This window comes from Podarcis cretensis (genome assembly GCF_951804945.1).
Source record: "Podarcis cretensis genome assembly, chromosome: 6".
In the NCBI taxonomy this organism is placed as follows: Eukaryota; Metazoa; Chordata; class Lepidosauria; order Squamata; family Lacertidae; genus Podarcis; species Podarcis cretensis.
In genome coordinates, this window is record NC_137175.1 from 4,967,520 (window position 1) to 5,109,054 (window position 141,535).

At 46.5% G+C, this 141,535-nt stretch overlaps 5 protein-coding genes across 9 annotated transcripts in view; 3 read left to right on the forward strand and 2 right to left on the reverse strand.

Moving 5' to 3' along the window:
- Window positions 1–5,407: 5,407 nt before the first annotated feature.
- On the forward strand, window positions 5,408–54,125 carry CSNK2A1 (casein kinase 2 alpha 1). Of its 2 annotated transcripts, XM_079979735.1 has the most exons (14): window positions 5,415–5,536; window positions 14,574–14,615; window positions 32,379–32,589; window positions 33,188–33,299; window positions 36,564–36,665; window positions 38,368–38,418; window positions 39,565–39,624; window positions 42,182–42,265; window positions 43,552–43,662; window positions 45,466–45,567; window positions 47,815–47,915; window positions 48,405–48,553; window positions 50,232–50,318; window positions 51,101–54,125. In XM_079979735.1, the coding sequence occupies exons 3-14, from the start codon at window positions 32,489–32,491 to the stop codon at window positions 51,214–51,216; spliced, it is 1,176 nt and encodes a 391-aa protein (XP_079835861.1). In that variant the 5' UTR covers window positions 5,415–5,536; window positions 14,574–14,615; window positions 32,379–32,488; the 3' UTR covers window positions 51,217–54,125. The 2 variants fall into 2 exon arrangements, with proteins under 2 accessions (XP_079835860.1, XP_079835861.1); XM_079979734.1 differs by lacking the exon at window positions 14,574–14,615 and having other exon boundaries at window positions 5,408–5,536.
- Window positions 54,126–58,005: 3,880 nt separating this feature from the next.
- Window positions 58,006–66,563, forward strand: LOC307217700 (tigger transposable element-derived protein 1-like). Of its 3 annotated transcripts, none has more exons than XM_079979433.1 (5): window positions 58,006–58,150; window positions 60,067–60,177; window positions 61,782–62,031; window positions 62,133–62,242; window positions 63,240–66,563. In XM_079979433.1, exon 5 carries the CDS (start codon window positions 64,087–64,089, stop codon window positions 65,710–65,712), a length of 1,626 nt encoding a protein of 541 aa, XP_079835559.1. In that variant the 5' UTR covers window positions 58,006–58,150; window positions 60,067–60,177; window positions 61,782–62,031; window positions 62,133–62,242; window positions 63,240–64,086; the 3' UTR covers window positions 65,713–66,563. The 3 variants fall into 3 exon arrangements, with proteins under 3 accessions (XP_079835559.1, XP_079835557.1, XP_079835558.1); XM_079979431.1 differs by lacking the exon at window positions 58,006–58,150 and adding an exon at window positions 58,330–58,462; XM_079979432.1 differs by lacking the exon at window positions 58,006–58,150 and adding an exon at window positions 58,330–58,462 and having other exon boundaries at window positions 62,133–62,231.
- Window positions 66,564–68,946: 2,383 nt separating this feature from the next.
- On the reverse strand, window positions 68,947–86,841 carry LOC307217888 (immunoglobulin kappa light chain-like). 2 transcript variants are annotated; one of them, XM_079979921.1, is made up of 5 exons: window positions 86,815–86,841; window positions 79,426–79,604; window positions 76,708–77,064; window positions 75,465–75,779; window positions 68,947–69,306 (listed from the first exon to the last, which is right to left on the reverse strand). In XM_079979921.1, the coding sequence occupies exons 2-5, from the start codon at window positions 79,496–79,498 to the stop codon at window positions 69,185–69,187; spliced, it is 867 nt and encodes a 288-aa protein (XP_079836047.1). In that variant the 5' UTR covers window positions 79,499–79,604; window positions 86,815–86,841; the 3' UTR covers window positions 68,947–69,184. The 2 variants fall into 2 exon arrangements, with proteins under 2 accessions (XP_079836047.1, XP_079836048.1); XM_079979922.1 differs by lacking the exon at window positions 86,815–86,841 and having other exon boundaries at window positions 76,708–77,010; window positions 79,426–79,745.
- A 6,701-nt stretch (window positions 86,842–93,542) lies between these two features.
- Window positions 93,543–124,337, reverse strand: LOC307219168 (signal-regulatory protein beta-1-like). Its single transcript, XM_079982170.1, has 8 exons — window positions 124,172–124,337; window positions 120,247–120,588; window positions 117,766–117,778; window positions 108,440–108,606; window positions 104,378–104,716; window positions 97,335–97,649; window positions 95,271–95,615; window positions 93,543–93,784 (listed from the first exon to the last, which is right to left on the reverse strand). The coding sequence occupies exons 1-8, from the start codon at window positions 124,284–124,286 to the stop codon at window positions 93,639–93,641; spliced, it is 1,782 nt and encodes a 593-aa protein (XP_079838296.1). The 5' UTR covers window positions 124,287–124,337; the 3' UTR covers window positions 93,543–93,638.
- A 2,705-nt stretch (window positions 124,338–127,042) lies between these two features.
- LOC307218017 (tyrosine-protein phosphatase non-receptor type substrate 1-like) overlaps window positions 127,043–141,535 on the forward strand; it is a 26,075-nt gene continuing 11,582 nt past the window's right edge. The window contains exons 1-3 of the mRNA XM_079980176.1: window positions 127,043–127,250; window positions 139,475–139,816; window positions 140,419–140,523. Coding sequence (XP_079836302.1) covers window positions 127,178–127,250; window positions 139,475–139,816; window positions 140,419–140,523 — 520 coding nt within the window. The 5' untranslated portion in view covers window positions 127,043–127,177. The remainder of the gene's footprint in view (window positions 127,251–139,474; window positions 139,817–140,418; window positions 140,524–141,535) is intronic.

Consider the following 141,535-nt stretch of genomic DNA (forward strand, 5'->3'; position numbering starts at 1 on the left):
ACTGTTTCTTGGGCAGCTAGTCCTAGTCGCGGGTGGCGCTGTGGGTTAAACCACAGAGCCTAGGACTTGCCGATCAGAAGGTTGGCGGTCCGAATTCCCGCAACGGGGTGAGCTCCTGTTGCTCGGTCCCTGCTCCTGCCATCCTAGCAGTTTGAAAGCATGTCAAAAGTGCAAATAGATAAACAGGTGCCGCTCTGGCAGGAAGGTAAACGGCATTTCCGTGCGCTGCTCTGGTTTTGCCAGAAGCGGCTTAGTCATGCTGGCCACATGACCCGGAAGCTGTATGCTGGCTCCCTCGGCCAATAAAGCAAGATGAGTGTTGCAACCCCAGAGTCGGCCACGACTGGACCTAATGGTCAGGGGTCCCTTTACCTTTACCTTTTTACCTTCTTCCAGAAGGCAGAAGCTGAAAGAGATCATTTATAGGGTGCGCACTATCCTGCACTATCTCTGCAGTTTTCTTATGGCACCTGGAAGCATAGATTTGATCCAAGGTGGGAAGAGTGCAGCCAATTCTTCTCTCCGCAGTCTTTACAACCATGGACAGCATTGTTTTTCCCTGACCATGCAGCTCCCAAACCACACACACAGAACATAAGTTAATACACTCTCCACAGTACAATGGTAAAATGCCATCAACAGGTCCTTTGAGAGATTGTTTTTCCAAAGGATTCCCAGAAAATATAACCTCTGCTGTGTTTTCTTCATCAGGAAAAGGAAAACTCTGATCCTAAACCTCCTCTACCTTCCTTGAGGCTCTACTCATTCGTGAGGAAGACTTCAGGAGTAAATTCCAAGGAAAAGTCTGTACCCGCTGCCTTGCAGGAAGGACATCTTCAGGAGAAGAAAAGGCTAAGGAGTATATGCTCCACAAATCCAGAATGGAGTCTCTAAGATGATTGGATGGTATCTCATAGGCCTCCTTCCTGCAACTCCTGCACCTGAGTTGCTGTTGTTGTTGTTGTTTAGTTGTTTAGTCGTGTCTGACTTTGTGACCCCCTGGACCAGAGCACGCCAGGCACTCCTGTCTTCCACTGCCTCCCGCAGTTTGGTCAGACTCATGCTGGTAGCTTCGAGAACACTATTCAACCATCTCGTCCTCTGTCGTCCCCTTCTCCTTGTGCCCTCCATCTTTCCCAGCATCAGGGTCTTTTCCAGGGAGTCTTCTCTTCTCATGAGGTGGCCAAAGTCTTGGAGCCTCAGCTTCACGATCTGTCCTTCCAGTGAGCACTCAGGGCTGATTTCCTTCAGAATGGAGAGGTTTGATCTTCTTGCAGTCCATGGGACTCTCAAGAGTCTCCTCCAGCACCAGAATTCAAAAGCATCAGTTCTTCAGCGATCAGCCTTCTTTATGGTCCAGCTCTCACTTCCATACATCACTACTGGGAAAACCATGGCTTTAACTATACGGACCTTTGTCGGCAAGGTGATGTCTCTGCTTTTTAAGATGCTGTCTAGGTTTGTCATTGCTTTTCTCCCAAGAAGCAGGCGTCTTTTAATTTCGTGGCTGCTGTCACCATCTGCAGTGATCATGGAGCCCAAGAAAGTAAAATCTCTCACTGCCTCCATTTCTTCCCCTTCTATTTGCCAGGTGGTGATGGGACCAGCACCTGAGTTGCAGCCAAACATATTGCTCTGCTTTCCTTTGGACCACAACAGCGAGGCCAAGGCGGGGAGGGGAGGTCTTGTCGTCTGGGCAGCCCAAGATTTGCAGACACACTGCCCAGGCTTGCGTCCAGGGAGGTCACTTAGGTGCCGCTAACGCAGCAAAAACAACGCGGGAGGCAGCAGTTACGAGTTCCCGGTCTCTGAAGCCACAGCAGGTGCTGCGATTCTCCAGCAGTTTGACTTCGCTCCCGGAGACACACTCCATGGTCTCTCGTTGTATGCCAACAACCTTTACACATGTGTCCCTTCCAACTAAATAGTACTAAGATTCTAGGAACATACCATAAAAGCTTTGGTAAGCTTTTTGTCAGGTGGTTCAGACATTTTTTGTGGGGGAGGAGGTGCCCAAATAATGACAAGTTGAAAGTAAACAGGGAGAAAGTTTAATCAGATGTGATTACATTTATGGCATATATGCATAAAGCCATATACAGCTTGGGACCAGGATTCCTGAAAGATCATCTCACCCCTTCTCTTCTTCTTCTTGGGCAATCACTCGTAGCTGAGTAAGATTGTCTTCCATAAACACGGTTTTAGCAGTGAATCCGTAAGTGACTGTGGAGGCCAATTCTGGACCCACACGTCCTTCCACAGTGGGGACATAGGTTTCTGGGCAGGAGCTGATCACGGTGTGGATTTGCCAAGCATGCCTTCCTCTTAGCACGTTTCTCCCTTGCGTCCTGAGTTTCCCAATTGTTGGTGTTTATACGTACTACATTTTTAAAATTTGCCTTGAGACAGTCTTTAAACCTCTTAATGTTTAGCACTTACTGTCCCCTAACCCTGCGGAAAGCCATCTAATTAGACTTTAATTTGATTTTGACATGTTTTTAGGAGGTAATTTAATTATTGTTTGATTTTATACCAATGTTATGTATCTGATGTTAGCCTCCCTGAGCCCGACTTTGGCCGGGGAAGGCGGGATATAAATAAAATATGATGATGATGATTTTGTTGACCACCAGCATTACGCTTTCCATTTTTAAGTTTGGAATAGAGTAGTTGCTTTGGAAGACAATCATCAGGCATCCACACAACATGACCAGTCCAATGAAGTTGATGTTGAAGAATCATTGCTTCAACACGGGTGATCTTTGCTTCTTCCAGTACAGTGGTACCTCTAGTTGCAGACATGATCCGTTCCAGGGTGCCGTTTGCACCCCGAAAAGTCCGCAACTAGAGCGGCACTTCTGCGCATGTGCAAAGCGTGCAGAACACTTCTGTGTGTGCGTGCGCAGTGAAACCCGGAAGTATACAGTGAAACCCGAAAAGCTGCAACGTGAAGCAAACACAACAAGAGGTATGACTGTACAGTGGCATTAGTTCGCCTGTCTTCCCAAGTGATGTGTAAAAAATTTCGGATACACCATTGATGGAATCTTTCAAGGAATTAGAATCATAGAATCATAGAGTTGGAAGAGACCACAAGGGCCATCGAGTCCAACCCCCTGCCAAGCAGGAAACACCATCAGAGCACTCCTGACATATGGTTGTCAAGCCTCTGCTTAAAGACCTCCAAAGAAGGAGACTCCACCACACTCCTTGGCAGCAAATTCCACTGTCAAACAGCTCTTACTGTCAGGAAGTTTTTCCTAATGTTTAGGTGGAATCTTCTTTCTTGTAGTTTGGAACCATTGCTCCGTGTCCGCTTCTCTGGAGCAGCAGAAAACAACCTTTCTCCCTCCTCTATGTGACATCCTTTTATATATTTGAACATGGCTATCATATCACCCCTTAACCTCCTCTTCTCCAGGCTAAACATGCCCAGCTCCCTTAGCCGTTCCTCATAAGGCATCACTTCCAGGCCTTTGACCATTTTGGTTGCCCTCCTCTGGACACATTCCAGTTTGTCAGTGTCCTTCTTGAACTGTGGTGCCCAGAACTGGACACAGTACTCCAGGTGAGGTCTGACCAGAGCAGAATACAGTGGCACTATTACTTCCCTTGACCTAGATGCTATACTCCTATTGATGCAGCCCAGAATTGCATTGGCTTTTTTAGCTGCCGCGTCACACTGTTGGCTCATGTCAAGTTTGTGGTCAACCAAGACTCCTAGATCCTTTTCACATGTACTGCTCTCAAGCCAGGTGTCACCCATCTTGTATTTGTGCCTCTCATTTTTTTTGCCCAAGTGCAATACTTTACATTTCTCCCTGTTAAAATTCATCTTGTTTGTTTTGGCCCAGTTCTCTAATCTGTCAAGGTCGTTTTGAAGTGTGATCCTGTCCTCTGGGGTGTTAGCCACCCCTCCCAGTTTGGTGTCATCTGCAAATTTGATCAGGATGCCCTTGAGTCCATCGTCCAAGTCGTTGATAAAGATGTTGAATAAGACTGGGCCCAAGACAGAACCCTGTGGCACCCCACTAGTCATGTTTCACAAGCATATAGTAAGGTTGGTAGTACAATAGCTTTGTAAACAAGCATTCTGGTTTCCCTGCGAATGTCCTGGTCCTCAAACACCCTGCACTTTATATTCCCAATTTATAACTGTGCTCTGCAAGTGAGGGAATCCTGCGGATACCATCTTATACCAGGAGGTCTGTATCATGCAGTATAGGAATCATAGAATTGTAGAGTTGGAAAGGACCCCAAGGGTCATCTAGTCGAACCCTCTGAAATGCAGGAGTCACAGCTACTAATCAAGGGGAGCGAACTCTGTTGTCTTTGCTCTGCCTACTGAATATCTTCCTCTTCCAAAACGCCTTTCCACTTCTCTCTCAGTCTACATCTGTACTGGACTTATTTTTAAGATATTCTGAATATGTTTTCATCACTTTTTGTTTGCTGCCCTGGGCTCCTCTGGGAGGAAGGATGGAAAATAATAATAATAATAATAATAATAATAATAATAATGCTCTTGGAGCACCTAGGAAAAACACTTTTGAGTTTTTTGGTGACTAATTAGCAGGAACACCCAGACTAATGGGTAGTTAGGGAACAGACAAAAGAGGATTAACATTCCTTAGGTCATTAAGGAATCAGAGAGTTTTTCTTAATGGCCTGAGCAAATTCTCCTGCCTTTGGAATGTGAGATGGACCACAACGCATTGCAAGTTTCCAGCTAAATGGGTAAAATAACAACAACAACAACAACAACAACAACAACAACAAATTATTTATACCCCGCCCTTCCCGGTTCAAAAACTGGGCTCAGGGCGGCTAACAACAAATTTAAAACACTTTAAAACACTTAATTATAAAAGTGACACACCTTACAGTGCAGTGCAGGAGTCTCCCTGTGGTGGATCTGATAATGATAATAATGATAATAATGATAATTATGATGATAATAATAATAATAATACTCTCCCACCTCTGAACAGTTGCTCGTTAGTGTCCCCCAGCTTTTCTAAATGGGAAAGTTTTTAGCAGGCGCCGGGAAAGGTGTAGTGAAGGCGCCTGCTGTATCTCAAGAGGCAGGGAGTTCCAAAGTTCAGACGCTGACAAACCAGGATAATAATAATAATAATGATAATAATGATGATAATACATGATGATAATACATGATGATGATAATAATAATAATAATAATAATAATAATAATAATAATAATAATACTCTCCCACCTCTGCACAGTTGCTAATCAGAGTCCCTCAGCTCGGTCCCCAATCCTGCCTTTCAGAGAACTACACCTCCCAGAAGGCAACGCCCGGAAAGCGTCCTGCGCATGCGTCCCCGGCAGGCAGCGCACAGAGAAGCCTCCCGAGTTCTAGAGGGTCCCGAGCGCGCGGCGCGGCAGCGACTTCCGCTTCCGGCCAGCCTCGCTCTGGGCCCTGCGGCTGGCGGCCGAGCCTTGTGCCTCCGCCATATTGTCTGTGTGAGGCCGGCGAGGGAGGCGCGGTGGTGGCTGCTGCCGCCTCCTCCTCAGGTGGGTGGCCGTAGCGGCGCGGGGCGCCTTCCCCGGCCCGAATGGACCCGGTGGGGGGAGGGGAAAGGGCCCAGAGGCGGGAGACGGGGGAGGGCGGGGCTTCCTCGACTCCCCCTCCCCCCCCATTTGGAGCCTCGAGGGAGGGGAGGGGGCGGCGCAGTGGGGGGGGCATATATATAAAATGAGAAAATGAGGGGTCTCTGCCTCTAGAAGTGCGGATTTTGCTTCTTCGCCCCCCCCCTCCCCATGAGGCAGCTGCATAGTATGGCAGCCTATGGGGGGGGGGGAAGGGGAGGCTCCCCATCCTGGGTGAGGCTGCCAGTGGATACGCCCCTGGGCGTGAAGGGAGCAGGCCCCGCCTACCGACACCCCCCCCCGTGCATCAGTTGACCACTGGGACGTTTCCTTTTGTTGGGGGGGGGAGGGGAAAGAAAGATCCCCCCCACCCATCCCCAATTATGTGAGTCTGGGAACGAAGCAGGACAGTCCTTTGAAAGGTGCCCCCCACCCAGTGTGGCCCTTCTTGCACTCTAGCAAAAAAAAAAAAAGGTTATCTTCCCTCGCCCCCCCCCAATGTGTGTTCTGGCATATTCTTTTGCATATGATGGAGGAAGGAGGGGTCCTGCTGAGGGTCTGCAGTGATTCTTTTGGGGGCAGAACGGAGAGGGTGTCTCCCTCAAGGGGGGGCAGGAAGGGTAAATCATGGTGGATTTATGTGTGTGAAAGGTTGCTTTTACCAAGGATCTTTTGCCCCTTTCCCAGGCTGCATAGGGGAGCTCTTTCTGTGCCAGATGCTGAAGGGTACCTCTAAATCTCTTTATTTGGGAGGTCCGCAAGTGCTTGAGCCTGAGCATATTTCAGGAGGGGCTTTTGGGCTTGTGGTTCTGGGAGCTTGTTGGACGGTTGAGGATAGCCTAGGGTGGGGTCATTAATGCATGCTAATCTGCATTTCAAAAACAGAAACAAAGGTATTATCATTTCCCAGGATTGTTTTCTCTTTGAGTAATTGTGGTTAGGAGAGTTTAAAAATCTAGGGTAAATATGTGAAAATTGCTGGTTCCTTTGCCCTATCATTATGGGGGATATAAGAATTACCTGGTTGGATCAGACCAAGGTCTGTCTAATTTAGCATCCTGTTTCCAACAGAGGACAGCTGGAAGCCTCTAGGCACTACTGAGTAGAGTCATCCCCAGGGAACTTGTAGAGTCCTTACTGAAGTGCTCTTCTCCCAGCTAATTCCCAAGACAAGCCTCTCTGTCTTCTTGGGACGAAGGTGGGATGGGAGGTTCTGATTGCCTTGTTCCAGCTAAATGTAGGAACATTTTCTGCACAGTTGAAGAGTGCTCTCCCCAATTACTGTGGTGCTGATACTGTGGGGATTTCTCCCCATCCTGCAACCATCTGTATACAAAGATCAGACTAGATAGGATAGGACAGATATGTGTACCTGAAAACAGTAAAGTGTGATATATTAAAATTTACTCTTGATCCTACAAATTTGATTTCTTGCTATCTGGGCTTCTGAAGTGCTTTCTGCCCTTGCTTTTTGTTTTATTTTAACAATTTGTTGTCTCTTCTTTTCATGGATCATGCCCAAGAAAGCTGTTCCTTCCTTGGTATGTGCAGTTGGTGTAAAGGGATGTCTTTTTCCACAGTGATAGACAAAAGGTATTAACTCCACACTAGGAAGTCGAGAAGCTGTATGTAAGTTAATGAGGTTAGAAATAAGAGAATGTGAGGAACCAAAGAAACATTTCCAGTGAAAGTTTCAGAGCGTCTCACAGTGTTCTAAATTCCAGTCCTCATAGCAGTTGGGGGGGATGAATAAAAAATATTAGATGCAGGCATAAAATGTTAGGACTGATATTTTCCCTATTGTTGGGTATGAATATATTGAGCAAGTGCCCATTTTAGTTCTGTTCATCTTCAGCTGAATTGGTTTCCTCCTTATCCCCATGAGAATGTAATATTACTAGGTAAGAAACACTCTTTCCCCATTACCTGACAAGTTGCATCATCTCAGTTTGGCTATATATTGGAAGACTTTCATTTATTCTTGTAGGAATAGCGGGTTGGGAAGTGAGGGATAGCTTGAGAATTTTGCATGCTGCATACTGGAGCTTTTAAATCTTGGGTCTTTAGGGAGGACTTCTCCTTTCTTTACCACTAGAATGGGGAGAGATTCCTTCCCAGATTTTATTGTCAGCCCTTGCAGGAGTATGATCCCACTACCAAGTGTACATCTGCCCTGGCTAAGTGGGCATGAGGGATGCTTCCCCAACCAGCAGCATATGCAAATGTCTGCTTGTAATTTGGTGACGGTGGTCAGGAAACCCCTGGTTCCAATATGCTGTGGTAGCTGAAGGCTGATCTCTTATCTTCTACTGTGTTTCCCCTTGTGAGAGGTTGATCTCTGTTGTTGGCTTATTAGAGCTACAGGATTCTCTGCACGTGCTTACCTGGTAGTTGAGTAGCATTGAACTCAGTGAAACTTACTGATCACTAGACATGTATAGGATTACACTGCTAATTGTTAATCAACTGACAATTTCGCTGGTTCATTGCGGAGACACACTTTTAACTGATACAGTGGTGCCTCGCAAGACGAAATTAATCCGTTCCGTGAGGCTCTTCGTATAGCGGTTTTTTCGTCTTGCGAAGCAAGCCCATTGACAGCTTAGCGGATATTAGCGCTATTAGCGGGTTAGCAGCTTTTAGCGGATCAGCTGATAAGCGGCTTAGCGGCTTAGGAAAAGGGGGGAAAACCCCGCAGGAACTTGCAAGACATTTCGTCTTGCGAAGCAAGCCCATAGGGAAATTCGTTTTGCGAAGTGCCTCCAAAACGGAAAACCCTTTCGTCTAGCGGGTTTTCCGTCTTGCGAGGCGTTCGTCTTGCGGGGCACCCCTGTAAAGGCAAATTTTAATTTGGGGTTGAGGGGCATCCCTGTTAGTGTAAGTCTTTAGGCTAGTTCAAGTTTGTGTTGCTGTATGTCAAGAAAAATAAAGATGGCCTTGTTATTAATGAATGGTATTTCATGAGGCTTCCTATATTAAGGATTTAGTGACATACAGACTTGTTTGAAATTATAAGCAATACAATGACAGGCTCATCCCCAATACTTCGGCTGGATCTCCATCCTGAAGCTGGTGGCTACTATTTATTTATTAAAACTGTATACTGCCGAGGTGGGAAAGGCAGGGTATCAATAAATTCATAATTTAACAAAATGTATACTGCCTTTTATCCAAAGTCACAGGGCAGTTCACAACATAAAAGTACAAAGAGAACACAAAATACATCATAAAAAACAAACCGATAATCTCCCTCCCACAAACACATTTAAAAGGCCATAGAATGTTAATCAGGCAAAGGCCTGGTTGTAGAGAAACATTTTTGCCCGATGCCTAAAGATCTATGATAATGGTGCCAGGTGAGCCTCCCTGGAGAGACTGTCCCACAAACAGGGAACCATCACAGAGAAGACCTTGCATAGAATCGTTGGAAGGTACCATGAGGCTCATCTAGTTCAACCCCCTGGAATGCAGGGGTTTTTTGCCCAGTGTGGGACTCGAACACACAACCCTGAGATGTAGATCCTTTGAAAACATCTCCATGTAAGTCTTCAGCACCCTAGCTATGATCAGGAGAAGCAGAATAAATTATGCAAAATAAGTTAATTCAAATGCACTTGCTTCACAGAATTTGGACAACAGAACACTGACTGCAAATCACAAAGCAGTGAGATCTGCAGGTGATACAGTCAGGGGTTCCTCATCTCTTTTTTACCATTTTGATAAGAATGTATCTTTTGGCCTGTGCAACCACGCAAGAAAAAGCTGATTGCCCAAGGGAAAGTATCCTAAGCTGTTTGTACAGTAGAGGTTTATGCCCCGAGGAACACTTCCTTTATTGCTGCTGATGGAAGCTAGCTTTCAAATTCTTGATTAGAATCATTAGTCGCCGCCAGAATGGAGTTTCACAAAACAATCTCAGCTTTTAAAATCCTCCTGTGCAGACCAAATCAAGCTTGAGCTCCACATAAAGCTTGCAGTGCGTTACACCCTGTGTGTAATGTAATGGATGACCTGCTAATAAACATGGGAAGCTTTCGTGTTGACCCTGCTCTCAAGCAGTGTTCGGGTGAACATTTCTGTGGCCATTGGGCTGTCGTAGAAGTACACAGAATACAGTGGTGCCCCGCAAGACGAATGCCTCGCAAGACGGAAAACTCGCTAGACGAAAGAGTTTGCCATTTTGGAGGTGCTTCGCAAAATGAATTTCCTATGGGCTTGCTTCGCAAGACAAAAATGTCTTGCGAGTTCCTGCAGGTTTTTTCCCCTCCCCCCCCCCTTTTTCTAAGCCGATAAGCCGCTAATCCGATAAGCCGTCAATGGGCTTGCTTCGCAAGACGAAAAAAACTGCTAGACGAAGAGAATCGCGGAATGGATTCTTTTCGTCTTGCGAGGCACCACTGTATAGCCAGCAGGGCTTGGAAATATTGCCAGCTCCATATTTTTGCTCCACCCACTTTTCTCAAAAGCCCCACCCTCCAATCCTGGCCAGACTTGGGAGATTTTTTTGTCATTCAGTGCTTGGATCGATGTGTGATACCATGGCATGCACACTGGCTAGAGCTTGTTATCAAAATGTGGGCGTGCCTTTCTTAAATTATTCCAAATGAGAATTGCTCCTTTTGATGAGATGTGGTGCAGATATAGCCCGGCTGACGCTTTGAAATTCAATATGCTTGCGTACCTACCCGATGGAAGAGTGACCTTGCATAAGGGTCTGCCTTTGCTCCCCATCTTTAACATAGTTACACCCTTTTCTTCAGCTTAAATGCTGAGGTGTCCTTCCAGAAACACAAATTCATTCTTCCCCACAGAGAGGACCCAGGTGTTTTTCCTTTCTTTTTTTATTATGCTTCCCTTCAGAATAATTTTTTCCGGCTTACAAAAACAGAATAAATAAATAAATAAATAAATAAATATGGTAACTAAATGCAAGAATAAAAACTCCAGGCAAGCGTTAAAAGGCCTATTGCGAAAGTTAACCTTTTTGAGTTAGTCACCTGGAAAGAATGGCTAGTCATCCATTACTGGCGAGTAGCTAACTGCAAGGTTACTTGGGTCCATGTGATCTCTGCTCTCAAACTCCAATCTTGCACTTTACGAGTCTGATTTATGTTGCTCAATAAATCATGCAGATTATCTTTGTGCTCACTTAGCTGTGCTTTCTGTCAATATTTAGCATTTCAGCATTGAGGCAGTGGTGGTATGGCAATAGAGGATTGAGGTGGTTGAATGTTGGAAGGCTCTAGAGAGAGAAGGTTAGGACTGGGGATGGGTGTTGCGGATGGGGTGGAGACGGAAGGATGCTGGAAAGGTTCATGGAGGTTCTGCAGCTTGCTAAAGCCCAGGTTAGTCAAACCCTGACTGGAACCATTGCCCGTCCTTTCTGAGCTCTGTATTTTCTTCATATGCTGAGATTTGCAAACTCAAATCTGCTGCAAAACCAAAGATTCCTTGCGAAAAGCACACATTAGACTTTGAGACTGGCGGCTGTTTGTCTCATTTCTGTTTTGCTCTGTTTGTGTGATGCTAGTTCTTGCATTTAATTGCAGAAGTGGCATGCTGGGCTCTCAGCAAGTGTGTTTAAATTATTTGCCACTGTGGATCATAAAGTGTGAAAAATAGGGCGAGTGAGAAAATGCCCCATTGAGATGAGTCAGGACAGTTTGCATTCCTCTTAGAGATACAGTTCACACTCTCTGGGGAGGTGGGTACATGACACCACATCGTCTTTGCATCTGCTTATGGTACAAATTCAGAAGTCCATTCTTGAAGCTATTATGGTAAGCGATGCACTTTCTAAATAAAAATTGTGGGCTGAGGTTTTTTATTTTTAGTTGGGGTTCTCGCCTCTTCCATCCCAAAGGCAGATAGCTGTACAGACAAATGCCAAATTGGATATTTTAATATTTGAATGCTGTTGTTGGAACTTGGTGTGGAAGGAAGGTGATCTTAAGAGAGGTTTCTTTTAAGGTACAGTGGTGCCCTGCAAGACGAACGCCTCGCAAGACGGAAAACCCGCTAGACGAAAGGGTTTTCCGTTTTGGAGGCGTTTCGCAAAACGAATTTCCCTATGGGCTTGCTTCGCAAGACGAAAATGTCTTGCGAGTTTCTGCAGGGTTTTTTCCCTTCCCCCCCTTTTCCTAAGCCCTAAGCCGCTTATCAGCTGATCTGCTGATAAGCCGCTCATCAGCTGATCCGCTAAAAGCCGCTAAACTGCTAATAGCGCTAATCCACTAAGCTGTCAATGGGCTTGCTTCACAAGACGAAAAAACCACTATACGAAGAGCCTCACGGAATGGATTAATTTCGTCTTGCGAGGCACCACTGTAATCCTAATTTTCTGAGCTTCCACTAGTGGGTCAGGACGAATGAGTGGACCACATGAGCAATGCTTACCGCCATTCATAAAATAACTTTTGTAAGAGAAGGGGGGCGGGGGGGAGAGACATCAAAAGATGCAGCAAAATGACCTTTGCACATTTTACTCCGACTTTCTTCAACTATGAACACTGTTAATAGTTACAAAAAAGAGAGAAACTCATGAGTTATGACTTCTCAGCTTTGCCTGTTGATTTGCAGGTAACAAAACACTCTCTCTGTAGAATTGTTAAGTGGTTTTGGGACCACTTCCTTGCTTTTCATCTGGTCATGTTAGGTTTTAAGAATGAGGTTATATATGGTAAGTTAGGAAGTGAGTCCTATTTTGTTGTATGTGGGGGTTAAGACTGTGTTCTGATTCTGAAAGACATGAGCACTGGATTGAGTTGGTATCTTGCCCTTTGATGCTTAGGAAATACAGTGGTTCTCAACCATAGTGGCAGCTGGAAAAGATAGCCTTATCGGCTGGGTGGGGGAAGGCTGTATGCCTGAGCTCCCTTCTGCTGGCTGGGCAACTGGGAGACAGAACCATGCTTGATTTCTGCTGGGATCCAAGGCTATGGCTATGGGAGAAGCAGTACGTTCTTGGATGTTCATGCTGCGAGCTCAAGTTGTGTGTGTGTATATATATGTAAATAAAGCATCTATCACGGGGGTCAGCAAACTTTTTCAGCAGGGGGCCGGTCCACTCTCAGACCTTGTTGGGGGGGCCAGACTATATTTTTTTGGAGGGGAATGAATGAATTCCTATGCCCCACAAATAACCCAGAGATGCATTTTAAATAGAAGGACACATTCTACTCATGTAAAAACACACTGATTCCCGGGCCGTCCGCTGGCCGGATTTAGAACGCTGAGGTCCAGCACCGAGGGCCTTCTGGCCCTCAATGTGAGAAGCCAAGTTAAAGGGAACCAGGCAGAGGGCCTTCTTGGTAATGGCACCCGCCCTGTGGAACATCCTCCCACCAGAAGTCAAAGAAAAGAACTACCAGACTTTTAGAAGACATCTGAAGGCAGCCCTCTTTAGGGAAGTTTTTAATGTTTAACAGACCACTGTATTTTAATACTTTGTTGGAAGCCACCCAGAGTGGCTGGGGAAGCCCAGCTAGATGGGCAGGGTATAAATAATATATTATTATTATTATTATTATTATTATTATTATTATTAAAGGCGATTGGGCTGGATCTGGCCCCCGGGCCTTCATTTGCCTACCCATGATCTATCATAAAGACACCACAGTCTCTGCTGTCCCTCATTCTGAGGAAATCATTTCCTGGGTAAGCACATGGAACCTTCTGGAATCTCACTTGGAGATTGGGGTGGCTCACAACCTGTGGTCTGAGGGGCACATGCCTGGAAATGTGGTTGACGTTCCTAAAAATGTGATCCGGCTTGCATGAAATAGTAAGTAATACCCAAGTATGACTGTTTAGTTATAGTCGAAAGCAGAAGCATTTTTGGCATTTGGAGTCTTGTCAAGAAAGTACAGAGCACATTTCTCTTAGTAGTAGCTAAGATTTGTACATTAAAAGTAGGGAAATTGGCAGCTGTCCCAGATATTATTCTGTGGTTGGAAAAAAAGAAAGTATGCGACCTTGGAGCAATCGAGAAATTAAGCATTAGTCAGATAATGAGACAGAAGATTGCATTTGGACAAATGCATTGCAGTGGTTGCACAGTTTTGTCTTCAGGAAACATTGTAAGCATGAACATGGGTTTGTAAAAATAGCCTCAGAGTGTGAGATGTTTGTGTTGGTATTTGAATTTTCAATAATTGGGATATTTTGAGTATTTCAGATTTGTTTAGGAGGTTGTGATCTATCTATATATTTGTGTTGCATATCATATTTGACTTTTCCACGTTGTTCTGCATTTTGTAAGTTACCAGTGTGTGTGTGTGTGTGTGTGTGTGTGTGTCCGTTCCCCCCCCCTTTCAGTGTGCAGTTGTGCATGGGAGGTGTGGCCTTCTCCCTGTACTCAAAGCTCTTTCAAGCTTGGAACACCTGTGGGACCCAGGCATGCCTTTGCTTTCCCTTCAGGTCTGAACTGTTGTGGTTTAGTTGTGTGTCCAATGAGTGCACACTGCACCTGGCAGAGGCAGAGCAACTGTCTGCCTTCCCTCTCCAGCTCTAAGCTACTAGGGGAGGAGTGAGGGCTTATTGTCTCCCCCCTCTTCATAACTCGAAGCTTGGAAACAGAAAGACGAGCATATATCTCTCTCCCCCCGCCATATCCCATCCCATGCTGTGTTTGAGACATAGCACCCTGCCCCTTGGGAAAAGGATGCTCTGATGCCAAAACCTGTTGAGCTGTGATCCTCAGGGTTCGCGCGACTCCCTTCTACATCACTGCTTTGTACTTGGTTTGAGACCTGGTTGTCTTGAAGGATCACCCAGCCCAACAAAAATTTGCTTGTAGGTTTGAGATGGTCTTTCCAGGCCCTTCTCCTGACGCCTTGCTGTTTAAAGGCCAGGGCTGTTTATCCCTCCAGGCTTTTAATGCTCCATAGTCAGTTCTGCTGCTTTAAGGTCTTATTAATGATTTTGCTGCCGTTTTTCACAATGCTCTCTCTTGTTCACCTAGGTTTTGTTTGTGAGCCATCCTGAAAATGCCTTAAATTATAAGGTAGGGGAAATTGTTCTTTAAAAAATGAACTTTAGAGTACGGTAGTATTTAGGAACTAGAACTTCTGTGAATCACCTTTACAATGAGCCATTCAAGAGTTTGACAGACCAGTTGATCCAGCTTAAGTTGTGGGTGGGCTAGTTAGAAGCAGATACGTTTTTCAGAGGAATGGGAAGCAGGATTCCAATGCCAGCCAAGGCAATGGATCAGGCTGTTTCTCAACTGATGGAAAGGGAGAAGTTTTTCCCCCTTCTCGTATAATACTTTGATCTCTGGGCCGTCCAGTGAAGCTGAATGTTGGACAGATAAAATAAAAGACAGATAAAGTAGCGCATAAACTGTGGAATTAGCATCCACAAAAAGTAGCAGTGGCCACCAACCAGTGTTAGAAACCGATATATAAACTGGGCACCAAATGGCTCCTTTAACCAGGGTTACAGTCGCCAAAAAGGAATGCCTAGTTGCCATTTTGGGGCCAGACAGCTTTAGAGTCATATTTTTCAATATTATTTTTTGGTTCCTGAGATTCATTCTGATGGTGCAGATAAAATACTGTATTTACTCGAGTCTAATGCACCATCAAATTTAATGAGCACCTCAATTTTCAGAACCTTGAAACCAAAAAAAGTATTTGCTGGCGAATGTCAATGTGCCATTGATTCTAATGCACACCTTAATTTTCGCAACGTAATTTGGCCAAAAAAGGTGCACATTAGATTTGAGTAAATATGGTATAACAGAATTCTACAGGATGTGTTGATAGGGTGTGAAAACAGTCGAGATCCAAGGACCCCCAAGCATGTACCTCCAGGTGGTAGAGATGTTAGGTGCCATCCTGTAACCCAGGCATCTTCACTTGATCACAAGTGGCCAATAGCCAGGTGCAAAATGCGCCCGCTGATATCCTCCCCTTAGCTGAGTCGTGCCTTTTATTATCCATAAAACTTACACAATGCAGTCCACTCATTTCTAGTTCCTGCCAGTGTACCTTGGCGCTTGCCTCTCCAGGCCAGACTCAAGAATCAATTCATCGGGCCAGTTTGGAGAGAAAAGCCTGCTTAACTGTGCTGCAGGAAGCTTTCCTCAAGTCAGGGCAAAGCCTTGTGTTTAAGCGTTAGTCTCACAGCCACGGGCAACAAGAAATTGCATGCATGTTGAGTGAAGGAGAAGGAGGGATCAAGTACTCTGTCCCTCCCCTTAGAAGCACGTGAACTATGAGAGGAGAGAAACTCCCTTGTTTGCAACCGTGTAGGAACTCTGAAGGTTGTTGCAGGAGAATCAGAGCTCTCTGTTTTTGCCTCTGCCAGCCCCCAGCAGGCTAGCACAGATGCTGGCAGGTTAGTAAGTTTTGTGGACTTTTTTTAAAAAAAAACAAGGATGCTTTTAGATGGAGCTGTGAGGGAGCGATATTAGGATATCTTCCCAAGGAACAACTTTTCTCTCTTCTCTGTTTGGGAGCACAGCCTTTCTGGGATGTTCCAGGGTCAGCAGGTGCTTTCAAATGTGGCAATGTCCCACCCTCCAGAGGTTATCCAGTTTCATCAGCACCACCCAGCTCCCAGGCTTCCTGGCAATTGCGGCCTCCCATGGATCCTACTTGCCAGTATGCTAATACTCTGACTTTGTTTCATGGCCCTGGGCTTGTTTGCACTAGCACGGCAGAGAGAGGAGGTTTCCAGATTGTACATTTCACTCTGTTTCTAGCGGCAGGCTGCTAAAGAGAGCCAGCGTGGTGTAGTGGTTAAGAGCGGTAGGCTTGTAATCTGGGGAACCGGGTTCGCGTCTCCGCTCCTCCACATGCAGCTGCTGGGTGACCTTGGGCCACTCACACTTCTCTGAAATCTCTCAGCCCCACTCATCTCACAGAGTGTTTGTTGTGGGGGAGGAAAGGAAAGGAGAATGTTAGCCGCTTTGAGACTCCTTAAAGGGAGTGAAAGGTGGGATGTCAAATCCAAACTCACTCTCTCTCTAAAGCGGTTGTGCTTAATTTTGAAAATGAGCTGATTGAGCAGCAGTTTCTCTTTTAAGGACTGGAAAAATCCTGTTTGTTTGGGTGACTAAAACTTTGGTGCTGCTACCTAGGAATTCTGAATAGTTCTTCAGCCTTGGTTTCCTGCTCAGGATATTGGCTCACTCAGGGTAATGCTACAAGATTTAGAATAAAAGGTTCAATGAAGAAATTGCTATATTGCTGGGAAATCACGGGAGAGTTATTTCATCAGCTGAATTTTCCAGCTTAGTAGTGTTAGAGCCAACCCCCTGGCGCTGGCCACCAAGGCTGGCACAGTATTTACCAGGAAACTTGTTTTTTTCCTTTCCCCGAGCCAACTTGGGGTTGGGACAAGAGGGTCAAACACAGCATTAAAAGGAACCCCCTGGAGTTCATTCTGAGCCTGAGGGACAGGGAAATTCTTCTTCTTCCACCCTTCCAATCTGCTTTGGCAGTTGCATGTTAAGGCAGAGGGGAGGAAAAGACCAGGTGTCTGACTGGAAGGAGGAAGAAATGGGGATGAGGAGCAGCACAGCAGCGGCTCAGGCCGGCATTTTAGGAAAGAGAAGCTGTGAAGCCTTGGGTAGCAGTGTTGGCTGCCTTGCTCAGGGCTGGGAGCCGTCTCAGTAAGAGCTCAGCTTGAAAGGCAAGTCCTACACAAAAGAACTTTAGAGAACTGGTGATGGTGTATAAAGGAAGGGAAGGATTGGTCAGTAGAGAGCTGGAAAGCAGGATAGTCATTCACTGAGATCCTCCGTGTGCCAGGCCAGAGCAGCGCGATGCCGGAAATCGTGTCTGCACATGTCCGCGGCACTGGCAATCGCTTCTGCGCATGCCCAGACACCGGAAATCGCACCTGTGCAGAAGCGATTTTCAGTGGCTGGGCATGCGCAGAAGCTATTTCCGGCACCGCGGACATGCGCAGACGCAATTTTCGGCATCTGGGCATGCACAGAAGCGATTTCTGGAACCGCAGAAGAGAGTCCCTACACCGTGCCGGTTTAGCACACCACACGGGGACTCGCTGGGTGGGCAGCTTGGTTCAGGGGCAGCTCATGGGCCAGTTAAGCGACCCTCATGGGCTGCTTCCGGCCCATGGGCCTGAGGTTGCCGACCTCTGTCTTAGGAGAATCCTTGTTTTGATTTGGGGGTGCTTGGATATTGTGCTGCACCTCCCATAAAACACCAACTCCACAAATATTAGGCTGGAGAGAACAAGCCTAACAGCTGTATGTTCTAAGAGGAGAAGCTGAAAGGCGAAGATTCTTTTCTGGCTTCAACAGAGGAGCGGACAGATTCATGGAGGAGAGGGCTATTGAAGGCGGCTGTGCATTATGGTTCTGCTGTGCCTCCACAGTTGGACACAGCAATACTTCTGAATACCAGTTGCTGGAACCTGCAGGAGGGCTGAGAGCTCCTGTGCTCGAATTCTTCTTGTAGGCTTCCTGCAGGCATCTGGTTCGGCCACTGTGAGAACAGGATCCTGGACTGGGTGGGCCATTGGCCTGATCCAGCAAGCTTTTATGTTCCCCCCTCCCCTGGCTCAGCTAGAGAAGCCTCATTGACAGCAGTCAGTGAGTGAAAGACTGGCTCAGAGGCACAACTCTTCAAGCGCTGTGATGGCGTCAGTAGGGTTGCTAACAGGGGGCCAGAACAGTTTCTTCACTGGGAATGCTTTACTGTGCAATTTATACAGTCTTTTCTCCAGCTGTCTCCCTCCTGCAGAGTTTGCCCTGTGTGAGAAGGACCACAGTCTGACTCTCCAACCCCTGCTGTTTCCATGGGTGTAAATATTCAGTATGGATCAGTCCAGAGGTTGGGGGGGGGCATAGCACTTAACTGTTGTCACCATGTAGATACCCCTCAAAAGCTAAGGCAAGCTGTGGCGCTTGATGTGCCCTAGCTAGAGTTATCTGCAAACAAATGGGAAGGGTGTAGTTAGGGTGGAGAACACAGTGATATCTCCTGGTCCAGAGGATTTCAAGATTTGCCAGTAGCTGTTCTGTCATGAGTGCTTCAGATATGGAGTGGGAGCTGTGAATGCCTCTCTTCTCTTCAATTTTATGATTTTGCTCCCTTGAAATTAAAAAAGTAATGTGGTGGAGCAATGGACAAGAAAGGGAATAAACATTTAATTTCTAAATTTGTGGCCAGAGTAAAAAGGAGGGAATGGGATAATAATAATAAAAATAAAACAATAATAATAATAATAATAATAATAATAATAATAATAATAATAATAATATATTACTTATACCCTGCCCATCTGGCTGGGTTTCCCCAGCCACTCTGGGCGGCTTCCAACAAAAGATTAAAAACGCATTAAAACACCAGTCATTAAAAACTTCCCTAAACTGGACTGCATTCAGATGTCTTCTAAACGTCAGGTAGTTGTTTATTTCCTTGACATCTGATGGGAGGGCGTTCCACAGGGCGGGTACCACTACCGAGGAGACCCTCTGCCTGGTTCCCTGTAGCTTCACTTCTCACAGTGAGGCAACCGCCAGAAGGCCCTCGGCGCTGGACCTCAGTGTCCGGGCTGGACGATGGGCGTGGAGATGCTCCTTCAGGGATGCTTCTCTGTGTGATGACTGTTCTGAGTTTGCAAGACCAGTTCGAGTCCTCCATCCTGAAAGCGGCGTGAGGTTTGGAAATGGCTAAGCCCCCAAGGCCAACTCTCTTAGCAAAGAATGTGAAGAAACATGGGGATGGGGTTTTATTTTCACAAAGGGGGAAGCCCAGCAAGTGGCAGCTTGAGGGCAATGACAGCGAAGGAAGAGGCAATTGTTTGCGTTTCAGTGTAACTGATGCACACGTACCCTTGGCGGCAGGGGAACTTTGGCATTCTGATCTCTCATTTTAGTCTTCTGTTCTGCACATCACAAAAGTTCTAGGTCTAATAGTTTCGGAACTGGCCTTGACAGCGTGTGGGCAAAGCCTCTGAGCAGGATTTCCATAGAATCAGGGAATTGTAGAGTTTGAAGGGACCCGAAGGGCTCAGCACGTCAGTTGCTTGCATTGTTGTTCCCGCCCAGCCTACCTCACAGTGTTATTGGGAAGATAAAAGGGAGGAAGAACCAGCTTTGACCCCCATTTTAGGCGAAATCTTGACTCATTTATATGTCTGGGCCTTTGGGGCTTAATTGGGCTTAGGCTCCAGAGTGGCATTATTGTTGTTGTTGTTTAGTCGTGTCCGACTCTTCGTGACCCCATGGACCAGAGCACACCAGGCACTCCTGTCTTCCACGTGGCATTATTAGCTACTGCTTTTTTAATATTGAGTCAGCATTTTAAATGCTTTTATGAAAATTGTATTATTTTATGTTGTCAGCTGCCCTGCGGGGATTTGAAGGAAAGGAAGGAAATGGGGGATTTGAATAAGATGTAATAGATGTGCCTTGACATGAGCAGCTTGGAGGAAAGCGGGGGCGGGGGGAGGGATATAACGCAATATGGATAAATTTTGCAAAATAACCAAACAATTGCAAAATTGCTGAACTTATACTGGTCTTGGGAGAAAGGTGATGGCAAACCTAGACAGCATCTTAAAAAGCAGAGACATCACCTTGCCAACAAAGGTCCGTATAGTTAAAGCCATGGTTTTCCCAGTAGTGATGTATGGAAGTGAGAGGTGGACCATAAAGAAGGCTGATCGCCGAAGAATTGATGCTTTTGAATTATGGTGCTGGAGGAGACTCTTGAGAGTCCCATGGACTGCAAGAAGATCAAACCTCTCCATTCTGAAGGAAATCAGCCCTGAGTGCTCACTGGAAGGACAGATTGTGAAGCTGAGGCTCCAATACTTTGGCCACCTCATGAGAAGAGAAGACTCCCTGGAAAAGACCCTGATGTTGGGAAAGATTGAGGGCACAAGGAGAAGGGGATGACAGAGGACGAGATGGTGGGACAGTGTTTTCGAAGCCACAAACATGAGTCTGACCAAATTGCGGGAGGCAGTGGAAGACAGGAGTGCCTGGCGTGCTCTGGTCCAGGGGGTCACGAAGAGTCGGACACGACTAAACAACAACAACATACTGGTCATAGAATTTGGTTTATCTTGGTTCAGAAGTCATTATTATTATTTTAGAGAGATGTAGAATCAATGCCGGGTGGAATTGGAGTAAATTATATCCAAATGGTGTTGGTGTCAGAAAATTGGGGTTCCCAAGCATTGGAAGGTTTTGACAACCTTTTCAGCCTCTCAGCCATTTTAATATTTACGGAACGTGAGTATTTCATTTCAGCTGCTTAAGTGGAAGCTGTTGGGTCCAAAGTTCAGATGGAGTTGGACTGGATTGGAGAGTGTCATGATCTAGAAACGTTTTGATTGCAACTGTAACTTGACGCAGCCCAGGAACTTTTAAGAGAAGGTGTGCAGAACAGTTTCTTTCCATGTTGTATTACAATTTAAATTTTAACATCTGAAAATACATGGATTGGGTTGTGTCTTTCGTTTTTCGTGTAGTGACTTTTATTGTCCCCAAACTGAAATATATTAGCCTTTCAAGGTTTGCTTTGAATTGATCTTATACAGTGGTACCTCGGGTTAAGTACTTAATTCGTTCCGGAGGTCCATACTTAACCTGAAACTGTTTTTACCCTGAAGCACCACTTTAGCTAATGGGGCCTCCCGCTGCCGCCGCACCGCTGGAGAACAATTTCTGTTCTCAACCTGAAGCAAAGTTCTTAACCTGAAGCACTATTTCTGGGTTAGCGGAGTCTGTAACCTGAAGCGTATGTAACCTGAAGTGTATGTAACCCAAGGTACCACTGTTTCTGTGCTTCATCTGTTCAAAGCCATCCTTTGACAGACATAATGGATTGATTTAAATAAAGGACAGTTTTAAGTCAAGCTTGTACTTGCAGATGCTCAATAAGAAAAGGACATATTTATTGCATGATATCCTTAAAACATTCTTATCGTACCTAGAAGGGCATTAACTATATCATTCAATAACACACAATATTTTTACTAATTTAATAAATGGTGCACAGCATGCTTACTATTGGATAACATAACATTCACTTGCCCATGATTTATGTCAAGCTGTATTAGTGTATCTCATTCGCGGGGGCCTAACTTCAGGCAATGACCTAAGCCAACGTTTCCCAAACTTTGAGTCTCCAGCTGTTTTTGGACTACAACTCCCACCATCCCTAGCTAGCAAGAGTGGTCAGGGATGATGTGAGTTGTAGTCCAACAGAGACCTAAGTTTGGGAAACCCCTAAGCCCTTTGGACTCTTCCCCAGCCGCACCCACTTCTGGGCCTTGTTTTGCATCCTCTTGGTGTGTTTTCATCTACCTGCAATGTGTGCTTGAGCTGCGGTATTGCCTCTTGCTTCCTTGGATGGAGGGCAGAGAGGTTACATGTGTCGAAATTGGTCCGGTGTACAAAGGCAAAATTTGCCTTCTTTGCTCCTCCCAGTTTTGCCTCTGGCCCCAGCCTCTGAATGTTGTCCTTCAAGCTGAAAGAGGTTCCCCATCGCTAATCCAACTAGAGAGGTTAATTGCACAAAAAGAGAGAGGGACCTGGTTCACACATCACATTCAAACACAGTGGGTACTATCCAACTAACTTATCCCACCAGCCCAAATATTTCTACTTGCACTATGGAATGTCCCCCACTTTGCTCTGGAGGGTTTGGAAAACCTGCTCCTTCCCCCAAAACAAATTTTGGGGGCTTACGGGGGAGGAAGTTCTGTTGCACAAGTGGAAATACTTACTCTGATGAAACGTGTTAGTTGGGGTACCCCCCAGCGAAAACAAACTGGTTTAGTGTGCATGAGCAGTGTGCTTGTGCAGATACAGCGGGTTCTTCATTCCTCACTGCCTCACACTTGTGGGGAACAAGTCTGATCCGAACCTGAGCTTACGGTTTGTTTCCTCCAAACAAGCAATAAGCCAAGAACACACTTTGCTTCTGCTCATGCTTTAAACAGTGATGAACAAACCATAAGCCCAGGTTAAGCCAGACAGTGCCTGGTTTCCCTGAAGCAGGAACGGGGAAGAACGAAGAGTCTTTAGTTGCAGCAACCTGCTACTCATTCACATTAAAGCAGGCTTAATAAACTACAGTTTAATGTGACATTCCAAGCAGGCTGCGCACACACATATATTGCACCTTTATTTCAAAACACGGATTTCTATACATCCCTCTCTGTCTGTTTACAGAAGCAGAGCAAGGCAATTTGCCGGCCGGCCGAAATGCCCAGGTTCTTGTAGAAACAAGTAGTTAGTAAGCAGAGCAGCGTTTCCCCCATTAAACGGGAAATAAATGTTCATGTTTGGTCATAAATATTTATTATCTGAGTGCTGAACAAATTTCCAAGCTTTTGGTAGAGTCTGCTTCTAATACAAAGAGAGTACATGACCGCAGATGAGCTCAGTGATTCTGGAGAAATAGGTTGTGGCCTCTCCCAAGGCCGGTGATAATTAGTGATTGCAAACTCCATTTGGCCTGACTTGGAATTGGGCTTGGCAAAATATTAGATGGGAAATTACATAGTGGTCTCTCCCCCCCCCCCAAACTCAGTTCTAAGATCCAGGCCCTGATGGAGTTCTGATGATACAACCACCCCCTTCCCTTTCCACTCTTGCTAGCAAGGATTGGGAAGGAGAGCAGAAATTAACATATATGAGTACAGTTGTGCTGGTAGAGCAATTAATTCAGAGAGATAGCAATGGTTCCATGTTCTGTGGAGCTGCTGAGTCATCCAGATGTTTTCCTTGCTGGCAAGAGATGCTCTGCAGATGTTTCTTCGCTCTTGTGCTGTCTTCAAAGGATGGTGCAAATGCAGCTTCATAACAATCTAGGTTGCCCTTGTAATGCGCGTAGAAGACAATAATTACTACTCTGGACTATATCAAGTCAAAAAATAGAGGCAAGGCCCTTACCCAACAGTGTTTGCTGAAACTTTGCAAGTCCTGGACAGATGCCTGGATATTCTTCTCCTTCTTCTCCTTCTTTGGCGATCACTCGTAGCTGAGTAAGATTCAACAACGAGTCCGTAAGTGACTGTGGAGGCCAATTCTGGAGCCACACGTCCTTCCACAGTGGGGACATTGGTTTCCGGGCAGTAGTTGATCACGGTGTGGATTTGCCAAGCGTGCCTTCCTCTTAGCACGTTTCTCCCTTGCGTCCTGAGTTTGAGTGTCTTCAAAGCCCATGACACCTTTGGTAAAGGCTGTTCTCCAACTGGAGCACTCGCAGGCCAGTCTTTCCCAGATATAGTGGTGGGCTGGATGAGGGCCAATAAGTTGAATTTATTCTGATAAGATACAGGTCCTCTGGATGACCACACTGATTGGCGGAATTGGCCGATCTACCATTCTGCTTTTGCAAGAACTCGACCGTTCAGTGTGGCAGCGCCTGCACTTTGGAACTCCCTGCCTATTGATATCAAGCAGGGGCCTTCACTGTACTTTTTTCAGTGCCTGCTGGAAACATTCTGGTTTAGAAAAGCCTACCCAGATGCTTAAAAAGTTGAGGCAATATTTATCTGTTTCAGTATTTTAATTTTTGTATGTTTTAAAGTATGGCTGTCATGTTTTCTTGTGTGTGTGTGTGTGTGTGTGTGTGTGTTTGTAAATCACTTTGAGGTGGTTTGTTTGTTTGCTTGTTTTGCAATAGAGCGGTGGATAATTATTATGGAACAAATAAATACATGAGTAGTTCCCAGCTGAGAACTAAGTAAATTGCTTATTCTGGGGCGGGGGTGATTGCACTCACTATTAAAGAACAGGTGTATAGTCTGGTGGTGCTCCTAAAACTAGCACTCACCTTGGAGGCTTAAGAGGCTTCTGCTACTAAAAATTTCTTTTACCGGCTGCAAATATTCCTGAGCAAGAAGAGCTTTGTGCTGTGGTGCAAGCACTGGTAACCTGGAATCAGCGTTCAAACTTTCCCAGGCACATTTTGCACTTGACTTATCGGCCACTTGCGACCAAGCGAAGCTGCCCAGGTGCCAGGATGGTACCTAATGTCTCCACCATTTGGAGGTGTACACCTGGGGATCCTGGATCTTGACTATTTTCACACATTAGCAACACATCCTGTAGCATTCTAGCCATTATATTTTATCTGCACCGTCAGAATGAATTTCAGGAAGCAAAAAGTTGTGTTGAAAAATACAAACCTCGAGCCGTCTGGCACCAAAATGGCAACTAGGTATTTTGTTTTGGCAACTGTAACCTTGGTTTAAGGAGCCATTTGGTGCCTAGCTTATAGTATATATCTGAGTTTCTAACACTGCCTTGAATTGGGTTACTGTAATGCACTTTATGTGGGGCTGCCTGTGAAACTGGCTTGGAAACTACAGCTAGCGCAAAACTCTTTAGCTAGGCTGTCGTCAAGAGTGGCCTCATACAAGTATGTAACACCAGTCCTGAAAGAAGAAGAATGCCAACAACCATCCTTCAAGGTACTTGTGTCGGTTTGTAAATCCATATGCAGCTTAAAACTTACAAAATTATATCGAGGAATGAGTTTAGGGTGCTATTTTCTGTGTCCAGTTAGTTATCATCATTGCAGATTTAAACGGTGACCGCGACTCTCTCACTTTTGGCAAGGAGAAACATTTTCCAATTTATTGGCCTTAATCGGGTGCCCAGGCCATGTTGCTTCTGGAGCTGGGAATTTGTTAAACTTTTAATCGTGTTTGGCCTGTTTGTTTTGCTAGAGTAAATAGCAGATGTTTGTCAGCAGGATTGGTTTGGGATCATATTGCCCTCAGCCTTTGAGAGAGAGAGAGAGAAAGAAAGAAAGAAAGTAGGAGATAAAGGGCAGAAAATCAAAACAAACGCATTACCTCCAGGGGAACACCAGTTAACCTGACACTAGCAGGGAGTCTCGCCGGAGTCGGCTTACTGAGGTTGCTCTCCCTCATTGGCATCTTGAACATTGCAAAGGAACCCTGAGACGCCTACTGTCCAGGGAGTATGTTATCCAAACTAACAAACAGGGCTCCCTTGGGGGGCAGGGAATGCATTTCTCAGCATTACTGTATGTTCCTGCTTTTGCCAAGTTCAAAGTGCCAGAATGAATTACAATCTGAACCAGAGGAGAACTTGGAAGATGAACGGTCTCAGATCCTTCCAGGCAGCAATATCTCCCATCCGCAACCATCCTAAAACTGACCCAACTTGCCCTGTTGCTATCAGAATGACAATATAATGCACATGAGGCATACTGAATGCCTAAAAGCGTATAAATGCTGTTATTACGCATTTCTTGATTTAGATTGCATCAGCAAATAGAGTTGTTGCTGTTTGTGTGGAGTGTGGCTCTAATATTGTAATTACAATGGAGAAGTGGGAGGTTCAGATCACCTGTAGCAAACCTAGTGTGATGCTATATTTACAACTTCAAGGGGCAGTTAGGAGTTCCATACTTCTGATTTGTAGTTCAGAGCCAAATAATACATTAAATGTGTATTTGTATGTATGTATCTTTTGAAAAATTGCCACGGTGGTCTCTAACCCAAATCAGGACCACAGGTGTGAGGGGGGGAATTAAAACCACCCATCCTCTAAAGTGGCTATTTTCCCCTGGAGGGAAGCTGCAATTGCAGGGGTTTTTTTGAAGAAGAAAAAACCACACCAGCAAATGCTCATTTAACATAATGTGTAGTTTGGCTCTCAGTCCCATTGCCATTATGCTACATTAACTCTCATAAGGACCATGCAAGAAGAGGACACCACCCCTCAGCTTAAAAGGGGGAATGTTTGCTGGGATCATTTGGGGTCAAACCTTTGCAGAATTACACACTGTCTCCATATGCCTGTGCTAGTGGTTAAATGTGTGTATTTATCCTCGCATGGGGTAGTGTTATACTTGGGTGGTTGCCATCACTGGGAGATACAAAGGAAGGAATGCTCAGCAAACATCTTTGCTTGTGTACCATCTGTCTGCTTTCAGCCACATGACATGACGAAAAAGATTCCGTGGTAGAGCTTTCGTTTCTTTCAGTAGCGTGATTCACCCACTTTCTTCCACAGACCAAAATTCTCTCCTCTTTGTAGCCAATATGGATGGAGCTTTAGAATTCTTATCTGATAGTTAAATATTTTGAGTGTTCATAGTTGAAAAAGAAATCAATATGTCTATCTCCTCTCCCTACCCCTTCCAGCAAGTCAGGTGTATCTGGGTACTGTTTTTGTTGGATATTATGGTGTGGTACTTTTAAGTTTTTATATTGTAAACTGCCCTGGGATTTCTGGATGAAGGATGGCATATAAAGTGAAATAATAATTAAAAAAATACAATAATTTAATATGGCAATTTCTGGAGTTAAGACCTCGAGTCTAGGAATTTCCTGAAACTTTCACAAGACTTACACTGCAACCCCTTGTGTGTTTGTTTCAGAAGTGGATCTTTACCCTAAGAAACCAGGGGGGAGATTTTTTTTAATGGCAAGGGCTGCCTTTGAATCCATTGAAACGAATGCGTAGGTTTGAAAAGCTAGCCACCAATCTTCCTTTGGTGACTATGAGTTATGTGCTCACAAGCTGCTGCCTGATGAAAGCATGATGTGCGAGATCCCCTCTCCTGAGTTTGTTGTGTGTTGTAGCAATCTCAGAGGGGAAACTTGCTTTTGTCTAGACGGGCGAGTGAACAGCCCTTCTGCTTTCCTGAGTTCCAGAGGTCTTTGGGCAGAATTGGGGTCATCTTCCCTCTGTGCACCAGGATTCGCGACGACTGTTGCAGCAGCGGTCGTCCTTTCGAGCACATTCAGCGTTACAGCTTGAGCCATGCTGTGCTTTGGAGATGCTGAAAAGCGAAGGACACAATACGGATTCTTGCTGCTTTTAAGTGTCTACAGATCCCAGTGCAAAGTGGCCTCCCTTCTCTTTGGAAAGAATCGAGCAAAGTAATTTCACCTGTACCATGGAAAGAGAAGACCACATGCTGCTGCTTCTAATTCCCTCCACCCAGGGTGTGGATCATTAGTAGAGTACCCATCCCAATATTCTAATATTTGGCGGGCGGGATTGGTGATGGCACACCAGAAGAGGGATGCTAAGGTCATGGCACATTATTCAGTTTAAGAGGCTGACCCAGTTTTGAAAAAGGCAATTCCATGCTAGGAATCATCAGGAAAGGAATCGAAAATAAATTTTCCAGCATTGAAGCAGATTTATGCAAATCTGTGGGGCACCACACTTTGAATACTCTGTACAGTTCTGGTTGCTACTAGAAGGGTATTGTAGAACTAAGAAAATGGCAGCCCAATGATCACATGGCTGAAACAACTCCCCTGTTTGGAGCTATTTATTTGGGGAGGAAAGCAGATAAAGAGGACGTGCTACAATTAATGCTTGATGTGCAGAAAGTGAACAAGGGAGAAGCTTTTCTCTCACACATATTTCTGGATCCCAGGGCCATCCAGTGAATCTAAATGGTAAGAGATTCAGGGCTGCTGCACCATGCTGAACACACGGAAACCCCTTCACCTCTCTTGGGAGGGATGCCTTTGTGTGTCTGGGGAGAAACATGAAAAGCAGTGTTTGTACGAAATGCCCCAAACACAGTGAACACGGAAATCGCCAGCAGTCCAAGTAGAATGATCCGCTACCTCTAGAAAACCGATTTGAATGCCAGAAATAGTTGTTGGGGAAGGAAGACTTGGGCATTCAGCAAATGCTTATTGCAAGGTGTCAGGGAACTGACATCAGAGCGAGAGGTGGAGGCAAGGCTCCCGAGCGATGCAGGAGAGGGGACCAGCAGAAGGGAAGGAATTCAGCGCAACACCAGCAGAGAAGGGAGGGAGATGGAGGATTCGGAGAGGGGTCTCCAAGACTCTTCGCCCGAAACTAGTGGAGAGAGCACGGGCACACCTCTGCCCACTCCTTCCTTGCGCAGAAGAGTTCCGCGCAGGGAGAGTAGGCGGAGACTTGGCGTCAAACAACTTCTATGCTGGAAGAGGTTCAAGAAACGCCCACTGACGGATTCTGCAAGCGACTGAACAGCCACGGAGTGAAGGGCTGTCAGCTGAGGCATGGTTAGCCAGGCAATCTAGCCGAAAGTAACGGCAACTTATAACCATTACACAAGGCTTCCGTGGAAGTGTGTCGTGTCTGTGAGCAACGTATGTATTATAATCGCATTGTTTTAGGGTGTTGTTTTTAGGAGTGCCTCTCTAGACCAGGGGTCGGCAATGTTCAGCCCATGCAGCCCACGAAGACCGTTTTACCGGCCCATGAGCCGCCCCTGAACCGAGCCGCCCGCTTGGCAAGTCCCCCATGCACTGCGCTACGCGGAGCGGGGACTCACTAAGCGGCGCCGGAAATTGCATCTGTTCACGTGCAGATACTGGAAATCATGTCTGTGCATGTCCAGACACCGAAAATCGCTTCTGCACAGGTGCAATTTTCATCATCTGGGCATGTGCAGAATCATTTTCCGGTGCTGCAGACACGTGCAGGCGCAGTTTCCGGCGTAGGGCCCACAGACGATCTCCGTGGGAGTGATCCGGCCCATGACAGGTAAACCTTGCCTACCCCTGCTCTAGACCATGCTTCTATCCAGATACAATATGAAGAGTTGGCATTAGGCTCACCTAGGGTGTCTACTGCAGTCATGGGTCCGCATAGGCAGTGTGATAGCTAGTGATGTTAAATTCTGGAGAATATTCTTGATTAATGAGAATATTAGAGAATTTTCATTTAAAATAGGAGAATATTCATTTTAATGCATTGAAAATGATATAATTTGTTAATATACATGTTTATTCATGGGTAAAGTTGTTCAGATGGCAACCAAAAACTGTACAGATACTTTTATTCAATGGGGCAATGCTGAAGATGATTGACAGTGTGGAGTGGGAGGAGTCTAGAAAACTCTTATTGGTTAGCAGGTCAGCACTGTTGACATATAGGGAAACTTATTGTTTAGTAAAGGAAGCACAATGAAAATATATAAGCACAAGCCTACTTGTCACTTGCAAGTAACAAGTTAAAAAGTAAAACGTGTTTTATAGTTAAAATTAAACTATTCTAAGGTGATGGCACCAGTAATCGTCATGTTAAGGTTTGGTATAAGGAAACTCAGTAGTTAAATCATATTTTATTCTTCCATTAGAGCATGTACATGTTATAGGACAAGTCAGAAAATACAACTGGCATGTTAAGGTTTGATACAAGTAAATTCAGTAATAGGCTATCTTGTGCTTCTAATAGCTCTAATACTTAATAATTGTTTTGGTGACTAAAACACAGCTTGATAAACAAAGCTATATGTGTACATATAAAAGAGAAGCCATTAACATTAAATATATTATCATTATATGATATTATATTTCAGTATGTCAACCTCTGGTAAATGGCATCTTGTACCATTGAATGGCACTGCAAAAACCAGTTATTGGCACTAAATAAAAATATAGAAACATCAACTGTTTAAATCAAGGGCACCTCATGTGCTGTTACGCATAAGTGTATAGGCCTAGGTAAGTGTGCAAAGCATTAAAGCAATTTCTGTAAAAAACAACACTGTATGGTCAAGGGTACAGAATTGCTTAGAATAAGATCACACAAAAATAGGGAAAAAAGGCTATTACATATAGTTGAAATACATACGAATTCAAGTATTCATCAAATTAAATGAATAGCATTTTTTAAAAAAATTAAAAAATGTTTTCTGTAGCTGACATTTCAGAACTGCCAGTGGTGAATGACACAATACCCAGTAATGTAACTGGATTAAAAAAAAAACAAAAAAAACCCCAGGACTTCCGGGTTGGCGCCATTGCCGAATGGCGGACTCCCTCCGAGCTCCGGAGGGAGCCTGCTCGGCAGGGGCTGGGTTCTACCGCGCCGGCGACGCGGGGACCCTCAAAAACCATGGGCGCTGAAACCCATGGGCATGGTGACTCGGCGGGCACCGTTTGCGTCCCCCCGACCCGCGAAGGAGCCTTTTTAAAGGCTGCGGAGCGGGTGACAGGGGGGGGTGGTGCTGTGAGTCCTCCGCTTCCCCTGCCGAGCGAAGCCGCATGCCATTCGACGGAGAGCGCTGACTTCTTCCATTGAAAATTTGGACTTTAAAAGAATAACCCATGAGTAATTGGAACTTGGATTAAAAAAGGGGAAAAATTCTTTTTAAATTCGGAGCGAGCGGGGGAGGTGCAAAAAGGAAGTCAGCCTCCCCCCTGTTGTAGAGGAGCTAAAGCAAAGGATTTGACAACTAAGATCGAGTGCAACCTTTTTTTGATAAAATTATTAACTTCGTGATGGAAAATTATAAGACTGGGCTGGAGGAGAAAAGTGGAATGTGAATTAAAAGGCAACCCCCCCCCCCCCGGAAACCCCGGGAGCGATCCGTAAGAGCGCCGGGAGAGGAGAAATAGAGGTTTTGACAGCTGTCAAAGGAGCTGTCAAAGTGGAAGAACAAAAAGAGAACTTTGTTACAAGGACTTTGCTGGTCACATTTGTTACAAATTGGATATAAATTGTTTAAAACAAGGAATAATAAGTTACTTTGACTGTTGGGTGTGATCGGGAAGGAAACTGAGTTACTATAATCCCTCTAGAGGAGCTGTGGGACACTACAAGTATTGTTGGCATCGAATTTGAATAGGACTTTTTATCTCCTGGGAAACTGCAGAAATGGAACACTATTTTGTCTACAGAGGTTTACACACTAAAGGAGACAATAGATTTATCTATTGAAGAATGGAAGGGACTTGACGTAATGTTTTGTTCCTGAATAACAAAGCCTCTGCAGAGGAATTAGAAGCTTTTTTTGGAATTAGAACATTTGTGCAGGAGAGCGGGGGGGGGGGGGAAGAGGAGGAGAGAGAACAACAAGAACAACAAGAATAACAAGAACTGGACAAAGTTGGAAGATAGACTCCTTCCAAGATTGGACATGTGAAATCAAAGATGACCAAAAGACGGCAAAGACTAATAAAAAGACGGCAAAGCGGACTGGTGAAGGACTGTGGTTTAGATGTGGGAGCTCCAGGATGACAGAAGATATTGACGGACATTGGGAACGCAACCGGGAAAGGGGGGAGGGAAATTTGGAATCCAAAGGGTGTTAAATTACATTTTATTCTTTTTTCTATTTTTCTGTTTATTTTAATCTGTATTGCATATTAAAGAGGGGAACTCGTGGAAGGGAACAGGTCGATTTTAGGGGATGGGAAAATATTTTTTAAATTGGGCCAATGATAATAATTTTAAAATTTGGGGTAAGAATTTGTTGAATCTATTTGAAAGAATTGGAATACAAGAGGGGGAGGGGAGGGGAAGTCCTGGAAGGATGCCAATGAAAATTAGGTTTTAAATTTGGATGTTTTTCTTTTTCTGTTATATTTGAAAATCTTTAATAAATATTATTTTTTAAAAAAAAAACCCAACAACATTATTTATTACTTAGAGTGGCAATATCACAGCTTGACTTATTGTTTACTAGATTTTTTTAAATGTGGGTTGTAAAACTGGTTCTTACATTAGAATTTACAGTTTGCGGAAAATATTCTCCAGAGAATTTTCTAGCAGAGAATATTCTCATTCTCGAGAATGTTCTCCGGAGAATATTCTCACCTCACATCACTAGTGATAGCATTGATCTCACCCTGAAAAAGAGAAGCGGTTGAGATGCTTGCCACCAACCAGTTAAAGTGTTACTTGGCATTTGGACCGAATTCACACCTGGGAGAAGCAGCCGTGCCATTCTCCACCTCACCCCACCCCAGGGATCCGTGCAAACTACCTTATTAACCGTCTCAATGTGTTGCCTCATTTTAACAGTAGTTTGCTTTGTGTCCACAGTTGGAAAATTTTGAGTCCTGCCTGAGGCCCACCACCACGATTTGCACTGAAATTGGAAGCGGCGTGAACACCAGATCCTTAAGCTAGCTCGGCCTGCCAATCTGTCCACAATGTCAGGACCTGTGCCAAGCAGGGCCAGAGTCTACACAGATGTAAATACACACAGACCACGAGAATACTGGGATTATGAGTCGCATGTTGTTGAATGGGGGTAAGTGCCCACATTAGTTTACTGGTCATGTGCGGCCCGTGTTGGGTTTGGGGGATTGGCACTGGTTCCTTCCGTATTTGCAAAGTGCTGTTTGTTTCAGTAGATGTAACATAGTGCTATTCCCCACATTTTGTTGTGGGGAGGAGAACTTGGGAATTCTCTTGTTAGGGGAAAAAGGAAATCTGTAGAGAGAGGGGCTACTTAGCTCTTCAAAGGAGAGTCTGTTGCTCAGTGGTGGGGTACAAACCTATCACATTAAGTTCCTGGCATTTCTGTTAAAAGGATAATTGGAGATGAACATCTGCCTGAGACTTTGGAGAATTGTTGAGCAGCTGGTACTGGTCTAGGCTGGCCAGTGCTGTGACTCTGTTCCAAGTTGCTTTGTTGTTAAAATAGCATTTTATTATTCTTGCACCATCAATTTGTATGGAGCACTGCAGAATAATATCTTCACATTTGTCCTTACAGGGGAGTGAGCGGGGTGGACCTCTAGAAACATTCTCTAATGTGTCCACCTTTGTGAATAATCTGACGACACGTTTTGAAATAGTGATTTTGGAGTGGTACATAATGCCCTTTGTTGGCTTTGTCTTTACAGTAATCAAGATGACTACCAGCTAGTCCGGAAATTGGGCCGGGGCAAATACAGTGAAGTCTTTGAAGCCATCAACATCACAAATAATGAAAAAGTAGTTGTTAAAATCCTGAAGGTGAGCCTCTAATGTTTTGGTGGCTGTTGCTGCAAGCAGAAGTATTTTTGTGCATTATGTCCAAGTTGATTCTTGATAATGGGTAGGGGTAAAGGGGACCCCTGACCATTAGGTCCAGTTGTGGCTGACTCTGGGGTTACGGTGCTCATCTCACTTTACAGGCCGAGGGACCCGGCGTACAGCTTCTGGGTCATGTGGCCGGCATGACTAAGCCGCTTCTGGCGAACCAGAGCAGCGCACGGAAACGCCATTTACCTTCCTGCCGGAGCGGTACCTATTTATCTACTTGCACTTTGACGTGCTTTTGAACTGCTAGGTTGGCAGGAGCAGGGACTGAGCAATGGGAGCTCACCCCGTCATGGGGATTCGAACCGCCAACCTTCTGATCGGCAAGCCCTAGGCTCTGTGGTTTAACCCACAGTGCTACCCGCGTCGCACATGATAATGGGTAGCCACTTGTAAAGGACGTAGAGTTCATATTTTTGAGGGACGTGTTACAGCCAGTTTGCAAGACCTTGAGTCATTTGACTGTTGAGGGCAGGTTTCTAAATGTTGTATTGTGTTGGGTGGGGTGGCACTTTAATGACTGGCCTCTGCCCTGACACATTAGTGTGGGTCGCCATTAGCAGCCCCATATTCCCCAACATTTTCTGCAACTGTCATATGGATGTACCCTGGGTGTATGGTGGAATGACTGATGTGATTTTATACTATAAACCAGCCTTTGATCCTAAGATGAAGGGTAGTATATAAATTTAATAAATAAATTGAAGTGAAGTGAAAACCCCCTTGCCCAATTTATAAGATTTTAAAGCTGCTCTACATTTATAGGATATATGAAAGGCATACAGAATTAAGAATATACACATAATATAGATCATAAAACACTACAACATACAAGCCAACAAGAATTAGAATAGCCTAATTCGAGAAGGCATGGGGGAAAGGAATGAAATACTCCCATGCTTAGGGGTGCAAGCTTTCAAAACTAAGTGGGGTGGCTTTGAGAGATTTAAGGGAAATAGGGGGAAGTTGGAACTAATTTGGAAAATGTTCCGAAAATGCTCAGAATAGTTGAGAGAACATAAGCAGCAGATGGGCTTCTGGCAAAGCAAATGTTTCAACTGGACTGAAAATACAACAACACTCTAGTATTTTCAACAGTAGTTGAAAACCCCTCTATCTCCCTTTGGAGAATAACAAGTTGTTAAAGTCTCCGCTCCTTAGGTTGACACCAAATGGCCGTATAGAGCTGCTTGCATGAAGCCCAGCTTTCTCTAAAGTAGAGGCAGTAATGAGCTTGCTGAATGTTAATGATGCCCTGGCCTTACTCGTCCTCTGCAAATGTTCACCATCTGGTTTTGAGTGGTTTTCTTAGCGGCAGATGTTGGCTTTCTGTAGCCATTGTTCTCTTTGGCTAGTAGAACTTCGCTTGCAACTTCACACTGGAATTTCCCTCCGGTTGGTGGTTTCCAGCCTCTCAGAGAAGTTTTAGACATGATCTGGAAGCTGCTTGAAACATAATCTGGCAAACGGCACAACATTGCCTGCGGTGCAGCTGAATCCTAAAATTCCTCTCTCTGCTCGCAGGTTTCAAGTGCTTTCTAGGGTTCCACCTGGAAGGTGGTGTGTTTGTGTGTGTTTTAAATGACTGCGAAGGAGTGGGGAGATGCTACTTACTGTGTGTGTGATGAGAATGGGATAAAAAGCAACAGATTTAAACCTTGAGGAGATGCACGTTAAACTTTAGGATAAAGCAGAGCAGGAAATCTCCTTTTAGATTGCTGACAATTTATATCCCTATTTGTGTGAGCTTGATCAATAAAATTGGAGTAGGTAGTGCAAGCTGACTCAAAACAGGCACAAAGGCCTAAAATCGCAAAACATTTCAAGCAGCAAATTTGGGGAGTGTGTGCTTGAGCCTGGGCACCCCTGATTGCAGGCAGCCAGTAACCACAATGATGGGTTAGCACAAGAATGGAATAAAGTCGCCTTGCGTATCTCTGAGGAAGCTTAGGCTTTGACCAAGGTTAAGGCAGATGGTGAAACAGGTGGCCTGGCTTAGCTTCCCCCAGACACGACAGCTGCCTCGGGAAGAGGTTCGACATTCACCACTTGGTCGACCAAGCCGCTACAAGCACTTATGGTTTACATGCAATATCTTGTAAGTGGCTGAGCTGGCCTGTTTTAGTGGGAAGGACAGAGAAGAGCTAGAAATGAGCAAACAGGGCAGGCAGGTGAGTATCCCGTGTCCTTATGCAGAAAGCTTCATGCAAGCTTTCAATGAACTCCCAGCTTTCCAGAAGTTTGGGACTCCAAACCCAACGGCTGTTCTGGCTTGGGCTAATGGGAGTTCCTGTCCAAAACATCTGGAGGGCACCAGCCTGGGGAAGCCTTGAACTATTTGGGCTCCTGAGTATTTATTACACGGTTCGTTAATTACGAGTTGGAGGATAGCAATTAAGTCTTATTCACCAAGATCCAAAGAGTCTCTTTAGATGTTCTCAAGGGCTTGGGGCTTAGCATGTTTTTCTTCATAACCTCAGCCTTCCACGCAATATTCCAAACTGTTTTTCACTTTCCCCTTTATTTAAGAAGTGTTTTGTCATGCAACAGGTGTGTGTGTGTGTTTTGCAGTTTTGAGAGAAACAAACCCAAATCCCCTAAGACGTGGTTCTTTGTGGCCCAGCCATTGAAATTAACGGTGGCATTTCTTCTTCACATGCTGCCCAGCTTAGTATATGGGTTCATGCGATGTTGCAATGGCTGCTGGTCCATTCAGAAAGCGTTGGGCAAATTCGTGAAAGCCCTTATTTAGGGCTACTAGCTGTGGGAGGTGGAAATGACGGTAATCTCAATACTGAACTTCCTGGTGTTGAATGAAATGGTCCTCTTATGCTGCTTGTGAACTTCCTGGCTTGCCTCATTCATTCCATTCGGATCAGATGCTAGGAGCTGATTGAAGTATTCATCTGGCCTGGTATAGGAATCCATGGTGTGTGTGTGCATAAGATAAACACACACACACTTTAACCCACTTTTTCAGGTGTGACACAGGCTTCCAAGTTGCAGTCAGCAGTTTAAAATGAAAATTGGGTAGGAACTCACAGCTAGATTGTTCTTTGTAAAATTAAAAAGATCCAATAATAAAAACCAGGTGCAGCAGTACTTTCAAAGCTGCAGTGGGGTTCTTTCCCTGCACTCCCACTGGCTTCACTTGGGCTTGAAACGTTGCCTTGGGTAAACGGGCATTTCTCTCACCAGCCTGTGAAAAAGAAGAAAATCAAGCGTGAAATCAAAATCTTGGAGAACTTGCGAGGCGGCCCCAACATCATCACCCTTGCAGATATAGTGAAAGACCCTGTGGTGAGTAGCTCTGAGGTTCTGGAGCAGCTCCAGTAAGTGGAGGGGAGAGAGGAAGCTGTGACAGTTGGTTCGTAAAAAGGGCTGGACAAACTCCGGGGAGAGACATCCGTCAGTGTTTAGGAGTCATCATGGTAGCCCAGTGGGACCTGCTTCTGCAGAGAGAGCCTGCCTTTTGAGTGTCAGGTGCTGGAGACAAACAAGAGGTAGCTGCCATTTGCTGGAAACTGAATGCTAGACTGGACTGGGCCTTTGGACGAGTACTAAATTCAAAGTGCTGCTTTTGAGCTATAAAGCCTTAAGCGGCTCAGGACCGCAGTACCTCAAGGACTGCCTCTGATCATATGAACCTGCCCAGACCCTGCAATGATCATCTGAGGCCCTCCTTTGTGTGCCCCCTCCTTGACAGGTGTGGAGGGTGGCAACACAAGAACGGGGTCTTCTCTGCAGTGGCTCCCCATCTGTGGAATGCTCTCCCTAAGGAGGTTCGCCTGGAGCCTTTATTATACACCTTCAGGCGCCAGGCAAAAACGTTCCTCTTTAACTAGGGATTTGGTTGTTCCAACTTAGATCCTATGCCCTTTAAAAAAAAAATGTGTGTGTGGGGGGGGAGGGGGTTATTAGGTTGTTTTTGCTCTTATTTTTATTATTATTTATTTTATGTTGTGGTTTGTTTTTTTTTACCTTGCATTTTTATGCTGAGACCCTTTGTTGTGAACCTTTGGCCCTCCAGAGGTCCATTGGACCTCAACTGTTAAGTCCCAAGCAGTTGGGCTAATAGGCAGGGATGATGGAACTTGAGGGCCAGCAGCAATTGACGCGCCACAAGTCCCTCACCTCCTTTCCAGCGGGATGCCGAGAAAAGTGTTCGTCTTCAGATGCCAGTAGGACAAGGCAGATAGATTGTCGAAGAACAGCTTCTTTGCTTGTGTCTCTGACACCGATGACTTTCTGTGTGTGTGTTTGGTGCTCAGTGTTGGGAATGCAAGTGTGCAGTCAAGCTGTATTATCTCGGCATTTCCGGTTACGTGGTCCTTTTGTGGAAGGGAGGAGAGGTAATGCTCCCCTGCTTGAATAATCTGTCTGCACTCACAGAAAATGTGGGCTGTGAAAGAGCTCTGGGGGGCTGTGATTTCAGTAGGTAAAAAGCTTGCCGAGTGGGCCAGCTTGTGAATTACAAACCCCCCTCTCCCAGTTTATCCATCTGACTGTGAGAAAGAGGTACCAAATGCTTCACTGGAATGGGGTAGCAGGTTAAAAAGAGCACAGAATTGTCTACACGTATGAGCTGCTTTTGTCGTCCCAAGTAATGACACAGCAGGAGAACTCCCAGTGCTTTATTTAATATAAAACATGTTGGCATTTCAGGCATCTATTGATCATAAGATGCAGCATTACCTCCACACAGCCCTGCTCCCTGTTTGCTCTCTGGTTTTCCTCTAATCCTATTTTCGAATTGCTTAATCAGATCAGGCCTTTTAATCAGATTAGCTTCTCTCAGAGGAAGCTCCCCCTCCCTGCAGTTCCTTCTAGATTTTGTGGAAATGTGGGCTATTGCATTTGGTGTAACCACAACTAGTCAGATGCTTGAAACTTTCTGCAGAGGAGGGTGGAGACGTGAGGGCATGCATGTGTTGATAAGTATTAGGCCTATAAAGCAAGGAAGGTCCCAACATGACTGACTGTTTTGGTTTCCTCCTCCTAGTCTCGGACCCCAGCCTTGGTTTTCGAACATGTAAACAACACAGACTTTAAGGTACGGTTTGTCACTCAGCCTTTGGGTTAAAGATGGATGCATGCCTGGTTTGGGGGATGCTGCCATTGTGAACGTCCTGTATCGGCAGAGGGTTCAACGCAAATGACCTTTTGAGGTCCCTCCCAATTCTGATTTTAATGAAAAGGAAATTAAAAATTTAAGTCATTTTTGGTAAAGTGCGATCAAGTTACCCAAGGCCAATTACTTCCACCGGATAAAAGTTTGTTTATTCCAGCAGATAACAGTAACACCCCCATGTTCAGTCTGCAAAAGGCACTTGGCATTTCATTCATTTATTTTATTGTGTGTCTGTCTCTCCCTTCCTGCCAGGAAGCTCAGGGTAGCACAGGTAGTTCTACCCCTCCTTTCCTCCATTTTTATATTCCCAGCAACCCTGTGAGGTAGGTTAGGAACTCTGTTGTTCATCTAGAGCAGGGATATCTTAACAGGTCGATCACAATCTACTGGTAGATCCCTGCAAGGTTTTGGTAGATCGCGGTCGATCACCGGCTCTCTTTCCTTAGTGTTGGTAAAATAGAATCTGGCCCCCTCAATCTCAAGCTGAAAAACAAAGCAAAAAGGGGCTTTCCTCCCTAAGAAAGCTCAACAATTTTGCCCTAACCCCCCCCCCCCCCGGGTAGATCACTGCCAGTTTTTTATTCTGTGAGTAGATTGTGGTCTCCTAGGAGTTGGCCACCCCTGATCTAGAACCAAGAGATGAACACGGCAAGCAGGTAGTTTGTGTGCATGCACGCAGGTGCACATGTGTTAATTACAGGTCCCCTCATTAGGGAGTAACGATTGGCTGCAGCTTTGTCCTGAGTGTACACTTGGTAGCTATCCAGGTTGGTCTCCACCAGTGCCTTTTTTCTAGAACAATAGGTGTTGGTACTCACCATGAAGTTGTTACAGTAAGTTAAAAGTACCTTCTAACAACAACGAAAAGAAGTGCCAGTACTGCACACCCTTGAATACCCCTTGGGAAAAAGCACTGGTCTCTGCATAATGTGTGACAGAGCCTCAATAATGTCCCCAAATACTGAATTACCCTCCTCATCACACGCCCCATAATGGATGACAAAAAACAAACAAACCCCCATAATTTGTTGCTTGAAAACTTAATTTTTTAACGTTGATGTCTTACAGCAATTATACCAAACGTTAACAGACTACGACATCCGGTTCTACATGTATGAAATCTTGAAGGTGAGTTTGCCTTTTCCCTTCCTGTTTGGGATGGGGGTGTGTGAAGCATGAGGTTGGCTGAGAAATGGCAACCAGCCACTGTGAGGAGTTGAAGGATTTCTCTCTTCCATTGGTTATTCTGAGGAATCTTTGTGTTCCAGACATAACCTAACATTGCCCAGGCAGATCCTACTTGCCTTGGAGCCGTCACTTGTTCCATCGATCCATTACCGTGATTACCAGAAGTGCTAGTAATATTTAGCACTGGTAATATTTAGCATGGATATTGGCGCTCAGTTAATCTCTACAACGACCCTGTGAGGTAGGCGAAGAGGCTTCGGCTGACTCCAAGGTCATCCAGTGAGCTTCATGGCAGAGTGACGATTTGAACCCTGATCTCCCAGGTCCTAGTCTGACACTCTTAACCTCTACACCACACTGCCTTCCTAGAGTACTTCTGCTATGGTGCAGTGATATAAATTAAGTAGGCAGATCAATACGGGGAAAGCAAAATGCCACTTAGAGAAGGGTCTGAAATATTGCACGGAGCAAGGGATCCAAACTACAAGAAAGAAGATTCCACCTAAACATTAGGAAGAACTTCCTGACAGTAAGAGCTGTTTGACAGTGGAATTTGCTGCCAAGGAGTGTGGTGGAGTCTCCTTCTTTGGAGGTCTTTAAGCAGAGGCTTGACAACCATATGTCAGGAGTGCTCTGATGGTGTTTCCTGCTTGGCAGGGGGTTGGACTCGATGGCCCTTGTGGTCTTTTCCAACTCTATGATTCTATGATTCTATAATCCTTGAAGGTTGAATTTGTTTTATTCTGGACTGTCTCGTTGTTTTAATGTGTGGTAAACCACTTTGAGATTTTTCTTCAAGATATAAAGCGGTATAGAAATGAAATTGATGATGATGATAATAATAAACCCCACTGCAGTAAAATAATGTGGTGAACATAACCTCGGTTTAAGGTGCCATTTGGCGATGAACTTAAATATCTGAGGTTCTAACGCTGGTTGAAACCCCTTCCACTTTTTTCAGGCCCAGGACTCGCTTTTAACTCAAGCATGCATTTGAGGACCCAGTTCTTAACCTTCTACCATATATTTGCATGGTGGTTTTGCTCCCGTAGGCAAAACCTGCCTTGGATCAGGCCATGACCCACTAGCACGTCCCAGCCCCCAGCAGTTGAAGACCAGTGCCTTGGAGCTAGGAAGTTGATGCCTTACATATAGGGCAATGGGGCAGGCTTGGCGATAGATGCTGCTGAAGCGTTTGGCCTCTCCCAACATTCCCAGTTACTCAGGTGTGGGGAACCTGTGCTCATTGACATGTTGTTGGACTCCAACTCCCATAATCCCTGACCATTGCCCATGCATGGTGACTGGGGCTTCCAGCGGTTGTAATTTAACAGTGCTTGGAGGACCACATGTTCCCCACTTCCCCACTCCTGCTTCACAGCACAGCTGCCTCCTGTAGCTTCCAGTAACGTGGCAATCTGAGAGGCTTTCAATAGGAAGGAGGGCTAACTTTCTTTTTTAAAAAAATAATAATATTTATTCCAGTTTTAAAGGTTACAAAAAGAAAACACTAAATTAAACAAGAAAAAACAAAACAATACATCACAATAGATACATACAGTCAAAAAAAGAAAAAACAACAACACAGAAAAATACCAACAATTAAGAAAAAGAAAAAAGACAACAAGTCAAACCTTCCCATAACTTACTTTTCATTTGCTTGTTTCCTTGACCTCCTCACACCTCCCTTTTTTGTATTCTAGTTCAATTACATATTTCAGCAAATCCTTTTCATCTTTGTTTTTATCCTAATAATTTATCTTAACATACTGTAATTTTACATTCTCTTCTTTCACCAATTAACAATCCATTTTTACTTAATATCATTTCTGCTAAAGCCACATAACTTCATTCCAACATCCTTCTATCATTCCTTAATTTTACAATGTTTCTGTAAATAAACTTTAAATTTCTTCCAATCTTCTTCCACCAACTCTTCTCCTTGGTCTCGGATTCTGCCAGTTATTTCCGCCAGTTCCATATAGTCCATCACCTTCATCTGCCATGGAAGGAGGGCTAACTTTCAATGGATCCTGCCTGCCTGCTCCAGTCAGCCTCTGCAGCCTTATTTAGCATCCCATCTGCATCACAAGCATTTCTGGTTGGAACTTGAGACCTTTTCTGTTTTGTGGTGTTGTAAGTTGTGCAACCCCCTCTTGAGGGAGGTTTAATTAGCTTCCTTCCTTTTCAACCAGCTATTGGGAACTCTTCATCTGACATTCCCTTGTGAAAAGTCTTTGTCTCCCCACTCAACTGGCACTCTTGCCGTTTGATTCCGTTCCTGCGACCTTTGGGAAGGCTCTGTTTAGGGCTGCAAAGCACCATGCGGATTTTCATACAGATACAAGTTAAAACGAGCGAGGTGGGGATCTGATCTCTGATGCCCGCGGGCATCTGGTTGGCCACTGTGAGAGCTGGATTCTGGACTAGGTGGGCCGCTGGCCTGTTCTGATGTTCTTAGGCTCTTGTTCGTGATCAACATGCCTCTTTCCCCCAGGCCCTCGACTATTGCCACAGTATGGGGATAATGCACAGAGACGTCAAACCCCACAACGTCATGATTGACCATGAACACAGAAAGGTAAGGCTTGGAGGTCTTTGTCCTCTGTTTCTAGTTGGGATTTAATTGTGGCGGAAGCAAAATTCCTCTCGTGCACTGCTGCTGCTGTTGCTGCTGCTGCTGCTGTGTGTGTTTGTGGCCTGTTAGTAGCAGGAGCGGAAAAGAGATTTCCAAAAAGAGATTAGTATGGAAGGTAGGAGTGAAATCTTGCACATTTAGCTTCTGCAAAACTCCTGTTGGCATTCAGACGTTTTACCTTCATTGAGTACTTTACTTACCAAAGCTGCTCTGGGTATGTGCTGCAGAACCCTGTGGTGTTGCAAGCGTTCTGGAGCATGTCCCAGAACAGAGTTGGTTCATACAGGATACTGGTCAAGCCTATTGGACTTCACCGCCATTCTTTGTGAACTAAGAGTAAGTTATAAGGTATGTTCCTTGTGGCTACACCTCACAAGGGGAGGCTGGTGATGGTGGTTGGTTTGTCGTTCGGGGAAAAACATGACCACTCATTACAAGGTACAATGTAAAATGTTAAAGATACTGTTATTTTTATTATTATCGCTATTTATTAAATTGGCACACTATTCATCTGTAGATCTCAGTTCACAATATATCGGCAAGGATCAGAGATATTGTACAGCAGGATTCCCCAACGTGGTTCCTCCTGGACATTTTGGACTACAGCTCCCATAGCCCCTGAGAATTGGCTGTCCTGGCTGAGTCTGATGGGAGTTGTAGTCCATAACATTGGGGAGGACACCAGGTTGGGCAAAGACTGGTGCGTGGTGTGCCGAGAAGGAAGAGGGATGTTTTCTGCAGCTCCCACTTCAACTCTTCAAGGGTCAAATTGATTTTTTCCCGTTTCTTCCGTTTTGTATTTTTCTCTTCCTCCCCAGCCTGCTTGTCTAATTTACCCTTGTGTGGACTTTGAGCCGAAGCTATTCATTGCTGTAATTATTGATCTTTCATCTGAGAAACACTGCTTTTTGGTGGTTTGACTCCTATTTTCCAGGCCTTGGCTACTCATCAGAGCAGAATTATCCTCTGCCCTCCTACTCCTCCCTCTCACTCACAGTTCAATAGTTCGATTGCACTATTTTTGTCCCTGACCACGCCAGATGGTGTCAGTTACGTTTTGCGCTTCCGCTCAATTAGATCTTCGCATCATTTCATAACATTCCATTTATTTCTGATGCTGTTATTTCCTGCAGCAAGCAATCTGCACAGTCACTGGAAGATGCAGGCCAAGGCAAAGAGATTTCTCCTCCTCCTCCTCAGTCTCCTTTCTTTCCCTTTTCCCTTTTTAGCTCCGGCTAATAGATTGGGGTTTGGCTGAATTCTATCATCCTGGCCAAGAGTACAACGTCCGAGTGGCTTCTAGATACTTCAAAGGCCCAGAGCTCCTCGTAGATTATCAGGTAACTGTGTCCCACCTACGGAAATAATCAGGTTTGTGGGAAAGCAGCTCAGACAATTAAAGAACACAAGCGCATTCAGCCCTAAGGTTAGAAAAATCAGTTGAACGTTTCTCTTTCCCCCTTCCCCTCCAGGTAGAACTGCATTTCCTTCCATTCTCATTTTAGACACCCCTGGTGCTAACTGCATCCTTACCTATTTAGCTTTCAATTTGGGTGTGGAATTGATGGAGGATTCATTTCGTTTGCTCCAAAGAAAGCTGGCTGCTGCCCATCTGGGGCTTTCAGGGGTGTAAGGCAGGAGGCTGCCAGCAGGTGGAGCCAGAGCCAACTAATTATGGTTTTGCCTGCACCGCTCACCTCCTCGTTGAGTTCTGCAAGGTCATCACTGATACTAAAGAGGAAGAAGGTGACGCCCATTGCCTCCCTCTGGTTGCCAGAAAGCAGGCAGGCAAGTTGGGGCTGGCTTGGATGCAGATTGAGGTTGGGGCGGGGTGCTCCATTCTTCCCAATGGACCAGTCTCTGGGCCTGAATCAGGTATGGATTGTCCCTGTTTGTAACATGACAGTGGTCACAGCAGCTCTGTCTCAGCAGATGAAAGAATCTGCTTCTCTCTCTTGGGTGTTGTTCCTTGAAAGAACAACAACAACAACAACAATACTTTATTATTTATACCCTGCCCATCTGGCTGGGTTTCCCCAGCCACTCTGGGCTGCTTCCAGCAAAATATTAAAATACAATAATGTCTTCTAAAAGTCGGATACAGTCATACCTCATGTTACGTTTGCTTCATGATATGTTTTTTCAGGTTGCGTCCCAAAGCGACCCAGAAGTACTGGAAAGGGTTACTTCTGGGTTTCGCCGCTCGCACATGTGCAGGCGCACAAAATGACATCATTTGCATGTGCAGAAGTGGTGAATCGCAACCCACGCGTGCGCAGACACGCCACTGTGGGTTGCGTTGTATTCATGTTGCGAACGGGCCTCTGGAACAGATCCCGTTCACAACCAGAGGTACTACTGTAGTTGTTTATTTCCTTGATATCTGATGGGAGGGTGTTCCACAGGGCGGGCGCCACTACCGAGAAGGCCCTCTTCCTGGTTCCACTAACACAGAATCGTAGAATTGGAAGGGTCCAACCGTGGCGCTGTGGGTTAAAGCCTCAGCGCCTAGGGCTTGCCGATCGAAAGGTCGGCGGTTCGAATCCCTGCGGCGGGGTGCGCTCCCGCTGCTCGGTCCCAGCGCCTGCCAACCTAGCAGTTCGAAAGCACCTCCAGGTGCAAGTAGATAAATAGGGACCGCTTACCAGCGGGAAGGTAAACGGCGTTTCCGTGTGCGGCTCTGGCTCGCCAGAGCAGCGATGTCACGCTGGCCACGTGACCCGGAAGTGTCTCCGGACAGCGCTGGCCCCTGGCCTCTTAAATGAGATGGGCGCACAACCCTAGAGTCTGTCAAGACTGGCCCGTACGGGCAGGGGTACCTTTACCTTTACCTTTTTAACCCCCTGCAATGCAGGAATCTCAACTAAAGCATCCACGACAGGTGGCCATCCAGCCATAAAAACCTCCAATGAAGGAGAGTTCAATCCTTCCAGTGAGCACTCAGATTTGAGTAACCCCTGAAGAACTACAGGGACGCCTCACCCTGTAGTGTCTATTTTCTTTGTGCCAGGCTGGTTGCTGTCAACTTGTCGCGGGGATTTGTTTTTCACTCACAATCGGGCTTGGTTTGCAATGTTCTTTTTGCCCCTTTCACGCCTGTTAAATGCACCAGACGGATGGGCCTGCTTTTGCTTCCTTTGCAGATGTACGACTACAGCTTGGACATGTGGAGCTTGGGTTGCATGCTTGCCAGCATGATCTTCCGAAAGGAGCCCTTCTTCCATGGTCATGATAACTATGATCAGGTGAGAGAGAGAATGAAAGAGATATCATGGTGATGTTCAGGCGCAGGGCTTTCTCTTCTCCGTAACTTCTGTGTTCTGCATGTTCTCGGCTTCCCAAGGGTTAGAAAAATCAAGAATTCACTGGATTGGCTCACATGTACAGTGGTGCCTCGCAAGATGAAAAGAATCCGTTCTGCGATTCTCTTCGTCTAGCGGTTTTTTCGTCTTGTGAAGCAAGCCCATTGACGGATTAGCGGATTAGCGCTATTAGCGGCTTAGCGGCTTTTAGCGGTTTAGCAGATAAGCGGCTTAGCGGCTTAGAAAAAGGGGAAAAAAGGAAAAAAATTCGGAAAAACCCGCAAGACATTTTGTCTTGCAAAGCAAGCCCATAGGGAAATTCGTTTTGCGAAGCGCCTCCAAAATGGAAAACCCTTTCGTCTAGTGGGTTTTTCGTCTTGCGAGGCATTCGTCTTGCGGGGCACCACTGTACGTTTCTCATTTGATCGCTGCCAACTCCAGTTAGGACCTGCACGTATGAATGGTGCTACCATGGGTCACAGATATAAAATTCAGTTTCTCTTTCAGTCTGGTTTCTGTGGTTTCCAGTAGATTTTAGCTAGCATGTATTGGCTGCGAGCTGACATGAAGCAATGTACATGGGTGGTATTCGGCTAAGCCAGACTCAAGATTTAGACGTCACTGGGTGTGCTCTGAGTATGGCAGTCTAATGCTAGCCCATGTTCATCCAAGGCTCGCTTGCCTAACAGATCTCTTGACCAGAGGCGTAGCAAGCCCAGGTGGTACCCGGTGTGGAATATTTCTTGTCACACCCTCCCCCCACATCGACAGCTCGGGGTAGGCTTGGGAGTTGTGGGCGGGCGCTGAAGGTCCGCCGCCCCTTCCTATGTCTCTGCTCCCCCACGCCCGCAACTCCCAAGCACCCCGAGCCGTCGGAGGAAGGGGGAAGAGCCATGCCGCTTTGCTGGGGCGCTGGCAAAGCTGCACAGCTCGTCTTCTCGGGAGCCATGGCTCCCATCCACTCCTCCCTGGCTCACTGCAAAGGAGAGCCAGGGAGGAGGGATCCCACCACCGTCCGTACAGCACTGGTGGCAAACCACTACATACAGCACACGTGCAGCGTCGCTACACACACCGCATGCATGCAACACCGCGCATGCGTTGTGCATAGCGGTTTGTCACCGGTGCTGCCCGAGAGCCGTACAGATGATGGTGGGATCCTCTGCTCGCAGCTGCAGCCACAAACGGAGGATTCTCCGCATGCGGCTGTGGCGGCACAATGGCTGCTCGCGCCTCCGCGCCTGGGCAAGCACCCCACTGGGTGCCTTCTTGTCACCCTCCCAGACGTGGAACCCAGGGTACACCGCCCCTACCTTGCGACGCCACTGCTCTTGACTTGCCCTGCAAATACTCTCAACGGGGAAATGAAGAGCAGCTGCCAGGGATTGTCGGGCGGATGACAGTGATCATATCGTGTTTTCTAATATCTCACAACTGCCCCGAGAAGCTCGTGTTTCTGCCAAGGGGGAAGTTAATCTCCTGGTGCCTGAAGTGGCTGTGATCACCGTCTTCCAGCTGAAGCTGCTTATTTGGGGAAATCACATTTCACCAAAGTCAAGATTGGTGTTCCCATGTAAGGTTTTTTAATGGCACTTGGTGTCACATGGGCCTGTTCTGTGGCTGACAAAGGAAGGCTCTTTGTATGAATTTAGAGAACTCGCTCTTTCATGAAGTACATTTTGCCCCGTCTCTCTATAGTTCAGGCACATCTTTTTCAGCAGGCATTTGGAAAAGGAGAAACCTGATGGCTGCTGCTATTAGCAGCTGTTCCTTATTGATTTGCTAGTTTTGTTTTTTTTTAAAGCATTAGTTGCTTTATGGATTTTTTTAAAAATCCCATTTGCTTGTTGTCAACCATCCTGTGGCTTGTACACAGGACAGTACATAAATATCTCAAATATAAAGATGAGCCGTCATTATAATTAACACTCATATAGTGCTTTCAAGGGTTTAGAGCGCTTGGCCTTTATTACCTAGCTGTGATCCTTACAGTGACCCTGTAAGGGAACTCAGTAACGTTGTTCCCGATATTGGCGGGTGGGTGGGTGGACTGAGGCCGAGAGGGAAGAGTGCTTTGCCCAAAGCGAGATCATGCCAGAGGCAAGACTTGAACAGGAGGCCTCCTCGATTCGTCGCTCCGTCTCCCAGCCGCTACTCTTCCACATGCTGGCTTACGCCTTCTGTTCACAGTTGGTGAGAATAGCTAAGGTGCTCGGGACAGAAGACCTGTACGACTACATTGACAAATACAACATTGAGCTTGACCCCCGTTTCAACGACATCTTGGGCAGGTAAGATGAGATTGATTTAACACAGCGGTTCCCAAACTTTCTGAGGCCATCCCCTCCCCAGTTCCATAAACCAATAATAATAATAATAATAATAATAATAGTTCGCTTCCCAGCTGACTAGGTTGCCCCAGCCATTCTGGGCAGCTTCCAACACATAAAATAACACAATAAAGCATCAAACATTAAAACCTTCGCTAGACAGGGCTGCCTTGAGATGTATTTTCTCTATTTAGTGGTCTGGAAGGGACATGTCCTTTTTGCTTCCTTCCACTTGCATCTCCAAAACGATGCAGTGCCGAAACTGCTTTGTAAGGCGCTATAGAAACGGCAGGCGACTTGACTTCGAGTTACTTGTGTGCGTCCCTCTTTCCGTTCTTAAGAGTCGCTGACAACGTGCAGAAATACTTGTATGCTGGTAGGGTTAACAAAGGCTGTCCAAGGGGGACTCATCCATTCGTGCTGTCTCCCCCCCCCCCCTCCGGCTCATAGGCATTCCCGCAAGCGATGGGAGCGCTTCGTCCACAGCGAGAATCAGCATTTGGTCAGCCCCGAGGCCCTGGATTTCTTGGACAAGTTGCTGCGATATGACCACCAATCCCGTCTGACGGCGAGAGAAGCCATGGAGCACCCTTATTTCTGTGAGTCTGGCCCAGCTTTTCAGACTTTCAAAGGAGCAAAGATCAGGGAGGAGGGAGAGGTGCACCAGAAAGGGCGTCCTGAGCCCGTTTCTCCTTCCTTGGAAAGCCATGTTGACGGTGGCACACAAAATAACTTCAAAATCTGTGAGCTGCATATGGCAAAATCTCATCGGAGCCGAGCTTTATTCGGGGCAGTGAAAGGAGGTGGGAGAAAGTCAGCTGCCTGTTCCCTCCCATCCCTGAGCTTCCCAAACAGCCCAGCTGAATCCTGCAGTTCTTGTGAAAATATTCCACATTCATGAAGAATCTGCCTCTTGACTGTCAGGCAGTTTTGCAGCCGAAGATGCTGCTTTGTGTCTCAATATTACAGGGTGAGTCTTTTAAAAGAGGCCCCGTGGAACGTGTGTACTCTTTTAAAGGACTCGCCCTGTATATGTCCTGTTGTCACAAGGGCTTGTGGGAATAAAAGTGTTTGGGGATTTTGCTTCCCCCTCTCCCTTCCCCGCCAGCGGGAAGTTCTTTTGGGTATAGTGAAACCTGCTTAGATCCCACCAGTCCCAAATCACACTCCGCAATTGATCTACCAGCGAGTTGCCATCCTGATGAGGGATGTTTTTAAGAGTAGACAAACAGTTTGCCTTTCCTTCTTTTCCTCCATCCGGATAACCTCCAGCTCAAGGATGAGATTTCTCTGCGCTGTAGCAGCCCTGGCTTTCTGCACCTACCAACAAAACCTGGGTTCTGCAACTTGTGTGAACTATACCTGTTAGGAAACGGAGAGTAATTCAGCAGTTGTCATGGCAAACCCTGACCAGCAAGCTGCATCTCCAGCAATACTTGCCTTCCCAATATGCAAGGCTGCATGTGTGACATGGGATTCTTCCCAGGCCTTCCCATCCATATTCCAGCTTCTCTTCACAGCCTCTGTGGCTGGAGACTTCCCTGCTTAAATAAATGAAACCTGTGATCACCAGCTGTAGGGCTGGGCGATACCTGGTTTTCAACATTGTGATATACCAGCAGCTAAATACCACAGTGTGCTGATACATCATGATGTATGGAATGTATCTCTGCAGCTTCTTCCTCCCCACCGTCTGCAGGTAATTTGGGCAGGGAATACATCGTGGATTCCCGGCCACCACAGTGCATTTACAGCTCATAATGTCTGAAACCGGTATTGCCATACAGTGGTACCTCGCAAGACGAATGCCTTGTAAGACGAAAAACTCGCAAAACGAAAGAGTTTTTCGTTTTTTGAGTTGCTTCGCAAGACGGATTTCCCTATGGGCTTGCTTCGCAAGACGAAAACGTCTTGCAAGTTTGTTTCCTTTGTCTTGCAAGTTTGTTTCCTTTTTCTTAAAATTGTGCATTCACTTCGAGGAGCAACTCATAGCACGCGGTGTGGTAGCCTTTTTTGAGGTTTTTGAAGACTTTGGTGATTTTTGAAGCTTTTCCAAAGTCCATGCTTCGCAAGACGAAAAAATCGCAAGACAAAAAAACTCGCAGAACGAATTAATTTCATATTGCGAGGCACCACTGTACTGGTTTCAGACAATTTACCACTATATCACCCAGATCTAATCAGCTGAATGGCATGCAATATGTGTGATGCAGAAATAACGGGAGTGCACACACCCCCTGTTCTAATTGAGATGCCTGGTTTGTTTGTGTTTTGCAGACCCCATAGTGAAGGACCAGGCTCGGATGAGCTCAACCAACATGCCGGGCAGCAGCACCCCCGTCAGCAGCGCCAGTATGTTGTCAGGTGGGTCCACAATCAGCCACACTCTGCCGGGCGAGCCTCATCGCACAGCCAGAGGTGGTACAGTCTGGGAAATGCTTTAAACCCTACTGTTCCAGCTGTTTGCATGAGTTTGGTTGATTGATTTGAGTTTACTTATATGCCACTTTCCCAGTGTGGTGTAGTGGTTAAGAGCGGTGGACTCGTAATCTGGGGAACCGGGTTCGCTTCCCCGCTCCTCCACATGCAGCTGCTGGGTGACCTTGGGCTAGTCACACTTCTCTGAAGTCTCTCAGCCTAACTCACCTCACAAGAGTGTTTGTTGTGAGGGAGGAAGGGAAAGGAGAATGTTAGCTGCTTTGAGACTCCTTTCGGGTAGTGATAAAGTGGGATATCAAATCCAAACTTCTCTTCTTCACAACAAACTGTGGCCAAATCAGCTTCCAGAAAGCATTCGGAACACAGATACACGAAAGACAGAGCCCAAGTGTCAATGCCCAAGTGTTTACCTCACATGCTTTCAAAGTGCCAGGACTCCCAAAAGGGCTGGCTGGCACATGGCTCGCTTATCACTTGATAGCTTAATCGTCAGGTGGTGGTACGTGCAAAAGAACCATCGCAGATTGATTTTTTGATAATTCTTTTTAACGCGTTGCTTTGATGCTTTCTCTGTGTGTTCAGCAGTGAGTTAGCAAGCGTTTCTGCAGTGGCCCGAAGGTGCTGGGCTCTGGCAGGGCCACTGGCCCCACACTCTGACGCGAAACTGCCCCCTCCGTGGCCCTAACACTCTTCTCCTTCCCATCTAGGGCTTTCTTCAGTGCCAACGTCTTCACCCCTGGGGCCTCTAGCGGGCTCGCCTGTGATAGCTGCTGCCAACACCCTAGGTATGCCAGTTCCAGCTGCCGCGGGAGCCCAGCAGTAGAGGAGGACACCCCGTCTCCCAGATGCCTGACCGGAGCCGGGTTGGGGCCGAGGTCGTTCCTCCACCCCCTTCCCCAGGACAACAGCAGCCGCTTGTGGCCGGCGTTGTGGGGAGGGAGAAGGGAGGGGACGGAATGCTTTGGAGGAGTTATGTCTGAACAGTTGCTTGTGGATTTATAGTAGTTCAGTCATAAAAAAAAGAAAAATATATAGGCCGATTTCCCCCCTTTTTTTACTTGAACTTTTCGTATCTCAGGGGGTTCCCTGACAAAATCTGCAGATGGAGTATTTCGTGGACAATTCTCCCCGCCCCCAACACTTTCCCTGTTCATTTTATTATTTGTAAGATCCAAGGCGATACGACTGTGTATCTCGAGGGTCTCGGTTCTTGCCGGAAAGCTCTCCCTCTTTCCCCGTTCCTTTCTGCTGGCTGATGCCACATCAGGGATGGGGTGAGACTTGCAAGGACCTCTCGCTTTCTCCCCCTTTTGGGAATACCTGAGTTGCGCTCCTTAAAAGGCAGCCGGGACGGACGAAGGTCTTTAAGCAGTGGTTGCGTCGTTTTTGCCTCTTTGCGATTGACAGCTAGAGTGGGAGGAGTTTCCGCTACCAAAAACAAATATTTTAAGTTGCAGCAAAAGGTTTGTGGGACGGCAGCTTCTGTGTGGGAATGGGGTCTTCTCTTGTGAGCCCCATTGGCTCACCGGCAGCACCTCCCCCCTTGCACGTGTCCTCGTTCGGAAGTTTTCAGGATTCTGATCCAATCAGAAGGAAGCTGCCTTGTCCCCCCTTGAAAGGAGTCTTGGCGTCTTCCCATAAGTCGCTCTCTCTTCCCCTCTGCCCCCTGGGAAGATCCATCAATGTCTTCTTGGTTTGGTATTTTGGAAATGCATTTGTCAGTGGGTTTCTCTCTCTAAAAGCAACTCAAGCTTCTGGTTGGCTGGTTGGTTCTGCCCAAACTGGACCATGCACACTGACAGCGGGACAGTTCACCTGCTCACCTTCCTCTCACGTGCCATGTGGCGAGAGATGCCGCTCTATGCTGGGGTTTTGTTTTTTGCTTTTCGTTTTATTTTCAATCTAACTCGTGGTCTTGTAAATAGAAAGCGGAGGGGTGGGGGAGGAATGAACAGCCTCGAGACTTTGACAGAGAAAGGAAAAGAGAGCAAAGAACAAGATGGTAGACCTGTCAGAAACCCTAGCCATGGAGAGTATCACCTTCCCCCTCTGAGCGTGTGTGTGTATATAACTCTTGTCCTTCCTATGCTGAAAGATCCAGTGTTGGAATTCCTTGATGTAAATAAAACTGTTGGGGTTGTTTGTTTTTTTTTTAATTTATCAAAAGGTTAGGTTTTACGTTTCCTGTGCAGAGGTTCTCCCTGAGCCAGCGCCATGCTTCTTAAAACTCAGCTTGCGGCCCTCCAATCCACGAAGCGGGGGGCTTGGGGTAGGTGGGTGGGCAGGGTCAGGCCGCTTCTCCTTCACTGTCTATTTTGCACCGTGCACAGATTTGGTTCTAGTAGCAAACAGCGCTAAGAAGCCTTACCAGAAGCATCTCACAAGCCAAAGCATCGCCCGGACCCTCGGCATACGTTTTTCCTTTTGCACCTCGGCAGCGCTGGAGTTTAGGATGGAGAGAGGGGTGGCTCTCTGCATGCTGCTGCTCAGCGCCTGATTCAAACCACTGATGGGGGAGACTTGGAGGCACAGCAACCCCTCCCCGTTTCCTCCAGAGTTGCCTCCTCGTTCGACAACCACTTCAAGAGGCAGTTTGCCTCTGGGGGGGAGCACCGATCACTTGATTTTTCAATAATATATGCAACTTTTGGGGGTCGGAGTTAGGTAACCACGTATTTCTTCCTGTTTTTATTAACTTTGCTTTCCCCTCCGTTTTTGTTCTTCTGGGTTGTGACACTTTTGAGGGTGTGGTCGAAGCATGAGTGAATTGCATAGCGAAGAACATGAGACCCTGAGCTGTGTTCTCCGTTGCCTCCCCACCACCACCTTGGAAAGTTAGTTCGGACTTAAAAATTCACGCAGCGGTAGCTTATTGGGAACTCTGGTGGGGAATTGTGGTGGTTGAGGCCTCCTGCGGATGTGGAAGCTAGGCCCATGCTAGACAACCTCTTCTTGGCAACAGTCGGTGACTGTGAAAGATTCAGCATTCAGAAATGTTGTATCCATCTTTGCACGGCATGGAGAGACCTACAAAAAACCTCTTCAAGCAGGCGATAATTTTCCCTCCTGTCACCTCCTTGGCAAATGGGGCTAAAGGGTATCCTAATGTCGCAGACCAGCTGAGGGGAGAGCCCACTCAGGGTGCAAATTTCAGTAAGCATCCAACCTTAAATCATGAGAAGGTGAGGGGAGAGCAGGAGGTTTCTGATTCAGGGAGCGATGCAAGCAAATTTCCTTCTCCGTGCTTAATGCCAGTTTTGCTGCCCACCCAAGCAGCAGTCTTGAAAGGAGCTCGAGGAAACTGCAGATTGTTAACAGCATCTGTGTTGTAAATTACCTCATCTGTATACCTTGTATCAGAACACATTTTTTAAAAGGATTTCTCAGCACTTCCTGGTTTCACCGCGCGCGCGCGCCCCCCCCTGCATTGTGTTAGATGGCAGGAAAATCAATTGCCAATACAGATAGTCTTGTTGGCAACTTAACTTTAAAAAAGGTTTTTTTAAAAAGAAGAAAAGAAAAAGTTTTTTTTTAATCTTGTTTGAAGTGATCCTTTTTATTTTTATCTGTTGAAATTTAGATTATTATTATTATTTTGTTGTTTTCCTTTTGGATTTATTGGTTGTAATTGTATTGTACTTGTTCAGAACTAACCCTTAACTGTGCTGGGAAGAAGTTGTGCCATGGAGGTCTTTAATTTTTTTAAAATAAAATAATTGAAACTAAACTACACCCCATCCCAGTAGTTGCTCCATTTTAAAAGCAGGCGGTAGTGGGGAATCCTCAGGGATTTTGTGGTTTCTGCACGTGTGGTAGAGGGAAGTGAGGGGCAGGTGCAGCTCATCCACCTGGGATCGAAGCCCATCTAGGAGAAGGAACTCTCTGACCCTAAACCTCTGCAGCCTTGCAAGATATCCTCAGGAGAAGAAAAGGCTCAGGAGTTAACCTCACACAAATCTGGAGTGGAGTCCCTAAGGTAGTTGGATTGCACCTTGGCAACTCCTGCAGCCAAGCTGGTGCCAAACTCATTGTCCTGCTTTCCTGTGGATCCCATCAGTGAGGCCGAGAGAGAGGTCTTGTCATCTGGGCATCCCAGGACCTCCATACATACTGCCCAGGCTTGCACCCTGGGGACGTCCTTTCGGTGCCGCAAACATAGCCAAAACAATGCAGGAGGAAGTTGTGAGTTACTGGTCTCTGCAGCCACAGCAGGCTCTGATTCTCCAGTGGTTTGACTTAACCTCTGGAGGTGCCCTCCATTGTCTCCCGAGACAGACGGACACCGCACAAAAAAAGCTCTCGCATCCAAGATTTGCAGCAGTATTGACCAGGCCAAGTCACCAGCCAGCTGGTTCTGTTCTTTCTGTGTCATCCTAATCAAAGAATGGAATGGCGATGTTGTGCCTGCGGCTGCTTTCTTTGGACCAGGCTGGCCAGCAGAGGGTGATGAAGCTCCATCTGCTCTTTTTTCTTTTACTGTAACTTAGGTAAAATTTATTTGGTGTCTCCCAGCTGTTTTGTATGGAGCTATAAAGAGTACTTTATGGGTGGGTCCTATATGACTAATGTGACCCAATCTGAGTGGTTTATCAGCTTCACTTTTCCACCCTGTCCATCTTCAAAAAGAGGATGGGATAGAAATTATTTTTTAATTGTTCAGTCACTACCTGCCTTCCCTTCATTTTAATTTTGATTGGAACCCTTCTGCTATTTCAAAGATATACACAGTTATCGCTTTCCAAACATAATATGCTCTCAATGAATTGTTTGGCGAGTGTTTGCATGATGAGTTGACGATTTCTATTAATTCCTGTGGGGAAATCTCAAATCTGTTTCTGACCACAGAATTTTGACCTCCAAATGCTGAGGGGAAAACCAGGGAAACCCTCTGAAACCTTGCAAACATGGAAGGAAAAAAAATGCTCTCTTATATATCTGACCTCTCCCTCTTCCTCCCCACCATAATTTCTGGCAAAATGACTGCCGCAGACCAGCAAAACAAAAAACAAGGCTCACTTAAGGCTGTTTATTTTTTTACAGCACAACTCAAGGGCCCAGCAGATTGGACATCAGAATCTGCTGCGTGTGTAGTGAGGTTTTGGTACTGATTCCTTGTGTTAGGATAAGTAAATTTTCATATAACGAGCGTTTGGGTAACAGGGCCTCCGCTTATAAGCAACTTCTTGAGGCTTCTTGTTGTTTAGTCGTTTAGTCGTGTCCGACTCTTCGTGACCTCATGGACCAGAGCACGCCAGGCACACCTGTCTTCCACTGCCTCCTGCATTTTGGTCAAACTCATGTTGATAGCTTTGAGAACACTGTCCAACCATCTCGTCCTCTGTCGTCCCCTTCTCCTTGTGCCCTCCATCTTTCCCAACATCAGGGTCTTTTCCAGGGAGTCTTCTCTTCTCATGAGGTGGCCAAAGTATTGGGAGTCTCAGCTTCAGGATCTGTCCTTCCAGTGAGTACTCGGGGCTGATTTCCTTAAGAATGGATCAGTTTGATTTTCTTGCAGTCCATGTGACTCTCAAGAGTCTCCCCCAGCACCAGAATTCAAAAGCATCAATTTTTGTCCATGGAGTTTTCTTGGCAGGGATACTGGAGTGGCTTGCCGGTTCCTCTTCCAGGTGGATCACGTTTGGTCAAAACTCTCCACTATGAGCTGTCTATCTTGGGTGCCCTGCTCGGCATAGTTCATAGCTTCTCTGAGTTATTCAAGCCCCTTCTCCGCAGCAAGGCAGTGATCCATGAAGGGGTTCTCAAGGCTATTTACGGTAAAATTCAAGTAAGACATCAACTTGAAAACCGAGACCTTGCCCATGTCTCCATCTAGTTGGCATTTGCTCTCACAGGAGGTAGCGTTGGCCGCAGACATGGATGGCTTTAAGAGAGAATTGGGACAAATTCACGGGGAAGAAAAGGGCTTTCAGTGGCTACTAGCCACCATGGGCTTTGCTCTGTCTCATAGAATCATAGAGTTGGAAGAGACCCCAAGGGCCATGGAGTCCAACCCCCTGCCAAGCAGGAAACACCATCAGAGCACTCCTGACCTATGGTTGTCAAGCCTCTGCTTAAAGACCTCCAAAGAAGGAGACTCCACCACACTCCTTGGCAGCAAATTCCACTGTCAAACAGCTCTTACTGTCAGGAAGTTCTTCCTAATGTTTAGGTGGAATCTTCTTTCTTGTAGTTTGGAGCCATTGCTCCGTGTCCGCTTCTCTGGAGCAGCAGAAAACAGCCTTTCTCCCTCCTCTATGTGACATCCTTTAATATATTTGAACATGGCTATCATATCACCCCTTAACCTCCTCTTCTCCAGGCTAAACATGCCCAGCTCCCTTAGCCGTTCCTCATAAGGCATCGTTTCCAGGCCTTTGACCATTTTGGTCGCCCTCCTCTGGACACGTTCCAGTTTGTCAGTGTCCTTCTTGAACTGTGGTGCCCAGAACTGGACACAGTACTCCAGGTGAGGTCTGACCAGTGCAGAATACAGTGGCACTATTACTTCCCTTGATCTAGTCTCCTTTGTGCAGAGGCTTCTGAATGCCAGTTGCTGGAAACTGCAGTGATATCACCTGATGTTCTTGGTTGTGGGGCTTCTGGGCCTGCTCACCTTCCTCTCTGCTCAGTAGCCCCAGGAGGAGCAGCAGACAGAAAAGGGGATTTTGCGCTCCCCCCTTGAGTCTTTTTGTCTGGTTGGGCTATGGGTGGAGGATAGAGAGGGTTGCACAAGTGTTTGTAGAATCGAGGCTACTGCACCCAAAGGGAAATGTTGCTTTTGTTGCCCTGCCCATTTTTGCCTCTGGCCCTGCCCACCAATGACAATGTGGCCCCCGAAAGCTTCCTCAGGAGGCAATTTGGCCCTTTTTTTTTTTTGCAAATAAAACACCAGCGCATTCTTTATTTTAAAAAAATAATGTTTCATTGAGAATTTTCATTTTTTTTTTTGCCATAAAAAGTGTCTTTATTTTTTTTTAATAATACATATTTATTAAAGTTTTTGAATAAAAATGCATAAATAAACAACATTACTTATATTATAACATAGTTTCATCACTTCTTTGGACTCCCCGTCTCCCGCTCGCACTTACATCGTTACAGAAAAAAAAAAAGATTTTTCCAAGCAAATTACCCACTTGTTTACAATCTTATCTCCGCTCATTTAAATAAAATCTAACAGTTCTCCAATAAACTTATATTTTCCTTAAAAATTTGGCCCTTGGCCTGAAGAAGGTCCCTGGACTTAAAAGATGTGTAGAATTGGCCAGACCTTCGCCATTTTATGTTTCAAACTGCGCTGTGATGAAGTGTAAATTATATATATCTATAGGGATATATATACCTATATGTAATGAATGTAATACGTTGATACATTAATTTATTAAACAATTTTAATAAATTGTATATACTTGGACTGAAATGAGACTTTAGCAGCCACTTGGGCCAAGTGTGGAGAACCTTAATCCCCTCAGGTGTTGCTGAACTACACTTCCCACCATCCCCCGCCATTAGTCTTCCTTGCTGGGGCTGATGGGAGTTGAAGTCCAGCATCGACGTGCGGGGCGAAAGGTCCCCGGAGCCCCCGCCCCTTGGCTGCGTTGCCTAGCACCAAGCTCCACCCCCTTCCTCTAACGTCCGCTTCCGGTTGATCGGGCCGCAGGTCGAAGACAACAAAGGCTCGAGCCCTAGAGATAGAAAAAGGGAAGAGCTGCGCGCGCACCGTCGCTCTGTAAGCCTGCGGAGAGGCGATTTCTGAGGTAACCGAGGCCAGGAAAACGGGGGAGAGACCTGGAGGTAGGGAAGAGGGGGAGCTCGGCCCTTATTCTGAATTTCTACCCTGGGGAGGGGCAGCGGGGTGAGAAGAAAGGGACAAATGCCCTCCACAAAGATGGCGCCAGCGGTTTCTTCCTCGCGAGCCAATGGCAGTCGAAGGCAATCGCCCTTCCCGTCGCAGGGGAAGTGACGCGCCAGCCCGCGCGACGGCCCTTTCCTGCTCCTCCTCTTGCCCTTAGGCGCACGTGTGCGAAGCGGGGGAAGGAGTGAGGGGCCGCCGGGAAAGACGGAAAGAGGTTAGTCCGGGTTCCCGGATCTTGGGGAGGTTGATTTCGATTGATTGACTTTTAATTTATTTCGTATAAACTGGAGGGCCGGGAAAGGGCGAAGGGAAAACCAGCTGGGCGGGATTGGGGCCGCCCCGCTTTGTCCTTGGCGCGGGGCCGATCCCTTCTTTTGCCTTGATTTCTCTTTCTCTTTCCGGATTTCTGTGTAAAGCATCTCCAAAGTCCGTTTCGGGGGCCTAATCCAGCCTGCCGGTCAGTTTAATCCGGCCCCTGTGGCACTCTATCTCCTGCCGTAAAATCCTTAAAAAAGGTCAACGACTCAATCCTCAAAAAAGTTCAACAACAGGCATAGGCAAACTTGGCCCTCCTTGTGTTTTGGGGACTACAACTCCCATCATCCCTAGCTATGAGAACCAGTGGTCAGGGATGATGGAAGTTGTAGTCTCCCAAAAAACACCAGGAGGGCCAAGTTTGCGTATGCCTGCTCAGCAACTTCAATGCTAAAAAAAGGGCAACAACTGGGGTAAAATAATAATAATATTTTAAAAATGAACAACCTCAATCTTAACAAAAGATCAACAACAGACATAGGCAAACTCGGCCCTCCCCTCCTGATGTTTTGGGACTATAACTCCCATCATCCCTAGCTATCAGAACCAGTGGTCAGGGATGATGGGAGTTGTAGTCTCCCCCCACCTGGAGGGCCAAGTGTGCCTATGCCTGCTCAACAACTTCAAACCTAAAAAAAGTTCAACACATTTGGGGTAAAATAATCCTTTAAAAATCCTTAAAAAAGATCAACAACTTTGGTCGGCCCTATTCATCAAATCTGCCCCTCTTTTTAAAAAGTTTAGGCACCCCTGGTGTAAGGGATCAGATGTGGAGCTGTGAGTGGGAGAGCAGCTGCCTGGCGCCCCGTGGCCCCTGCAGAGGAGGGCAGCTTGTGAATCATGGAATCGTAGAGTTGGAAGGGACTTTGAGGGCAATCTAGTCCAACCGTCTGCCATGCAGGAAACTCCACTAAAGCATCCCTGAGAGAAGGCCCCCCAACCTCTGCTTAAAAATCTCCAAGGAAGGAGAGCCCACCACCTCTTGTGGGAGACTGTTCCACTGTCAAACAGCTCTTCACGTCAGAAAGTTCTTCCGTTTGTTTAGTCAAAATCTCCTTTCTTGTAACTTGAAGCAATCGGTTACAGCAATCGATATGGCTCCTGCCTCTCTTCTCCTCTCCACCAGGGACCTTGGTGCAGCCTCCAGCGATAAAATTGGGATGGTGCAGGATAAAAGCTATTTATTTCATATTTTTTTATTACATTTGACTAGTTGCTCTTATCTTGCCCAGGGCAAACCAGTGACTTAAAAAGAAACAGAAAGGCATTAATTACCTTACAAACACAGTTCTGTTGTGCAATAAGGTTAATATGCTTCTGCTATTATATTATATTATATTATTATAATACTGTTATAATAAGGTATATTTCTTTGGCATAAACTTTTTTTAAAGAAATAAACTTTTAAAGGGTTTCCTGTTATTAACCTCAGCTATCTTTCTAAGCACCGTGGTAATCCTCTGTAGAGATGTTTAAAAACTAATCTGTCTTCATCTTTCTCAGGCTTGGAGTGCACAATGAAGGGAGACCAGATCAAGCTCCTGGGTGACATAGCAAATAAGAAAGATGTGTTTTGATCCTTACGCCTAAAGCGGGATGATCTGGAAGAGCGAGGTGAGAATTGATACAACCCAACACAAGCTGGATTTGAATGAGGATCAAACAAGCCTACAAAGTGTTCCAAAGTTCAGAACATGATTGTTTTAGGATTTGCTTCCAGTCTGTCCCATTTTTCTTTTGCTTGTTGTGGTAACCAAAGTACACAGCTGCTCCTCTTAGTGAGTCTTGACTCTGCCCTCTGCAGCTGTGTCAAATTCATTGCCCGCCTTTTCTGTGGTGGGGAGTGGTCCAAACAGCTGCCACAGCAACAATCTGCCGTTCATGGGCTTCAGAGCCCTTTGTGGGCTCTGGGGACAGTTTTTCTGCAGACAATGGTGCCAGACTCTCCTGCCCCTCCAACCCTTTAGTGTTTGCCTCCCCTGACCCCCCCTCCCAAAAAAAGCTCCTGAGTGGAGCCCTGTTACTGGAGAGATTTGGGACGGTCTGGATCTCTCATTAGCACATTCACACAAACAATTATAGTGCAGTTGATTTGGAGCAGGCTCATACTCTAGGGATGTTGCTGGGTTCATCTCTGGACTTGGGTTATCTCATTGGCTAAGACTGTCTTGTATCTGTTTTGGTTGGTAAGATAGCTAGGTCAGTTTTTGGGCCAGGAGAGCCTAGAATCATAGAATCCTAGAGTTGGAAGAGACCACAAGGGCCATCGAGTCCAACCCCCTGCCAAGCAGGAAACACCATCAGAGCACTCCTGACATATGGTTGTCAAGCCTCTGCTTAAAGACCTCCAAAGAAGGAGACTCCACCACACTCCTTGGCAGCAAATTCCACTGTCAAACAGCTCTTACTGTCAGGAAGTTCTTCCTAATGTTCGACAGTCTAATTTGCTGCCAAGGAGTGTGGTGGAGTCTGACCACAGTGGAGTCTGACCAGTGTAACCCATTTGTTTGTTACCTCCGGGTTGGACAGTTTCTATTTTTTAAAAAAATTAATTCATTTTTCATTTTTGTTCATTACATACATCTCAAATTCTTAATGTTTACTATATATTCCTCCCTCCCCTCCAAGACTTCCCCCAACTTGCGTTTCTGGTTTGTTTCTATTTTCACCCGCTTTGCTATCTCTCAACAGAAAATTTATTAGTAACATAACATCTAGCCTTAAAAACATAAAAATAAAATTAAATACACCATCTTATTTCACTATCTTTCAAACATTTTCTGATGCTAATAATGTGGATGTTTATTTAAATCCTGCCATCAAGTCTATTGCCTTTCTTTGTTTCTGCAAATATAATATGAACGGTTCCCAATCTTTTTCAAAGTCTCTGTTGTCTTTTTCTCTTAGTCTTTCTGTCATTTTTGCCAGTTCTGCATAGTTCATCAACTTCTCTTGCCATTGTTCTTTAGTTCAGGTTGGACAGTTTTCATTGTGAGATGTAAACTGATTCAAACTGGATTAAAAGAAGGATCAAACTGGTTTACAAGGTTTCCCAAAGGGAGATTATGAGTTGGTATCCTACAGGTACCATCTCATCAGAGGGCATATCTCTTTGGCATAAACCTTTCTTTTAACTTCGTGATTAGTAACCTTATCTGCCTGAGCACCGAGATTGCTTTATCTGTCTCTTTAAAATTTCCCTGTCTTCTTGTGGCCAGATTTCTCGTGTTTGGAATGCTGCCCTTCGGTTAACCTTCTGAAGGACCTTCATTTAGACACATAGAATTCTACAGTTGGAAGGGACCTTCATGATCATCCAGTCCAACCTGCTGCAGTACAGGAATATGCAGCTGTCCTATAACAGGGATCGAACCTGCAACCTTGGTATTATCAGCACTACGCTCTAACCAACTGAGCTATCCAGGTTGACAATTTGATGGCAAATAGAACAGAGCAGGAGGTGTGCTGGTGAGTAGAGCACTTGACTTCCAAGGGGCTTCCTAGAGATGTGCAGGCCGTGAAAAAGAAGAAGGCAATGTCATCACCCCAGTTTTGCTTCTTCCCACTAGACCTTCCCTGGCTAAACATACAGCTGCCAGCACCATGGATATATACCAACTGCATGGTGATGCTACTGCCTAAAGAGGAGTCTCTCTCCAGCAGTTGAGGTGAGAACCAGGTGAGAACTGGCACAGTCCAGCAGTTAAATTGGATTTTATAGGAGGCTCAAACTGTGGGGTGCGGGTAGCACTGTGGGTTAAACCACAGAGCCTAGGACTTGCCGATCAGAAGGTCGGCGGTTCGAATCCCCGCAACAGGGTGAGCTCCCATTGCTCGGTCCCTGCTCCTGCCAACCTAGCAGTTTCAAAGTGCAAGTCGATAAATAGGTACTGCTCCGGCGGGAAGGTAAACGGCATTTCCATGTGCTGCTCTGGTTCGCCAGAAGCGGCTTAGTCATGCTGGCCACATGACCCGGAAGCTGTACGCCGGCTCCCTCGGCCAGTAAAGCGAGATGAGCACCGCAACTCCAGAGTTGGTCACGACTGGACCTAATGGTCAGGGGTCCCTTTACCTTTTACAAACTGATCTACATGGGGGGTTGCTGTTGCAGATCATGCTTGTTTTAATGTCCCTTTCCAGTTTGTCCTGTTCTTGCTCTGCTCATTGAGGTAACCAGAGCTTTTTCGACCTACGCAAATTCTCTTCTTCCTGGCTCAACCCATGAAGCTCTTTGCAGCTGTGTCAAATTCATTGCCCGCCTTTCCTGTGGCCGGGAGTGGTCCAAGCAGCTGCCACAGCAACAATCTGCCGTCCATGGGCTTCAGAACCCTTTGTGGGCTCTGGGGACAGTTTTTCTGCAGACAATGGTACCAGACTTTCCTGCCTCTCCGAATCTAAGGGCACGCACCCACCCACCCCCAGCTATAAATAACAATGTATTTATGTATTTATATGTCACCCATCTGATTGGGTTGCCACAGCCACTCTGGGCAAATTCCAACAAATTAAAACATGTTTACTGATTCCACACTTTGAAATGTCATTGAGTGTTTGGCCTTTAAACACTGCAGATTTCGATTAGGAATTCCCCAAGGGACTATTTTACTTTGCCTATCCCAGTCTTTTGAAACGGATGCGGAATGTACAGCATTAACATTTCTTTCTTTTTGTAATAGGTTCAGAAGATTTCATGTTTAGATTTGGAATTCCCAGTATTTCAAAGCTTCATGAAAGCACAGAACTGTTGAGTGAGTGAGCGATGCACGGCCTCTTATGAATATACCCTGCTGGCAAATAATCGTTTTCTTGTCAGACTACCTGCAAAGAAGAACAAAGTCAGAACACATCTGGCAGCTTTAATTGGATTTTGGCAGTCAGAGTGGGGAGTGTGGCTTGTTCATATTTCCTCAACACCATCTCATTACAGTGGTACCTCTGGTTACGAATTTTCAGGTTACGAACACTTTTAACCCGGAACTGAGTGTTCCTGCTTGTGAATTTATTTTGGCGTGTGAACGAGGCCTCAGTAGGCCCAGCTGTGGCCTGGAGCTAGGCCCTGGCACCTACCGAGGCCTCCATTACCAGGTTCTGCCCACAGGAGGTCTCAGGAGGCCTTGCTGCGGCCCAGAGCTAGGCCTCCGCTACCAGGTTTCGGCTGCAGGAGGCCCAGCAGGTTGCACCCCAGCCCCAAACATTAGGTAAGGAACACTACCTAAGAGCAAAGTCCAGTGGTGAACCTAGTGAGTCTGGGCCAGAAAACATCAGCCCTTTACTGGCCCTTGCCCCGCCCCCCAAGCTGGTAGCAAGTTGGGTGGCACCTGGCCAGATAAGCCCACCCACCGTGTGGGAGGGGGGAGTTGAAAATTTTGGGATTCTGCAAGGGATTTTGGGATTTGTTTATGTGAGTCTGCCTTGTGCCTTTGTCTCTGCCTTGCTCCTTCCTTTTGCCTTCTTCCATTGTTTTGGGGATTGTGTGGAACCCAGTTCAGCTGATTCTTACTGATTGACTGTGGGACTGCAGACATGGATAAAAGCAGCAAAGGAAAGAGAACCGTGATAACGGTTGAGGTAAAGAAGCAAATTATTTCCAAGCATGAAAGTGGGGTCCGTGTAAGTGACCTGGCAATGCAGTTTGGTATGGCCAAATCTACAATTTGTAGCATGTTGAAAAACAAGGATGCCATTAAGGGGGCCAGCGTTGCGAAGGGTGTTAAAACACTCAAGCAACGAACACAGACGATGGAAGAAATGGAAAAATTGCTTTTAATATGGATAACTGAAAAGCAGTTGGCGGGCGACCGCATTACTGAGAGCATAATTTGCGAAAAAGCTTTACATTTGCACGCCCAACTCGTCGCAAACACTCCCGGCGCAAGCGCTGAGATTGAGAGTTTCAAAGCGAGCAGAGGGTGGTTTGAAAAATTTAAGAAGAGAAGTGGCATCCACGGTAAACATGCTGAAGCTGCCAGCGCCAACAAATTAGGTGCTGACCAATTTGTTTTGGAATTTAAAGATTACGTTGTGTCGCTGGGCTTTGTTCCCCAGCAAGTTTTCAACTGTCATGAGACAGGCCTCTTTTGGAAGAGAATGCCAAGGAATACGTACATCACAAAGGACGAGAAAGCGTTGCCAGGACACAAGCCCATGAAAGATAGGCTGACCCTTTTATTATGTGCGAATGCAAGTGGAGATTTTAAGTCGAAACCTTTGCTAGTCTACCATTCTGAGAACCCCAGGATATTTAAGAAGAACAATGTCATAAAAAGCAAATTGCACGTGATGTGGAGGGCAAACAGCAAAGCTCGGGTAACCAGGCAATTTTTTATTGAGTGGGTTCATGAAGTGTTTGGGCCAAGTGTGAAAAAATACCTCCAGGACAAAAATCTTCCAATGAAGTGCCTGCTTCTTATGGATGATGCCTTAAGTGACCCTCCAGGCTTGCAGGACGAGTTGATGGAAGAGTTTGCGTTCATCAGTGTAAAGTTTCTGCCTCCCAACACAGCTTCTCTCATCCAGCCCATGGACCAGCAGGTCATATCTAATTTTAAGAAGCTTTACACCAAAGCAGTTTTCCAAAGGTGCTTTGAGGTGACCTCAGACACAGAGCTAACCCTAAAAGAGTTCTGGAAGAATCATTTTAATATCCTCCATTGCTTACATATGATAGACAAAGCATGGAAAGATGTGTCTCAGAAAACTCTGCAGGCAGCATGGAAGAAATTGTGGCCAGATGTTGTCCCAGAACATGCAACGGAGGCTGTTGAAGAAGATGTGCCTCTTGTGGAGGATATTGTGTTTCTGGGAAATTCCATGGGCTTGGAAATGAGCGGTGCTGATGTGGAGGAGTTAGTGGAGGAGCACGGAGCTGAGCTCACCGCCGAAGAACTTCAAAACATTCTGCTGGAGCAGCAAAAGGCGGCAGCTGAGGAGATGTCTTCGGAGGAGGAGGAGAGCAGAGAAAGTGTACCTACAGCAAAAATCAAAGAGATGTTTGCAAAATGGGCTGAAATGCAAGCTTTTGTTGAAAAATACCACCCTGATAAAGCGGCTGTGAGTCATGCCACAAACACTTTCAATGATTTTGCTATGTCTCACTTTAGACAAATCTTAAAACTTCGGCAAAAGTCTCAAGTGAAACTCTTTTGGTAAGGAAGAGATCTAGTGAGTCTGAACCAGGTAGCGGTGGTGTAAAAAAAAAAAAAGGAATGGCAGAAGAGGAATTGCCGATTGTGAATCTTGAAGAGGACCCCAACCCCCCTATCCAAGCAATGACTATCATGAGTGTAGGTAAGAAAAAAACCACGTTTTCATTTTTAAAAAATCATCAGTACTGTTTTATTGATTTTACAGTACGTTTTTATTGCTTTCATTTGATGGATCAGTGGTCTCATTAGATCAGGGGTCAGCAAAGTTTTTGTGGCTTGGGCCAGTTCACGGTCCCGCAGACGCCGTGGTGGGCTGGAGCACACGCACACATCCACAAACGCTATTTCCAGCACTCCTTCTGGTGCAGAGGAGGTGTGTGCAGCTTCCCATTGGCCGCAGGAGGTTCCTGCAGCCAATGGGAAGCCGGCCAGCATGGCGGAAGGCGGTCCCCGCTCTGCTCTGTGCTGGTTTAGCACGGTGCACAGGAGCCAACCAAGTGGGCAGCGGGGGTCCATGGGCTGGTTAAATGACCCCCGCAGGTTGCCGACCCCTGCATTAGATAGTAAAACTCATGTTAACTTTCTATTTTACGGGTGGTTTTTCACTGTCTGGAACGGATCTATCCATTTTCCATTACTTCCTGTGGGAAAGCACACCTCGGGTTAAAAAGGCTTCTGGTTAGGAACGGTCTTCCAGAATGAATTAAGTTCGTAACCCGAGGTACCACTGTATTTCAAACGGATATAGATATAACATGGAGAGAGGCAGATCAATAAGCACACACACATTTGAGGCTTACATTTGTTAATGCATTAAAGTTGATAATTTAAAAATAAAAATTATTTCAGATGTTTTGCTTGGTTTTCATATTTTATTGTTTATTAACAAGGGGTTCATCAGAGTAGGCGGTGTGCTGCTTGATCCACCGTTCGGCTGCGGTTGCAGACTTTTCCGAACACCTGAAAGAAGAGTTCCGTCCACAGAGGGGGCTTTGTGTCAGAGGTGTTTTTGCCACTGCTCCCTTCTCCCTGCAGTCTTGTGAAAATCTGCTTTGGGGGTTGGAGCAGCACAGAGGGCAGTGCAAGAGGGGGAAGCATCGCTTTCTGTAAGTGGAAGCATCTGCTAAAACATGGTGCCTTCAGGCAACAAAAGGAACGCCCCTTCCATCAATGGAGGCTACGTTGGGACAGAAGTAATAGAAACATTTGGATCACTTGTGAAGTTCATTGGCTGATAATGTTAGAGGCCAGTTTTCTTCTGGTGGCAGACGACAGGGCCACGAGACCAGTGTAAAAATTCAAACAAAGGTTTTATTACAGCTATACAAAAACAACAAACAAAGCATGTGGGTGTTCTCTCTCTGCAGGCAAAATTCAAACTGCGACTTCTTTTCTTTTATACACATCACCAGCTGTGTCTAATCAGCCTAGAAAACCACACCCAGAACTCACAGAAAAGGTTCTTAAACTTACAATCATCTTTTCTGTTTCTTTGCAGAATGACTCCTAACAGATAACTGCTGTATATAGCACACCTTATAGAATAACTTATTGAGGTATGCATAAGAATAAAAAGTTTCCTAACAGCAAAACAGGAACCTGACTCAAAAGGCAAATTGTGTCTTCGGAACAGCAGCTGCCCCATAATGAGATCTAAGTGTTCCTGCAGACAGTGGCTAGACTTTGCCCGTCTCTTCAGTATGGTGAATCGACTGCAGCACTGAAGTGGCGTCAGGGCACAAAGCTGGGCAGTGTGTATGGCGCTCCTGGGCTGCCCGGGCAGGAAAAAACCCCTCTCTCTGTCTCGGTGACGTTCAAATTTGCTCCAGGATTTTATGAGCAGGGCAAGGCATGAACTTCTTTGCAAAATACTTGCCAAGTGCATCAGCATTGAAGGTGCAGTGCAGTCCATACAAACCAAGGCTAAGCACAGTGAACCGGTCTAGGTTCAAAATGTGATCCAGAGGCAAATTCTGCAAGAGTCCCACGGTCAATATTGCAGGGAGTTCAGGGAAGGGTGCTAGACTCAGGAGCCATAAATCTTTGTTTCCAACATCTGGAAGGCTCAAGAAGTAGATCTATCTGCTTCCTAGATCACAGCTGCTGGTAATAAAGGAGTTTTGGGGCTTCCTTAAGCGGAGACCCCTTTCACAAAAGTCACACATTGATTATGGGTCCATAGATGCATGTCATGTCTTGCTTCAGCCTGGATCCAGACCATTTGGCACCAGTGTTTCTGAAGATGGGTTGCTCCACAGCTGGCGGGTTTCTTCAGCAGGTCTCTCTAGGCCAGCCCCTTAAGAAGATCCTCGACCTTGGCTCCAAAGGATCATGCCAACAACTAGACCTATGGAGGATCATGCCAACAACTAGACCTATGGAGTGTTTGATTCATAGAATCATAGAATCATAGAGCTGGAAGAGACCACAAGGGCCATCGAGTCCAACCCCCTGCCAAGCAGGAAACACCATCAGAGCACTCCTGACATATGGTTGTCAAGCCTCTGCTTAGATTCATCCTCCAAGGGGTCAGTGTTGGTTCTCAGCCTTGTGGGGCAATCTCAAGCTAACCAGAAAAGGATGCTGTAGTATCACCTAACGCTGTGCTCTGTGGCTGGCTATCAGATTCTTTTCAACAGCACTTTCCATAGTTATTTGAGTAATAGTCAACATTGTTATGTGTTTGTGGGTGCTAGACATCCTAAGTTCTTGGGTCTAGTAAGTGTTAGAATTTAATCAATCCAAACCTTAAAATATAAGCCAGGCCACTCTCCTGTGACCAGGAAATCACATTAGGAAGACAAAAGGAATATGATGAGCCATTAATAATGCCACAGGGCCCTCAGCTAGAGTGAGAAGAACCAAAGCCAGGGTTTAGAGTTGGCTGGCATGTGACCTGGAGGGAAAAGGTTGCACTCTGGTAGAGGCGGCTAGCTGTAGAAAGGCTCAGAGATCTGGCTGATGCTTGTCTGAATTAGCTTGGCATGTTAATGCGGTGAGCTCCTCCAACATAGGCTCAAGTCATATATATGTGTAAGTAAACCTATAATAAAGGCACCGTAGTCTCTACTGTGCCTCATTTCCAAAATAAAACACAAACTCCAGGTAAGTGCCTAGAACCACTGGAATCTTGCAGTGCTCTGAAAAAGGAGTGGCATGCAACAATATTTTGTCAAGTTAAGTTGAAAAGCTGCATATTCTCATCCTATTTTGTCTTTCCTGTAACCATTCCCCCCCCCCTTGTCTTGCAAATCCCTCTTCCTCAAGTTTCATTTATGTATAATGTGCTGTTGAGCTCCCTATAACATCACGCTTACAAATTTTCACAAATATAAATGCATTCAATAGCTTCCCACTAACATAGCTCTCTTAAAGTTTGCAAACAGATTTCAGCTGCTTCTTGTGTGTTGGTTACAACCTTCTCATCCACTACAGCAAATAAAGGACTGGTGTTTTCATTCACTCCCATAATGTTGTTAGGGATTCATCTTGCCATGTTGTTTTCTCAGGAAAAGACATAGGAGCAAGAAAGCCGCTATGACCTTATTTAGGATAAATCCAATCCAGAAAGCAGAACTGGAGAATAGATGTCCTTCGCCTGTTAAGAAAGAACGGCAGATCAGCTCCTGTTTGTTATTCACAATTATAGGTTTCTTTTCCAGGAAATATTTTAAACCCCCCTTCCTCCCAGCACCAACACCACTTGGGATGCAAAAACTGAAATAAAACATTATTCATTGGAACCCTACAAAAAGTACTTTGGAGAAAGGAGCCCCTTTTTTATGGGATTGTGGGGCTGAGAATCCGCTCTCAAAAGAGTAATGATTAATTGCATGGTTATTCAAAATCCAGTGAAAACTAGTTTAATTCACAAAAGAGAACTTGATCCAGCAATAGCAGTCCAAAAGTCTTTTCTAGTACCCTCTGCCACCCCCTTGCCTCCTAGATCAGTGGTGGTGAACCTATGGTACATGTGGCAGAGAGGGCACTCAGAGCCCTCTCTGTGGGTACGCACACTGTCGCCCAAGCAGGGCTGTAGCTTCCATGGTGGGTGTGGAGAGGAGAGGAGGGCTCGCGTGCAAGCCGGAGTAGAGGCAGGGATCTCTCAGAAGTGGAGTGGAGGCTTCATGCTGAGAGATCCCCGCCTCCATTCCTGCTTGCACGCAAGTAGCGGGAGCGGGTAGCTCAGCCTGGCTGCCTTCAGGTGGTGCAGGGGCTCTCAGATGTAGCTTCCAGGCTGCCTCCCCCTTCCCTGACTCCAGCAACTATTCAGCCTCGATGCCTTCATGGGGTTGCAGGGGATCTGATGCGGAGGTAGGGGCTCCTTTAAACTTCTCCCTTGAGGGGAGTGCAGCCACGAACCCCTCAAAGTGTGATGGAGCCTGCACCTCCCCAGCTGAGCAGCCTTGATCCAGCTCCTGTTCCCGTGCAAGCAGCAACGCTGCCAAGCGGAGCAACACGATTCCACCCCTACTTGCCGGCCCAGCCTACCCTCACTCAGCGCGGGACTGCCAGAGCTAATCTTTATTGCTGAAAAGAGGCACTGATATTCCACTCCAAATCTATAATTCATTATACAAATTCTTACAAGTACAGTCCACCTATACCAAACCAAAAACATTGTTTTCTCTTGGTACTGAATGGAAGCTATTTATCTGCCCTTTTTTCCTCCTCTGTTCTTTGCTCAGTCACTCCATTTCCCACTCTTTGAATCTTCCTTTCAAAACAACCATGCCTGTTTTGAGAAAACTTCACAGATTTAGGAACTGGAGCGCAATCATTTGATCTCTTTGCTGTTCCTCCATATTCCAAGCACTTTTCATTTCCACAGCCCTGCTTTCTCTCCCTGACTATTACCATTCTTGATTAATAACAGTAAAATGCTCAAATTTTAGTTTATGTGACCGCTGCCCATACTTGACTTCCCAGTGATAATGAAAACAGCTACATTGTAATGGAATGTCTATCCTTTTTCCATTCTCTTCATTATATACTGACTTCTTCCATACTCCGAGCACTTCTCGTTTGCACAGCCCTGGTTTCTCTCCATTAACATCTCTATTAACATTCTTCATTATATACTGTGGCTCCCTTTAAAGCAGCAAAGCGGACAGGAGCCACCCGCTTTGTTGTTTTAAATAGTTTAGTACAACATTTGAGTCAGATTTTTTCCCCCTTGTTTTCCTGCTCTAAAAACTAGGTGCGTCTTATGGAGCGAACTATACGGTAAATTGCCATGTTGGCACTTTGCGATAAATAAGTGGGCTTTGGGTTGCAGTTTGGGCACTCGGTCTCTAAAAGGTTTGCCATCCCTCCCCTAGATAATTGCACTACCCTCCAGGGGAGGGTCCTGACCTATTGGGGAAGCGTGACAGTCGTTAATTCGCTTTAAATGTGCACACCTAAAGATATGGCCTGTGCTCATATCCTTCCTGCAAAATCATGACAGTCTAGAGGCCCCCAATCCGGTCCACCCTGGTACAGCTGGCTGGTGGCAGGGAGAGCTGATACATTTATTTGAACCCCAAATCCAAGCAAAGCCAAAGGGGGAAAGAGGAGGAAAAGTCTGCAGTGTTGCAGCTATAGGACAATAAGCTAAGAAAAGCAGTATGTGGGCAGACAAAGGGCATCATCTGCGTGGAGGCAAACTGCTGGTTCTAGCAGGCAAAAGAGGCCGCGGCTGTGTTGATATTCAGTTTGGAAAGTTGGCATGAAGTGTTAGGAACTGGCAGGCTTTCTTATCTGATTTCTCCCCCGATGGTCCTCTATGGAAAGATTCTACTTACATGTGTTATTCTTAATTGCCATGTTAGCGCAGGGGTCGCCAGTGTGATCTCTGTGGGAGCCAGTGTGCTCACCAGTAGAATCATAGAATTGCAGAGTTGGAAGGGAGCCCCAAGGTCAATCTTGTCCAGCCCTCTGCAATGCAGGAATCTCAGCTGAAGCATCCCTGACAGATGGCCACCCAGCCTCTACTCAGAAACCTCCAAGGAAGGAGAGTCCACCACCTCCCCAGGGAGACTTTTCCACTTTCAAACAGCTCTTACTGTCGGAAAGTTGATTTCAGTCAGAATCATCTTTCTTGTAATTTGAAGCCATTGGTTTGAGTCCTACTCTTCGGAGCAAGAGAGAACAAGCTTGCTCCAACAGCCTTTGAAGATGGCTATCGCATCTCCTCTCAGTCTCCTCTTTCCCAGGCTAAACATTCCCAGCTCCCTCAACCGTTCCTCACAAGGCTTGTTTTCCAGACCCTTGGTCATCTTGGTTGCCCTCCTCTGCATACCTTTAAATTGTCAACATCTTTAAATTGTGGTGCCCAGAATTGGACACAGTACAGTGGAACCTCGGGTTACGTACTGTCCTCCTTACAAATGCTTTGGGTAACAAGCTCCGCTAATCCAGAAGCAGGTGCTCCTGGTAGAGAACTTTGCCCTGGGATGCGAGCAGAAGTCGCGCACTGGCAGCGCGACAGCAGCAGGAGGCCCCATTAGCAAAACCGCGCCTCAGGTTAAGAACGGTTTGGGGTTAAGAACAGGCCTCCGGAATGAAGTTCATAATCGGATGTACCACTGTATTCCAGGTGTGGTCTGATCAAGGCTGAATAGAGGGGTACTACAACTTTCCTGAAATGCAGATGACACAACCTTGATGGCAGAAAGTGAGGAGGAATTAAAGAACCTTTTAATAAGGGTGAAAGAGGAGAGTGCAAAATATGGTCTGAAGCTCAACATCAAAAAACCCTAAGATCATGGCCACTGGTCCCATCACCTCCTGGCAAATAGAAGGGGAAGAAATGGAAGCAGTGAGAGATTTTACTTTCTTGGGCTCCATGATCACTGCAGATGGTGACAGCAGTCACGAAATTAAAAGACGTCTGCTTCTTGGGAGAAAAGTAATGACAAACCTAGACAGCATCTTAAAAAGCAGAGACATCATCTTGCCAACAAAGGTCCGTATAGTTAAAGCTATGGTTTTCCCAGTAGTGATGTATGGAAGTGAGAGCTGGACCATAAAGAAGGCTGATCGCCGAAGAATTGATGCTTTTGAATTCTGGTACTGGAGGAGGCTCTTGAGAGTCCCATGGACTGCAAGAAGATCAAACCTCTCCATTCTGAAGGAAATCAGCCCTGAGTGCTCACTGGAAGGACAGATCGTGAAGCTGAGGCTCCAAGACTTTGGCCACCTCATGAGAAGAGAAGACTCCCTGGAAAAGACCCTGATGTTGGGAAAGATGGAGGGCACAAGGAGAAGGGGACGACAGAGGACGAGAGGGTTGGACAGTGTTCTTGAAGCTACCAGCATGAGTATGACCAAACTGCGGGAGACAGCGGAAGACAGAAGTGCCTGGCGTGCTCTGGTCCAGGGGGTCACGAAGAGTCAGACATGACTAAACAACAACAACAACTTTCCTTGGTCTGGACACTATACTTCTATTGATGCAGCCCAGAACAGCAGCAACTCTCATGGTGCCTGCAAAAGTCCTCAGTAAATATCCACAATGCACAAAAGATGGTTTGCTGAAACCTTTCCATCTCCCTCTCCTTCAGATATAAGATGGGAGAAGGCCTGAAGCGCTGGCCATGTGCTTGCAGAGACTTGGTGTGCTGCTGCAGGTGGTTGCCGTTTGCCAATGGGACTGCACAGAGCTCTCCGTCAACACTCCGCGGAAATTGGAATTGTGCCAAAAAAGTTGCCTATGGAGACGGTTGCCTTGGTGACATGTTACTTTGCTGGAAAGTGTTGGTGTTGGCAACAGAAGACACTTTCCATGAACCCGTGCGTTCACCATGAATCACTTGCATTGGGCAACCTTCAGGGAGTTTCCACAGAGAAGGAGCCACCACACACTTTGCTTTCAGAAGGTCACAAGTTCGGCAGTGGTGACTGGTGCCCTTTTGGATTGGTGGCGTGGAAGGCAGGGGCACCAGGGCCAATGATGGACAGAGCCAACTCATTCTAGTTTTGTCCTAATTCTCTTCCCTGCTGAGTTCAATGAACGGGCAATGCTGAGCGTAAGAAGGAGGAAGCTGAGAGACAAGGCCAAACCCTGCATTGGTTGTAAGGAAGAAGGTAGACAGATGGTGACCGGCTGAGCTCAGATTCAGGGGTGGTCTGAAAGTGCCACATTCTTCCCAATAGACCAGCCTCCACTGGCTCAGTTCAAGCATAAGAGCATCTCTAGTAGCCAGCTTAAAGCCAAAACCTGGAAAGTCCCCACAAGTCAGATGTCACAGGCCAGTCAGTAATCACCCAGTTCAAAGTTGGAGTTTACTTTTTACCAGCTAAAACAGGACCTCCATAGACCTGGCTGAGTGTCAGAGCAGTGTATTCCAAGTGGCCTTTCTCCTTTAAAATTAGTTGCTGAGACTGAAAGTCTCTGCTTCCCTACAGTTGTCTAAGTTCTCTCCAGGGCTTTTTCTAAGCAATCAGAGACTGCACCAGCATGCAGAGAACCACCCTTTTCATGCCTCTTCTGGTTCTGGGGAACAAGTGAGAAGGGGAGCTTGTCACAGCAGAAGGAAGAGACACTCTTGCTTCTTCAACAGCCGGACTCATCTCTGTCTCTTGGCTTCAATTCCCTTCTGCTTCAGCTTCTGCCTCTGATTCTGGCCTCCTCTCCACCACAGACTCTCCCAGCTCACTAAGCCCTGTTACCTCTTCAGCTTCTGACACTTCCCCTTCTCTGTCTTCTCCCTTTGACATTGTCTCACCACCAATCCTTGGACTCTGAGTCTTCTTCCCTTGTTGGTTCCCCAGCTGGTTCCTCCCACCATTCCTCTGTGCCCAACCAGTCCATGACACCAGAAAGACAATACTGGCCTGGATGGACAAAGTAGCTTCATTCCAAAGCAATCTGCAATTTGGGGGAAGGCCCCAAACCACATTGGAAGAGTACATGTGTTGCATTAAGATGGTCCCAGATTGCATATATGGGGTTTTAAATGGTTTTAATTTTGGTTCCTCTGTTTTGTTTTTGTTTTTGTTGGGTTGGTGTTGGTTAAATGTTAGTTGTGGTTGGTGGTTATTTTAATTTGGGTATAACTGTAAACATTATTATTATTATTATTAGCCCCAAGATGTGGTGAGGACCACTAGCTTAGATGATTTTAAAAGGGGAGAAGACAAATGGATGGAAGTGGAGATAGCTATGTGGGTCCTCCATGTTTAGGGAAGCTTTTAATGTTTGATGTACTACGGTATTTTAATATTTTGTTGAAAGCCGCCCAGAGTGGCTGAGGAAGCCCAGCCAGATGGGTGGGGTATAAATAATAAATTATGATGATGATGATGATGATGATGTCAAGAGGAAGCACGCCACAGAATACCAGCAGCTAGGAAGCATCAACAGGAGAGGACTATTAGATACCTTGCTCTGCCAGTATGTGTCTTAATAGCATCTGTTCTGCACTGTGGGGAAAAGGGAATGGGACTAAATCGGCCTTTACCAACGTGGTGCCCTCCAGATGTTTTGGACTACAACTCCCATCAGCCCTGGCCAGCACAGTTTGGCTGCCTGTGGCTGGTGGGAGTTGCACTCCAGAGCACCTTCTTTGAAGGTGAAGGATGAAGGAGATGAACATTTGATACAATACAACAGGGCTCTTCTTACTAATGTCCTTATTTCTGGCTAATGGGAGGTCCAGTAGCAGGACTGGGAAGCCATGGAGATCTTCAGTGTCACTAGGCACTGATTCGGTAGAAAGCAGCCTTCACATATATCCAGATACTTCTGGGGGAAATGGGGTTCAGGCTTACCTGTGCTGCTTAAGACTTTTAGCACCGCAGATTTGCTAATGGGGGGCTGGGAGTTGTGCACAACCCGGCAAGTGAACACAGAAGAGCTGTTCTGCTTAGTTGCTGTCACTTCCAGGGAACTCCGAAGGGAGAAGGTCCCATCCTGATTCAGGATTTCGAAAACTGGCGCCTCCAGCGGGGTTTTCTCCCGGTCCTTCAGCCAGTTAAAAATGATGTATCTGGGATAAAAGCCTTCCACGTAGCAGGTGACTGTCACAGTGTCATTCACCTGGACAGGTGAGGGAGGGTCCATTTTCAGCCACACTTTGGGCGGAACTGAGCAGACAAAGCCAATTGTTAAAATGTGGACTTTTTGTGCTCTGCGCTTTTAAGGAAAAAATCAATATTAACTAATTAATTCATGGGACTTATATCCTACTCTTCAGCCAGAAAGGCTCCCAAAGCAATGTTCATATATATATATATATATATATTAAATGTAGTAACTAGCAATGACTTCAATCTAAAATGTTACAACACAAATGGAAAAAGGGAAGGGAAGAAGAAATCAACCAAAGTTGCGTCACCAGGGTCTCCGTTTGACTGACAGGGTGCTGACGGGGATGGAAACAGACAGCTTATCATCATAAAAATAAGCCTTGCTGGTCCCTTGAGAAATAGCCTGGTGACCCCACCTTTCCTAAGGTATCCTCCTGGGGGAGAATTGCAGAATCGGTCCCTTCCAAACTACAATTCTATGATTTTATGTATTCGCTGTGGGTTAAAACAGAGAGCCTAGAACTTGCCGATCAGAAGGTCGGCGGTTCGATTCCCAATGATGGGGTGAGCTCCTGTTGCTCGGTCCCTGCTCCTGCCAACCTAGCAGTTCAAAAGCACTTCGAAGTGCAAGTAGATAAATAGGTACCACTCTGGTGGGAAGGTAAACGGTGTTTCCATGCGCTGCTCTGGTTCGCCAGAAGTGGCTTGGTCATGCTGGCCACATGACCCGGAAGCTGTATGCCGGCTCCCTCGGCCAGTAAAGCGAGATGAGCGCTGCAACCCCAGAGTCGGTCACGACTGGACCTAACGGTCAGGGGTCCCTTTACCTTTATATGTGTAAATAAAGACCCAACAGTCCCTGCTGATCTTCATTTGAAGGAAATGAAATTCTGGGAAAACACAGGAAGGCAGCCCTGGAGGCTCTCACTGCTTGGAGATAATGTTCTTCCCCACCCATGTTAATAACAATTTGTCAGTCACTTACCAACCACAGAAACCACACTGCCTTTCCCCTTCCGCTTCATTCCAAAGATTTCCTTCGTACAGTAATAGGTCCCAGCATCCTGGAGTTCTATGTTGGGGATGAGAATGGAGAAGTCTGTTTGCGAGTCAGGATGGAGTCTTCTCACCCGGGAATCGGTTCCTGTGCCAAGAGCTTGGGACTCCTTGTACCATGTCACGGTAGGGTGGACAATTGCCCGGGTCAGTTGGCAGTGCAGCGTGACGCTCTCTCCAAGGGATGCAGATAGAAATTTGGGCTCCTGTTTGACCTTCACAAGGGTGGCATCTGAAAGAACATCATAGAGTTCTGGTTCCTCTCCAGATTCTGCTTCTACCACCCCTGTTTGATTGAAAACATTTTAATCACTCTGGAGGCAGCCTTTCACCTCCAGTTCAAAACCATGGAAGAACAACCCCCAACCCCACTCTTGAAAAGGCTGAGGAGTAAACCCTACAAAAATCCAGAGTCGAGTCTTTAAGGTGGTTGGTTGTCCGCCTCCTTCCAGCAACTCCTGCAGCCAAGCTGGTGCCAAACGCCTTGCTCTGCTTTCCATCAGTGAGGCCAAGAGGATCTTGTCGTCTGGGCAGCCTGGAACCTCTATACACACTGCCCAGGCTTCCACCCCGGGGAGGTCACTTGGGTGCTGCTAATGCAGCAGAAATAACTGTGGGGATACATCCGTAGCAATCACCAGAGGACAAATGACCGCTGGGAGGAGCGCAGAGAAGAAACGTCCTGGTGCATCTGCGTCAGCGCAACCGGACGCCTTCATCTGCCCCAGCTGCAACAAAACATGTCTCTCCCCTATCGGTCTCTATGGGCGCAGGAGGTGGTGCAAACTTCCAACAGTTTGGCTTTGCCCTTAAAGGCACACTCCTCCACTGTCTCCCGAGACAGACAGATGCCAATGATATCGCTCCCTAACCGATCACCAGCAACTAATGTATTGAAAGAATTATTTGTTGACGGCCACCAACTTTGCAGGCTTTTAAAGAGGGTTAAACAATTTCTTGCAGGATAAGACTACCAGTGGCTACTAGCCCTGATGTTCTTCCTCTCCTCTTGGAAGCAGCATGTGTCTGAATGCCAGTTGCTGGAAACTGCAGGGGGGGAGAGGGTCTTGTGTTCGAATCCTGATTGCAGGCTCTTTTCCCTTAAGCATCTGGCCAGCTGCTGTGAGAACAGGATGCTGGACTAGATGAGTCACTGGTCTGATCCAGCAGGCTGTTTTATAATAATAATATAATAATAATAATTTATTTTTTATATCCCACCCATCTGGCTGAGTTTCCCTAGCCTCGCTGGGCGGCTCCCAATTGAGTGTTAAAAACAATACAGCATCAGACATTAAAAACTTCCCTAAACAGGACCACCTTCAGTTGTCTTTTAAAAGTTAAATAGTTGTTTATTGCCTTGACGTCTGGTGGGAGGGGGTTCCACAGGGCGGGCGCCACTACCTCTGCCTGGTTCCCTGTAACCTCACTTCTCGCAGCAAGGGAACCGCCAGAAGGCCCTCGGAGCTGGACCTCTGTCTGGGCTGAACGATGGGGGTGGAGACGCTCCTTCAGGTATACAGGACAGAGGTCGTTTAGGGCTTTAAAGGTCAGCACTAACACTTTGAATTGTGCTCGGAAACATACTGGGAGCCAATGAAGATCTCTCAGGACCAGTGTTATGTGGTCTCGGCAGCCACTCCCAGTCACCAGTCTAACTGCCGCATTCTGGATTAGTTGTAGTTTCCGGGTCACCTTCAAAGGTAGCCCCACATAGAGCGCATTGCAGTAGGCCAAGCGGGAGATAACTAGAGCATGCACAACTCTGGCAAGACAGTCTTTGGGCAGGTAGGGTCTCAGCCTGCGTACCAGATGGAGCTGATAAACAGCTGCCCTGGACACAGAATTGACCTTGACCTCCATGGACAGCTGTGTGTCCAAAATGACTCCCAGGCTGCGCACCTGGTCCTTCAGGGGCACAGTTGCCCCATTCAGGACCAGGGAGTCCCCCACACCTGTCTGCTCCCTGTCCCCCAAAAACAGTACTTCTGTCTTGTCAGGATTTAACCTCAATGCACTTACAGTGGTGCCCCGCAAGATGAATGCCTCACAAGACGGAAAACTCGCTAGACGAAAGAGTTTTCCGTTTTGGAGGCACTGCGCAAAACAAATTTCCTATGGGCTTGCTTCGCAAGACAAAAATGTCTTGCGAGTTCCTGCAGGTTTTTTTTCCTCCCCCCCCCCTTTTCTAAGCCACTAAACCGCTAATAGCGCTAATCCGCTAATCCGTCAATGGGCTTGCTTCGCAAGACGAAAAAACCGCTAGACAAAGAGACTCGTGGAACGGATTCTTTTCGTCTTGTGAAGCACCACTGTGTGTGTTAATGTAGTCAACATGTCCAGTAGCCCGTGAGAAATGGCTCCTTCTGGCATCTACCCCGATGGAGGCCCTAATTTCCACTCTCTAAGTCTCAGGTCCTAATCTTCTGGTGGCAACCCTATCAAGAAACTGTTGAACCCAACTCTGGAAGGATCTGAAGTGGACCGCAATGAAGAGACTTGAAAGGTCCTCTTCGTCTGGGTTTCTACTGCACGCAAGCCACAAATCACTTCCCTCCCTAGAGAGTGTGTTTCACCGGGATTCACTAAGCTCAGAAAGCTGGTCCTAGTCGATTTAACGGCATTTACGAGTTTGTTCCAGACTCACCAGGGGTTTGCAGGAAGAGGTGGAGCTGTAGGAAGAGACGGATTAGCCACAGCGAAGAGTTGAAAGCAGCCATCAAAGTGGCAGGAAAACCCACATTCCCGTCTGCGTTGTCTCTTGGGAACTCTTGTTTCAGTTGCAGGAGAAAGGCTTTTCTTTTCTTTTGGCTGTGACACTTCCTTCTGCAATTAATAGATGCCAGTTTCACTTCCCCGAATTTGGAAAGCCAATTTTGCTTTCAGGCTCCCCTGCACAGAATGATATCCACACACCCACATACTAGGGGCTGCAACGCCTGCTTGCCTCACTTGCCAACTCCACTATTTGACTGTAAATAACAAAAACAACAAACATGAAGTCATTTACAAAAAAAGTCTCAATAATAATTAATTTACCCCCTTGCCCATCCTCATACTTGACCAACCCCTCTCCCTTTGCACTTCACCCATGCCCCAAGCCGCTCCCCTCTTACCTAAGCCCCCCCCTCTCATTCCGTCACACCTATTTTAAAAGGGAGGAGAGGCTTCACCCAGCTAAACTGCTGAGTGAAGGGCCTTCCCCCTCCATTCATCCTCACTGCAGACATCATCATCATCATTTTTTATTTGTACCCCACCCATCTGGCTGGGTTTCCCCAGCCACTCTGGGCGGCTTCCAACAAAAGATTTTAAAATACATTAAAATGTCAGACATTAAAAACTTCCCTAAACAGGGCCGCCATCAGTTGTCTTCTAAATGTCAGATAGTTGTTTATCTCTTTGACATCTGATGGGAGGGTGTTTCACAGGGAGGGATCCGCCAGAAGGCCCTCAGAGCTGGACCTCAGCGTCCGGGCTGAACGATGGGGGGGGGGGGAGACGCTCCTTCAGGTATACTGGGCTGAGGCCGTTTAGGGCTTTAAAGGTCAGCACCAACACTTTGAATTGTGCCCAGAAACATACTGGGAGCCAATGTAGGTCTTTCAGGACCAGTGTTACGTGGTCTCAGCGGCCGCTCCCAGTCACCAGTCTAGCTGCCGCATTCTGGATTAGTTGCAGTTTCCGGGTCACCTTCAAAGGTAGCCCCACGTAGAGCGCATTGCAGTAGCCCAAGCGGGAGATAACTAGAGCATGCACCACTCTGGCAAGACAGTCCATAGGCAGATAGGGTCTCATCCTGCGTACCAGATGGAGCTGGTCGACAGCTGCCCTGGAATTCCTGGACATGGAATTGACCTGTGCCTCCATGGACAGCTGTGAGTCCAGAATGACTCCCAGGCTGCGCACCTGGTCCTTCAGGGGCACAGTTACCCCATTTAGGACCAGGGAGTCCCCCACAACTGCCCGCCCCCTGTCCCTGTTGGCTAGTTGCAGTATGGTAGCGCTGCAGAGAGCTTGCTGGGGAGACCATGCATTAAAAAGAAAGGGACTCAAAAATAACTTAAACAAGGTTTTAATTACAAAAAACAAAAACTCCTTATACACTAAATACATTAACAACAAACCAGACCCAACCACCAACCCAACCCCCAGGGTAATGGGAGAGCTAGGTGCTGCTCCTTATATACTACAACCAAATGCTGACACACCTTAATCAGTGCAACTCGGCAGCACCTGCTATGTTTCACAGCTGTAAAGCTGGGTCTCGTTATCTTGCTCTGGCCCTTGCTCTGGCCCCTTAAAGACATACACATTGGGTGGAACAATGATGAACCTTTACATTTAAAGTAACCATTCAACAGTCCCCCCAAAACAGTACTTCTCTCTTGTCAGGATTCAGCCACAATCCTGGCAATGCCCCTGGGCGCAGGGCATGCGCACCTCCCTAGGCGCCCGATCGGCTTGCTCCACCGCTGCGTTGATTCACAGTTTCTCTCTCTGTTTCCCTTGGTTTCTCATTTTTCTAATCTTAAATTCAGTCCACCAAGTTTCTTCGTCCACTAGCAGATTTATTTCTCCTTTTTTAGGTACAGTGGTACCTCAGGTTACAGACGCTTCAGGTTACAGACCCCACTAACCCAGAAATAGTACCTCAGGTTAAGAACTTTGCTTCAGGAGAACAGAAATCGTGTTTCGGCAGCGGGAGGCCCCATTAGCTAAAGTGGTGCTTCAGGTTAAGAACAGTTTCAGGTTAAGAACAGACCTCAGGAACGAGTTAAGTTCTTAACCTGAGGTACCGTTGTATTGATGACAATTAATCAGCTGCTTAGGGCATATTTTCCCCAACAGTTACCCCTTTGTAGGCATGTTTTACCTAATAGGCACATTTTTGCTAATTTCCTTAATATAATCCATTTTATTCTGTCATTTTCTACCAACATTATATTTTTATAATTATATTTTCATAACTGGTTTTTTAAAAAAACTTGTAAAGTGCTTAGAAGCCATTCTGGAAAGCAAGCAGTATTTAAATTAAATACTACCTCTACCACTACTACTAATAATAATGCATTTTGAAGCCTACTGTCCTCTAACATATACATTTTTTAATACAATGTTATTGTACAAATAATTATCCTCCCCTCCCTTTTGGCAGGGGGTAATATTTATGAGATTTTTAAAGCTATATATTTTAGTTGTGTTGTTTCCTGATGTTGTATCTTGCTGTTTTGACATTTTCTATATGATTTGCATTTTGCATTTATTTTGCTTATAGATATTTATTTGTCTTATATGCTAATGTATGTTGTTCTGATATATCCTTGTTTCGTCATGTCGCTTAAAATGTGGCTTTTTAAATATTAGTGTTATTAGCAGTCGCACTGAATGTGGAATGTGTGTTTTTGTTGAGATGTGCAAACCACTTTGAGAGTTCTGCTGGAATGTAAAGCAGGGTGCAAGTTGGTTAGATCAATAAATAAACATTATGGCAAAAGCTCCTAAGGACACACCTGAAATGGCCTCATAACATAGTAGCCAAGGAACCACCAGCTAGGGTTGGCATATTTTTAAAAGTACAAACCAGGACACCCCAACTGTTGTTGAGCTTTCTTTAGAAAGACCCCAACATCTCCAGATTACATTTTGCGTTGCTGCTTCGTCAAAGCTGAGTTTTAAAATGAGCAATTTGTTGTGTCCGGCTGCTAAAAATAACATGACCAGCGGCCTCTGCTGTGCCCCTTTCCAGAAGGGTATTATCTGATGTGAATCATGCACAGTTGCTTAAGAAGCAGTTATTTAACCAGCAGAACTTCCCCAAGTGGGGTTTATTGCTCAATGGAAGCTGCAAAGCAGAAAGCAATTGCCCAGATTTAGAAAGTGGCACAGGCCCACTGAACACTGAGTGTTGTTTTGCTACAGCGTGAGTCTGTTTCACACAGGTTACGTAATGATTTCCTTTGGGGTGTGTTCTTGAGGCATCTAATCATAAGCCTGCATTTTTATCAAGCTTATATTTTGATCAGGGCCTGTATCTTAAAATGAGCTTAAAGATTTTCAAATGTTCATGCCAGGCAGAAGAGCAGCTGCCTAAGAACCTTGGCAAGATGTTTATTCTTCTGGACAAGGGGGCCCCCTGATTTATAGCAGAAAACAATTCTCAAAGTCAAAGGGAATTACAGGCTGACAGCCAAGGTTACACTGACCCTACATATTACAGAAGATAAAAAAGCAGAGATAAACATAATTAAGAGTGGGTAAATAGTAAAATAAAACCATGTGCCTCCCATTCAACTTGAGCCATATTTTCCAAAGGTTCAAAGGTCAAGAGCAGTGAAAAAGGCAACTGGCTTGGCTGGAGAAGAGAGGTTTTCTTTCTATTTTTGAGGCTGGAAACTGTTCCTTACTTTGAAAAGGTTTATTCTTTTAAAAAGGTTATTTATGTTATGTATTAAATATATTGGCTTAAATGTAATTATGCAAAGGAATTAGAAGCTAAGAAATGTTAAATCCTTATGCTAGATTCTTATTTCATATAGTTGGAAGAGATCACAAGCAGGAAACATCATTAGAGCATTTGTCAAGCTTTTGTTTAGAGACCTCCAAAGGAAGTAGATCTTTCAATGATGATCCTTGACATCTGTTTAAGATAAAAATTTAAGATTAACCATCTGTTTTGGAGGGCAATAGGGTGAGGTGAGCTGGTAATTAAGGTTCCTTGTTGAGACACATGTAAGATATATTACTACTTATTTGTCATTTATAGATAGAAGAATATATAGCTTTTTGTTTCCCATAAAAGGACAGAAGGAAATGGGTGTATCTTTTGTGATTGGTTCTAGCAAACAGCCAATAGGAATTTCAACCAGGCTGATTGGACAGAGGCAGCCACAGGAGGAGCAAGGGGGCTGGATTAAGGAAATATAAGTGCTGGCCAGAATGGCAAGAGGCCAGGCCAGAGCTTGGTAACCATATACCACTGTGCCTCATATTTATTTGTCTGACAAATAAATTATTATTTTAATTTCTCTATTGCTGCGTTGAATATTTCATTCCAGCTAAGCGTTAACCACAAGCAGGGATGCTACATTCTCATGCACTATTGCTGTAATATATTGTACTGTTATATCAACAGAAGTTGCATTGATGGCCTTTTATACAAGCGTTTCCCAAACCTTTCCAGGCTGACACCCCTTTTGTTCCATAAGCTCATGCCCAATGCCCTCTACCCTATAGACAACATTATTCAGAAGAGTGGTTTGCAGAACCTGGATAGCTCAGTTGGTCAGAGCATGGTGCTGATAACGCCAAGGTTGCAAGTTTGATCCCCGTATGGGTCAGCTGCATATTCCTGCATTGCAGGGGATTGGACTAGATGATCCTCAGGGTCCCTTCCAACTCTATGAGTCTATTATTCTATGACCCACTAAAGAAGATAATGGAGTTTTCTTGGCAGGGATACTGGAAATGGTGAAATTAAAAGACGCCTGCTTCTTGGGAGAAAAGCAATGACAAACCTAGACAGCATCTTCAAAAGCAGAGACATCACCTTGCCAACAAAGGGCCGTATAGTTAAAGCTATGGTTTTCCCAGTAGTGATGTATGGAAGTGAGAGCTGGACCATCAAGAAGGCTGATCACCGAAGAATGGATGCTTTTAAATTATGGTGCTGGAAGAGACTCTTGAGAGTCCCATGGACTGCAAGAAGATCAAACCTCTCCATTCTTAAGGAAATCAGCCCTGAGTGCTCACTGGAAGGACAGATCCTGAAGCTGAGGCTCCAAGACTTTGACCACCTCATGAGAAGAGAAGACTCCCTGGAAAAGACCCTGATGTTGGGAAAGATGGAGGGCACAAGGAGAAGGGGACGACAGAGGACGAGATGGTGGGACAGTGTTCTCAAAGCTACGAACATAAGTTTGACCAAACTGCGGGAGGCAGTGGAAGACAGGAGTGCCTGGTGTGCTCTGGTCCATGGGGTCACGAAGAGTCAGACACGACTAAATGACTAAACAACAACAAAAGAAGATAATAACACAGTAAAATTCAAAACAGCAACTATTTGTTCAAAATCCAATTAAAACTATTTAGTTGCATTAATTCAACAACGTGGATGAACTTGATTCCAGGGCAGACACTCAAAAACTGAGGTTCCACTGTACAAACAAGAGTGAGCAAAGGAAATAACTTTGAAAGCAATAAGAGCGGTAAAACTTTACAGTGGTACGTCGGGTTAAGAACTTAATTCGTTCCGGAGGTCCGTTCTTAACCTGAAACTGTTCTTAACCTGAAGCACCACTTTAGCTAATGGGGCCTCCCGCTGCTGCTGTCACCGCTGTGCAATTTCTGTTCTCATCCTGAAGCAAAGTTCTTAACCCAAGGTACTATTTCTGGGTTAGCGGAGTCTGTAACCTGAAGCGTCTGTAACCCGAGGTACCACTGTAAATACAAAGCGAGAAAGGTGTTGGGGTGATCACACAGGGTCCCCTGACGTTTCACCGTCTATTGATCCCTGTGCCACCACTTTATTTCTCGCTGCCACCACCCAGGCCCTACCTGGGACAATACTGAGTCCAGTCAGGGTTAAATTGGAACATAAACTTCTGTTTATTTATTGCGGTTTAACAAGCGTGTGGTTTCATAAACGGTATCAGTCCATTACAATCATGGGGTGCCTATCCAGACCTGTAACTTCCGCTACCTGCTCTCACTCACTAAACCACCTCTCAGATATTTACTCGTCTTCCTAGCTCCTAACTGCTCCTGACTCAGCTTATTTCGCTACACTAACTCAACCGTGAAGCTGAGGCTCCAAGACTTTGGCCACCTCATGAGAAGAGAAGACTCCCTGGAAAAGACCCTGATGTTGGGACTAAGATGGAGGGCACAAGGAGAAGGGGACGACGAAGGACGAGATGGTGGGACAGTGTTCTCGAAGCTACGAATATGAGTTTGACCAAACTGCGGGAGGCAGTGGAAGACAGGAGTGCCTGGCGTGCTCTGGTCCATGGGGTCACAAAGAGTCGGACACGACTAAACGACTAAACAACAACAACTCAACCTACCCACAGACTCTATCCCAATTGACTCCCACTCCAACCAACCACCCAGCTCCCAACGAACTCCCCCCTTCGCCCCTCCCAGAGCTGGTTTTATAGTCCCTCTGACTCCACCCCCCGGGTTCTGATTGGGTAACCTGTTTAACTATTTCACCTCCAGCACTCTCATATGTTAACGTCACAGGTGTTTCGCTCTAGCCTGGTCAATCATTGATAAGAGATGAATGCATCCAGAAGGGTCCATCTGTCAGCATCGCCCTTGAGCCAGTGTCACCAACTGGACTCATGCACTTCAACCCCGACTGGGCTAGGAGAGCTGGGTAGCACTTCCAGAGACCACCAGGTCAAAGTGCTGTGGACTCACAGCTTAGAGTTGTGAGCACCGGATTCACTTCCACAATGCAGTCGTCGCACAGCAGAGTATGGATTCCGTTTGAATTCCAAGGTATGACTGTATGTAGGAAGCTGCCCACAGTGGCTAGGGCATGGGTAGGCAAACTAAGGCCCAGGGGCCGGATGCGGCCCAATCGCCTTCTCCATCCGGCCCGCGGACGGTCCAGGAATCAGCATGTTTTTACATGAGTACAATGTGTCCTTTTATTTAAAATGCATCTCTGTGTTATTTGTGGAGCATAGGAAGTTGTTCATTCCCCCCCCCAATATAGTCCAGCCCCCCACAAGGTCTGAGGGACAGTGGAGCGGCCCCCTGCTGAAAAGGTTTTCTGACCCCTGGCAACCCAGTAAGATGTGTGGGGTAAAATTATCATTATGGAATGGGACATCCTAGAATCATAGAATCATAGAATCATAGAGTTGGAAGAGACCACAAGGGCCATCGAGTCCAACCCCCTGCCAAGCAGGAAACACCATCAGAGCACTCCGGACATATGGTTGTCAAGCCTCTGCTTAAAGACCTCCAAAGAAGGAGACTCCACCACACTCCTTGGCAGCAAATTCCACTGTCAAACAGCTCTTACTGTCAGGAAGTTCTTCCTAATGTTTAGGTGGAATCTTCTTTCTTGTAGTTTGGAACCATTGCTCCGTGTCCGCTTCTCTGGAGCAGCAGAAAACAACCTTTCTCCCTCCTCTATGTGACATCCTTTTATATATTTGAACATGGCTATCATATCACCCCTTAACCTCCTCTTCTCCAGGCTAAACATGCCCAGCTCCCTTAGCCGTTCCTCATAAGGCATCGTTTCCAGGCCTTTGACCATTTTGGTTGCCCTCCTCTGGACACGTTCCAGTTTGTCAGTGTCCTTCTTGAACTGTGGTGCCCAGAACTGGACACAGTACTCCAGGTGAGGTCTGACCAATTTTCATTGGAGAAATGTTGGAGGCTATGCCACTGCCAAGTCAAGCAAAGAGTCCTGCATTTCCCTGAATGAGTACTCAGGGTGAGAGTCTGTTGGTGGAGAAGGGCTTAAATTTCCTTGGTGAGAAGTGGAGAGTGTGTCTGGATTGCCCCAGGCAAGAGATGCTTGGAAATGATGATGGAGCAGGGAGACAGGACTTTTCACCTGATGTGGCAGACAACCACAATGCCTGGAGACAGACGATCAGTGACCAGAGGAGGAATGACCTCTGGGAGCAGCGCAGAGAGAAGAAATACCAGGGTTCATCTGCAACAGCACCACCAGACACCTTTATCTGCCCCAGCTGCAACAAAACATGTCTCTCCCCTATCAGCCTCTACAGCCACAGCAGGCGCTGTAACTCTCCAGTGGTTTGACTTCACACCCAAAGACACACTCCTCCACACTTGTCTCCTGGGGCAGATGGATGCCAACTCTGAACTTAAAAATGGAAAGCGTAATGCTGGTGGTCAACAAAAGAGGTTCAAAGACTTTGCATGGACAGGCGGAGTCCCCCGAACCCTGGGCGGCCCCCCCCCCCCGTGTGGAATAACGACTCAAGACAATGTGCTACTGGATTAAAATTGGCCACAACTTTACAGTGGTGCCTCACAAGACGAAAATAATCCGTCCCACGAGTCTCTTCATCTAGCGGTTTTCTCGTCTTGTGAAGCATCCCTATTAGCGGCTTAGCGGATTAGAAAAAGGGAAAAAACTCGCAAGACTCGCAAGACGTTTTCGTCTTGCGAAGCAAGCCCATAGGGAAATTCGTCTTGCGAAGCGCCTCGAAAAACGAAAAACCCTTTCGTCTAGCGGGTTTTTCGTCTTGCGAGGTGTTCATCTCGCGTGGCACCACTGTATTATATTTCAGATGTGGGTAGACCTTGGCTCAGGCATGGGGCGTTTATCCCTCCCAATCCCCAGCCAGGGATCTGGGGGACATCAGGATTATCCAGTGGGGGGGGGGGAGAGAGATGGCCTGGCTCTGGAGAACATATGTTCAAGCAGAGAGAGCCCACCCCTGTTATGCCGCCGTCGCAGGGGAGAGCAATGACGACCTCTAGGCGTATGGCCAGTGCCTCCCCTCAAACAACCCCTTTAACGGGGAACCCTGGTATCGCCGCTGCAAAGAGGAGGGGGCGTGGGTCACCGCTGCACACCTCCCCCCATTCAGGAAAGATAGACTAAAGGATTCCGCCCAAGGCCTGATACCGCCAAAGTTGTGACGTTTTGCTACGGGAAAGGCAAACCTGCCAATACAGGGGAATTCCTTTCCAGCCCTTCAACAGTGACCTTGATGTAGCAGCGCCCGCGTACCTGTGGAGAAAAGGTTAACCTGCAAAAGAAGTCTTAGCTGAGGGTGGGGAGGGTGGGAGAAGCTCTGGAGCCAACTGAAGATTCCCAGGTAAGATCCTCCCTCTATTGTGTGGGCAGGTGGTCCCTCCCCCTACCTGGCCTGATCACCTTGGCAACGCCTCCCCAGGCGGGATTGGGCAACTGACTGAGGTAGACGGAGACCTCCAGGTATACCACCTGGGGGAAGGCGAAGCCAAGCCTGTGCTAATGGTGCCACATAGGGTCCCGGGGGCTGCGCACGACCACACAAAGGGCGCCCCCCCCATTCAATGTGGGGAGCTGTCACTCACAAGGCAAATTAAAAAAAAGTAGTATAAACATCGACAACTGGGAGGCCTGTGAGCGCTCCAGTTGGAGAACAGCCTTTACCAAAGGTGTCGTGGGCTTTGAAGACACTCGAACTCAGGACGCAAGGGAGAAATGAGCTAAGACTTGGCAAATCCACACCGTGATCAGCTCCTGCCCAGAAACCAATGTCCCCACTGTGGAAGGATGTGTGGGTCCAGAACTGGCCTCCACAGTCACTTACAGACTCACTATTAAAATCGTGTTTATGGAAGACCAAAGAAGAAAGATTAGTTGCTGAGTGTTCAAGTGTTTTATTGAAGTTGATAAAGCAATATGGTTGGTGCAAAGTGTGTTTGGGGGAGACAGCAGGGCTCCTGAACTGTATCTTTACATGTGAGGGTGTTTTGCAATATTTATGAGGTATATATATATATAAAACGTTGTACTCCAACGCTTAACTTGATGTATTTATTTTTCTAATATCATTCTCTCTTGTTTATTTTACTTAAGTACTCGGGTGCATTTGTGCAGAGAGATGTATTGCTTAATTATCCAACTTAAAATATGGACTCATATTATTAGCAGCTGCAGTTGTATTCAGTGTGGTGTCTTTATGTAATAAATGTTGATTTTTGTTGAGATGTAGGCTGCTTAGGAATTTCATGAAATGCATCTGTTCCATTAGCAGTAGGGTTTATGCTTGTGCATCAGATTTCCCCCCTCTCCCCCCCATGTATGCCCCATACCCTCTCCAAATCTGCCCTAGATGGTGCACAGCAGCAAAAAGGGGGGGCGTGTTTCATCCAGCGGGTGCAGAATGCCACGGCGAGACTCCTTACGGAGTCCTCGCTGCGGGATCACATTCACCCGGTGCTATACCAGCTGCACTGGCTCCCGGTGGAGTACAGGATCAGGTTTAAGGTGCTGGTTTTAACCTTTAAAGCCCTATACGGCCTAGGACCCTCGTACCTATGGGACCGCCTCTCCTGGTATGTCCCACGGCGGACCTTACGGTTTGCAAATAGAAACATCTTGGAGATCCTGGGCCACAGGGAGGTTAGGCTGGTCTCAACCAGAGCCAGGGCCTTTTCAGCTGTGGCCCCAATCTGGTGGAACGCTCTGTCCCAAGAGACTAGGGCCCTGCAGGACTTGACATCTTTCCGCAGGGCCTGCAAGACAGAGCTGTTCTACCAGGCCTTCGGCTAAGGCACAGTCTGACCCCCTCCTTCGGTAATCCTCACAGAACTCTAGCCCAACGGTTGCCATTAATTTGATTCTGAATTGATTTTAGAATGTATTTTAATTAATTGTGTGATTTTATGTATACTATGCTGTTTTTACTTGTTGTTAGCCGCTCTGTGCCTGGCTTTGGCCATGGAGGGCAGGATATAAATAAAATATTATTATTATTATTATTATTATTATTATTATTATTATTATTCTGTAAGTCATGAATCCTTGCGCTAACACAATTTACACAGCAGTGCATTGGATTCAACCCATAATCCACAAGTTTATTTCACACACACACACAATGTATATACGGCCTCAGTCCAGTATACCTGAAGGAGCGTCTCCACCCCCATCGTTCTGCCCGGACACTGAGGTCCAGCTCCGAGGGCCTTCTGGTGGTTCCCTCAGTGCAAGAAGCAAGTTACAGGGAACCAGGCAGAGGGCCTTCTCGGTAGTGGCACTCGCCCTGTGGAACGCTCCCCCACCAGATGTCAAAGAGAACAACAACTACCAGACTTTTAGAAGACATCTGAAGGCAGCCCTTTTTAGGGAAGCTTTTAATGTTTGATGCATTACTGTATTTTAATATTTTGTTGGAAGCCACCCAGAGTGGCTGGGGAAGCCCAGCCAGATGGGCGTGGTATAAATAATAAATTATTATTATATTATTATTATGCTCAGGGGCATTGCATGAGTGCCGCAGCCCTGTGCACCCAGCATGCCAAGGGAGAAATGAGCTCCCTTGGCCATGGAGCCTTGCAGGGTTGGGGCTGATAAAGCTCGTTTCTCCACGCTGCATACAGACACTCATATCTGTGACTGGCATTGTCACAGCCTCGATATCTTGGCCAAATATGGGTCGTGATTGGAAGGAACAAATTGGAGAAGAGGAGACTGTGAGCCATCTTCAGATATCTGAAGAGCTGTCACATAGCTTCTTTCCATCTGCTCCTGAGCGTGGAAACCAAGCCAATGGATTTACGTTATAAGAAAGGCGATTCCGACTAAACAATAGGAATATTCTTTCTGATCGTAAGAGCTGATTGACAGTGGAGCGGTCTCCCTCAGGAGGTGGTTGGACTCTCCTTCCTTGGAGGTTTCTAAGCAGAGGTTGGGTGGCCATCTGTCACGGATGCTTTAGCTAAGATTCCTGTATTACAGGGAGTTGCGCTACATGACTTTTGGGGTCCCTTCCAACTGTACAATTCTATGATTTTACTGGCGGGCACATTGGCACCCACAGATATCGCCCTGGCGACCCCTGCGCTAGCATGGCAATTAAGAATAACACACGTAAGTAGAATCTGTGCATAGAGATCACCGGGGGGAAAATCAGATAAGAAAGCCTGCCAGTTCCTGTACCATTTTGTACCGTATCTCCTTATTCAAAAAATGAATAAGGAGTGGGCTATTTTTAAGGAATGCATCAAAATTTATGTGGAAAAAGTAGAATTTCTGACAGATACTGCGTGAATCCAGAAAATGATTAGAGTGAAAGGAGAGTAAAGTTAAGCTAAAGGAAGAGATTAAAGAAATAATGAAATGCGTTTAAGCTAGTTGGAAAAATAAAGTAGCGTAACAAGAACGGCTGGAAGTCAAGTCACTTGGTGGGTGTCCGTGTGGGGTAGGTGTGTAGGTATGTTGATATGTATAGTACAGGTAGGTATTATATAAAGTAATGTAGGTATGTTTTCTGCTATGAAAATTAGTTAGTGTGTTGTGTACGTGTATTGTGCAAATGTATATGTATGTGTTTTATATGTTAATAAAATTAAATTAAAATTAAAAGAAAATAAAAAAGAAAGCCTGCCAGTTCCTAACATTTCATGCCAACTTTTGAAACTGTGAAGAGCAACACAACTGTGATCTCTTTTGCCTGCTGGGATCAGCAGCTCACCTCCACGCGGAAGATGCCCTTGTCTCCCCACATCCTGCTTTTCTGATCTTATTGTCCCAATAGCTGCAACACTGCAGACATGCAGACATTTCCTCCTCTTCCTGATGCCTAAAGATAAAGAGGGCGCCAGCTGAGCCTCTTTGCATCTCTGAGGCACCACTGAAAAGGACTGTTCTCCTGTTACCCCCTCCTGGCGCTCCCACAGAGGGGGACACACAGAGAAGGGCTTTAGATGGCAGTCGCAGGGTCCCTATAGTCTCTCACCAGGCCATGGCTCACTAACCTGGTGCCCTCCAAGGATGACATCCATCAGCCCCAGCCAGCTGCTGGGAGTCAGATATTTGAAGATGGCTATCCCATCTCCTCTCAGTCTTTTCTTTTCCTGGCTGAACATACTCCACTCCTTCAACTGCTCCTCATCAGGTTTGGTTTCCAGACCCTTGATCCTCTTGGTTGCTCACCTAGTATCCTGATCAAAGAGAGTGTGACAAATAACTCACATGGTGGAACTTCATGATGTTTGCAAACACACCAGTAAATGAAAGATCAGTCCCAAACGTTCATGCCAATTTGTATAACAAACAATTCTTTTTATTTGCTTCTTGCTATTATATAATGCTGTAAGAGAATAACTAGGTTCACATGGTGGTTTTGCCAGGAACAAAGTTAATACAGTTGATTAGGCATGAATAATTTCTGTTGCTCTACCAACAGGTTCTGAAATTCTGTTGCTCTAACACCTGGTTCTGAAATGCTGGGAAAGAACAGTTAAGAATGTTTAAATAATAATAATAATGAAAAATATACTTGAAAACAATTTCTAACCCAATGGACATACAGAGCAGGGTAAAACTCTCCAGGGAAAAGGCTTGTTGAAAAAAGAATGTATTCAACAGGACTGGGAAAGGCACTAGGGAGGGAGTTTCAAAAGGAAGATGGCACTGTTCCCATGTTGTACAAAATGGACCTCATGAGATGGTATCTGCAGGAATTCCTCTCTGGCAGAGGAAAATGACAGGCTGGGATGTAAGAGATATAAGCGGTGAGACAATCTCCCAGGTATCCCAGCTGCTTAGGGCTTAGGGCAGGTTTCCTCAAAGTTGGTCCTCCAGATGTTTTTGGCCTACAACTCCCATGATCCCTTGCTAGCAGGACCAGTGGTCAGGGATGATGGGAACCGCAGAGTCTCAATGTCAGGGAACTGCCATTGGAGCCAGAGGGAGAGGGAGGGCTCCAGAGGGATTCTGGAGAGCGTCCCGGGAGGGAGAGAAGCAGCCCATCTTCTGGGGAAGGAAATCAGCGTAACACTAGTGGAGAAGGGGGGCAGATGGGGGAATCGGCGAGGGGGCTCCATGACTCCTCGCCGGAGACCAGCAGGGAGAGCACGGGTCCTCCGCTGCCCACACCCTCCCTGCGCAAAAGGCTTCCACGCAGGGAGAGTAGGCATCAAAGAGCTTCTTCGCTGGAAGAAGTTCAAGAAACGCCCACTCACGGATTCTGCCAGCGATTGAGACAGAAAGGGTTCACTCAGGCAACCCAGCCGGGTGTGGCGCCGATTTACGCACGAGCAACCCCTAGAAACATTACAGCTGAGTTTGAGGAAGCCTGGCTTAGGGCCACCAACTTGAAAGGTAGACAATTTCTAGGTTGGTCTGTCCACTGGCTCCTGACCCTAGGTGCTCACAGTTGTGTTTTTCAGGTTCCCCTTGCCGTGTCCTTTTTTGAGGAAGAGGTATAATAGGAAAGGAGCAACAACAAGGAGTTTGCTGGCCAGAATAAGTCCAATACAGAGACCGAAGGGGGACAGCTGAAAATGACCTGCAAGGGAGAAGACAGGAGATTTAACACCAAGCACAAGAGTCTGTCCGAAGACTCTGGCAAAGAAATCTTCAGAGAACTTACAGTAGAAAGGCAGTAAAGAGCAAGCTGCTGATCTTAACACTTCACTGTGATTGGAGAGTGTTGGGTGGGATGCTAGCCCAGAACTGGACGCCTGGGCTATCAATCCAGCTCCCTGCTTCCTGGTGTTCTCCTTATATGGTGTCATTCTGCAAGACTTTGGTGGCAGGCTGTCTGGCTTTCTTTGAGAGTGTCTTGAGCCCCAGATTGGTCTGAACTGCCCTGGATTGACCCATCTGCTTCAGATCAATCCAGAAATGCACTGAACTGGGGCCAGCATCAAAATGCTGCCTTGAACTATGATAATGGCTCCTGCTTTCCTGGGTGGGGGGTTAGAGTTGGGTATGTGAATGCGTAGAGAAAGTATTATATTTTACAAAGGCTAATTTGTTGCTCCACAAACATTTGCCTCAGGCCCCTCCTGCCAATGGCATGTGGCCCTCATAAAGTTTCCTGGAAACCAATTCCACCAGGGGCACCCCAAACATTTTTGGTTCCAAGGCCAGATTTGGAAAGCTAAGAATGTGTGCTGCAGGCAACAAAAGAACCCCAATGCATTTCACAAAAGAAAAACTGGTGGTGCTCAGAACCGCCCTCCAAAATGAGAAGAGGCAAGTGAGTCTTATTGGGCATCAAGGTGGGCATACCACAAAGCACTATGTAGGGATCCTTTGATCTATACCAAGCAGGAAGCAGCTTTGGCCTCCAAACATGGCTGAATTTCAACTCCCATCACCCCCCACCATTAGTCATGTTCGCAGGGGCTGATGGGAGCTGTAGTTCAGCAAGAGCTGGAGGACCAACCAGCTCCCATATCTGGTCTACACTAACTAGCAGGGCCTCTCCAGGGTCTTGGGCAGAAGCCTTTTTCCTGGGAACTACTGCATGGAACAAAGGGACACGGGTGGCGCTGTGGTTTAAACCATGGAGCCTAGGACTTGTCGATCAGAAGGTTGGTGGTTCGAATACCGGCGATGGGGTGAGCTCCCGTTGCTCGGTCTCTGCTCCTGCCAACCTAGCACATCAAAGTGCAATTAGATAAATAGGTACCACTCCTGCGGGAAGGTAAACGGCATTTCTGTGTGCTGCTCTGGTTTGCAGGAAGCGGCTTAGTCATGCTGGCCACGTGACCCAAAAGCTGTACACTGGCTCCCTCGGCCAATAAAGCAAGATGAGCGCCGCAACCCCAGAGTTGGTCACAACTGGACCTAATGGTCAGGGGTCCCTTTACCTTACTGCATGGAACATGGTTGCTCTTCCAATGAGCTGTAGATCTTCACCTTTAGTGGTCTGAAGATAAGAAGACCAGCACACAGACAGACATACGTGTTGACAAAAAAGCAAACATGGATTGAGGGATGGGGGCCAAAAACCACAAAAATATGGTGTCAGGACCCACACCTACCTGGCTCCATACTGACGCTTTCACTTCCTTCAGTCGGCACCCTGATGTTCAGCACTGACGTCTCAGTCGCTACAGGCTGAGAGTTTTGCGTAACCAGGCAAGTAAATGCAGACTGGTTCCTTTTTTCCGTGGCATTCAGCTTCAGGGAGCTCCTGAGGGTGAATGTCCCATCCCCGTTCTGGGCCATGGGCTCAGCCGTTCCTGTTTCACTCAGGCTGCCGTTCAGAGTCAAGGCCAAGGTTGTGTCTTTTGGGTAAAACCCTTCCGCGCTGCAGCTGAAGGTCACCGATTCATTCAGCGGGACGGGGTTGGCTGGGTTGGCTTCCAGCTTCACTCTGGGTGGAACTGTGTGGACAAAGGCAAAGAAATCTGCATCAGGACCATGCTGTTCCTGAGAGGGAATAGCTCCTGGAATCTCAAGTGTGCTGGAATTGCATTCCTCCTGACAGAGGTATATAAGATTATGCACAGGGTGGAAAAAACGTAGGATTGGGCTTCTCATGCCTGCTACACAGCTTAAGCAAATGTGGCCTCACCCCCTCCTTGAGATCAAGACCCTTAGACATGGGCGTAGCCAGGATTTTTGTTAGGGGGGCAGAACCTCAGTTAGCTATATATTTTTATTGATTTTTATTTAGGGGGTAGCTGCCCTTCCCTGCCCCCCTTGGCTATGCCCATGCCTCTAGAGGTCTTGGACATTGAAATATGCTCGGAGTCGAGAGTGGATTTCATGCTCTTTACTCAGCTCATAGTGGTGAGGAGGAATGGAAGTTCCCCCAGAATGTCTGCTTTCTATACATTATTTACACAATGGGCCCCACGTGATTGGCTAATTCCGGGATTCTCCTGTAGGTCAATCAGGTTGCAGATTCACTTCCACCTGGAGCTGGATTGGGTGGCTCCTCTGGACCAATCAGACTGCTGCATTCTGGGTCCTATTGTTCTAGGACCAATCAGACTGCTGCATTTTGGATCCTATTGTTCTAGGACCAATCAGTCTGCTGCATTTTGGATCCTATTCAACTCAGTACCTAACAGACATTAAGAGCTGTGCTGGCTGGGGCAGATGGGAATTATAGTTCAAAATGTCAGGAAGATACCAGGTTGGCAAATGGGTAATCTATGGAGGCCCATTAAGATATCAGTATCAGGTGGTCTTGGTTGGATGCTACTGTCCATGTCTACAGTGGCGTCTGGGCAGGCATCAGTCAAACATCTAATCTCCTTCAGAATTGGTGTTTGCCTGAGCCTTGGCCTCTGTCTTAGTAGCAGGAATCGCATTTCCCTTCAATGAAAATATCTACGGACCAAAGTGAATGCTACATGCATACCAGTGGCTCTTTTTCCTTAGTCCTTTGTGAGGAGCAATTGGGTGAAGCAGCAGCATGGGAGGCAGAAGGAGCACCTGACCCCTTGCCCTGCCACTTGACTTTGTGGGATGTAATCCACTGGGAGCAGTCAAATACAACATTCCTTGTTTTGCTAGAGTGGACATGCAAGGGAATGTTTGGTCCAGGCAGTCGAAACTTCCTGTTCCTCCTGGGCTGGAACATCCTTCCTCTTGCATGTGACTAGTGGGTGGGCGTGACCTTTCCAGACCAGGTAAAAGGACAAGGCGTGCTGCCACTCTCCTTCTTTTCCATCTTCCTTTCGTCCTGCAAACTTCCTGGAATGAACTGCTGGACTGCTAGTCTGCAGTCACTAGGTAAATCTCCCTTATGGGGTAAACCTGTTAGTATAAGTTTGGAACTTTAAGCCTTAAGCCTGCCTTCAGGGATCACACTGCGCTCTGCCTGATTGTGACTAAACTTTCTTTTTCTTGCTTATCAATAAGACTGTGGTGTCTTTATTATTTTAGGAGAGATTCAAGGGGTCTTACCAGGAAAATATTAGAACACATTTCAATCTGGACAAGCCAGATGGAATTGCGTATTGTCCTCCCAATGGACCTTGGAGCACCAACCTGCTCATCTCTCTTTCTCCCTGGCATCCAAGACCCACAGCTTCTTCCCCTTCTTGCAATGATCTGCCACCCCACAGCCAGACCCCCACCAGTCTCTGTACCTCGTAGGATGTCTCCAAGTTTGAAAAACTCCCGTAGGGGACTCCGCAAGGTCTCGTGTTCAATCTGGCAGATGAGCTGGGACTTCACATCGTCTCTTGTGAGTGGCACCTGTGCGGTGCTCAGCACTTGGTAGGAGATGCTTTCTCCTTCTGGCAGAACGGTGGGCTCTGGGGACACGATCCTGGTGTTGTCCTTCAGCCAAGTGACTTTGATGGCTCGGGGGGAGAATCCATCCGATGTGCAGGTGAAAGTCGCCGAGGTCCCAGATAACACTCTGCTCGCAGGACCCTCGATAGATGGCTGGGATGGCGTGGCTGTGGGGGAAAGAGTGACATCACCTGTCATTCCCTGCAGGATGCGGCCCATCCCCAATCCAAAGGGAAATCCTTTGGGGGGCCAGTGGGCCCTTTTGGAATTTTGAGGGTGTGCTGCGGGCACCAGTCACAAAATGGCTGCCTGGGTGCAGGAGGAAGAGGGAAGGGGGCACAACACAGAATGTCTGTCACATCTAAAAGCAGAAAAAAAGGGAAGACCACAAAATGATGTGGGCATAGAGTTGGAAGGGACCCCGAGGGTCATCTAGTCCAACCCCCTGCAATGCGGGAATATGAGCTGTCCCCTATAGGAAGTGAACCTGCAACCTTGGCATTATCAGCACCATGCTCTAACCCAGTGTTTCCCAACCTTGGGCCACCAGCTGTTTTTGAACTACAATTCCCATCATCCCTGACCACTGGTCTTGCTAGCTAGGGATGATGGGAGTTGTAGTCCAAAAACAGCTGGAGGCCCAAGGTTGGGAAACACTGCTAACCAACTGAGCTGTCCAGGGTGACAATGGTTCTATCAATAGGAAAAAGGTCCTTTCATCAGCCACCACTGTGCTTCATCAGAGAGAGATGCTCTTTGCCCCTCTCCCTCTTCCCTCAAATGCCCAAATTATTAACAGATCAATTAGTAATAATAATAATAATAATAATAATAATAATTTATTATTTGTACCCTGCCCATCTGGCTGGGTTTCCCCAGCCACTCTGGGCGGCTTCCATAAAAACCAAAAATACACTAAAATATCACAGATTAAAAACTTCCCTGAACAGGGCTGCCTTAAGATGTCTTCTGAATGTCAGGTAGTTATTTATCGCTTTGACATCTGATGGGAGGGCGTTCCACAGGGCAGGCGCCACTACCGAGAAGGCCCTCTGCCTGGTTCCCTGTAGCTTTGCTTCTCGCAATGAGGGAACCGCCAGAAGGCCCTCGGCGCTGGACCTCAGCGTCCGGGCAGAACGATGGGGGTGGAGATACTCCTTCAGGTATACTGGGCCGAGGCCGTTTAGGGCTTTAAAGGTCAACACCAGCACTTTGAATTGTGCTCGGAAACGTACTGGGAGCCAATGTAGGTCTTTCAAGACCGGTGTTATGTGGTCTCGGCGGCCGCCCCCAGTCACCAGTCTAGCTGCCACATTCTGGATTAGTTGTAGTTTCCGAGTCACCTTCAAAGGTAGCCCCACATGGAGCGCATTGCAGTACTCCAAGTGGGAGATAACTAGAGCATGCACCACTCTGGCGAGACAGTCCGCGGGCAGGTAGGTTCTCAGCCTGCGTACCAGGTGGAGCTGGTAAACAGCTGCCCTGGATACAGAATTGACCTGCGCCTCCATGGACAGCTGTGAGTCCAAAATGACTCCCAGGCTGCGCACCTGGTCCTTCAGGGGCACAATTACCCTATTCAGGACCAGGGAGTCCTCCACACCAGCCCGCCCCCTGTCCCCCAAGAGCAGTACTTCTGCCTTGTCAGGATTCAACCTCAATCCATTAGCCGCCATCCATCCTCCAACTGCCTCCAGGCACTCACAAAGGACCTTCACCGCCTTCACTGGTTCTGATTTGAAAGAGAGGTAGAGCTGGGTATCATCTGCATATTGATGGACACCCAGTCCAAACCCCCTGATGATCTCTCCCAGCGGCTTCATATAGATGTTAAAAAGCATGGGGGAGAGGACAGTGTTGGGATTCAGAACTTACTGGGTTAATTTTGTTCTGAGTGTGCCTCCTATTCTGACGTTTGGAAGGAGGGAGGAGCTCTACTTGTTGTTCTCTCTTTGTCTCTGAGAGAGACGGACGCCATGAATGCTAGCAGTCCAGGAGAATCTGAGAAATGCTGAGCTGTAAATACTTGCTGCAATAAAGAACTGATGAATTTGGACATACAGGTGCTTGGTGTGTTTGTCTGGATCTGAAGCAGCCTGCAACAGTTTTGATCCGCTGTGTTTTTACTCTGCAAGGCGAAACCGGAGAGCAGAAGGTCTGCGCAGCTTGGCACGGCTGGGAAGTGTGCCGGACCGCATTATACTGGGGCTAATTGGGCCATAAAGTAATTAGCCAATAAAGATCTTATCTCAGATCGTCACAGGTTATGGAGGACCTAATTACCGCTAATAAAACTGTTGCTGAGAGTCTGCCGGTGAGCTTTGAAGTCAGCTTTGATCAGCTGGAAAGACGCTAGACGAAGCGGAGGTCTGCGTTCTGTGTTTTGCCTGCTGCAGAGAGGCAAGAGTAGCTGAGAGCTGAGAGCAGCTGGCTGGGACGCTGTGTTTTGCCTGATGCTGAGAGGCAGAGAGCTGGGAAAGCAGCTGAGAAATCGGGTGCCGGAGAGCTGGTGATACGTGAGTACAGCTGGGGCCCCGGGGAAGAGGAGAGAATGGCAGACAGCCAGGTCCTTGAGGACGTTCCGCTTGAAAAGCTCACTTTAAGAAGTTGGGCAACCTGGTCCAGAAGAGTAAGGGGTTGGTTTCTGGTTACTGGGCTTTGGGATGTAAGCCAGAAAGAACCACGTCCCCTGAATCCAGGTCCTGAAGGGACAGACATTACTGGCTTTGAGGCTGCGTTGCCTGAAGATAGCCAGCAGAGAATGCAAAGAGAGCTTGCTATGCTGAAAGCATGCGTACATGCATCACTCTTGCCCAGTTTGGAGGGCGTAAAGTCAGCAAGGGCTGCCTGGGAGGTGCTGAGAAGTTTGTGTGAAACTTCAGCAGGATGCCAGGGCCCTGGAGAAGTCATGAAGAGCCTGGAAATGGCTGAAGCCCCAGTCCCTGAGGTGCAAGTCGGGGGGGCTGAGAATTCCAAAGGCAAGTTTCAAACGTTTTCCACTGTGAGTGCTGAAGTGAAACGCAGTTTCAGCGAGGGCAGGGCTGGCACAGAGTGCTCTTCCGGAAGAAGGGGGGCCAGGCCAGCTGAAAGGAGCCCTGGGCAGTATTTTTCCACCGAGGATTGTCGTCCTCAGCCAAAGTCTGGAAGGCTGCGGAGAGCTAGACGCTTCAAGGTCGGCCACCTGGACAGAGTGAAGATAAGGCCTAAAGAGTCACGTGGGAACGCAGAGGCCAGACCGGTCTCCAAGGCAACGGAGGAGGCTACTTCTACGGAAGCTGCCAAGGTCCTGAGTAAGGGGGAGTTGGTTGCCAAGACAACCAGACAGAACTGCTGCAGAAGCTCAAAGAGAGGGGGCAGCGGGACATTTGTTGCCAGTATGGCGTTGTTTGAGGACAGCTCTGCCGAGAAAGGCACTGATTTTCGCTTTCTAATCGACTCAGGAGCTAACTGCAACCTGATTCCAGAGACCCCTGCAGTCGAGATTTGGAATTGCAAGGCAATTCCGGCTGGGAAAACCGTTCAGTTTGCAAGTGGGGAAAAGAAAAATGTGAATAACATTGCAAATGTCTTTTTTTCTGTTTTGCAGGAGCAGATGGAAGTTTGCATTGTGCCGGGAGTGCAACACTGTATTTTATCTGTGCCTTATTTGTTGAAAAAGGGGTTTAAGGTTTGCTTTGAACACGATTTTTGTACAATCTCCAAAGGAGGGAAGCAACTGGTCAGAGTTGCAAAGGGGCAGAATGATCTCTTCATTCTTAAAACGTCTCTGGAGGGTGAGGGGAAGGTTGGGAAAGCACAAGCCCTGCGTGCTACAGTTCCCACTCATGTTTCATGTTCTTGTGCGTGGCATAAGAAGACAGCTCATGCTTGTCTTGAAGAACTACAGGTGCTACCTGAGGTTTCCAAAGGCTGTAGAATTGAAGAATGTGCAAGAGTCCTAGATTGTCAGGCTTGCAGACAGGCAAAGATAAGAGGGTGCAGTTACCCCAGGGTGGAGAGGGTAACCACAAAACCTTTTGATCTTGTGCACATAGATCTGTTGGGTCCCATGAAGGAACCAAGTTTGGGAGGGGCCAGGTTTCTGCTGACGCTGCAGGATGATTTTTCGCAGAACACCTGGACACATGGTCTCAAATCCAAGGAAGATGCAGCACAGCTGATTAGACGTTGGATTGAGGAGGTGGAACTAAAGTTCTCCACCAGAGTCAGGGAAATTGCTAGTGACAGAGGTTCACAGTTTACTGGGTCTGCTTTGCAGAAGTTCTTTCACAAGAAAGGGATAAGTCACACAGTGACTTCTCCTCAACAGAGGGGGGTAGCAGAGCTCAGAAGTGAGGCTCTGGTTAAAGCTGCACAGGTGATGCTGTCAGACTCTGGGTTACCTTCAAGGTTTTGGATGGAGGCAGTTAAATATGTGAGCTTCACCTGGAATCGGTCCTACAATTCAGTGGTAGGAGACACACCGTTTTTCATGCTTCACAGGAGGAAGCCTCAGGTACACTTCCTCCGTGCGTTCGGATCAACGGCCTCGCTGCCGGTGCCTGAAGCTTTGCGAGGGCCAGGTGAACCCAAGTTCCAGAAAATGATCTTCTGTGGGTATGAGCCAGCGGCTCGTGCATGGAGGTTTGCTTACCCGTCAGGTGATCAGAGTAAGCTGCTGATCAGTAAACACGCTGAGTTCTGTAAGCAGGAGGAAAGGTCAAAGACCCCTGCCAGACGCGATATTCTTTCAGAATGTCTTTCTGATTCAGAGCAGGAAGGTTCTGATGAGGAGGAAGGAGAGCCAGGAGCTGAGTCTGCTGATGACGATCAGCTCACTGACCAAAGTCAGGAGCAGGATGGGGCATCTCCGCAAGTTGTAAAAAGAGAGCCCAAGAGTGAGCCTAGTTCTCCTGTGAGGGTAATTCCAAGGGTTCGAAGACGCGTTAAGTCAGAGGGGGAATCCCAGGATGCAGAGGACACACCTGCTGACCACAGTGAGTCAGAGGAAGTGCCTGAGTTTGTGCCCAGGCAGTCCAGTCGCACAACGAAGGGAATTCCACCTGAGAGGTATCAGGCCACAGGTGCGTGGGCAAGTTTCGCACAGTGCGAATCTGAGAGTTGTGAGGATGTTCTACAGATGCCTGACAGGAACGCCAGGAGAGGGCGCAAGGCATTGGGGAAGAGATTGATCTCACAGAGGTCTGCAAAGGTACATCCACAAATCACCTCAGGAATGGAGGCAAGAGGGGGTGTTGGGATTCAGAACTTACTGGGTTAATTTTGTTCTGAGTGTGCCTCCTATTCTGACGTTTGGAAGGAGGGAGGAGCTCTACTTGTTGTTCTCTCTTTGTCTCTGAGAGAGACGGACGCCATGAATGCTAGCAGTCCAGGAGAATCTGAGAAATGCTGAGCTGTAAATACTTGCTGCAATAAAGAACTGATGAATTTGGACATACAGGTGCTTGGTGTGTTTGTCTGGATCTGAAGCAGCCTGCAACAGTTTTGATCCGCTGTGTTTTTACTCTGCAAGGCGAAACCGGAGAGCAGAAGGTCTGCGCAGCTTGGCACGGCTGGGAAGTGTGCCGGACCGCATTATACTGGGGCTAATTGGGCCATAAAGTAATTAGCCAATAAAGATCTTATCTCAGATCATCACAGACAGAACCCTGAGGCACCCCACAAGTGAGGGCCCAGGGGTCTGAACACTCATCCCCCACCACCACTTTCTGAACATGGCCCAGTAGGAAGGAGCGGAACCACTGTATGACAGTGCCCCCAGCTCCCAGCCCCTCTAGACGGTCCAGAAGGATGTTATGTTTGATTGTATCAAAGGCCGCTGAGAGATCCAGCAGAACTAGGAAACAACTCTCACCTTTGTCCCTAGCTCACCGGAGATCATCAACCAGCGCGACCAAGGCAGTTTCAGTCCCATGATGAGGCTTGAATCCTGATTGGAAGGGATCCAAATGGTCCGCATCCTCCAGGCGTGCCTGGAGTTGTTCAGCAACCACGCGCTCAATCACCTCAATCAATTAGGAAATCAGACCAGGCTGGGGGGTGGAGTCTTTATTTCCGCGGAGAGCAGGAATCCTGAGAGCAGGACTTGCTAGAGGGGAAACATGACCACCTGGCCCCTGGGACTCCCTCAGGCCACACCCCTTCTTCCCAGGCCATGCCCTCATTGGTCCTGATTTGCTGGCCTGGTAAAATTTCACATTGGTCACTCTCCCACTTTTTGACTCTATCCCATCCACTGGCATGACCAATTCAGCCAGCTAGCCCTGGGGATTATCTAATTGATTTTTGAACTTTATTGTTATTCATGTTTTTATACTGTATTTTATGCTGCTTTTATAATTAAGTGTTTTAAACTGTTTTAAATTTGTTGTTAGCTGCCCCGAGCCCAGTTTTTGAACCGGGAAGGGCAGGGTATAAATAAATTATTATTATTATTATTATGATGATGATGATGATGATGATGATGTGCCCCTTTGAAATTGACCAGTAGGGAATAGAGTCCTTAGGATGAAAAAGCTTGTCATCTCCACCCCCCACCCGCCCTACAACAGGCTCTCCATTGGACTGTGGTTCTGTACCAGTTAAATTTACATTGCATGCAAATGCTTATAAGTGTAGATTTTCAAGGAATGAAAAGCAGCTTTGGGACCCTTGGGGAAGGGGAAGGAAATAGATTTTTGTGCAGAAAACCCCCCAGCAGGGAAGGAGTGATGTGCCCTTACTCCTCTCATCAGTGCTTCACTCGAACATGCCGCCCACCAAGGCTATTTTTCACTTTTCAAAAAAGGTCCCAGCCTCATTAGATGCCTTTGCTTTTCTACATAATGTGGAGCTTCTGGGGCGAGGGGGGCAGATAGTCCTCCTTGGAAACGAAGAGAAATTGAGGGATACTTACCAATCACGGAAACCTCAGTGCCCACTCCCGATTTAAATTCTGTTTCTTGGGATCCTGCCCTGTACTTGACACAGTAATAGGTCCCGGCATCCTCAGGTCGGATGGTGCTGATCCGGATGCTGAAGTCTGTTTCTGATCCAGGAACAACCCTAGTCACGCGGGAAGGATATTGTCCTCTTTCACTGTAAATGGGCTGCTTTCTGTCTGACCCCTTGTGCCATTTCATGCTTCCTGGTGGACCAGTTCCACGTATTGTACACGTCAGAGTGAGGGTCTCTCCTGATGACACAGACAAGGGTCCTGGGGGCTGCAGAATTTCCAAATCTTGGCCTTTGGCACCTGCAGCAAAATGAGTAGCATGTAACCTCCAACATTTCTCTGATGAAAACAGGGACTTCCTATTCCTTAATAATGATTTTACTATTTATACCCCGCCCAACTGACTGGGTTGCCCCAGACACTCTGGGCAGCTTCCAACATATATAAAAATATAATAAAACATTAAACATAAAAAAATACCTTCCCCATACACGACTGCCTTCAGACAGCTCAGGGGTTGGAGAACTCAATCCCCTCCAACATTTATCCATGAAAATAGGGACATCCTAAGGGAAAGCGGATGGGAAGCGGATGGGACTTGTCAACCAGAAGGTCGGTGGTTCTTGTCAATCAGAAGGTCGGTGGTTCAAATCCCCACGATGGGGTGAGCTCCCGTTGCTCGGTCCCAGCTCTTGCCAACCTAACAGTTTGAAAGCACATCAAAGTGCAAGTAGATAAATAGGTGCCACTCTGGCGGGAAGGTAAACGGTGTTTCCGTGCGCTGCTCTGGTTTGCCAGAAGCGGCTTAGTCATGCTGGCCACATGACCCGGAAGCTGTACGCCGGCTCCCTCGGCCAAAAAAGCAAGATGAGTGCTGGACCTAATGGTCAGGGGTCCTTTTACCTTTACCTTTAAGGAAAAGCAGGACATTCTGCAATGAAATTAGAAACCAAGATGGCTTCTGTAAATGCAGGACTGTCCTTGGGAAATAGGGACACTTGGAGGATCTGATAACACCTTCTTCTTCTTTTTCTCCAGACTTTGGGTTGTATCAAACATTGTTTGCGTGTGAGTGAAACAGTACCGGATTGAACCCTGTGGAGGCCCCTAGGCAGTCAAAAAAATAATAATGGGGGGGGGGGTCCTCGCAAATTATCTCCTAATACTTGATTATAATTTTCTTTCAAGATCAAATCAATATTGTTTGTTCCCTTGTCATGGGGTCCCTGAAAGGTGTGGGGCCCCTAGGTCAGTTCCTGGCTATTTGGAGTGAACTGTCTTTCACCCATGGGGCAGAGCTTCGTTTTCTGCTTCTCCCCCAGCAGCCCCCGAGTGCACCTTGAAATCTGCTTCAGAGGGTTAGAGCAGAATTTGAGAGTCCATAAGGGGCGGCAGAAATGGAGGCAGTGAGAGATTTTACTTTCTTGGGCTCCATGATCACTGCAGATGGTGACAGCAGTCACAAAATTAAAAGACGCCTGCTTCTTGGGAGAAAAGCAACAACAAACCTAGACAGAATCTTAAAAAGCAGAGACATCACCTTGCCAACAAAGGTCCGTATAGTTAAAGCTATGGTTTTCCCAGTAGTGATGTATGGAAGTGAGAGCTGGACCATAAAGAAGGCTGATTGCTGAAGAATTGATGCTTTTGAATTCTGGTGCTGGAGGAGACTCTTGAGAGTCCCATGGACTGCAAGAAGATCAAACCTCTCCATTCTGAAGGAAATCAGCCCTGAGTGCTCACTGGAAGGACAGATCTTGAAGCTGAGGCTCCAAGACTTTGGCCACCTCATGAGAAGAGAAGACTCCCTGGAAAAGACCCTGATGTGGGGAAAGATGGAGGGCACAAGGAGAAGGGGACGACAGAGGATGAGATGGTTGGACAGTGTTCTTGAAGCTACCAGCATGAGTTTGACCAAACCATGGGAGGCAGTGGAAGACAGGAGTGCCTGGCGTGCTGTGGTCCAGGGTGTCACGAAGAGGCGAACACGACTAAACGACCAAACAACAACAACAACAAAGGGGCGGCAGCAGAAGGAAAGGAAGGTGAAATCTCACTGCATGTGCAGACATTCAGTCATATAAGGATGCATTTAATCCAGGGAATGAAAATGGGAAAACAGAGATAAGATGAAGGACAACAAAGCCCTGCTCACCTCAATTCTTCTCCAAAGCATTTCTCCAGAGGCGCATAATTTATGCAAGTATTCCAGTTCCAATAGTCATGGCACTCCTACTTCAGACTAGCTGGCAATGTTTATTTTTTGTTTGCTTTTTCTGTTTTTCTTAATTCTCTCTCATTTTAGCAGGCAAAATTTAATGGACCGCAAAAGCTGTTACCAAGTACTGCCAAATACTAACTGCTACCGCATGCCTCCTATCTCTCACTGTATTTTTGTTATGAAATAGTGTTGTATATGTTATAAGAATTTACGGTCTCAAATATATAAACTAAATGTTCATAAATATACAAGGCAAACACATACATAAGTATATAAACCACGTGTCTGAAATAGTACAGGAGAGCAATCCTGAAGCCATTTTGACTCTCCCAGTGACCTCAAATATTTCTCTGCAAGGAAGAAGGAAATTGGGGGAAACCTTCCCATTGCCTCTTTGCCTACAAATCTTTTCTTAAGGGCGTATTTGTGTGTGAATAGGGTGAGCCTGTGACCTGGATTCAGGAACTAAGTATTTAGCATCTCAGAAGGAATGGCCAGGCTGCCCAGATGAAGCAATCAGTGACCATTATCAGGTATCCTGACAAACAGGATTTCTGTTGGAGACCGCCTCCTTCAGTGATGTATGCAAAATGTTTTGAGGGGTGGTCTTGAGCTACAGGGAGGGCAATTTCAAAAGTCTATATAAGGGCTTGTGCACCATTGTTCTGGGTCCCTCCTGGGTGTGGTGAGTGAGCACCCTATTGCAACAGTTAATAAAGATCAGGCTTACTAGCTGCCTTGCTTCTCAATATACTTCAGTTGGCCTCTGTTATTTTATCCTACTGATAGGGGACCCACTTAAGGACTCTATACAGGCTCTTGGATACCCCATAAGGGAAAAGGAGCAGTTTTTTCTTATGTCAACATGAAATCTGTTCACAGAGAATAACTGATGGATAATCAGGGTGGGGAATGGTTTCCACTCTAACCACAGTCCTCTAACCTGAATATTTTGTTTGAAAAGCTACAAAGCCGTGATTTAAAAAAGAAGAACAAAGACAAATCTTGCCTTGCGTTTTATTACTTTGTTACATTGAAAGCAGGAATGGGGAACCTATGGGGAAGATCTGGAAATGGGGCCTTCACTGTTGCAAAATTGGGGAAGCATTGCAATTCATCTTCAGAATCAACAGAATCAATGTCCTATGAGAGAACATATTGCCAAGGCCTGACTTTTCATCAAAATATACAAGTTCAATATAATGCAGACTCTGGAGACTTTGAGATATGCTTATGAATACTGAAAGGACTGGTCCCTCCAAATTTGCCACCTTTGGTCATGTCCACCACAAGTGCCTATAGCATTATTCTATTATTATTATTATTACTTCACAAAAGTTACCCAAAGCTACTTACAAGCACTATCTAAACACTAAAGCCAATTGCAAGAAACACAAGCATTAAAAATCTAGAAAATACATCTCTACAAATGCAAGTTGGGTCTAACAGATCCGGCAACACTAAAAAAGGCCACAAGTACTTGAAACCTTCTACTTCAAGGCCAAAAAGCTCAGGTAAAAAGGGAGAGCATTCCACAAATGTGGAGCCACCACTGAAAAGGCCCCTTATAACGCAGGCACTCCCATAATAGAGGCACACAGAGAAGGACCTCAGCTGACAGCCACAAGTTCCCTATCTTTTCTTGCTACACCGAGGCTCACCAACCTGGTGCCCTCCAATTCCCAAATATATTGGGGGCACCAGAGTGGCAATTTCTGGAAAGTTGTAGCTCATACTGGACTTCACCATACCTAGAAATCTGTGCAAGCCTGCAAGTTCAATGTCTACCTTTAAACACTCACCCAGCATTTGCAGGAGAAGGAGCAGCAGCAGAAATGAGTGAGGAGATGCAGAGAAGGAGCGCAAAGCAGCCATCGGGGTGACAGAAAGGAAACCCTTCTGTGCTGTGTCTGAGCTCAACCTTTTTACATCAGATGTTGCCTCCGCAGAAAGGAAGAGGAAACGGTTGCTTCATCTAGTTCCCAGCAATCCTGTTTAGATTATTTAAAAGCCCCCAAAATTGCGCAAGAGATGGAGGTTGGAGGTTGCAGATCACAGAATCACAGAACTGCAGAGTTGAAAGGGACCCCGCGGTTCATCTAGTCCAGGGGCCAGCAACATTTTTCTGCAGGGGCCTGGTCCACTGTCCCTCAGACCATGTGGTGGGCCAGACCATAGCTGTCAATTTACAGATTTGAAAATAAGGGACCAGCAGCCTTGAAAATAAGGGACCAGAAACCAAAATAAGGGATTTTGCTTAGCTTATACAGAAATCCGGCACTGATGGAGCCATGCTGCTTTTGCTGCAACTGACTCTGTTTTGCAGGGGGTTGGACTAGATGATCCTAAGGGTCTACAACTCCGACCAAAGAAGAGTGGCAGACAAAACTGATGAACGATGTCCAGATGGCAAAGCTTACAGGCAGAATTACAAACCAGGAAGAGGACCTCTTTAATAAAGAATAGGGAAAGTTTATAATTTAGTTGAAAAGCTATTGTAAAGAGTTACGTACACTGGTAGGATTGACAGAAAACTTGTAGTAAAAATTTGAACTATGGATGATTTATAAAAATAGAGTTATGAAAGGGATGAAGAGGGGGAAATTACTACATTAAGATGCTGCACTGATTGGAGGGGATGCTAAGCAGCACGTCGGGGCTGCCGCTGTCCTGGTGCGAGGAGTTCCATCAGCCCTTCCCCGCCAGAGAGAGAGGGAGGGAGACTCTCGCCCACGCTGCCCATGAGCCCGGCATGAGGTAGTTGCGGTGCGGCCACGGCCACTGAAGTACCGCCCTTCTGTGTCCCTCCCCATCCCCTCCTCTTCCTCCTCCCTCAGGCTGCCTCCTCAGCCGCTGCTGCCACCTCCGGCTTCCCCTGGCAGCGTGGCAGAAATCTCGCAAAAGAGGGGGGCTGCCTGCCTGCCCACCACCACCCGTCTCCTCACAACGCGCCCCTGAGGGGGGGAAAGGGAGAGACAGAGACACGGCAGCTCATGCGCACGCTGGCTCTCGCGGTGGAGGACCCCGAGCTGCTGCTTCCCTCCCGAGCCAGGCGAGCATGAAAACCGGGAAATTTAAGACAAAATAAAAGAAAAAAAATTCCTTCTAGTAGCACCTTAAAGACCAACTAAGTTAGTTCTAGGTATGAGCTTTCGTGTGCATGCACACAAAAGCTCATACCTAGAACTAACTTAGTTGGTCTTTAAGGTGCTACTTCAAGGGACGCAGGTGGCGCTGTGGGTTAAAGCCTCAGTGCCTAGGGCTTGCCGATCGAAAGGTCGGCGGTTCGAATCCCTGCGGCGGGGTGCGCTCCCGCTGCTCGGTCCCAGCGCCTGCCAACCTAGCAGTTCAAAAGCACCTCCGGGTGCAAGTAGATAAATAGGGACCGCTTACCAGCGGGAAGGTAAACGGCGTTTCCATGTGCAGCTCTGGCTCTGGCTCTGGCTCTGGCTCTGGCCAGAGCAGCGATGTCACGCTGGCCACGTGACCCGGAAGTGTCTCCGGACAGCGCTGGCCCCTGGCCTCTTAAGTGAGATGGGCGCACAACCCCAGAGTCTGTCAAGACTGGCCCGTACGGGCAGGGGTACCTTTACCTTTACCTTAAGGTGCTACTAGAAGGAATTTTTTTTCTTTTCTTTTGTTTTGACTATGGCAGACCAACACGGCTACCTACCTGTAACGGGAAATTTAAGGGACATCATCAATCTGGGACAGCAGTGGGAAATGGAGCTGGGATAAGGGAGTTTCCCGCCAAATGAGGAACTGTCTTGGGCCCGGTCTTATTCAACATCTTTATCAACGACTTGGATGATGGACTCAAGGGCATCCTGATCAAATTTGCAGATGACACCAAACTGGGAGGGGTGGCTAACACCCCAGAGGACAGGATCACACTTCAAAACGACCTTGACAGATTAGAGAACTGGGCCAAAACAAACAAGATGAATTTTAACAGGGAGAAATGTAAAGTATTGCACTTGGGCAAAAAAAATGAGAGGCACAAATACAAGATGGGTGACACCTGGCTTGAGAGCAGTACATGTGAAAAGGATCTAGGAGTCTTGGTTGACCACAAACTTGACATGAGCCAATAGTGTGACGCGGCAGCTAAAAAAGCCAATGCAATTCTGGGCTGCATCAATAGGAGTATAGCATCTAGATCAAGGGAAGTAATAGTGCCACTGTATTCTGCTCTGGTCAGACCTCACCTGGAGTACTGTGTCCAGTTCTGGGCACCACAGTTCAAGAAGGACACGGACAAACTGGAACGTGTCCAGAGGAGGGCAACCAAAATGGTCAAAGGCCTGGAAACGATGCCTTATGAGGAACGGCTAAGGGAGCTGGGCATGTTTAGCCTGGAGAAGAGGAGGTTAAGGGGGGATGTGATAGCCATGTTCAAATATATAAAAGGATGTCACATAGAGGAGGGAGAAAGGTTGTTTTCTGCTGCTCCAGAGAAGCGGACACGGAGCAATGGATCCAAACTACAAGAAAGAAGATTGCACCTAAACATTAGGAAGAACTTCCTGACAGTAAGAGCTGTTTGACAGTGGAATTTGCTGCCAAGGAGTGTGGTGGAGTCTCCTTCTTTGGAGGTCTTTAAGCAGAGGCTTGACAACCATATGTCAGGAGTGCTCTGATGGTGTTTCCGGCTTGGCAGGGGGTTGGACTCGATGGCCCTTGTGGTCTCTTCCAACTCTAGGATTCTATGATTCTATGGTTGACAGCTATGGGCCAGACTATTTTGGGGAGGGGGGAATCAACGAATTCCTATGCCCCACAAATAACCCAGAGATGCATTTTAAATGAAAGGACACATTCTACTCATGTAAAAACTGTTAGGATATAGTTCCATTCCAACTTAAAAGGGAACAGACATGACTGTTTTGTGTCACATGCTTGTTTACTTCCAGCACTTGCTGGGAACTTCCGTTTCTATATTGCTTTTGCTTTTAGCTGCTGTTTTGCTGGACACGAAGGGAAGCAGGCAGGTTTTTTCCTTTGTTCCTGAACTATGCTAAAGAAATGCTGCAAATATGCTTACATATTTCTCTGTCCGCCACTTCTGCTGTGAGAAGATTTACTGTATTTTTTGCTCCATAAGATGCAGCTGACCATAAGATGCACCTAGTTTTTAGAGGAGAACAAGAAAAAAAATATTCTGAACTAAACAATGGATGTATGATTTTTGTGGCTCATGCTGTGGCCACAGACATGTGATCTGATGGTGAATTTGGGGTGACTCAATGCAAAAATCCTGAGGACCCATGTGGATCTGTGCTTTGTAACCACGTTTTTGCACCATTGCGGCCCCACGCAACAGTGGGTGTGTTATTCTTTTGGTGCAGGTTGTAGCAATGGACATGCTATGTGATCTGATGGTGAATTTGGGATGACTCAATGTAAAAATCCTGAGGATCCATGGGCTTTTACCTTCCCCCCCGGCAGCCTCCGCTAGCGTCCTTTATCTCCCTCCTGATCCCTTACTGATCAGCTGCTTCCTTTCAACACTCCCTTCCGTCTTGTTTGCCTTAGTGTCTTTTCCTTAGCTGGATCAGTTTTTTGCTCCTCCTTTTCTTCTAATTTATCTCCTTATTGCTCTAGTCTTCCTGTTTTCCCCCTTTGCAAGTTCACTGTCTTTATCTCCCCCCTCCCAGGCAGCCTCCTTTATCTCTAGCGTCCCTTATCTCTCTTCCCGATCGACAAATGATCAGTGGCTTTGTTTCAACACCCCCAAAAAAACCCCATGATCTGCTTTTTGCCCCTGGGCAATTCAGCTCCAGGCACCACACATTCGCTCCATTTCCCCTTACTTTTTAGGAAGAAAAAAGTGTGTCTTATGGAGCAAAAAATACGGTATTCACTCTGCTGATAGAGCGTGCATGGGTTTCTAAACGTATCTGTTCCAAGGAAGACCAGTGATCGTCCAGCTGCTGGCCGGTGGCTGGAGCCAGCTGGGGGCCTGCCTGATGCCCCCGTCTCCCCGGAAGTATCCCAACAAAAACATGCTGATTCCTGGACTGTCCGCAGGCCAGATTGGACCACATCCGGCCCCCGGACCTTAGGTTGCCTACCCCGATATAGTGCAACTGCCAGCAATGCACGAATCTGAGCTAAAGCATCCATAACAGATGGCCATCCAAACTCTGCTTAAAAACCCTCCAAAGAATGAGAGTCCACAACTTCCCGAGGGAGACTGATCCAATGTCAAACAGCTCTTGCTGTCAGTAAGGTCTTCCTGGTGTTTAGTCAGAATTTCCTTTTGTAAATTGAAGCCACTGGTTCAAGGCCTACCTTCCAGATAAACTGTCAGTTTGCATTTCTTAGTGCAGAAAGTATTGATCTGATGTGTAGCTTTCCTATTCTAATTAATTCAAGAGGGTTCTGGGAGCTTCTGGGAGCTTCTCTGTGTGAAAGGAACAAGCAGAAGGTTTCTGATGTTTGGGTTATTCCTTCAGAGAAGCTGAGTACAGCTGGCGTAAACTGAATCATAGAATCCTAGAGTTGGAAGAGACCACAAGGGCCATCGAGTCCAACCCCCTGCCAAGCAGGAAACACCATCAGAGCACTCCGGACATATGGTTGTCAAGCCTCTGCTTAAAGACCTCCAAAGAAGGAGACTCCACCACACTCCTTGGCAGCAAATTCCACTGTCAAACAGCTCTTACTGTCAGGAAGTTCTTCCTAATGTTTAGGTGGAATCTTCTTTCTTGTAGTTTGGAGCCATTGCTCCGTGTCCGCTTCTCTGGAGCAGCAGAAAACAACCTTTCTCCCTCCTCTATGTGACATCCTTTTATATATTTGAACATGGCTATCATATCACCCCTTAACCTCCTCTTCTCCAGGCTAAACATGCCCAGCTCCCTTAGCCGTTCCTCATAAGGCATCGTTTCCAGGCCTTTGACCATTTTGGTTGCCCTCCTCTGGACACGTTCCAGTTTGTCAGTGTCCTTCTTGAACTGTGGTGCCCAGAACTGGACACAGTACTCCAGGTGAGGTCTGACCAGAGCAGAATACAGTGGCACTATTACTAAACTGATTCTGTTCTCTCTTCTGTCAAGGTCATGCTGACTATAATAAGAGGCCAGAAGGAGCCTGGGCTTCACTTTCACTTTCTATCTCTTTTACTCCTGGTGTGGTATTCTGTATACAGTGGTACCTCTGGATACAAACGGGATCCGTTCTGAAGCCCCATTCGCATCCTGAAGCGAACGCAACCCACATCTGCGTGTGTGCGGGTTGCGTTTCACCGCTTCCGTGTATGCGCATCACATCATTTTGTCCGTCTGCGCATGCACGAGCGGTGAATCCTGGAAGTAACGCGTTCCGTTACTTCCGGGTCGCCGTGGAGCGCAACCCGAAAGCGCTCAACCTGAAGCAACTTCAACCCGAGTTATAACTGTATAGTGTTAAGTTTTAGTCTCATTATAATTTATTACAGTGGTAGCTCGGGTAAAGAACTTAATTCGTTCTTGAGGTCCGTTCTTAACTTGAAACTATTCTTAACCTGAAGCACCACTTTAGCTAATGGGGCCTCCCACTGCTGCTGCGCCGCTGGAGCACAATTTCTGTTCTCATCCTGAAGCAAAGTTCTTAACCTGAGGTACTGTTTCTGGGTTAGTGGAGTCTGTAACCTGAAGCGTCTGTAACCTGAGGTACCACCGTATAAGTTTAAGTTAAGTCTGCTGCAACTGGATTTCTTATGGACAGTGCCAATTCTGAATGTATTGGATTTGTGACCATTATGCTCATTTGCCTTCAGTAGCAGCAAAGCTCTGCTGGACGAAATATTACGGTAATTGCTTCTGGTCTGTTTTGGGGGGAATCCTGCAACGTGTTGTAGTTGTTACTCTGCTAATTATACATTGGAATCTATGCTGGATCAAATCTTCCATGTGACAGCCCTTTAGATGATAGCTATCTTCATTCATATCTCCTCTCAGTCTCCTCTTTTCCAGGCTAAACATGCCCAACTCCTTCAACCGTTCCTCATAAGGCTTGGTTTCCAGACCCTTGATCATCTTGTCGTGCACCTTTGGATTTAAGAGCCACCGAGCATCTCTGTCTGAGAGCTCAGTGAAGATGGTGAGCTTCAACGAAAGAGGTGAATGTTGTGCTAGGGATCATTAGGAAAGGGATGCAAAACAACCGTATCAATATCTTAATGCCATTGCAGGAAATCTATGGTGACACCGTGCTAGGGATGGAAAGTAAAACTGCCAATATTGTCATGCCGTTGTACAAATCTATGATGACATAATCAAGTCATGGTCTCGAAGACAGCAGGGCATTTATTGTTTGTTTGTACAGCGGTACCTCGGGTTAAGTACTTAATTCGTTCCTGAGGTCCGTTCTTAACCTGAAACTGTTCTTAACCTGAAGCACCACTTTTGCTAATGGGGCCTCTCGTTGCCACCGTGCCACCAGAGCACAATTTCTGTTCTCATCCTGAAGCAAAGTTCTTAACCCAAGGTACTATTTCTGGGTTAGCGGAGTCTGTAACCTGAAGCGTATGTAACCCGAGGTACCACTGTATTTAAAATTTCTATCCTGCATTTCTTCCCAAATAAACCCAGAGTGGCAAACAGCAAAATGTTAAAACAGTAAAATTATTTTTTTTTTAAAAAAGTAAAACCAACTTTAAAACATTGGAGGGAAATTGAGAACATCTAAAAGCAACCACACACCTTCACATTATTAATATTGCTTTTGCCATGACTCATATCTATTGGCCATCAAATGTCCAGGTAAAATGGAACGTTATTAAATTTCTCCTGAATAAGAGAGATTTACCTCACCAGGAGTGCTTTCTGCACATGGATACCAAGTCCCAGGTCAGCACTAACCATGCATTATGAACTGTTAGCATGAAACATTTTAAAGAATTAACAATTAAAATAAATGAATAAACAATAGGGGGTTTGAAGCACTGATAAGGGAAATGGAAAATACAGTGGTACCTTGGGTTAAGAACTTAATTCGTTCTGGAGGTCTGTTCTTAACCTGAAACTGTTCTTAACCTGAAGCACCACTTTGGCTAATGGGGCTCCCACTGCCGCCGCACCGCCGCCATGCGATTTGTGTTCTCATCCTGAAGCAAAGTTCTTAACCCGAGGTAATATTTCTGGGTTGGCGGAGTCTGTAACCTGAAGCGTATGTAACCTGAAGCGTATGTAACCTGAGGTACCACTGTAATAATAATACAGTTGTGCTGGCGCGACAGAGGCAACAGGGATAGCTACAGGCACATGGGGTTGACACGCCCAAAGGTGGCAACTGTGGGAGAAAATTCATTTCTGAGGGATCAATACAGAGGCTCAAATCAGATTATCAGACTTTTATTGAGTAATGCATTACAGGAGAGAGTTCAAAAGAGTCTGTGAGAGCACTCCATCATCTTGGCTGTTTCATCCTCTAGCCAGCTATCTCCTGCCCTTTCATAGAATCATAGAATCCTAGAGTTGGAAGAGACCACAAGGGCCATCGAGTCCAACCCCCTGCCAAGCAGGAAACACCATCAGAGCACTCCTGACATATGGTTGTCAAGCCTCTGCTTAAAGACCTCCAAAGAAGGAGACTCCACCACACTCCTTGGCAGCAAATTCCACTGTCAAACAGCTCTTACTGTCAGGAAGTTCTTCCTAATGTTTAGGTGGAATCTTCTTTCTTGTAGTTTGGATCCATTGCTCCGTGTCCGCTTCTCTGGAGCAGCAGAAAACAACCTTTTTCCCTCCTCTATGTGACATCCTTTTATATATTTGAACATGGCTATCATATCCCCCCTTAACCTCCTCTTCTCCAGGCTAAACATGCCCAGCTCCCTTAGCCGTTCCTCATAAGGCATCGTTTCCAGGCCTTGGACCATTTTGGTTGCCCTCCTCTGGACACGTTCCAGTTTGTCAGTGTCCTTCTTGAACTGTGGTGCCCAGAACTGGACACAGTACTCCAGGTGAGGTCTGACTAGAGCAGAATACAGTGGCACTATTACTTCCCTTGATCTAGATGCTATACTCCTATTGATGCAGCCCTTTCAAACACTTATTCAACCCAAGCAGTCAGTTAGGCTCCCTCTAAACTGGCCCCCTCCCCACCCCCTGGTTTAGTGGTTAGGCTGCAATCTTAACATACACAAGCATAGCCTTAATGATCATGAGATTTGTCGAATTTCTGCGTCGTGACACTTTGGAACCAGATGATGAGTCAAATAGATAACATTTCTGACCCAAACTCTGGAAGTAGCCTTATTGAATTTTCATACAAATGAAAGCCAAGAGCTGGTGAACAAACATTTAACTGGAATTGTGTTGATGCGAGCATGTGTAGCTAAGGCCAAGTTCTGGAAAGACCTCAAGGGAGCTTCCGTAGCACCCTGCTCCGAGAGAGCGTGGAAAATAACCCTCGTGGAGAAATAAACACAAAACCTAAAACTAACCAGAGGAGTAAAACACAAGGGGGCATTCGCCAGAGAACGGTGGAACTTCATTATGTTCACAAACACACTGGAAGATGAAAGGCGTACACCTGTTTGTGGGATAGTGTAATAAACAACTATATTTATTTGCTTCTTGCTATAATACAACTTGCTTCTACTGCAAGTGAATAACTAGGTTTGCGTGGTGGTGTCTCCAGGAAAAAACCCCCTGAAAGAGTTGATTAGGTGTTAATAATTTCTGTTGCTCCAGTATAAGGGGCACCAGCTTCTGAAATGCTGGAAAATCACAATAAAGAACACGGGGGAGAGGGGGTGGACAATGAAAATATCCCTGAAAACAGTTTCTAATCCAATGCAGATACACAACAGGATAAACATCTCCAGGGAAAAGACTTGTTGAGAAAAGGAGGACTTCAGCGGGCGCAGAAATGGCACTAGGGATGATACATGATGGAAGGAAGTTTCAAAAGGTAGCTGGCACCATTCCCACATTGTGCAGAGTGTGTTCCAAGGTATCCTGGCCCCAGCTGCATAGGTCTTTGTAGACAAGTTCTAGGAAGGTCTCCACCAGCTCCTGTCCCTCTGTTTCTCAGGTTTCTCTTGCTACGTTATTTTTTGAGGAAACGGTATAAGAGGAAAGGGACAAGAACAATAAGCTTGTTGGCCAGAATAAGTCCGATAAAAAGATCGAAGGACAGCAGAGAATGATCTGCAAGGGAAAAGACAGGAGATTAACCACCAAGAAAAGCTTTGGCCCAACAGCAAGGGGAGCCTCTGTCCGAAGACTCCGGCAAGGTAATATTCAGAGAATATACAGATCAACTTGTAAGAGTTTACACATAGAAATTCATAGCTGCCTTGCTCATTTCAAAGTTCAAAAATACTCCGCGTGTCATTATTCCTATTAACAGTGCATTTTTTTAAAAAAAAACCTGTAATATTCAGAGAACTTACAAAATGTTAAAGGCAGTAAGAGCAAGCTGCTCGTTCATAGGGCTACTATACGTCTGAGTTTTCCTGGTCATATCTGGGATTCATTCTTTTAAAATAGCGCTGAGTGGGGGAGGAATTTCTGGAAAAATGTCTGGGAAAACTGGGACGTGTTTTTGGCAACTTCCTTTTAAAAAGCTCAACAACTTATACACTGTGATTGTAGAGTGTTGGGTGACTGGAAGCTCCTCCCTTCCTGGTGTCCTCCTTATATGGTGTTTTTCTGCAACACTTTGGAGGCTGGCTTTTTGTGAGCCCGAGGTTAGCCTGAACTTTGAATTGATCCCGCTGCTTCAGACCAATCCAAAACTACCTTGAACCTGCAACCTTGGCATTATCAGCACCATGTTCTAACCAGGGGTCAGCAAACATTTTCAGCAGGGGGCCACTGTCCCTCAGACCTTGTGGGGGCCCCAACTATATTGGGGGGGGAGTGAACGAATTTCTATGCCCCACAAATAACCCAGAGATGCATTTTTTTAAATTAAAAATAACCCAGAGATGCATTTTTTTAAATTAAAGGTTTTCTTGATTTACAAAAGTATGTGTGCAATGTCCCTCTCTCATATTTCCCCCCCCCCCCATGTAACATTTTTACAAATCAGTTTCATTTGTTGAGACATTAGGAAGAAAAGGGGGAAAGAGGTGGTGGGGGGAAAAGATGGGTGGGGGTCGGGTCGGGTGGCGATGTTTCTATTTTACTTACTATATGTAGGGTTTGGTGTCAGCGTTGCTTGTGCAGGTTCTCTGCTGTTCACTTGTGTTCCTTTGGTGGTGAGAGAGGTTGGGGTTGGCCTAGGGTGTGGTTGTTCATTTGTGGTTGGCTGTGGTGGTCTTTGTTTTCGTGTGTGAGTGGGGTGGGTGGGTGTTTTGGATCAGGTTAGCCATATTGATTCGTATGCTGTTGGTGGATTTTTATTGTTGTCTTGTTTGGCTGTGTGTGAAGAGATGCATTTGAAATAAAAGCACACATTCTCCTCATGTAAAAACACGCTGATTCCTGGATCATCTGCAGGCCGGATTTAGAATGCGATTGGGCTGGATCTGGCCCCCGGGCCTTAGTTTGCCTATCCCTGCTCTAACCAGCTTGATCCAGGGTGACAATCAATAGTAAAAAAGACTCCTTCATCAGCCCCCACTGTTCTTCATAAGAGAGAGATGCTTTTTGCCCCTCTCCCTCTTCCCTCAAATGCCCAAATAATTAACTGATCAATTAGGAAATCAGACCAGGCTGGGGGTGGAATGAAGCCCACCTATTCCCATGGAATAAAGACCCAGGTATGTTGCGCTGTGGGTTAAACCACAGAGCCTAGGGCTTGCCGATCAGAAGGTCGGCAGTTCGAATCCCTGTGACGGGGTGAGCTCCCGTTGCTCGGTCCCTGCTCCTGCCAACCTAGCAGTTCGAAAGCACGTCAAAGTGCAAGTAGATAAATAGGTACCACTCTGGCGGGAAGGTAAACAGTGTTTCCGTGAGCTGCTCTGGTTCGCCAGAAGCGGCTTAGTCCTGCTGGCCACATGACCCGGAATCTGTACGCCGGCTCCCTCGACCAGTAAAGCAAGATGAACGCCACAACCCCAGAATCGGGCACGACTGGACCTAATGGTCAGGGGTCCCTTTACCTTTACCTTTACCTTTATGTTGCAGGCATCCTGAGAGCAGTTTCTTACAAAGGATAGCCATAAGAGAACTTGCTAGAGGGGAAACAGGACCACCTGGCCCCTGGGACTCCTCCAGACCACACCTTTATCAGTCCCACTTTGCCCACTGCTTGCATTTTTCTCCCTGGCTGAAATGTGGCCTTGAGCTGCCATTGTGCCTCTTACTGGCCTGGTATATTTCACATTTTTATTATTTTCATTATTACTTTATTTATTTGCATTTTAAAAGTTATTAGATTTATATACCGCCCGTCATCAAAAGATCTCAGGTTGGATCCCAAGTTTAAAATACAAGATAAAAGGACAAATAAATAGTTAAACCGGAAGCAACAAAATAATAACCCCTCCCAAATTTTTTTTTTAAAAGGGTTAGAATATTAATCAGAGAAACATTTTGTGGCTCCATCCACTGTTCTTTCTTTTTTAAGTCTGACCTTCATTAGAGACCTATGCTCACAATATGGAACTTTTGTACTGAGGGGGAATTTTTTCCCTTCTTGGGGGCAAAGAGAATTTAGGGATACTTACCAATCACGGAAACCTCAGTGCCCACTCCCAATTTAAATTCTGTTTCTTGGGCTCCTGCCCTGTACTTGACACAGTAATAGGTCCCGGCATCCTCAGGTCGGATGTTGCTGATGCAGATGCTGAAGTCTGTTTCTGATCCAGGAACAACCCTGGTCACGCGGGAGTGATATGGTGCTCTTTCACTGTAAATGGTGGGCTGGTTTCTGCCCAAGCCCTTGTGCCATTTCACGCCTCTTGGTGGACCATTTCCACTTACTGTACACGTCAGAGTGAGGGTCTCTCCTACTGAAACACACAAGGGTCCTGGGGCCTGAAGAACTTCAAAATCTTGGCCTTGGGCACCTGCAACAAAATGAATGGCTTGTATCCAACACTGTGTGTGAGTGAAACTGACTTCCACCCATGCGGCGGTACTTAATATTCTCCTCTTCTCCTTGCCGCCCCTGAGTGCCCTCAAAATCTGTTATGGGGGCTTAGAGCAGGATTTAAGGGTCCACGAGGGGCTGCAGTGGAAGAAGAGGAAAGCAAAATCCCACTGCATGAGCAGACGTCCTCTCACATTTGTTTGTTTGTTTTCCAATATACCCCCAATAACAGACAAATCAAAACAATAACAATTAATTCCCAAACTATACAATTATCAAAATGCCAATCAACTTCCAGTTAATACATTTTAGTTAAAGTGACCCCCTGCACGTTGGTTTGGGTGCATTTCCATCTTATATCACTGCGTTCCATCATCTTAATTAATGTCAGTTACATTTCAGTTATAATAATAATCCCTTAGTCAACAGCTACATAATTAATGATTTCTATTCGTGATGTTGCAATATACACGGAAGTCAAACTATTATCTTTAATCTGCCCTGCATGTGAAACTGTTTGGTCCATGGATATACTTTCTGTCCATTTACAGTGTTTGTTGTTTTTGAATGGAGGTGAGGCAGGAATTACTCTGTTTTTCCAACACAGTCTTGACCTTCCCCTCCCCCTTCTTTCTTCATTTCAGATCACACGCAGTTTCCATTTTTGCCTGTCAATATCAATATTACTCCAACGTCTCTTCCTCACTTGCAAATATATTTTTTATCTTATATCTTATATTCTGGAGAGGGTTGCTTAATCATAAATATATAAAATAAGTAAATCATGGGCTTCCCTCTCTCCAAAAGACTCTCACACCGAAGAAAATCTTATCTCAGTTCAAACCTTTGATCCATGTAGCTGGTATATTCCGCAGTATGTTGTCGCAACCCTTTCCCATCATGCGTTGATACTTTAAAGCCAATTAAAAGGCAAATTAAATGAAGAACCTCTGTTTCTTAATGGTGGCATTGGAGGGTTTTCGCCAGGCGAAGTGCTTTTGCACTCAGTGCCTCCCTGCCTCTCGCATTCCATGCTGGAGCGAGAGCCAGGTACCGAGAAGAACTGTGAGTGAAGCAAATTCCCTGGGGGAGAATTTGCAAGGATGATTTATCCTCAGCCATCCTTGGTTTTTGTTTGCTGACGATCCCCCACTATCGTGGGGGCTGCCTCCATTAAGGCAGGCAGGACCGGAAGCCCACAATGATGCATTTAATTCAGGGAATGAAAATGGGGGAACAGAGGCAAGATGAAGGACAACACAGCCCTGCTCACCTCAATTCTTCTCAAAAGCATTTCACTAGAGGTGCATGGTTTATGCAATTATTTCATCTCCAGTACACATGGCACTCCTATTTCAGATTAGCTGGTAATAATAATTTTTACCTCCCCTTTTTTCTGTTTTTTAAAATCTCTCTCATTTTAGCAGCTGTTACCAAGTACTGCCAAATACTACTTGCTACTGCAGCCCTTCTTTCTCCCAAATAGTGTTTCTTATATTGAGGGAGGTGATTATTTAATGCTGCAAATATATTGATGTGAAATGTTCAGCAAATAATTGAATATTCAGATAATAAATCAGCATGAAACCTGTTCATAGAGGATAATAGATTTTTTGGGAGAATCGGGGGCGGGGTAGGGAATGGTTTCAATGCTAATCACAGTCCTCTAGCGTGGATATTTTGTTTGAAAAGCTGGAAGTCAGTGATAAGAAAACAACAGAACAAAGACAAAGATATAAATTCTCCCCAATACTGCCTTGTGTTTTATTATTTGTTACATTTAAAGCAGTAATGGGGAACATTTGGAAATGGGGCATTCAAACCAACCAAATGAGCTTTTCAGGCACAGTAGGAGATAAAAAATTCTGACTTGCAAAATGCAGGAAGTGCGGCAATTCTTCTTCGAAAAGAGGCAGAAGAGAGAATCAATGTCCTGTGGGCCCCAACTTCTGATTTTCATGGAAATGCAAATTCAATAATGCAAACTCTGGAGACTTTGTGATATGCAAAGTAACTTTAGGTAAAGGTAAAGGGACCCCTGACCATTAGGTCCAGTCGTGGCCGACTCTGGGGTTGCGGCGCTCATCTCGCTTTCTTGGCCGAGGGAACCGGCGTACAGCTTCTGGGTCATGTGCCCAGCAGGACTAAGCTGCTTCTGGCAAACCAGGGCAGCGCACGGAAACGCTGTTGACCTTCCCACCAGAGCCATACCTATTTATCTACTTGCACTTTGACGTGCTTTCGAACTGCTAGGTTGGCAGGAGCTGGGACTGAGCAACGGGAGCTCACTCACCTTCTGATCGGCAAGTTGTAGGCTCTGTGGTTTAACACACAGCGCCACCTGCGTCCCTTACATCATTAAACACTGGTTTTCCCAAATTTTCCACCTTTGGGCGTGCCCCCTCTCTCCAGCACATAGATGGAGTATGTTTCGAGAACATGTTGCAGAAACACCCTCCCACACACAATAAAACAGTAGCCTGCAGGGCCCTTTAACAAGGAGGAAACAAATAGCACTGTGGATATGAGGAACACATTGGTGCAAAGCAAGACAGAACCCATGTCAGAAGACCAAGTAGGTGGTCACGGGAAAGTCACCCTGCCTGAGATGGTGATGTTCATCTGGGACAAGCCAGTTTCTAATGTCTCTAAGAGAATTTAAATCAAGCATATAATAAAGGACCATGGCTTTTGAAGGAGGCAAGGTCTATTTCTGCTGGCCCTCACATCAGGCTAGCAGTGTTAGGAATCTGCAGGGGTGTCTGCTGTCGGACCCCAGGGCAGCCTTGGCCTTGTGCGCTATGTCCTTGCTTGGCCACTTGCCCTCTTGGACCAAGAAAGGAGGGGCAACTTCCATTCCCTGTCCAACTTTCAGTGCTTTTTGAATATCTATACTGGGTTCTGTCAATATGCATCAAATGAGCATATATCAGCAATATCTGGAGGACCACAAGTTCCCCACCCCCAGAGGATAGGAGTCCAAAGGAAAGCTCATTTGCTAAGATTTAGGAGGAGGAACTAACAGCTTTGCCCTTCCTTCTACAGAGCATCCCTTACTTTGCCTCACACTATTCTCTATTATTATTATTAAGTCACAAATGTGACCCAAAGCTACATAGAAACACTCTCTAATTGCTCAGATCAATTACGAGAAACACAACCATCAAAAATATCTACAAATACAAGGTGGGTCTTACAGATCCTGTTCCACTAAAGAAAAGTCTGCAAGTACTTGAAACCTTACAACTTCAAGGCCAAAAGCCCGGGTCACAAAGGAGAGCATTCCACAAATGGGGAGCCACCACTGAAAAGGCCCCTTATAACATAGGCACTCCCGTAATAGAGGCACACAGAGAAGGACCTTGGATGACTGCTGCAGGCTCCCTATATTTTCTTGCTACACTGAGGCTCACCAACCCGGTGCCGTCCATAGCCAATTCCCATATATCTTGGGGGCACCAGAGTGGCAGATTCTGATAAGCTATGGGTTATACTGGACTTTACTGTAGCTAAAACCCTGAGCAAGCCTGCAAGTTCAGTGTCTACCTTTAAACACTCACCCAGCATTTGCAGGAGAAGGAGCAGCAGAAATGAACAAGGGGGCCCAGAGAACGATCTTGAGGCAGTCATCAGGAGGGCAGAAAAGAACCCCTTCAGTGCTGTGTCTGGAATCATCTCATTTCCCGTCAGAAGTTGCCTCTGTAGAAGTAAGGGCAAAGCTGTTAGTTCCTCCTAAATCTTAGCAAATGGACTTTCCGTTGGACTCCTATCCTCCAGGCATGGGGAACATGTGGTCCAGATATTGCTGATATATGCTCATGTGATGCTTATTGACAGAACCCGGTATAGATCATCAAAAAGCACTGAAAGTTGGACAGGGAATGGAAGTTGCGACTCAATGTGCTTTAGGTTGACACTGGGTTTCAGGACACTGACTGACCAAACCCAAAGAGGGATCACTAATGGTTCCTCATCGTCCTGGAGAAAAGCGACAAGTGGGGTGTTGCAGGGTTCTGTCCTGGGCCCATTGTTGTCCAGTGCCTTATAAATAACATGGATGAAGGAATTGGGCGGATGCTTATCAAATTTGCAGGTGACAGCAAACAGGGAGGGGTAGCAGAAGACAGAATCGAGATGGCCTGAAACTTGCACCTTCGTGGGGGCCCCTTGACAACCAGAAACAAGATCTGGGTAAAGTAAAGGTAAAGGACCCCTGACAGTTAAGTCCAGTTGCAGACGACTCTGGGGTTGCTGCGCTCATCTCTTTTTACAGGCCGAGGGAGCCGGCGTTTGTCTGCAAACAGTTTTTCCAGGTCATGTGGCCAGCATGACTAAGCCGCTTCTGGCGCAACAGAATACCGAAACCAGAGCAGTGCACGGAAACACCGTTTACCTTTTGTGCTGGTCCCGGGGGGGGGGGGAGTACCATGCGGCGTGGTCTGTGTCTGGTCCGAGGCTGAAGCGGGGTCCAAGGCAGGGAGTTGGGCGTGGTCAGGAACTCTGGCAGAAAGCAGGACAGGGTGCCGGCAGGAACAGGTAACCAACGATGTTGCTCCCACAACCTGGGACTGGGCAGGCTGGCCTTTATCTCCTCTGAGGCATAGAGCAGCCCCGGTCCACAGGTGACCCGCCTTTCCTGGCCTGGAGGTGAGCACTCCTCCTGTGAGGACTTAGTTCCCTCCGCCTCTCTGCTCTGAGCCTCTGCAGCTCAGGAGAGGCTGGAGGGTTACTGGACCCAGAGGCAACCTCACCTTCCCCTGACAGGGCTGGGAGAGGAACACCTGCAGGCAATGGGTCCTCGATCACCTCCGGAGCTAGAGCGGATTCAGCTGGTGTCTGCTCCTGAGGATCCGGCACAGGTGAGGGCTCTTCAGGTTCAAGTCCCTGCCCCGGCTCAGCCGGCTCTGGAGGTGGGGACTCCTGTGCAGGCTGGGATTCCTCAGGTTCAGCCTCTGAATCAGATTCCCAGGCCACCACACCTTCCCACCAGAGTGGTACCTATTTCTCTACTTGCACTGGTGTGCTTTCGAACTGCTAGGTTGGCAGGAGCTGGGGTCGAGCGATGGGAGCTCAACCCATTGTGGGGATTCGAACCACCAACCTTCTGATCGGTAGCCCAAGAAGCTCAGTGGTTTAGACCACAGCTGATCAGAAGGTTGGTGGTTCGAATCCCTGCGACAGGGTGAGCTCCCATTGCTCGGCCCCAGCTCCTGCCAACCTAGCAGTTTGAAAGCACACCAGTGCAAGTAGATAAATAAGTACCGCTCTGGCAGGAAGGTAAACGGTGTTTTTCCAGGTCATGTGGCCAGCATGACTAAGCCGCTTCTGGCGCAACAGAATACCGAAACCAGAGCAGTGCACGGAAACACCGTTTACCTTTTGTGCTGGTCCCGGGGGCGGGGGAGTACCATGCGGCGTGGTCTGTGTCTGGTCCGAGGCTGAAGCGGGGTCCAAGGCAGAAACGGTGTTTCTGTGTGCTGCTCTAGTTCGCCAGAAGCAGCTTAGTCATGCTGGCCACATGACCCGGAAAAACTGTCTGAGGACAAACGCCGGCTCCCTTGGCCTGTAAAGCGAGATGAGCGCCGCAACCCCAGAAAGGTCGGAGTAACCACTGTTATTTTCTTCAATGGGGTATTTTTGTGAACTCAGTGTTATTCTTCTAGGGTCTTGACCTCTGTTAAAAAGGGGGGGGGATTACATTGGTCACAGCAGAGCAGCCAACTTAACATGACTCACCTCATTTATGTGCCAGTGACTCTCAAACTTTGGGATTGTTGAAATATATTAACCGCCTCCCCCCCCCCCAAAAAAAATAAAAATTAGGGGCCTTGAAGCCAAAGCTTCATTAGATTCAATCTTCTAGCAGATTTCAGTGGGTAAACTCAATTAAATGATCCCCAAATCAAAACTGTTATGTACTGAAGTTCTCACCCTGGGCCAGCAGGGGGATACTGTAGATAGTTTTCACTCAGGTCCACATATGCAAATAAGGGATTGAAAGTGACGTTCAGTGATTGGATAGTTACAGAAAATGGTTACTGTTGTGTTCTAGTGGAGCTCTATATAAGCAGGCTGGCTGAACCCTTCAGTTCAGTTCAGTTCTAGCCTGTGAATAAACAAGAGCTGTTTGAAGAATCGCTGTGTCGTCTGATATGTTCACCCACAACTTAACACTGGCCAGCAGGGGGGAAACTGTAGATAGTTTTCAAAAACACTTTCTGAATATTGTCCCAGTGACTCCTATGTCCTTTGCCTACCATGGAAAACCAACCCTGCTGGATGTTTTGTCTACATTAATTGCAGTGTACTGTCCGTGAGCCGGCTGCTCTCCACCACTGCCATGCGGCTGTAGCTCAGCAAACAGTGATTGAACCACATTCTGAATCCAGTGAGACTCGGTTTCCTGCTGTGACTTCCTGTTTGTACTTTGTGGGTTGAACCCAGAAGCCGCAAGGCAGTGGAATTGCCCAAAGTGGAGCCTGGTGATCTGTCAGCAGCAGCCTCTTCCATGCCACATTCGAGTGGCCGGCGGTGAAGGTGTCCTTTCAAAACAGCCAGTCTCTCAGATGGCTTTCAAAGGCCCCCTTGGGTGCCTGTTTCTCAGTGCGCTGATGAGCCAGTTTTCAAAAGGAATGGAAGGTGAGTACACGGCCACAGTGTGAACTTCATAGGAAAGTTATACTGAATAAGTGAGACCAGCAACGCTGTTCCCCGTCTGAGTTACAGGCAGCCAGACATGCCCTTTAGTGAGAAACTCCATTCCATTCCTTTCCCCTTGGTTTTCAGACAGCTTGCTGTGACCACTTAGGCTGCTCCATCCTAATAGGGTTGCTTTTTTGAGTGCGTGTGTGTTACCTTCTTAGTGTGGTGTAGTGGTTAGAGTGTCAGACTAGGACCTGGGAGACCAGGTGTTGAATCCTTTTTCCTTGGAGGTTTCTAAGCAGAGGCTGGGTGGCCATCGGTCAGGGATGCTGTAGCTGAGATTTCTGCATTGAAGGGGATTAGACTAGATGACTTTTGGGGGTCCCTTGCAACTCTCTAATTCTGATTCCATGATGAAAAACCATTCAACCTCTCTTTCAAATCAGAACCAGTAAAGGCGGTGAAGGTCCTGTGTGTCTTGAGGCGGTTGGAGGATGGAGGATGGATGGCGGCTAACGGATTGAGGTTGAGTCCTGACAAGACAGAAGTGCTATTCTTGGGGGACAGGAGGTGGGCAGGTGTGGAGGACTCCCTGGTCCTGAATGGGGTCACTGTGTCCCTGAAGGACCAGGTGCGCAGCCTGGGAGTCATATTGGACTCACAGCTGTCCATGGAGGCACAGGTCAAATCTGTGTCCAGGGCAACTGTTTACCAGCTCTATCTGGTACGCAGGCTGAGACCCTACCTGCCCACGGACTGCCTTGCCAGGGTAGTGCATGCTTTAGTTATCTCTCACTTGGACTACTGCAATGCGCTCTACGTGGGGCTACCTTTGAAGGTGACTTGGAAACGACAACTAATTCAGAATGCGGCAGCTAGACTGGTGACTGGGAGTGGCCGCCGAGACCACATAACACTAGTCTTGAAAGACCTACACTGGCTCCCAGTACGTTTCTGAGCACAATTCAAAGTGTTGGTGCTGACCTTTAAAGCCCTAAACGGCTTCGGTCCAGTATACCTGAAAGAGCGTCTCCACCTCCATCGTTCTACCTGGACACCTAAGTCCAGTGCCGAGAGCCTTCTGGCGGTTCCCTCACTGCAGGAAGCCAAGTTACAGGGAACCAGGCAGAGGGCCTTCTCGGTAGTGGCACCCGCCCTGTGGAACACCCTCCCATCAGATGTTAAAGAGAAAAACAACTACCACACTTTTAGAAGACATCTGAAAGCAGCCCTGTTTAGGGAAGCTTTTAATGTTTAATAGGTTATTGTATTTTAGTGTTCTGTTGGAAGCCACCCAGAGTGGCTGCGGAAACCCAGCCAGATTGGCGGGGTATAAATAAAAATAAATTATTATTATTATTATTATTATTATTATTATTATTATTATTATTCTCCCATTCAGTCCAATCTCCTTTAGTCCTTCCTGCTTGTTTAGTTGAATATATTAACATCAATGGACTGAGGGGGCCACTAGGTGGCGCATCGGAAGATGGCTGACAATAACATCTCTCCGACCCACACGAGGTAATTTGGAGGCTATGATGGGGGTAATTAGCCTCCTTAACCCCCCCAGGATTATGGGGGGGACGGCCCTTGCCTGCTGTGCCCTATACCACCCCCGAATTTGTGGGGGTGGGGGCACTAGGCACAAAGCCCTCCTGTGGGATTTTCGGCACTCCTCGACGCCGTGACCGATTCGCGCTGCTGGTTGCAATGATCTTTAAAAGGAACAAATTTGGACGTGATTAATTGCACATACATCAAGGGAAAAGGGGAGTAAATACTGCTGACAGAAGAGATCTCTGATAACAAGACAACAATAAAATACGAGAAGAACGTCAAGATACGGTAATGACTGGGGGGGGGGGAGGAAACCTGCCTCTACCTTTTTATGTGACTTAACAAGAATCCCCCTCCCCTAATGAGTCAGAAATTAAGGACTTAAGCTGTGGATTTAAGGCTGTGTGGAGATAAACTTTCGATCCAAAGCAATGTTTCAAGATGAAGCTGGAAAGCTAAGAGTTTTGAAGTGACGCAGTCAGGAAAAATGCCGTTCGCCATTTTGTGAGGCATTGTGGGAGCTCTTGGGTCTGGGAGGAGAAAGAGAGAAATAGAGTTGTTTACATATCGTGAATCAACTCCTCGGTGGGACTTAAGAACGACAAATGCCAAAATTTACGATGGAAAAAGTGATGTTATCTATGAAGGAGATATATGGAAACCATCTGGACTTAGTGGAGGAACGGGAAATCCACACAGGATTATTACACTTGCTATCGGCTTAAGGAGACTAACAGAAGAGATCGTAAAGGAGAAAGAAATTATACGAACAAGATATGATGTGGCAACACCAAGATAAGACTGGATAGAATTATGAACTTTGTTTGGACTGATTGGGACTGATTTGGACATTAACGCAGTAATAAGAAGATGATCTGAATTCCCCTTTGGATCTTGAAGTATGGGTTCCCCCAACAAAATTTAAAAATTTGGCTTTGTAATTCGGAATTTATATGACGTGATTTAATTTGATGTGATTGGCCAGTTAATAAAAATTATTTAAAAAAAAACAAACAACATCAATGGACTGAGCAATTCCCATTATTTAAATAACCATAACTTCTTAACTGTCTATTACATTTTGTAGAGCATTTTAGTAGCATCTTCTAATAATAATAAGAATGCAGGTGATATCAAAGTCACACTCTAAGTAGATGCACTGATGTCACCTGACTTTAATAACTTGAGCCTATACCGATTACAGTGGGTCTGCTCCATGTCTTAGTTGAATCTCTCTCTTACACTTCTGTGAATGATTCCTTAAGTGTCTCAATCACTGCAAATCCTCCTATGTTATGCTTTAAATCTATTCGTTGTTGTTATTGTTTATGGCTTAAGTATCTGAAAGAATGCTGGAGTGCTTGCGGAAGATAAGTGTGCAGCAGGATAATGGGTAGATAAAAGAAGCAATTATTTTCTCTCAGAGAGCAACTAATTTCGGTGGCGATTCCGGCAGGATTAAGAACTGAAGTCCTAAACTCCACATTATGAAGATGCAAAGGCCTCTCCATTTATCTTTTGCCTCTGGATTAGCAGCTCGAGATAAGAGGACTCCAGAAAGCTGCCTTAGATCATCTGGTCTTACGTCCTCTAGTCTATCTAGCCCAGTAATGTCTACACTGACTGTCAGCTGCTCTCCAGAGGAAGAACATGTGAAGAGTCTGCTGGACCAGGTTTGTGGTCCATCTGGTCCAGTATTCAGTGATGAGAGAGCTATTGATGGCTTATGACCTTTAAAGCCCTAAACAGCCTCGGTCCAGTATTCCTAAAGGAACATCTCCACCTCCATCGTTCTGCCCGGACACTGAGGTCCAGCGCCAAGGGCCTTCTGGCAGTTCCCTCACTGTGAGAAGCAAGGTTACAGGCAACCAGGCAGAAGGCCTTCTCGGTAGTGGCACCCGCCCTGTGGAATGCCCTCCCACCAGATGTCAAAGAGAAAAACAACTACCACACTTTTAGAAGACATCTGAAGGCAGCCCTGTTTAGGGAAGCTTTTAATGTTTAATAGGTTATTGTATTTTAGTGTTCTGTTGGAAGCAGCCCAGTTGGAAACCCAGCTAGATAGGCAGGGTATAAATAATAAATTATTATTATTATTATTATTATTATTATTATTATTATTATTACCCTGATGCTCCAGCAGTCTCTTCTTATCCTGTTCTGACAATGACCAACCAGATACTCATGGGAAAGTTAGAGGAGACCCATAAGCCATGTCTTCCCTGGGACTTGGGTTGTCAAATTCTTATTGGCCCCTACAGCCTGAAATTTAACAGGTGAAGCTCTTTCAAGCCATGGAGGTAAGTGATGGAAAACACTTATCACCTGATTGTAGTTGTTGATGATGATGATATAATTTACTGTATTTTTCTGTGTATTAGACAAGGTTTTTTGGCTCAAAAATTGTGTCAAAAAACGGGGGTCGTCCAATACACGGATAGTGGCATGGGGAGGAGAAGCGGCGCGCCTGCCTGCCAGCCAGTTGGCAGAAGTGAAACTTCCTCTGATGCATGCGGGAAACAATCTAGGGAGTGTTTCCTGCACACAGCTGGGGGGGGGAAGCTCAACAACTTTGGGCCATCTCCCCTCATTTTCTTAAAATCAAGTCTCCCAAAATAGGGGGGGGGGTCTCATACATGAGGGGGACGCGGGTGGCGCTGTGGGTTAAACCACAGAGCCTAGGACTTGCCGATCAGAAGGTCGGCGGTTCGAATCCCCGTGACGGGGTGAGCTCCGGTTGCTCAGTCCTTGCTCCTGCCAACCTAGCAGTTCGAAAGCACCTCAAAGTGCAAGTAGATAAATAGGTACCACTCTGGCGGGAAGGTAAACGGCGTTTCCGTGCGCTGCTCTGGTTCGCTAGAAGTGGCTTAGTCATGCTGGCCACATGACCCAGAAGCTGTACGCCGGCTCCCTCGGCCAATAAAGCGAGATGAGCACCCCAACTCCCGGAGTCGGCCACGACTGGACCTAATGGTTAGGGGTCCCTTTACCTTTATACACGAGGGCGTCTTATAGATGGAAAAATACGGTATATGCTACCCATCTGACTGGATTGCTCCGGCCACTCTGGGCGGCTCCCAACAAATTATTAAAAGTACAAGGCACCAGAAAAAGTTTTTAAAAGGAAAAATGTGGATTGGATGTCCATGTTTGTCGAGAACTTGCTATCTGATGAACTCTACAGGTTTATGGCTGCCAGCTGAATTTGTGACCTCCTGGCTCCATTGAAAAACACCGTTCAGATTATTTGTGGCGGTGCCTCAGTTGTGTCTGCGTGGGCTTGACCTCTGATGGCTCATCCACAGATGAAAGCGACCACTTGACACGGCACAGTCATCAGAGATGACTGTTCTATGTGCAGAAACAGGACTCCGAGATTGAGTTTCTGAAATAGACGCCCACACGGTTTGTGCTGGGCTTTCGCTCCTACGTATGTTTCCCTAAGATGTTCTATATCCTCACTAACCACTTGATACAGCTGGAGTGGGCAACCTGTGGCCCTCCAGATGTTGCTGAACTCCAGCTCCCTCAACTCTGGCCATTGGCATTGTTAACCAAGAAATCTGAGGGCTCCCTTGGACAAAAAACAAGGACACCAGCCAGGAATACCAGAGCAAAACAGCAGCCAGTAGGCTTGGTCTTTGTTGAAGACTGTCGCGACAGGACTCCCACCTGCCACAAGGTAGAACAAGATAGAAGCCCCCAACAAAAGAGCCCCCAAACTGTTATTAGCTGCTAATCCCCATGTTACACCCCCCAAACTACATCACTCATACATCACGGTTACATCATGAAAGGGGAGGTCTGGTGGCAGTAATCTGAGCATCCTGGACCCTGCCCCATGGTTCCCCTTGCCCTCCACCAAACACCCATCAAGTGTAACAAAAGAGATATTTACATTTCCCTGTTTCCCGACCAAGTTAATCACACCCTTTTGTCTTCATCTGGGTTTGTTATTTCTGGAATGGCTACCTGTCTGGCACTCAGGTATCAGGATGCCAGGAATTATCACTCAGGCAGAGGGGCTGCTGAGGAGCTGAGCTCACATGTCTATATGAATTTCTGAAGTCTCCCAGTGAGCCAGTACATAGAGACATTTATCACTGAAATCATACATTTGCTATCGAGCAGCAAAGGCTCTTTGAATAGATAGGAAGAAACTGTGACCAAGTGTTTTGTGGGGATAAACCACAAAAGTCACAAAGGTGATTGTGCTGGTTTTGGTAGTGGGCTGCATGTGCATGATATCTGCTGGAGGGGCAACCCCCCCCCCAACCTATACATAAATTCCTGCAACAGCATTGCTGGCTAAGGCTAGTGGAAGTTATAGTCAGGGCTTTTTTCAGCAGGAACTTGCCAGAACTCATTTCCGGCACCTGTCAGGTGGGCACGTTTGCCATGATAAGAGAACAAAGGACTCACTCACAGTGAGTTCCAGACCTCTTTTTCTAGGAAAATAGCACTGGATATAGTTCATCAACATCTGGAGGGCCAAAGATTCCTCACTCTTGTGCTACAGGCAAAGAAATTTGCACGCCTGGTGCAGCATGACTCTGACAAAGGCCTAGTTCCTTATTTCACCCGCAAACTCAGACACGTGCACCTTCAAAAGAGGAAGCATGAACACATCAGCTGCTGTCGTTTTCGTTGGAAGCTGCTTTGCCCAAGCAGAAAGGTTAGATGCAAGAAGGAAAGAACAGATGTAAGCCTGGTAGCCTGGATAACGGGTCTTCAAAGGATGGGGAATCTATAGTCTATTTTTAAAAGAAAACAATTCCTGTATTTTTCGCTCTATAAGACGCACCAGACCATAACACGCACCTAATTTTTGGAGGAGGAAAACAAGAAAAAAACAGCGATCCCTCTTGCTGTTCTGGCTTCTGGGATAGCTGCGCAGCCTGCATTCGCTCCATAAGAGGCACACACATTTCCCCTTACTTTTTAGGAGGGAAAAAGTGAGTTATAGAGCAAAAAATACGGTAAATCGTATTATAGTTTCCTAGTTTTTATAGCGGGTTTTTTTTTACCACATCCACAGGTCTGCAGACTTTGGTTTGCATTAAGCAGGTGGCCGAATTGCTAGTGATGGTGCTAAATTTACCGTATTTTTCGCTCTATAAGACACACCCGACCATAAGCCGCACCTAGTTTTTAGAGGAGGAAAACAAGAAAAAAATAATATTCTGAATCAAATGTTGTTGAAGAGGCTTTGCGCAGCTATCCCTGAAGCCAGAAAATGTTGTTGAAGAGGCTTTGCGCAGCAATCCCTCTTGCTGTTCTGGCTTCAGCGATAGCTATGCAGCTTGCATTCGCTCCATAAGACGCACACACATTTCCCCTTACTTTTTAGGAGGGAAAAAGTGTGTATTATAGAGCGAAAAATATGGTAATTCTAGTAGCCAGCAGGGAAAGCTCCTTCTGAGGCCCCCCCTTTGTGTGCCTCTTCCTTGAGAGGTGCCGAGGGTGGCAACACGAGAACAAGGCCTTCTCTGCAGTGGCTCCCCATCTGTGGAACTTCCCCAGAGAAGTTCGCCTGGCGCCTTCATTATACACCTTTATACATTCCTTTTTAACCAGGCCTTTGGTTGATCTGATTGTATATATACCATTTTAAAATATGGCTCTTTTTGTGTGTGTGTGTTATTAGTTTGTTGTTTTTATTTTGATTATATATTTTGTGGTTTTATATTTTGATTTTGTTCTGAGACCTCTGGGTATAGGGTGGTATATAAATTCAATAAATAATAATAATCCACCATGGGAAAAAACATTTCCTCCATTTCTGATGTTCAAGCTATGTTGGTGCCCGTGTAGCCAAAATGCTAACACCCAAGCACAATGCGGAGGGCTCTGGAACTGTGGAATGGAGCAAGGGACTGGAAAACTGGGTGGAAAGTAGAACTTTGCACTGTAACATTTTGTCATAGCCCCCACTTAGGATGGAATTCTCTCCCGTAGGAGGCAGTGATGGCCTGTTGTTGTTTAGTTGTTTAGTCGTGTCCGCCTCTTCGTGACCCCCTGGACCAGAGCACGCCAGGCACTCCTGTCTTCCACTGCCTCCCGCAGTTTGGTCAAACTCATGCTGGTAGCTTCAAGAACACTGTCCAACCATCTCGTCCTCCATTGTCCCCTTCTCCTTGTGCCCTCCATCTTTCCCAACATCAGGGACTTTTCCAGGGAGTCTTCTCTTCTCATGAGGTGGCCAAAGTCTTGGAGCCTCAGCTTCAGGATCTGTCCTTCCAGCGAGCACTCAGGGCTGATTTCCTTAAGAATGGAGAGGTTTGATCTTCTTGCAGTCCATGGGACTCTCAAGAGTCTCCTCCAGCACCATAATTCAAAAGCATCAATTTTTCGGCGATCAGCCTTCTTCATGGTCCAGCTCTCACTTCCATACATCATACTGGGAAAACCATAGCTTTTACTATACTAATAATAATAATAATAATAATTTATTATTTATACCCCACCCATCTGGCTGGGCCTCCCCAGCCACTCTGGGCGGCTTCCATAGAAACCAAAAATACAGTAAAATATCACACGTTAAAAACTTCCCTGAACAGGGCTGCCTTAAGATGTCTTCTGAATGTCAGGTAGTTGTTTATCGCTTTGACATCTGGTGGGAGGGTGTTCCACAGGGCCTTTGTTGGACCTTTGTTGGCAAGGTGATGTCTCTGCCTTTTAAGATGCTGTCTAGGTTTGCCATTGCTTTTCTCCCAAGAAGCAGGTGTCTTTTAATTTTGTGGCTGCTGTCACCATCTGCAGTGATCATGGAGCCCAAAAAAGTAAAATCTCTCACTGCTTCCATTTCTTCCCCTTCTATTTGCCAGGAGGTGATGACCTAGATGGCTTTAAAAGAAAAGTGGACAAATTCCTGGAGGAGAGGGCTATCAATGGCTGTTAGGCACAATGGCTGCGCTCTGCTTCCACAGCTGAAGGCCAGAGGCATAACTAGGCTCCCTTGTGCCCTTGAGCCGTATTGGTGTCCTGTGTCCCTTGTGCTCCTCTGCTGAGGTTCCTAGTGTTGAGATGCTTCCAAGGAAATGGGGTCAATTTGCAGGCCCCCAGCTGGCTCCAGCCCACTGGCCAGTAGCTGGGCGATCTCTGGTCCTTGGCACACCATGAAACAGCGACCCACAACCTCAGAACTCTTCAGAAGCTGGAGCCCGCTCTAATCAGCAGAGTAAATAACTCTTCGCAACGGAAGGGCAGAAAGAGGCATATGTAAAGCGTATTTAAAGGTACCCCTGCCCGTACGGGCCAGTCTTGACAGACTCTAGGGTTGTGCGCTCATCTCACTCTAGAGGCCGGGAGCCAGCGCTGTCCGCAGACACTTCCGGGTCACGTGGCCAGCGTGACGAAGCTGCTCTGGCAAACCGACACTAGAGCAGCACACGGAAACGCCATTTACCTTCCTGCTATAAAGCGGTACCTATTTATCTACTTGCACTTTGACGTGCTTTCGAACTGCTAGGTTGGCAGGAGCTGGGACCGAACGAAGGGAGCTCACCCCACCGCGGGGATTCAAACCGCCGACCATGCGATCAGCAAGTCCTAGGCGCTGAGGTTTTACCCACAGCGCCACCCGCGTCCCTTAAAGCGTATTTACAAGCAGTTTATTCAGGACAAAGGAAAAACATGACTTCTCCCTTTCATGTCCAAGCAAGCAGCATAAAGCCAAAACCATACACAAAACGGAAGTTCCCAGCAAGCAGTGCTGGACTGTAAACAGGCATATGACACACAACACTTATGCTTGTTCATTTTAAGGTGGAACGGAATATCTTAACACCCAGAGCATCCTATGCGCCTGTCCAGGGACTGGGCAGCTTCAATCCTGACAAGTCTTTGTCACAATCAGTGCTGCTTCTGTTCTGCCACAGTTCAGTTTCCACCAAACACAATGTTCTTCCTCTCACAGTCCACTATTTAATGTAATGTGCATAAACATTTATGCCATACAGTGGTACCTCGGGTTACAGACACTTCAAGTTACAGACTCCACTAACCCAGAAATATTACCTCGGGTTAAGAACTTTGCTTCAGGATGAGAACAGAAATTGTGTGGCAGCAGCAGGAGGCCCCATTAGCTAAAGTGGTGCTTCAGGTTAAGAACAGTTTCAGGTTAAGAGGGGACCTCTAGAACAAATTAAGTTCTTAACCCGAGGTACCAATGTCTATGCAAGTTACGAAGTTAACACAATTACAGTGGTGCCTTGGTTCTCAAACTTCAAAACCCCAAAAGTAAGTGTTCTGAATTTCAAATGTCTGATGCGGTTGTCGGCTATTGTTTCTGGGGCACCTGCACCAATCAGAAGCTGCGCCTTGGTTTTCGAACATTTTGAAAGTCAAACGGACTTCTGGAACAAATTAAGTTTGGCGCTTTTGTTTTTGAGGCTTTTTTCAGTTAATTTGTATTTGTGACTGTGTGAAACCCAGTTCAGCTACCGATTGATTGATTGATTGATTGATTGTGTGACTGTGGAAATGGATAAAAGCCCCGCACCCAAGCAATAACTATCATGAGTGCAGGTAAGAAAAAATAATAATTTTAATTTTCATCTTTACAATTCTGTCTTATTTATTTTATAGTACAGTACATTGATTATTGCTTTCATTTTGTAGATCAATGGTCTCTTTAGATAGTAAAATTCATGTTAAATTGCTGTTTTAGGGGTTGTTTTTAAAAGTCTGGAACGGGTTTATCCGTTTTGCATTACTTTCTATGGGAAAGCGTGCCTTGGTTTTGGAACGCTTTGGTTTTGGAATGGACTTCTGGAACGGATTGAGAACCAAGGTACCACTGTAATAATAATTATACCTATTATTTCCACACCATTCATTTCAGCATAAAGGAAACACTTATTTACATGTCAAGAGGATGTCATCAGTTATGTAATAATTTGCAGCCTGAAAAAAGCAGGATACTTGCTGGATTGATTTCTATTCCAGACATGGGAAAAAGCCAGAAATTTTCACTTCTGCTGCAGCAAATTGAGTGGGAGGAATTAGTAGCTTTTGGGATTCTCTGCATCACTGAGACATTTGTGGGTCAAGGCACTTCTTATTCCGGGTCTTCAGAACACCAGCACCAAGGGGAAGAAAGCAGTGCCTGAATTTAACGTTGGCCAGCCTTTTCCTTCCTTGGTTATTTTCTTTTTTAAAAAAAAATAATTGTCAGAGCTGCCCAAGGTCCCAGCTCACAAAGGACCAACGCCAGGTCGTCGTTATATACAAAAGTCTTTATTGAAGTTCAGTTTCCATTCCAAAGCCGTAGCGCGCAGCTCTACGTCTTAAACCTTAGACCGCCGAAGTTCCGTCTGAATCTCCTCCCCCCTGACACCAGTTTAAGATTCTCGCCCTGCTCCACTTCTTCCTCTGCTCTCTTCTCCTCTGGGTCCTCCTGTCCGCTGGGGCATTCCCCTTTCTGGACTCTTCTGACGCTGAGTCCCCTGACTCCTCCCCCTGCCTCCGGCGGGCTTTAGGACCCGGTTCCCAATCCTCGTTCTCTGCTGCCCTGCGCGCCTGTACTTTTGAACTTGGCTCTCGCGCCAACCCAGTGACCTTCCTCCTGACCGTTGCACTGCTTCTGTCACTGCTTCCCTCTTCCGGGATGCTAGCCGGACCTGACCTCCCCTCCGTTGCCTGACTCTCTGATGGAGGCGTGGTCAGCCCTGACTCCTCTTCTCTCCCTGCTGGGGGAGACGCTACCCCCAATACCTGGGACTCTTCCCTCCCACTATGCTCAGGTGGGGAAGCTGGTCCTGATCTCCAACTGCTGCTCTGGGAGTCCCCGCTGGTCCCTTGCTTCTGGAGTGTCCCCCTTGGGACCCCCCTTGCCCTGGCCACCGGCGCCCCCTTCTGTGAATCTTCCGATTCGCTGGAGAGGCTCATGGAATCTCTTGGGCCACTGTCATCTTCTCCTACGCTGCCCTCAGATTCTTCCCCTTCGCTCTCCATCTCCCCTCTTCCCTGTGCTTCTGCTCCTGAGCCCCTGACAATAATATTTATTAAAGTTTCAACAATTACAGAAAGAAAAAATAAACATACCACATTAAACAAAAACAAAACACCACACCACAATATAAAAAAGAGAAAAAAAACCAGAGAAATAAAACCCATTAAACAAAAATGCAAAAAAGAAAATGCATCAGATCTCTTCATTACCAATCTTTCATTAGCTTATTTCCTTGACCTCCTCACACCTCCATTTTGTATTCTAGGTCTATTATCTATTTCAGCAAATCCTTTCCCTCTTTTAAAATTTTTGTCCTGTAAATTGTCTTAATATAATGTAGCTTTACTTTTCCTCCTTTCACCAATTAACAATCAGTTATTCCCAAATCCTTTATATCCTTCCTGCTAAAATCATATAATATTGTTCCAACATCCTTCTAACAGATATTAATTTTACAGTGTTTCTGTAAATAGTCTTTTCAACTTTTTGTTCTGTAATTTATCTTAATATAATGTAACTTTACTTTCCCTCCTTTCACCCCTTGGTTATTTTCAACGTGGTCTCATTCCAGGGAATGTCCACCACACAGCACCAGTGGTTGTTGACCACAGCTGAAGAACAATTGCTCTCACAAAATCAAAAGTGTCAAAAAGGTTGTCTGGGGAACGAGCTGTCACAACAGACTGCTGTGTGTCTTTCTTTTCAGGTGTTGCGAAGGAGCCGCAGTTACAGGTGTACCAGCCAAAGAATGTTATCTCAGTACAAATAGGAGATAATCTCACACTGGAATGCCGGGTGACTGGGGAAGGTCCACCAGGACCTGTGAGGTGGTTCCTGGGTGAAGGTCCCACAAAGAAGGTTATCTATGCAGGTGCTGGAAGTTTTGAGAGAATAACAAGAAATAATGAAAAATCCAACGAAGATTTCACTATTGTCATCCATAATGTTACCTGGGAGGATGCTGGTATTTATTACTGTGGAAAGATAAAGTCACACTATCAAAAAGAAGACATACTACGCGGGGGTGGAACTGAGGTGGTTGTGACAGGTGAGTGGTGGAAAACTAATGGAATTTCTTTTTTAAAAATTTCAAGTCCTAGTTGGTTTCATTGGCTAAAGCCTCTATAATAACTGTTCTGGTATTTCCCCCTTATTCCCTCATAAAAGACACGACACAACACAGTCTTCTATAAAAGTATAAAAAGGTTTACTCACATATCATTCTGTTCACAATAGGATCCCAGAAGGCAGACTTAGCTTAGAAAAGTAACATATACCTAGAAACTATCTCATAAGAAGACAGTCCCTTTGTCCTCAAAGAGCATCTTTGGCTAAGCAGATGTTGCTTCTTCGATGCATGTAGTCAAAGAGAGAGGTGGCTGCCATGCCCTGTGCTTTTGTCGTTACCTGCACAGGTGAGGCCACACCCACCTCTAGTCACATGCAGAGGAAGTCTGTCCCAGCCCAGAAGGAAACAGGAAGTTTACCTGCTGGCTGGACAAACATTCCTCCCCGTGTGTAAACATGTTCACTCTAGTAATGTTGTACTTGACTGCTCTTGTGTTTCACATCCCACACAAGGAAGTTCGGTTTTCAATGTCAATTATTTCTGGTCCTAACTTTCTGTCTTACACCACCATGTTCATTTAGATTTGCCACCTCCCAACACTGTCCCAGTGGTTGCCGGGGTGAGCGTCCTCCTCCTCGCTGCCTTGCTCCTCGTGGCAGTTTACATCTACGTAAAGAAGAGGAAAGGTGAGTTTGACACCTATGTTTGAATGCAACTGGCCCCTCCAGAGAGCCAGCGTGGTGTAGTGGTTAAGAGCGGTAGTCTTGTAATCTGGTGAACCGGGTTCGATTCCCCGCTCCTCCACATGCAGCTGCTGGATGACCTTGGGCCAGTCACACTTCTCTGAAGTCTCTCAGCCCCACTCGCCTCACAGAGTGTTTGTTGTGGGGGAGGAAGGGAAAGGAGAATGTTGGACTTCCGGGTTGGCGCCATCGCCGAATGGCGGACTCCCTCCGAGCTCCGGAGGGAGCCTGCTCGGCAGGGGCTGGGTTCTACCGCGCCGGCGACACGGGGACCCTCAAAAACCATGGGCGCTGAAACCCATGGGCATGGTGACTCGGCAGGCACCGTTTGCGTCCCCCCGACCCGCGAAGGAGCCTTTTTAAAGGCTGCGGAGCGGGTGACAGGGGGTGGTGGTGGTGCTGTGAGTCCTCCGCTTCCCCTGCCGAGCGAAGCCGCATGCCATTCGACGGAGAGCGCTGACTTCTTCCATTGAAAATTTGGACTTTAAAAGAATAACCCGTGAGTAATTGGAACTTGGTATAAAAAAGGGGAAAAATTCTTTTTAAATTCGGAGCGAGCGGGGGAGGTGCAAAAAGGAAGTCAGCCTCCCCCCTGTTGTAGAGGAGCTAAAGCAAGGGATTTGACAACTAAGATCGAGTGCAACCTTTTTTTGATAAAATTATTAACTTCGCGATGGAAAATTATAAGACAGGGCTGGAGGAGAAAAGTGGAATGTGAATTAAAAGGCACCCCCCCCCCGGAAACCCCGGGAGCGATCCGTAAGAGCGCCGGGAGAGGAGAAATAGAGGTTTTGACAGCTGCCAAAGGAGCTGTCAAAGCGGAAGAACAAAAAGAGAACTTTGTTACGAGGACTTTGCTGGTCACATTTGTTACAAATTGGATATAAATTGTTTAAAACAAGGAATAATAAGTTACTTTGACTGTTGGGTGTGATCGGGAAGGAAACTGAGTTAC

What these genes read in the sequence shown, in the direction of transcription:
- LOC307217888 (XM_079979921.1), bottom strand. Translation starts at nt 79,498, where the DNA reads ATGGCTGCTTTCAACTCTTCGCTGTGGCTAATCCGTCTCTTCCTACAG. An exon ending in CCTCTTCCTGCAAACCCCTG is followed by an intron (nt 77,065 to 79,425) that starts GTGAGTCTGGAA and finishes TCAATCAAACAG; the next exon opens with GGGTGGTAGAAGCAGAATCT. An exon ending in CAGTGTGGTTTCTGTGGTTG is followed by an intron (nt 75,780 to 76,707) that starts GTAAGTGACTGA and finishes TTGTCTGCTCAG; the next exon opens with TTCCGCCCAAAGTGTGGCTG.
- LOC307217700 (XM_079979433.1), top strand. Translation starts at nt 64,087, where the DNA reads ATGGATAAAAGCAGCAAAGGAAAGAGAACCGTGATAACGGTTGAGGTA.
- LOC307219168 (XM_079982170.1), bottom strand. Translation starts at nt 124,286, where the DNA reads ATGATTCCAGACACAGCACTGAAGGGGTTCTTTTCTGCCCTCCTGATG. An exon ending in CCTTCTCCTGCAAATGCTGG is followed by an intron (nt 120,589 to 124,171) that starts GTGAGTGTTTAA and finishes ATTTTGTTGCAG; the next exon opens with GTGCCCAAGGCCAAGATTTT. An exon ending in ACTTGGAGACATCCTACGAG is followed by an intron (nt 95,616 to 97,334) that starts GTACAGAGACTG and finishes TTGTCCACACAG; the next exon opens with TTCCACCCAGAGTGAAGCTG.
- CSNK2A1 (XM_079979734.1), top strand. Translation starts at nt 32,489, where the DNA reads ATGTCAGGACCTGTGCCAAGCAGGGCCAGAGTCTACACAGATGTAAAT. An exon ending in TTGACCATGAACACAGAAAG is followed by an intron (nt 42,266 to 43,551) that starts GTAAGGCTTGGA and finishes TTCCCTTTTTAG; the next exon opens with CTCCGGCTAATAGATTGGGG. An exon ending in TTCAACGACATCTTGGGCAG is followed by an intron (nt 47,916 to 48,404) that starts GTAAGATGAGAT and finishes TCCGGCTCATAG; the next exon opens with GCATTCCCGCAAGCGATGGG.